We start from the raw sequence: 109,698 nt of genomic DNA on the forward strand, positions 1-109,698 counted from the left end.
TTAAGTGCAATTTCTCTGTGCATTTTACATTCGTAATCTCTGACGACTGAACCGTACGATAACGTTAATTATTATCAACAAGACTGTGCGATGCTAAACTTCCAGGGAATTCTAATCTCTGAAACAGACAGATTAATTTACCTGAACGCTGAGACGTCAACATAAAATCACATCGTCATTTTGCGTCAGGGTCATTGGGAGTCACATGTAACACGCATATACGCTATAAACTATCAACAAACATACTTCTCCATGTTACCAGCAGAGGCACATGAAAGCTCAGAGAGCTGAGTCACATTCTTATCTTATCGTGTTTTGTGTGTGGCCCCAGATATAGATATTCTAAAGAGTGTAATCGTTTATTTACACGTATTCCAAGGAACTGTGCATGAGATGCTATTGGACATCGGCCCGACGAGCTCTATAAAACAATTACAATGATTTCCTTAAAAATCTACTAATTACAAACGTTTTTGATTGGTCCATCTACTTAGCCTGTTATTCAGCGCTGATAAAAGTATCAGGTACCACGTGACAACGATGTGTGCGATCATCTGGCTCAGATGCGGTGTGGAAATAATTTACACCTGGAAATCACATTGAGAAACGGACTTTAAATTAAAATATATATTGCGAAGAGTAAAATGAGAGAGAGAGAAAACGTAAATTTAGACATATCTTACCTGCCCGCCCACTTTTCTATTATTTCATGCTCATCATTTCATGCTTCCCGAAGTGCCATATTCGACTTTTTCGCTGGCTGTTATTGACGTTTCAGACACTGCACGCCTTCACGCGCCATCCACTGTTACAGTGTAGAACGTAGCCTTCTCTTTACAAAACAACAACAACAACAATAACGTCATGACATGTTTGGATAATTATTTTACAATATTTAGGTCTGCTGTTTGTTAATGTGGCATAATAATTTAGGAATATAATAATAATAATAAATATAATAATAATAATAAAACTATTTTATTATTAGACTTGCCCTTATAAGGAAACATAGTTTCAAACTATGTTGGATGTATAATTGTCTGAGTAAATCTGTATTGTAGACATTGTATAAGGGTAATATATTGTTTATTATTTGATCATTGTTTAGTATATGTTATTTATTTATCATTGTTTTATATGCCTATTTGTATGTTCATTTATATGTTCATTTAGTCTCACATAGTACCATGCATTTTCCTCTGTTAAAATACTATAGTATCAGTGTAGTGTTTGTTGTGAGGGCTAATCATTTCTCATAGCAATATCTTTCTGTTTTCAAATTCAACAATACTAAAACTTGATCTAACATATGATGCAAATATCAGCTGTTGTGGCAGCCTCTGCTATAGTACAAGTTTCATCCCTATTATTGCATATAAGTGAATAAATGGTGCTTGAACCTTATCAGCATTCCCATTAAAGCCCATCATGACAACTTATGGAAACTGACAACCACAATCATGCTGTTCTCCAACGCTAAAGGGACATAGAGTGACACTGGAGAATGGCTCAGCCATGCCTGTTACAGCTTCAGCCCTTTAGTTTGATGCCTCACATGTGAAAGGCATGTTGAGACATGTTCACTGTCACTCAGCATGTGATTAGTCAGCAAAGCTAAAATTTATGATTTACAGTATTATCATATGTTTTGCATTTGGAAATTCTGGACATGCCGCATTGCAACAATGAATTTGTCACTCAATATATTTGTCTTGTTTTCCAGTACAAATGTCTAAATATTCTTAAATCAGGATGCATTACTTAAAACTTAGAAGCAAAATGACTCAAGATATAAAGTCTTGTCTGAACAAAAGTGAGTGTATACTTTAAATAAGAAAACATGTAAATGATGTAAGAAAAAAATAATTCAAAGTGATTAATTTAAAATAGTTTTGAGATATTTTTCTTGTTTTACGCATAAATGGTAACACTTTTAGGACAGGTTCCATTTGTTAACCATTAGTTAACACAAACTAACAATGAAAAATACATTTAAATTAATTATTAATCTTAATGTTAATTTCAACAGTTAATTCCAACATTTACTAAAACATTATTAAAATCAAAAGTTGTGTCTGTTAATATTATTTAACGGACCTGAGCTAACATGAACTAACAATGAACAGTTGTATTTTGTTAACTAACTTTTACAAAGATTAATAAATACTGTAACAAATGTATAGATTGCTAGTTAATGTTAGTTAATAAATTAAAGGGATAGTTCACCCAAAAATGAAAATTCTGTCATCAGTTACTCACCCTCAAATTGTTCCAAACCTGTATGAATTTCTTTCTTCTGCTGAACACAAAATAAGATAATTGAAGAATATGGGTAACTTCCATAGTATATAGAGTATATAAAAAAACACTATGGAAGTCAATGGGGCCCATCAACTTTTTGGTTACCCTCATTCTTCAAAATATCTTATTTTGTGTTCAGCAGACAAAAAAATCATACAGGTTTGGAACAATTTGAGGGTGAGTAAACGATGACAGAATTTTCATTTTTGGTTGAACTATCCCTTTAACCAATGTTAACTAATATGTCCTTATTGTAAAGACTTACCTCATAAAGATATTCGAATAAATATTTGAAATAGAAAACAAGACAAAAATATTTTTTGTAGAGTTTTACCACCAGAGGATGCCAGTGAGTTCTTTATTGTCCAAGGTAAATATCTTTAGCTTTATATTGTTCATACAGGTCCCCGCCGCCAGGGGGAGCACCAAGCGCTGTCATAGTTGTTTTATACCATTAAAGATAAACTAGCACTAGAGCCTAGCAACAAACTTTGTAATTATCCTTATTCAACAAACATTTCAAGTGCGTATTTTTTTTGGTCATATGAGTTATATTTCCCCTTAATATTTCTTTCTTTCTTTCTTTCTTTCTTTCTTTCTTTCTTTCTTTCTTTCTTTCTTTCTTTCTTTCTTTCTTTCTTTCTTTCTTTCTTTCTTTCTTTCTTTCTTTCTTTCTTTCTTTCTTTCTTTCTTCCCTATTCTGGTGGAAAATTAACACTGTGCCATTTTTTTCTTTTTACAGCGTCCTTAAAATATTCTTCTCATTTGCATGCTCTGATTTCTTGCAGAGCTCAGGCTTTGTTTTCGTGAGCTAACAGGACTATCCTTCGGGGCGGAGGACGACGCACTCGCGTGCGCGGAGGAACACAATATTACAGCCTTCTCCTGTAAGAGCTCTGTGTCATTGTAATGCAGCAAAGCAAGCTGAGATCACGGTCAACTTCTCCAAACGAACTGAAGAAGATAAACCTTAAACTCCCCTCACCTATAACGGATCTTGCTTTTAACGTATTTTCCTGCGTTTCTTAAAAGTGAAGCGCTGATGTTTTCCTCCATTGTCCCGCGAAATCGAAAGCAGGACTGAGGGGTGTACTGAAGAAATGGTGTACACAGCTATCATATGGATCTAAAGAAGAGCACAATATCGTTGAAGAAGAACGGCATTAAACGGAACAGTTATTTTGTGAACTGACCTGCTATTATTCAGGCGATACTGCTTGTCTAAAATGTAAAATCGATGTCGTAACACATCTAGATATTATTTAATGCGATTCTTCTGCTAAATTGTCAGTGTAAAAATCTGTTACATTGTAAATGCAAATCTCTGGCTGTCATTTTAGCCAGCTCGCAATGGGCAACTCAATGACCCACCGCGCCGTTATTGAGCTAAGGCACCATAAAAGGGAGAGGGGGTTTGCAACCCCTTTCTTTGCTTTTAAACTGAACTGACATCATGTAGCATGTATTTTGCTAAATGGCTTGTTAACTGTGTCAGAGAGTGACAGCGAAACATCCTGCGCATCTATTATGAAACTTCACATTTAGCTATTCCTTTGTTTTGATCCTTACTTAAGCCAGAAGTTGTTAGTCAACTCTCAGGTGTACTAAGTCGTCCTTCGCATTAATAATTTGGGGATCGTCCTTCGCATTAATAATTTGGGGATGACAGGATTCTTGAATAGACTGTCGTCTGGATTAACGAGAGTTTGAAGAACTTGACAACCTCTCCATCACAAGCTGTAGTGTATCACAGCAGGACACTTGCCAAAAAATGGAGACGGTGGGAGACTTTGAATACAGCAGAAAAGATCTCGTCGGACACGGAGCCTTTGCGGTCGTCTTCAAGGGAAGACATAAAAAGGTAAATAAGCGCTAAGCATCATTGGTCACTCGGACTGCAAATCTCGGCCATGCTTGTTGTTGTGCATCACATTTAAAGTGAGGTAGCCTATTTAAATGTCAAATTTGCCTGATAGAATACATGTTTTTTAATATAGACAAATATATATGCATTGTGCTTTTCACGTCTTGTGCGAGTCATAGCAATCCTTGCTTAGAAACCGTGGGATGTTTTTATGTAAGATGTGCTAGGTCACAATACTGCTGGAGTCATTCATTCATAAAACAGCCTCCGCGAATAAGCAGTCTCTGACGTCAAAACGACTGACCGGTCTACTTTGGGCGGAAAGAAGACAGTTATGATTTCTGCTTTATTTTATTTTTTTACATTGCCTAAATACAAATAACGCACTGACTGGTGTTATGAGAAAATGGCAAGCCGTTTTAACATTATTGCCTAAACCTAACTAGCCTATCTATTTTGTATGTAGTGTTTTTTAAATGACTAGTCCATTATCAACTAGCATCATTTTCATTTTAGTAGCTAGTCATTAGATTCTGTAACACTTTACAATGTCCTTGTTACATATGTTACATGTACTTACCATAGTAATAACAGTAAATTAGGCAAAATGACATGCAACTAACCCTCACCCAAACCCTGCCCCTATAGTAAGTAGCCTGTAAGCCTGCTGTTAATATTACTCAGTACTTAAATATATAATTACACTGTAACAATGACACCTTAAAATAAAGTGTAACCTTATATTCTGAAATAGTTATCTAAAATAAATTTTAATAGAAACAATTGGGATAGATAGCCTAGTGTTTTATAAATAGTTGTAGAGAAGCTGGAATGAATACTACTGTTGGGTTTTTGATTGGAGACTTTGATTTGAGATTTGAGACTTTATTAAGATCTCTCCTGAATCTCTAGTGGAGACACATGTGAGATTACTGGGCTATGTTCTCAGGTGAAACATCCAAGAAGCAGGCAACATCTCCAGTTTCTGTCCTTGCAATCTCATTGGTGTCTATAGGAGAAACAATTAAGATATATCCGGATATAAGGGAATATCTGTAAATGTTTTTAGCTGAGTTGATCATTATTTTTTATGTTATTATGATCAATAAGCGATATGATGATGGCAGTAATATACTTTTCCATCTTTTAGTTGCAATGTAACCAAAGTATCGATCGACAGATATTTTCGATGTATTGTGTGATGGACATCCAACGGATTATTGAAAAAGAAAATATGTAGAGTGGGGACTTGGTTCAATCCACCGGTTGTTGATTGGATGAAAGGCAAATCTGAATGCAAGCTTGCTGTTGACTGTAAGAAAAGAGCGGGGTTAAGGGGACTAAATGATTGGAGAAGTCTGGCATACATCACCAGAGAGTGTCTGTTGTTTGTTTCACTAGAAGATCTAGTTATGACATTTTGATTAAATACTTATTTAAAAAAAACGTTTTAACTGTAACATATGCATGGATGAATTTACAATCAATAGCATGCATTTAGAAAATAGATGAATTTCCATTTCCTGCCACTTCAAAAGCGTTTCAATCTCTCTACAATGTAGAATGAAAATCAGGAATCCAAACCTTAAATGTACAGTTGAAAAAATGGTTTTTAAAATCGATTTAAAATCGGTTTTGTTGAACCCTGGTATTATCAGATCGAATGCTGATATTGATTTATTGTGCATCATTATAAGAGCTATCTCTGTATGATTGTGTGTGTGGAAATGCTCAGTGTATGCACAGCATGTAGTACAACATCAGCTATATAATATAGCAGGAGTAATTCGGTATTTATGATCACCTGCCTCATCCCAAGCAGCTGACTCGATTCAACCAGTGAGACAGTTTTATTTTCATCCTACATCACACATGCTTATGATCACTGATTGATGTATTCTAGCTTGAAGATGATGTCAAAGATGCAGACTGACATAGACATAAATTAGCTGCATATATAGGACATTTCTGTAATTTTTTCATTAAAGCTTGAGCATTTAAGTCTCTTCATTCCTTTTAAATACTCATCTAGTAAATGGGGTCAATATAAAAGCCAACAGCGTTTTCCCGGGGATGCCTTTACCACGCTTGGCTGAGTCGGTTTTCAGTGAGGCCGGATGAACGCAACCGCTCTTGCGTGCTGCCAGCACTTTGCTATGGCACAGTGTGCCGAACATCTCTTATTAACCTACATTTACATGAAAAGCATCGTTCTATTCATGGATTTCCACTCTGCATTGGGGACACAGTTTCTTTAAGCTGGTGTGCGGCCCTATGGAGTCCCACCTTGCACAAGTGCCTCTCCCAAAGGCTAAAATCCCAATTATACTATCAGCTTTATCTGGTTCTAGGTCACAAGTTGAGAAATAGATGCAGCATGCTGAAAAGAATGGCCTTTTGAATCAAATGTTTGTGTCCTCAACAAAAATACTCCCACTTACAGGAATAAACAGTTAAACATTCAGAACTCTTAACACTCAAAAATTAAAGAGTAAATGTTTATATATATATATATATATATATATATATATAAAAGTTATAAATGTAATTTGGCACATGCATGTGACCCCTCTCCGCCATCCTATAATTGCTCTCTCTGTGTAATATTTGCAGAAGACTGATTGGGAGGTCGCAATCAAGAGTATTAACAAAAAGAATCTCTCCAAATCCCAGATTCTGCTTGGAAAAGAAATTAAAATTTTAAAGGTGAGTTTTTTTTGTGTGTGTGTGTGTGTGTGTGTGTGTGTGTGTGTGTGTTTTGAAAGAAATTAATACTTTAATTCAGCAAGGACACATTAAATTGATTAAAAGTGACAGTAAAGACATGAATGTTACAAAAGATTTATGTTTCAAGTAAATCCTGTTCATCTCGAATCCTGAAAAAAATGTATCACGGTTTACTTAAAAGTATTAAGCAGCACAGCTGTTTTCAACATTGATATTATAATTATTTCTAAAGGATTGTGTGACACTGAAGACTGAAGTAATGATGCTGAAAATTCAGCTTTGACATCACTACAATTTAAAATGTTAAAAATTAAAAACATTTTTTTTTAAATTGTAAACTGTATTTTTGTGTTTACTGTATTTTTAAGCAAATAAATGCAGCCTTGGTGAGCATAAGAGACTTATTTCAAAAACATTTAAAAAATCTTACCAAACTCAAAATTTTAATGCCAGTGTATATTATTTTGTGCAATTATTATTTTTGTATTATTTTAAATAATATAAAATGAATTGGTCTTATATTATTATATTTATTTATGTTTATTATTATACTGTGTTAATTATAGACGGTGTTTATTTTTTTGTTTATAGGAACTCCAGCATGAGAACATTGTGGCACTCTATGATGTCCAGGTAATGGCTTTTTACTCATTTATTACTATAATCTCTGAATGCTCTGTCCTCACTAACTCTGAGCAGATTTGCCTAGAGCTGTCAGTGCTCTACTATCCACTAAGAGCTGTGAGGGCCTACGGGACTGGCACAGTTCTTATATAACACCACCCTTCACATGACAAGTCACATGACCTATCCTAGACTAAGCCTCGCTGTACATTGCTTGAGACCTCTTTGAAAATATCCCACACATTATTCTCCAATCCTATAAAGTCATTAAAGAGGACGTTAATTGTAATTCTAATAGCTATTAATGCAAAAAATACATTGTGTGCACTGTGCAGCCCTTTATAAGTGTCTTACAGGGTACATTAGATAATAATGTCACTGGCCAGGAGGAAATAAGATTATTTCTCAGCATCCTTGGGGCTGAATACTGCATACTATAGTGAAAATGTCAGCCAGTTCTGTTAGCAAGCTAATTCATCCATCAATACCCCTGCCTTCCTCCTTTCTGCATCCCACCAGCAGTATCATATAGGGGGAGGGTTTGCCTTCTCTGGAATGGTGTAGGCTGTTTAAACACCATTTCATTGGTCCAAACCATCGGCTGACAGAGCAAGCACTGTTCTGAAAGCATGTTGATGTCTACGGCAGGATCAAAACTGCGAAAAGCTGTAGGTTTAATTAGGCTGTTATGACTCAGTCACCTACACACCTTTGACATGTAATGCTTCCCAGTATAGTGAGGTGAGTCGTTAAATATCCTGCACTTCCAACGCAGCATGCGTCTTCCTGTGCTTATATAACACTCCCACCCGACACACACCTGCAGTGCTGATGGGGGCCCTTAGACCCCTCATCCTTCAGTTAAGCATGCTTTTCTGAATCAGTTTTTGTGCTGAACGGTGCAACACTTTTGGTCTTCTTCAGGAAGACACTTGAGAAGAAGAGTGATTTTATGTGTAATCTATCTCTGCTCCAAGGGCAGAAGGTCTGAGAACACTACAAGCTGTTTACATTCATCTCACTGATCTCTTTAAGGCAGATCGTTCTTGAGGAGACACTGTTTATCTCCATCAAATTTTTTTTTTTTTTAGTTGGTGTGAGAAATTATAGCATTTTGTCTCGGTTGTGACAGTTAGCACCAAAATCTGTCCCGCTTGGCCCGAGGTGTGTTTTTCCTCACTGCGCTGAAATGGAGAAGTGGGTGTCAGCTGTGACGTACTGTAGCTGTTCATCAGCTGTTTCTGGAGACTTGCATGCTTAGTCGCTCATTCAGTCAGACGACCATAAATACATTTGTGCAACGCTGAGATCCCCTTCCTGCTAAACTCTTGTTTTCTCAATCACGAGGTCAGTCTGACGGAGGTAGAAGTTGATCTTATTCTATCCTGGAAGATTCAAGTCATCCCCCCTGCTCCCCCACTATAGTTAAGCCGGGTTTTTTTCTGCCAGGAAAAGACCCAGATATCTGAATCATGTTGAATACTCACATGGGCTTTTGCAGGTTGGACATTTGTATAGTAATTAGATTATAAATTAAATGCGTCCTAAACACTAATTGTATTGAGTAGGTCTCTAGCCTAAGGCTTAAGTCTGGCACCTTTTTAGTCAATGAATAAGAAAACAGAATCATTGTTCAGTTTATACCTTATGTTATCATAACTTTGTTGTATGATAGCTGCAATTATACTTTTCTAACTATACTAAAGTACTTCGTTCCCCAGTGGCATTCACACTTTTCTTTGTGATGGTCTTTTCTTTGTGATGGAATTCTTCTCGATTTCATGAACTCACTATCACGTTGCAGATCTGTCACTTTCACTAACTTATTGCACTGTAAACACAAAGCAAGTAGATACCTGCTTGACTGCTTCTCAAATGAAATAAATGGCCGTTTACCTCAGCAGGCACCATGAGCCGCACACTACAGAAGAACGTGACCTTTATCCACCACACTTCTCTTGATGGCAGCACAGAGCCCTGGGGAATACTAATGGCGTTCCCTTCCAAGCCCAATTACGCTACCTTGGACTGTTTACAATCCACTGTCATTAAAGATGTTAGGAGGATTGACTTTTTTGTACCCAGCCAGAGGTGTCTAGTTAAAGCATAGCAACAGGGAGCCTTTGCCCTTTCACATTTCAGCTGTGCTGTGAGAGGTGGCCCTCAGATCCCACTACGCCACACGAAGCATATGCAGCGCGGTAGCACTCCGCCCCAGACCTGCAGCTCTGATAACGATCTCATCCCACATGATGAAGAAGTGTGAATGCTTGTGGCTGCTTGTGATTAATGCCAACGTCAGTGCCAGTTCACACGTGCGTGCTTTCTTAGAACACATACACATAGAGATGTTAGAGCGTTATTTAGCTTTTTCTCAATGGGGATTTGTACAGATGGAGCTGAAGATATCGCCATAGCTTTTTAATTACAGGCTTGCAGTGAGAGCTGAGCAGCTCCAGTCAAATTTTATTCAGTGGTGTCCCTGCTCTGGCAGAGGGAGGCTGGAGACCTGCTGTAATAACAGGGTGGTGATTCTTTCTTCTGCCTGAATGAGTGTACTTGTGCTTTGCCTTTAAAGGGATAGATCACCCAAAACGCACCCTTGTTTAGAGCTGCACAATTAATCAAAACAAAAGTACAAAAGCAAAATAGCAATATGGCTTAGTGCGATTATGAAATCGCAAAGTCTACGATTGAATTCAATTAAAATATGCATGGAATTTTGCAGAGTAAAATATACCACAGTGTTCCTTTACACGCGAAGAGCTGATGATCCAGTGTCTCAGAGTGGCTCGGGTCACAGTAAATGGTGCTCCACAGTCCAGACAAAATCATCTCTGCAAACGCTATAAGTTTACCTCGCTTATAACGTACAGGTATTTTTGGGAATGCAACATGCGCCAAATCATCTTCCCAAACTTGTAATTAAAAGTGCTTATAAACAGGCATCAAAATAAAAGCTTTATGGTTTAATGTTAAAAAAAAGTATTTAAAACAGCCATAAATATTAGTATTGTAATTTTACATTATTATATATATTTTTCTTTAATGCTAATTTTTTTTATGAAATGTCACAATAGTAATATTTTCTTGATTGTAGGGCTGCACAATTTGTTTTGATTATATGTCAATATGACTGTATAATAATAATGATAAAACATCATTAATAATAATAACATCATTAATTAATTAATTATTATTTTATAGTTATAACGACGGTATATATAAAATATCAATTCTGACCAAATTGTGCAGCCCTACAAACCAGCACAGGAAACCTGGAGCTTTTTTTTTTTTTTTTACCAAAAAAAATGAAACCATTTTAAATTAATTGCAGTCCTGCCCTCATAAGGTTCCACACCTGTATGCCTTTATATTTTCTGTACAACACAAAAGAAGATTATTTTAAAATAAAAAGTGCAATGCAATGAAAGTCAATAGGGCTGTTTTGGACACCACTCACTTTTTTTGCATGGACAAAAATTTTGAAACATTCTTCAAACAATCCCTTGAATAAACAGAGAAGTGTTGTTCAAATGTGCAAAAAGCACGTACATTTTAAGGAAAGGGAAATATAAGGGCTGGAAGGATTCTAACTTGGAATCATGAAGTCGGAGGGAGGAGTGGGTGGGGTTTTGAGTCGGGGTGGGAGGAGCCAGGTTTGTATGCATGAGACAATCTATGTATCAAAACAGAACTTGAACTTCCTGTTAGAGAACAGCGTGTCCCAGTGGAGGACGGATTGACTTGTTGTCTTCAGTTTTCTGAGAAGGAGGGGAGGAATGAATTCAAATGAAGACTGTCAGCAATGAGTGGTGGGTGCAGGAAAAGAAAGACAGCATGGGAACACATGGAAACTGTTAACGTTTTCCTCGAGAGCTGCCTGCAGGAACTAATAAGTGTTCAGCTAATAAGTTGTGTTCACTATGGTGGATGATAACTCTTTGCCATTAAGCAATAAATCTATTCATTCACATTACAGTGTATAGTGTTCTCTAAATGCCCACCTTTAAGGTTTGTTTCTCATTTCTTACCACCAACCCACCAACATTTCACCAAGTGTAGGCTGCCTGTTTATTTACCAGCCCTTCGTGGGCTGTAGACACAAAAAAGAATGTTTATTTTTGTCTTAATCTCTTTCTCTATCTTACAACTGTGAAGGTTCATGGCCTTACCTCAGGCAAAATGATGTGCTGTTGTTCTTCTCTACCTGTTCTTGCTGATAACGATACTCAAGTGTGTCAATCAGAGCTCCAGGGACATTGCTTTAGAAACAATCTCATCTGAAAGGACAGTCTGTGTCTTTAGACTCACGACACCTTGAGTATACCTTACATCCCCAGAATGTTGTGTTCCCTTATCATGTAGATTACTAGAAACTGGTTGAGATCCTAAGAAGAACACATCAATCTCTCACAATTGGTTGCACATGTGGTGTTTCTCAAATATTCCTAGAATTTAAAGCGCTGCTTTGGCTGGATTTTGTAATCCAACACTTAGTTATGATGCAGTACTCTCACTGCCTGGCTGCCTTTTGACTTCATGTCGATGTTTTGAAGCTCATGTTAGCTCTGGAGATATGATCGGAATGCAGCCTAGCTCTAGCTTTGTTTTTTTGTCAATGGTGCTTTGTTGTAGGGTTGACCCGATACCAAAATTTTACAGTCAAAATTTGCCAACTCTTGATGTCTCCTGTTGCAGCGAAAACACAGAAATTAAAATTTTATTTTAGGTGAAAACTTGGAAATAAAATTTTGGTGATTAAATTGTGTAGTTGAACTTTTTATGCTGTCGTGTTCTCAGGTGATTAAACCAGTCATAGTAAAGTTCTTAGGCAATGAGCTGGCTCTCGATATTTCAGCCAAACAAATTTTACATATTTCGACTTGTGCATCCTTTTAGGTCAGAGTCAAGTTCATGCATGACATGTTTACCTGTTGTAGCTTATTCATGTTGTGTGCACGAATATTTTAGCTGAATATTCCGGATGCCAAAATTCCAATGCATTTCTAGTTTGTTGTTAACTCCAGTTTTTTTTAAATAATTGATATTGGCTGACTACCAACATGGTGCCTATATATCACATTGTTCTCCATTTCCATTTATAACCAGGCATGCTGCCCAGCTGCCAAATATGCTAACTTGCTCTAAACATGCAGTAACTAATGTTACTTTCCCACTGAATTTTGCTAAGTAGCAGCACATTGTTCTGAGGTACTGTACGTTTCAAAATGATGGCAGTTCAGGTATTCTAGCCGTTTGTCCATAGTCCAGTCTTTGGTAACTGACCTATTTTTATCCTTGTTCACATGACAAATATAAATGATATAACAACTATGCTTAAATCATGATGCATATTGTTAGGCAAATTTCCAAGTGGAATCTCATCTCCTGCCAAGAAGTAAGCAAAAAATTGGCAGAAGATCAGGGCGGGACTTGTGTATTTGGACATGTAGTTCTTGATCCAAAGCTGTTTGTTTTTCTTTTCCTGCCCCCACTTGGTCAACGGTTCCTCTTGTGCCTCTCATCAAATGGCCTGTGTGTTTGTTTGTGTGTGTGTGTGTGTGTGTGTGTGTGTGTGTATCATGCTCAGAGCCAGTTGGCTTCAGATGAACTCACAGATGGTCAAGTTCAAGAAATTACTGAAATGTGATGGTTAATGACGTCCTTGAGTTGATCGACCCCTCCACCCAGCCGGAGCTGTTTCATTTCCTCTCTCCCTCTTATCCCCCACCACAGCCAGCTCAAATCAGCCCTATATGCAATCAGACTGACAACCAGAGGTTGTGACCCTTGTAGCCCCTAGGCTGCATTGATCCCAGATCCCATCAACAGATCTACAGCAGAATTGGGGAGGTGGGCTTGTCTAGGATCAGATTACAGAGAAGGAAGTATCTTGTTTTCAGAATGCAAATCTTGTCGAGTCATGAGCCCATGAGCTGCTCATAAATTTTTATCAAGATTATGAAGACAAACACTTTTTTTCTTCACCATAACATGGACTAGGGATATTTCGAAATAAAACTTCTATACTATTTTGTCCAACTAAATTAAAAATGAAACACTAAAAACTAAAATCAATCAATTTAAATGCTACAAGCCAAGGGAATCAAAACAATATAATGTACAGTATTAAAATGGATTTTCATTTTGAGATTTACATTAAAGGGATAGTTCACTTTGAAATTAATTTTTGGTATGTTTTAGCTTACCTCAAGGGCATCCAAGATGTAGGTGTCTTTGTGTCCACAGTATTTTCAATTTTGATATTTTTAGGTCAAACCGTTCTTGTCTGTCGGTCATATAATGCAGGTCTATGGGGTCCACCTCAAAGATCATGCACAGAGAAGTCCAAATTAAACATGATTTAATGACTCGTAAATGTAAGTACACATTGATGGCCTAAGACACGAAACGAGCGGTTTGTGTGAGAAAACGAACAGTATTTATATCGTTTTTACCTCTTGTAAACACAGCCATTTCCAAGTGATCTGACGGTGCCGGCGGTTCTATGACTGACCGACAAGAACGGTTTGACCTAAAAATATCAAAATTGAAAATACTGTGGACACAAAGACACCTACATCTTGGATGCCCTTGAGGTAAGCTAAAACATATCAAAAATTAATTTCAAAGTGAACTATCCCTTTAAAGCTGCAGTCCTGCGTTTTTTCCCTCTTTGTCGCCATCTCTGTTCGAAATCTGCAATTGCAGTCATTCGCGGAATTATCAACTTTACGTGAGTTGTAGTTCAACACCCTCGAGTCCTTGACACGGCACAGCGTGGATGAAGACAATAGCTGTGTCCCAATGTGAAGGCTGCATCCTCCGAAGGCCGCATTTGAAGGCCAATTGGCCGCATTTGAAGGCCGATTGCGTCACAGCGGCGCGACGAAGGACGTACCAATTCAAAGGCTGCACCCTCCGAAGGTCGCATTTGAAGGCCGATTACGTCATCGCAGCGCGATGAAGGCTGTCCCAATTCAATTCTGCGTCCTCCGAAGGCCGTATTCGAAGGCCGGTTGCGTCATTGCGGCGCGACGAAGGGTTCCCTGATTCAAAAGCGACGCCAAATGCACCTTTCGTTTCCCCATGAAAGAGAGGATACATAAATGTATCCTAAGTGGCCTATCCTACCCCATAAGTCATTGCGCTGGTGACGACAGCATTTTTTTTTTTTTTTTAAAAGGGCAGCGGAGAGTTCGGTGGTGGACGGCAAATTAACATTTAGGCCTAAATGTAAAAATATTATGTTTTTATTTACTCAAATAGCTAGAGAAACCAGAGTTAAAAGCCACAAGTTTTTCTTTTTCTTATTCATCTTAACTCATTCGTCACCATTGCGTGGCTTCATTTTTCATGTGGAAACGCGAAAACGAAAAAATTTATTTCTGTATATTTCTTTATTATTCATCATTTTTTATTATTTTATGCTTTAAATGTGTAAATAAAATTCATGGCTCTGGACATTGTTTATTTTTGTAATGGTATCTGAGTGTTTGCAAGGTTGATAGGCTACATTTAAACTATATACTTTTGTGTAGTTTAATGTAAAAGTGCGTAGTGTTGCTGTCCTGTGAGGGAAAAAGTAGGCTACTTCACATTTGTACATGAATACTTAACGCAGTATGAAGTTCCTTACATTCCCCCACTGGTTATTTTGAAAATTAACTAAATGTAGGACTATTGTCACAAAATTAACAAATTGTTACTAATTTACATGTCCGGTCCCCTCAGTTTTCTGATTGCTTAAAAAAAAAAAAAAAGACTTTAGGAGGCAAAATATTTTTTTAGTGATTATGTGAATTACACTGCGCAAACCAAAGTAATAGGCTAGGCTCACCGGTTGAATTAGGGTCGGCTCTCAGTCTCCACAGTACATAAAATATTCATTTTATTTTATTTTATTTTTCGTGTTCGCATTTATGAGGAAAAAAAAACAATGTTACGGACGTGTTCTCCGTTACGGACATGACCGCTCTGAAAGCAGCAAAAGATGCTTTAAAACTGTCACAGAGACATCAAACAGAAAACACAAAACCTTTCTTTAACCTGAATTTCGTTTTGTATTAATTGTATCTTAATTTTAATCAATGTTTCATCAACCAATTGCCTGGATTTAATAAATAAGAAGTAAATATAGCAGACGATAGATAAAAAACGGAAGCGCCGGCGCGTGAACTGGAGCTCGTCTCATAAATTAACCAAAACTCAGCGTATAAGGTAGCCTACTTGCCTCACATGTCTACTTTTAAACAGAACAATTCAAAACGAAAGAAAACAGACTACAGACTGCTCTCTGCTTATGTAATCCTTATGAAATGTGCATTTCTCTCTGGCACGTTCACTACTGAAAATCGCGAGTCAGCATCGTCAACTTCATCTTAGCCGACAAAGAAAACACTTGTTTATTAATAAACAATTACAATATCTCCTTGCTATATTTTACATATTCATAATCATACTTTTGCCGGTTCTTTGTGACAGCTTTTAGGTGCTTTATTGGCAGCGCCACCCTTACATGTCGCCACCGCATCACCGCACCCACCAGAATAGACCTGTATATAAAATATATATATATTTTATAGCCTATATGTATATGTATATATATATATATATATATTAGGGCTGTCAAAATAACGCGTTAATTTCGATTAATTAATCTGAGAAGAAATAACGCGTTAAAAAAAAGAACGCAGATTAATCCATTCCGTTTTGACCTTTGCGGAGCCGTTCTAGCCGTAGCCACCATTCGTGTAAAAAGGAGGGAGACAATAACGCGCTGCTTGGATCATTGTTTGGAACATTTACTTATAACAAACGGAGTTCGTCAACTCTAAAGTACCACATCAATGCAAAGCATCCAGGAGTGTGTGCGTGAGTCGGTGAGTGTTTCTGAGAGAAAGCGCACTTGTGTGTGTGTGTGTGTTGTAACTTTTCACGCGCTCTCACGTCACACAACCATTTTCTCACGCACAGAAAAATCGCGCACCAAAGAGAGGACACGGAAACAGACACGACAGACGTTATTATGATATTTAAAAAATCTCAGCTCTCAGATTCTGTCAATTTTATTACGAAAATCAAACAATAAATACCGTTGACGCTTGTAAATGTGACATGACAGATCCCTATAGCGGCACGTGAACCGATCATCTCTAGCTAATAGTAAATAAACACGAATGAACAATGTTGAAAGATACAGTAGGGCAGCCTAAAACTTACCGAAATGTATATTCCTCGATCAATCAGTGTTTTTCAACCGCGAAAAGAGGTCAATAAAACAGCTGGAGAACAATTATGTCACATAACATTTAGCCTAAGTTACCTCAGGAAAGCCATTTCATGACCATATGATAGCACGTTATAGTTGGCTATAAAAAAAGAGCTATAGAGAGTGTTTTTCTAAATTTATGTAGCCTACTACTATATTACATATGTATTATATTTTTTACTTATATCAAAGTTGTTATTTGTAATAAACACGCATTATATTTAATTTGAGCTATTTTTAAACTTAAATACTACCAGCTGATATGGCTCTCTGTATTTTTACAGCATTGGGTGAGATTTTTTTTTTCTTGAGAAAAATGAATGCCTATCTTGTGTACCTAATATTTATCCAAATGAGTCAATATTGCATCAAATCACAAGAATTAAATTAAATTGAAATCGTGAAATTTGTGTCAAGCAATAATAATAAAAACGTAGCTTACCAGAAATTGTACCATGTAAACATTGTAAGATTGTGTATGCGATTAATTTAGATTAATTAATTACAGAGTATGTAATTAATTAGATTAAAAATTTTAATCGATTGACAGCCCTAATATATATATATATATATATATATATATATATATATATATATATATATATATATATATATATATAAAACATGTTGCCCCCTCATTTAAAGACGGGACCCCCCAAAAATAAAATTCTTGCTACGCCCCTGCTCACATGTCCTCCAGTAAAATATAAAACAAAAAAATGACGATAGCCAATTCTGGCTCCATAGCTGTTTACTCAATTTTATCAAATGAATGATCAGGATGGCAGCTGTACTCTCGCACTGTTGCTTGGCGCCTGGAGAGGTAATCGGGAACACCTGGTTGCGCCATTAGGAAATCCCACGAAGGCTACATGGTGCGTCCTTCGAAGGACGGATAGGCTGCATCCTTCGAAGTCCGCGGCCTTCGAAGGATGCAGCCTTCACATTGGGACACAGCTATTGTTTGAGGAGACTGTGAGGCTGTCAGTCACCGCGCCCGTGTGGATACTGGCATTCAGAATCACAGATTCTACTTTTTGGAAGTATGACCAACATAAGAATTTTCACTGGAAAATGTCATCTGAACTAGTAAGAAACATCCACTTTTGTTCTGGTTCTGACATTGCAGTAAATCGCGCTGATTAAATCTAACAATCGCTTATAAGTTATCATATCACGCAAAACCGTGCAAATTACACTTTGTTCTCAAATTGTTAATGTTAACAACATAAGCAAGCATTGCGTGACTACATTTAATGTCCTTCCGATATGTATCCTTGTTTTCGCATGGGCCTGTTGCAGTCTCTTCTTTCTGTAGTCACTCCGAAGTCCGAACGAAGTCTTTTGCGTTTTACAACGGGTGAATCTGTTGTCACTGGTGATCGTCGTTTGAACCTTTCTGGATCCGCCATCAAATTGAAAAGTTTAATTATATCAAGTGCTGTGAGAAAAGGCTATAAATCTCCACCTCCAACATCCTCACACGCAGTATACTAGCCCACTAGCCAAAACTCCTTTATGTGTACAGATGTGACGTAATGACGCAAAGACATGCTCAAATCTCCCGCGGAAATCCACCAGTACCACTGGAATTAAAAACATTATTACAAGCTTACCACTTTGAATCGAGCTAAGGCAAGCAGATAGTTTTGAACACTGGCTGGTTATGTATTTTCTCAAATATGTATTTTGGATCATTTTTAACCCCCAAAAAAAGCTACGGACTGCAGCTTTAATTACATTTAGCAGTATTATTAATGTCATGATCATGCCCTGTTTAGTTTTATTTTCTGTTATTGTTTTGCCTGAGTTTTAGTTCATTGTCTGTTACCATAGTTTCTAATTAGTCTTGCACCTGTTCCTTGTTCTGTTGATTGTATTATCTGTGTACTTAAGCCCTTAGTTTAGTGTTCATCATCATCACTGTGTAATATGTAGTTGCTTTGTTCATTCTTCGTGTTTATTGAAGTGACATTTAAATTATTGGTGTTATTTTTAATAGTGATGCACCAAAATTGATTTTTTACCAAATCACTGAAACCGAAAATAAAGTAAATGGAACAAAAACCAAAAATACAGTCTCAGTTATTAATATTCAGATAACTGATCTCATTATGCTATTCAGGGTGTTGTGTTTTCAGGAGATGAATTAAACCAGTTCTAGTAAAATCAGCCACCTCTCAATATTTCAGTCAAACAATTTATTTATTTATTTATTTTGACAAATTGCTACTCTTCATTTTTGATCATTGATGGAGCTTATCCATGTTGTGTGCATAAAATAGACATTGATGAAGTCAAAACACATCATTGGAGAAGCGCTGATTAAAAGTCACTGTTTTGGTCAATGATTTCAGTCCTTTAAAACTATTCTGGCCTGAAAAAAACGAAAATTCTTTTAGCCAAATATTTTCGGTTGCCGAAATTTTGGTGCATCACTAGGTATTAAGGAATAACTTTAAGTGTGTGTTACGTGATGGCAAGGGGAATCTTATTGTAAAAATAAGGGAAATTAGCACAAAAAAACATTCAGGATTCTTTTCTTTTTTTAAAGTCTAGTAGAGATTTTAAATATTTAGTCATCTTGAATAGGTGAGGTAATGAGATATAGTGAGGTGGAACGAGAGGTGATGTGGGCAGATGGGAGTGTTGGCCGCTATTACAAACTCTCCCCACACACACACTCTCCACAGGCAACCACTTATGAGCAGCACATAAAATGGCTGCACTTTCCTTGTTAATGGACCAGTCCATCACAACTGCATTAATGGAGTGCCAACATCAATTCACTGAAAAATACCAGGAATCATAAAACGTTCAGATCAGATTGTGGAGGAAGTTCTATAGATTGGTGGCTTGTCTTGATTGCTGTAACAGCCCGCTTCCTTGGGAAAAACCAAAGGGTCTTGTGCTTTTTATTTGGCCAGCATTCCGCATCTAATTCCTTCAGTATTGACACAGCAGCCCCTAATAGCTGTTAGGAGGCTAGTGTGTCTAATGGTTTCAGCACCAGGATGTTTGCATGCAGGATTTGAAACGTGAGTCGTCTTCACTTACGCACGTGCCTGTATTTCCACAACCACGTGGTTGCTGGAGGACATGGACATGTGTGCAAACAAATCAGTGTCGGTGATGGATGTTTGCTGTTGTGGGCTGTTTCTGAGTAAAATCTTGTTTTTCTTTCTTTCAGGAAACGCCAAGTTCTGTATTTCTAGTTATGGAGGTGAGTGTAAAGCATGTATTCTCCCCTCTATCTCTCCCTCTCTCTTGTTTCTGTCTTCCACATGCTCTTGTTTTAGTCATGAGGCCACAGCGTGCCTAATGTTGCATGGCTATTCTTTCTAGTATTGCCCAACACTGCAGTCTCTGAAGGAGAAACAAACACATCAAGAGGCCAAACTAAAAATATCTGTTCAGGGAAAGCTGGTCTCAAAAACAATTTAAAGAGCCTTAATATGAACTCTCTTTAGCGTGTATTAGTCCAACCCTTCTCATGAATGTACTGTATAGTAGCTTCTGATAATGCTTTCTGAGTATAATTTATTGGGACCTGTCTGTGTGACCTAAAAATGGGTTTGCAGATAGAGTTTGGCTCAAACTAGAGGTCTTCACAGGTTTTCTTCGATTAACCAAAACTAAAATCATTTTAAAAAAAATCTCTTTTTGATTAATTCTGTAAAATAAAAATTTTGAGCAAGCCAGAAGTAATATTTGTTTGTTTTTTTATTTAAAAAGCCTTCAATAAAGGTCCTAATGTTCAGTCAGAGTATTATAGATGTTAGTGTATGTCATGTTAACTGTAGTGTATTATCTCTGTACTCAACACCCAGTATGCTCAGGGCTATTTCTCTCATGCCATCAATGATGTGGAAATTTACTGGCCACCAATACATGCTGACAATCCCATAATGCTGCATCACTTCATCAGATTCATTGATGTGTGTGTCACTAAACCGGCCTTCCTCCTCCTGTAGCCCATGAAATATCCTGTCCTCGAGCCTCAACATAGTTTTTTATTGTTCAGTATTGGTTTCAAAGTTGAGTTTTATTTTCTCTGTTTGTTTCCTCTTCAAGTACTGCAATGGAGGAGACCTGGCAGACTATTTGCAAGGTAAGCAGATTGTGAGGTAAACACATCATTTGGTCAGGCTGCTCAAATAAAAAGAGCATTGTTTTTAAAGCACATTTTAGGGAAGTCCACCTATAAATGGGTTTCTAAAGTGTCTTTGCACATTAAACAAGGATGTATTTCTCTGCGAGCTAGAGTTGAAGTGTCTGTCTCCAGGGCTCAATCTCAAAGCACACTTGCCACTAACACTCTCAGAGAGTCACTGCAGCCTCCATTATCATATAAATTTACAGCTCTCAGAGGTTTGTCCACATACCCATTGTGAATAAACAGAAGTCTGTGTACTTCAGTTTGGTGTTTACGAGCAATCTTTGTTCTGTCAGAGGAATCTGATTGGTCTATAAACTAAGTTTTCACTGAGTGTGTGACGCAGAGGGCATAATAGAGATTACTCTGGTGCCATTTACTTTGTGTGACTGATGTTGGCTGGACTGTTACCTCTTGTTATGTTCAGGCAGATTGTTATCTTTGTGTAACCATGCTCTTGTCCTCTTACCCTTCTCCCTTGTTTAATTATGCAACCGTTTCTTAGTTATACAACCTCACAGCTATGCCAAATACTGTTTTGGGATCAGTACGAGGTTCATTGTGATCGTAATTGCTTTGTTTACAGAGCAGATTGAGTGAAGGGAATCCTCTTAACAGCTCAGTGGATTACACCAGTTTTGTTCTAACAGGGGACTTGGAGCGCCATCACTCCATGTAAAATCCCTGAGCAGCTTCTGATTTTAACATTCTCACCAATCAGGGGCCTAGAGAACATGACTCTGATGGTCTTGGATTAGCTCAGTGCAGTTTATATCCTTATTTAAAGGGATAGTTCATCCAAAATGAATTCTCACTTTATCACTCACCCTAAAAGTGCTCAACAACAATTAGGGTGGCCAGTGACAGAGAGTTGACGGTACTGTCACTTCTGGATGTCTTTTTTTTTTACTTTTTTTTTTTTTTTTATGCAAACTTAAACAAAAGTTTGAAATTTGAAAAATTTGAAATTCCGCTTGTCAACTTTTTAAACTTTTATCTATCAGTATGAATGGGTTGAATATGACAAACCAATCAGTAATGTTTTGACATCTATGCCATTTTCCAATTTATTGGAGTTTCTTGTGTAATTAATAGTTTTTAGCTATTATTGCAATTTTTTAACAAATTATACATTTAAATGAGAACTGTTGGCAGAGCAACTAATAATATGAATTACTGGCCCAGCCAGGTGTGATGAATAATCATGGAAATGAATAAAACCTTAAAAGGTCATGGACATTTCAATAGTCAATCTTCATTTTTCTAGTTATGCTCAGTTCTACAGTATTTGTTTTTATATAAAATACTCACAACATTTTGTCTGTTTTATTGCTTAAAACAGACATAATGGTCACATTATCGAAATTTAGTGGGCAAAAAACTTCCAGCCCCGGTTTCACAGACAGGGCTTAGATTAAGCCAGGATTAGGCTTTAGTTCAATTAGGGCATTTAAGTAGCTTTTATAAATGTACCTTAGAAAAAAACAAAAACATTACTGGTTTGCATCTTGAGACAAAACAATGGCACTGACATATTTTAAGATATGTTAGTGCAAGTTGATTTCAGTTAAAACAGCTCAAACATGCAGTTTAGTCTGGGACTAGGCTTAAGCCTTGTCTGTCAACCGGGGGTCATTGTCTATAGTCAATAGTCTAGCGATTAATGAAGCAAAGCTCACATGAAGTCACTTTCAAACCAAGCAGCTGTCTGTTGGTCAACACAGTGAATTTGCGACCCACTTTATCTCGATCCAAAATCTGCGTCTGGAATTTCACAATCTTGTGGACTCCTATTGAAATGACTTTTTTTGCTAAAAATTTGTCGAACAATGGTAAATGTGACCACACCTTAAAGATTTTGCTCTTCAAAACTAGTAAATCTGAGGTTTCTTGAAACATAAAGCCAATTTTCAATTTCAGCAAATGAAACATTGTATGATGTAAGCAGTTATATTAGCTGCAAGGCTGTCTGGTTAAATGAGGTTTTTATAGAATGTCTTAATGGATTTTATAGCCATGTTTCTCAGCGGTACAATGTCTTTGCTCTTCCAGCCAAGGGCACTCTGCGAGAGGACACACTGAGGGTCTTTCTACAGCAGATTGCGGCAGCTATGCGCATCCTCAACAGCAAGGGGATCATTCACAGAGACCTCAAGCCTCAGAACATCCTGCTGTCCTACACGGGACGCAAAAAGTCCAGCATCAGCGGCATACGCATCAAGATTGGTAACACTCTACATAACGATTTGTTGCTAATATTACTATATATACCTTATTATATCTACTGTATAATTCAAACGTCTGAGACCACATTACAAATCTGGTATCCAAAATTAAACTTAAACCTGGAAATAAATATCTCAAGACGTTTGTAGTCCACTGTGTATGCACCCAACAGTCTATATAATAGCATCATACTCTTTCTGCCCTCTGATCTCTCACACAGCCTGTTCTTTGTTTCCATTGTCTCAGTATGCGCAGAAGTTATAAGTCGTGACTTTCAGACAGCAGTATGTTGCTATTAATAACACCGGTGCTCTCTTTGTTTAACAGCTGACTTTGGTTTTGCAAGATATCTCCAGAGCAACATGATGGCGGCCACATTATGTGGATCCCCAATGTACATGGTCAGTAGACACATACTGAATTCTGTCTCACTGTCTCAGATTTGTGAAATACATCAGCGGTGTGAGACTTTGGCAGCATCATGTTCTCATAATTTGTAATCTATCACCTCTCTTCGCAGGCTCCAGAGGTGATCATGTCCCAGAACTATGATGCCAAAGCTGACCTGTGGAGCATTGGGACTGTCATTTACCAGTGCCTCGTGGGAAAGCCACCTTTTCAGGTGACGTTCATGTCAATGAAGCTAAACTGAGATAATATAGTAGCTAATTATCTGATTTCAAGACTTTGCTGTTTTTTGTTGTTGTTGTGATGATGTTTTAATGGTGTTTTATGTGTATATACTGTATGACCAGGCTAACAGTCCCCAGGACTTGAGGATGTTCTATGAGAAGAACAAGACTTTGGTGCCAAAGTAAGAGCATTGACTATTTTTGTTTTTTCTTTTGTTGTGTTTCATATGTGTCATAATGCTCAAGATTGTTGTTTTCCCCTAAAATATTAAGCAGCACAACTGTTTTAAAAATTGATAATAATGAGAATTTTTTCTTGAGCACCAAATCAGCATATTAAGCTGAGTTCACACTGCCAGCGACACGCAGCGACAAAGCGACATGATTTCAATGGAGAGCTGGCGATTTCCAGCGACATGAGGGAATGTAGGTTTGTCTAGCAATGCGACAAAGTTGAGATACAGTTAGGTCCAAATATATATATGGACCTAACTGTATTTTGAACCGTATGCAAATGAAGAGCAATTTTCAGGAGCGACAACCAGAAGGAGTGAAGTCAGGTGTGATTGAGGAAAAGATCCGTCACTAGATCCTGTAGTGGAGTGTTATGATGGAGGGAAAGTTATGTTAGTGGTCAGCAACTTTTCTATAATTTATTATATATCTCTGTGCTGACTCCAACGTAAACCCAGATAGACCGGCGCTTGCACTTTCACTGCAGATAAAAAGCCGAGATGGCAAAGATCACTCGCTGTTTCTTGTTCGTCTTTAGTATTAAGGAGTTTATGTATTGATACCATTTATATTTAGTCTTTTCCCTCCAAGAAAACAAATTCAGTGTCTACAGCATGGAACATCCATGTCATTCATAAACGTTACTAGGCAATCCGTAGTGGGAACGGCCACTAGTGACCCCACTTCCAGCCACTGACGACATGCAGCGACAAAGTCACTGGCAGTGTGAACACAGCTTTAGAATGATTTCTGAAGGATCATGTGACTTTGAATACTCAAATAATGGCTGCTGAAAATTCAGCTCTGCATCACAGGAATAAATTACATTTTGAAAGGTTTCAAAATAGAAAACGTTTATTTTAAATTATAATAATATTTCACAATATTACTGTTTTTACTGTTTTTTTTTTAATCAAATAAACGCAGCCTGGGTGAGAACAACAGACTTTTTTCAAAAACATAAAACAATATTACCGACCCTAAACTTGTGAAATGACAAAACTCTTCATTAACATATTCTTTACTCAAAATTTTCAAAATATATCATATAAATATACATATTCGAAATATATCAAAATATTCATTCACTGAAAAATGAAAACAGATTTTTGATTATATTTTATTATTCAGCCAATAATCTCGATATGGCCAATCATTAGGCCCTATTTACTGAATAACTAAAGCTTTCTGTTCACAGCATCCCGAGAGAGACGTCTCCTCCACTGGAAGGTCTGCTGCTGGGGCTGCTCCAGAGGAACCAGAAGGATCGTATGGATTTTGGTCAGTGTATTTCTGTTGTTTCAGTGCATTGTGGGAGGATTTCCACCTTGTTGTTCCCTTTCCTCATTCTCATATTTGTCTGTCTGCAGACACTTTCTTCAGTCATCCTTTCTTGGAACCGACAACAACTATTAAAAAATGTAAGTAAGAACATTTGATGTGCAAATTTAATGAATAAGGTGTGGCTGGACACTAAACCAGTTTTTTATTTATTTTACCCAGCATGCCCTGTGCCAGTGCCAACGTGCTCTGGCATGGTCTCAGACAGCACGTGTGGCAGCTCTCCGTCCTGTCGTTACGTGTCTCCTCCGGTAAGCACCTTACATACAGACATGAGCAGTTCCTAAACTAGGGTGTTGCATGAGATGATAGCAGCATTGAGAAGTTTAATAGCACTGACTCAGCTCAAGGTAATCCAGCGTTTACCTCCACCTTTGTTTTGCAGTCCCTGCCAGACATGCAGACTCTCCCCGAGGACGTGCTGTCCTCTCCACCTCTCGGCCCTCCCAACTACCTGCAGCTGTCCAAAGAGTCGGGCGGCAGCACCAGCAGCAAGAACTCCTCCTGTGACACGGACGACTTTGTGCTGGTGCCACATCTCTCCGGGGAGCAGTCCTGTGAGTCACATTACTTCACCGAACACGTCACACTGCAAAAATATTTAATAATCAGTACATTTGTCTCTTTTTTTCTGTTAAAAAAAATTGAAAACATCCTTAAAACAAGATCAATTTATTTGAGAAGCAAAAAGGTTTTTATCTAATTTTCAACTGTATTGACCATTAATGTGAGATAATATAATTAAAGATTTATTTTTCTTCTATAAGCAAAACAATATACTTTAAAACTGTTGTAAATGTAATTTGAATCCTAAATCTTGCTAAATTTGAGGTTTAAGGTAAAAACAAGAAAAACACTTATATTTGCTGAAAACAAGTATTAATATCTTAAAACAGTTTAGTAAAATATTAATATTTTAATATTAAGTACAATATTTTAATTATTAGTTTAGTATGTTTACATTTTTTTACCTGGAAAACTTTTCAGATAAACAATCTTGAAATAAGCCTTTTTTATATAAATCTTACAAAATATAAAAATATTGAATAAATGTTTTATATCAGAGAAATATCAGACATTTTTTAGATTTTCAAAAAACATAATTTAGTGTGATTTGTAAGCTGTTTTCCTCACAGGGACCAAAAAATGTCTGGATTTTGGAAATTGCCAGCTTCGCGGGGGCATTTTATCCCCATAAAAAGGTTATACCTGAACCACACACACACACACTAGATTTGAGTAGCTGCTGGAGCTGTTTTAGCGTATAGAGAGGCGTCTGCTGAGTCAGCGCTATGAAAGCCTTCCAGCGCTGATTACGCTCTCACAAGCTGTGATTTGCTGGTGTTTGTGAGACTGTGTGTATTTGTAGTTCTCATGACTTTCTTTCTCTTCTCCTTAGATGACCTTCCAATGGGGGCAGTGGGCCGCAGGCCGTCCAGTGAATTCCTTCTGTGTGGAGGGTGAGTGTGACGTCACTGATATGGTTCACTCACAATGCATTACAATGCTTTCAAACCTCAAACCTTCACACAAGCATGTTTTCTTCTTCAATTGTTAAACTAGGTTTAGTAGGCCAAAGATACACAGTTCACTGTCAAGTCCGAGATGCGGACAGCAATATTAACAATGGTTAAATCATCTTGATCCTTTTTGGCTGTTTCCATCATGGAAATATGGAGTTACGGATTAGCACACTGATCTGTTTGTTTCGTTGATGTCATTGGAGATATTTTTGGTGCCTTCTACTCCCAAACTATTTAATCGTGGAGGTGAAAGCCAGGGCGAGTTCACTGTTGTGTGACTTTGGGTGGTGTGTCTGTTGTTATTGCTGGAGGAAGCTGAGAGGTGAATCACATGGGTGGTGAATGAGTCCTGTGGGAACGAATGTGTGTGTGTTTGTGCTCCTGCCCTAAGAATAGACACCCTGCTGTCATTTCTTACCATCTGCATGTGATCTAAAACTGTTTCCACACCGTTTACTTGTAAACCGACCTCTAATTTTGTCCAGAGGTGCAGAAATAAACATCCATCGCATCGGCTGTTTTGTGACTAGACCCTTGTTATTGTGCAGTTATGCAGTGGATCTGACATTGACAGTTAAAACATTCATATGCTAATCATTTTTTGTCTGTTACTCATGTAGAACAGAAGCTGTCTTCTCCAAGTCACTTCCTTCTGCTATGTGGCTTTTCTGTTTCCTTCTCTTGTACAAGCGAAATATTAGAGATGCACCCAAATAAAAACCGATAGCCAATAAATGGCAAATATAAAAATTCATACTATTTTGTTTAAATAAATTAAAAATAAATTACTAAAAACTTAAACGCTACAACTGAATTTAGTCACAACGGCATTATAATGCACAGTATGTAAAATGTTTATTTTGAGATTTGCTAAAGATAAAAAGGTAAAACTTTACAATAAAGTCTCATTAGTTAACATTAGTTAATGCATTAACATGAACTAGCAATGAACAATACATTTTGTTACAGTATTCATTAATGTTTGTAAAAAATATACAGTCGTTCATTGTTTGTTCATGTTACTTCACAGTGCATATACTAATGTTAACAAATACAACTTTTGATTTTAATAATGTTAGTAAATGTTGAAATTAACATTAACAAAGATTAACAAATAGTGTAGATAGAAGTGCAGTTCATTCTTAGTTCATGTTAAGTAGTTAACTAATGAAAAACCTTATTGTAAAGTGTTACCGAAAAAAAATAACAATGTTATTTTTATAGATTATTTGTGCTTTTAAAGATTTAAGTGAGAAGTCTCTGCTGTATTTATTTGATCAAAAATACAGTAAAAACTTAAAATAAAATTTTAAATAACTGTTTTAATATATTTAAAATTTGTATTTATTCCTGTGATAGCAAATCTGGATTTTCAGCATCATTAGTCCATTCTTCAGTGTCACACAATCAATCTAATAGGCCGATTTACTATTATCAATGTTGAAAACAAAATACTGCTTAATATTGTTGTGGAAACAGCGATAGATTTTTTTTTTCAGGATTCTTTGATGAATAGAATTTTTTTTTTTATATTTATATTTATATATTTTTTTTAACATCATAAATGTCTTTACTGTCACTTTTGATCAATTTAAAAAGTAAAAAAAAAATTAACAGTAGTGTTATATAATATATACATAGATATATTATCGTATATAGCCTCATCATTGATGTCCTGTTTGGTTTGTTGTGCCATGCTGAAATGACTCTGGGTCAAACAATGAAACTCTCTTTGTGTGCAGTTGTTGTGCAGCCTGGTTAACCGCTCACGTGTAGCCCAAACTCCTCCCTCACTCAATACATAACCCAGGAGACTGGAGCTCAAACAGTAATGTGCAGCTTCCTTTCTCCCTTTTAGCTCCCCTTCCTTCTTATCAGACCTTTGCACGGTGCGCGCACTTGACCCAGTCATGACATCTGTGAAAAAACATTGTGTTCCTGATAAAATAAGAACGAGCTGTTTGTTTTCTTTGTCTGTGACTGATGAAGGGAGGTGGACCAAGCACGTGTCACTGCCTAAAAAGCACTGCCCACGACTCCTCCTTCCTCCTTACTGATTGGTCAGGGCTTTGTGTTTACACTGTAGCTCCACCCCATGTGGTTCGGCCATGCCCTCTGAGCAGAAACGGCTTTTGCTGAACTCATTTGACAAAGTTGGAAACGTCTCGCACTTTACATTTAGCGATCGCATGTTGAATGAGACTTTAATCTTGAGGATTTTGTCTAGGTTTTATGGCCTAAATGGGTTTGGAAAAGCATTCTGCCTGGATTGAAACCTTGTTTTCTGGGTTTCTCAGGCCACCGCAGCCATCCACAGGACAGACCCCAATGGTGTCACCACGAAGCGAGACCACGCCAATACCTGTGCCCACACAGGTACGAAACTACCAGCGGATCAAACAGAACCTCTCCAGCAGCCCAACCACAACACTCTATGGCTCTCCCAGGTAAGACATCCAACAACGGGAATGTTTAACTCTGCTACTTACTGTATGTGGGATATTCATGTGTTTATGATGCTATGGAAAGATTTCTTGTCACTCTCGAATTTGCATCTGTTTCCTAAACTTGCTCACTTGTATAACTGAGAATTTTCTAAGTGGTCTTTGAGAACAGATGGGTTTAGGGTCTTCAAGCAGGTGTTTAGTAGAGTCTGGAGATTTTGACTGTTGCTTGTCCCCTATTAGTCACGCCAGACCTCAGCAGCTGCTTAGACTACTTCACTCTGACCTGCCCTGCGTCTCAAAAAGTGATTAATCTCATCACAGCAGCCTTGCTGTCCTTGTGCCCAGGGCCAGGCTGGTTCACATTATACTACCCTGTTAGTCAGCTCGGCCGCGGTGATGGTGAAGTGGCCCCGGGCACCAATTCAGACCTGATCTTTGAGTCATAACTGTCTTCCAGGTGCCAGTGCACTGAACTATTTAACATTTCTGCTCTTACCCAGTTTTGACAGGAGTGATTTTTTTTTGTCACTAAGCTTATTTATGAATTGTTTAGGAAGGGAGGAATATTGAGTATCTCACTTTAAAGTTAAAGAAAATGCGAGGAACTCTTACCCTAACAACACTGATGACCGAGGACGTCCTGCAAATTGTGTTTCATATACAAGGGCCTAAAAAAGTCAAATGTATGAATTTCTTACCATTCAAATGTTCACATGATCCTCAAGAAAACATTCTAATATGCTGATTTGCTGCTCAAGAAACAGTTCTTAGTATCAACAATATTGTGGAACTTAGTATTTTTGTGGAAACCACGATTTTTTTTCAGGATCCTTTGATGAATTTAAAGTTCAAAGAGCAGCATGTACTTGAAATAGAAATCTTCTGTCTCTACTGTCACTTTTGATCAATTTAATGCAAGTTAATGTGATAAACTACAACTGTGTGATCTTGAGGAAAACTGACATCATATATCCAATAAAATCACATCGAGACCAGTTGGTTTAACATAATTGCATAATTGTTGGTTATGAAAAGTGTCATTTGTGCTAAGAAAAGGTTTCAGTGAAATACAATTGTACGGTTGTCGAATACTACTACAGTATGATGTTTTTGGCCACACTTTAGATTAGGATCCAATTCTCACTATTAACAAACTATTAACTACGACTTTTGCCTTAATAAACTCCTAATTACTGCTTATTTATAGTTAATTAGGTAGTTGTTAAGTTTAGGTATTGGGAAGGATTAAGGGATGTAGAATATGGTCAAGCAGAATAAGGCATAAATATGTGCTTTATAAGTACTAATAAACAGCCAATGTCCTAGTAATATGCATTATAATAAGCAACTAGTTAATAGCGAGAATTGGACCCTAAACTAAAGCCTTACCATGTTTTTTTATTTATTTCTACAGGTCAGGCACAGTGCGGCGCTCCAACACAAGCCCCATGGGCTTCCCTAAAATGGTGTCTGGGTCACCAAGCCCTGCAGATACGGTCCAAACTGTTGGGCGACGTCTCTCTACGGGCAGTTCCCGGCCCTACTCTCCCTCTCCACTGGGTAATAGTTGCCGCTGTCATTCCAGTTGAATGTTTACTAGGAAACTGTATTTTTAAAGTCTGACATGTCCTGACGTGCCCATTTGATGTGTGTCTGTCTTTTTCTGTGCAATTGTTCCCCAGTGGGCACTATTCCTGAGCAGCTTGGCCACTGCTGCTGCGGACACCCCCAGAGCCACGAGGCCCGCAGTCGCAGCTCCTCAGGCGGTGAGTTTATGTGTCAAAGATGGACACCAAAGAACTCACAGCACTGCTGTTTTCTTCTTCAAAGTGGCACCATTAACAGTCCCACAAGCAGTAGCCACAGTGGCTTTCTCCCGGTGGGTCACAGCATGTCTGTGTTATTCTAATCTCCATGGAGACAGCTGCTCGTTGTGACTGAGAACTCAACAAGCGATCAGGAACAATGCATGTTGTAGGAACAAACTGTGTGAGCTTTTGTGTGAGACCTCTTCAAACCTATAAACCTTCAAAACTGTGAACTCAATGATCGTCTCTAAACAGCAGACAAACTCACTGACCTTGTGTTATGCTTTCAGTTCACTGAAGTCTAATGGCGCACGTCTGAAATATATAAACTGCAGTGTCACCTAGTGGTTGAATCATGTAGCATCTGATTAGCCATAGCAGCAAAATGTTAAAATGAAAATTCACCCTGTCTATTTCAGAAATTAATGTTATAGGTCTCATTGTAAGCAAATGCACGTCGCATGTAGTTACTATAAAAATAACAGTAAATAATGCATAATCACATGCAACTAACCTAAATCAAACCCTAACCTTAAGTACATGTTGTTAATTAATATTACCCAGCACCTAAATGTGCAATTACAAATACCTTATACCTTAAAGAGAAACCTAAAAGCTGGACCTTCTGGTGAATGCAACAGACTTCTCTCTGGTGATCTTCTCCAATCATTTAGTCTGCTTAAACCCCGCCCCTTTCTCTAAAGGTTCATCTGCCTTCAATTTTGAGTGCAATGCCCACATCTCAAAATCGAATCAATAGCTGATGGAAATAACCCCGCCCTACATTTATTTCTTTTTCGATGGTCCGTTACACTTGTATGTATGTCACTGTGGAAGAAAAGATCTGTTGTTAATTTCATTCATTGCAACTTGAAATGATTTTTTTTTTAAACAAGGACACTTTTTATGTTTTAGGTTCCCCTGTGCCATCCTCTCTGTTACTGGGCACCCGTCTTCAGAGTGCGCCCACGCTGACTGACATCTACCAGAACAAGCAGAAGCTACACAAGCAGATGTCTGACCCAGTGCACCCCACTTCATCCGCCTACCCCACCAGCCACTCCCCTCAGCTCGGGCGTCCCGGCAACCTAGGCACCTCCCCAACCAAGCACCTTGGCTCCTCCCCTCGCACCTCTGACTGGCTAACAAAGTCGCCACTGCCCACCATCATCGGTTCGCCCACTAAGGTAAGCTGCAGGAGTTGTCTGGTAAGCGTCTTTCTGGTCTAGATCAAGAGCTTTTGACATTACTAATCTCATTTCTTCTCATTTAGGTGAGCGCTCCATTCAAAATCCCTAAAACTCAAGCCTCGTGCAACCTCCTGGCCCTGGCCTCGCAGCAGGGTATAGCCGACAGCCCCACCCCAATCAGGATGCTGATGGATGGGCGTGACCTCTGTGCACATCACTGCTCGGCGTATCCCAGCAGCCAACAGCCTGCTCCAGAGGCCAGCAAGACTTCCTTTGGCAGGTCGGCAAATGTTTTGATATATTTTACATAGTGCTGGGCCGTTATCGGCGTTAACGTGCTGCGTTAACGTGAGACTCTTATCGGGCGATAAAAAAAATATCGCCGTTAATCAAAGTTGGGTTGGGATCATAAATAGCTTTTTCGAATATCGTTATATTTTCGCGCAATTCTAATGTGTAGTATGACGCCGCGCCTACTGTCACAGGTCGCGCAGTAGGGTGTTTTCCTGTCAGGGACACAAGGTGTACTTTTACTTTGTTACGTTGGGCGACGTTCCTCTCGTTACTTTATTTTAATGCAATACGTTGTTAAATGAGTTTATTCCAAGCGCGCTGTGTCCTTTGTATGGGCATGAGCGATGCTCATTTACAAATGAATCACTCTTTTGAGTCGATTCTGTTCAAAGACTTCATCAAACAAGTTGTCAGATGATCTGTCTAAATCGGTTCGCGAATCAGTTGATCTGTTCAGTTCCTCGCGCACTGAATCGTCTGAAGCGCTATCAATTCACACTCGGAGTCGAAACAGGAAGATTTAAGAACATCAAGAGCGTTAGATGAAGTGGCCGATCTACAGTCTAGTCTAGTGAATGCAAATCTGCAAATGCATCATATTTTTGCCAGCGATGAAGATCTTTATTAGTTGAACATCTTCGTAAGCTGTCTGTGAATGAATGATTCCACAGGACGATACATTCGATTTCATTTCATTCAGGTAATAGGCTACATTGTGTGTTTTGCGCTTGTATTGCGCAGTGGCATAATCACACAAATAGTTTACATTGATTGAAACTAATTTGTTTAAAAATGAGGCTATTGCAGTAACAAGGCAGGTTCACATAAAATTCTTATGACATATGACGACATTATTTTTTGATCTAACGAGCATTGGCGATGCAAAAACGGACTGTCGTGCGTAGGCTATTGTTTTTTTTTCTTCTTCCAATTAGCCTACTATGTTAAAAAAAAGGACGAAAACATGTTACTTGTTCAATTAATAAACAGTTTGTTTGATGACAAATCGCTAAAGATGAAATTGGCCTCCCTTTCTGTCATTGCGTTTTTTGTTGTTGTTTTTTTTTTACGATATTCGACTTTTGCTCCTCGATTGTCGAATGGCATTTTTGGCAGAAATGCACATCCCTACGCGAGGCAAACTATTCTCAAAGACTTACTTTTAGTCATTATTTGGGTAGCACACATATTCTGAATGCCTTCGGGAGAATTCAAATGAGCCATTTTAATCTAGATTAATCTAGATTAATTTCAATATTAATCTAGATTAAAAAAAAAATCTATGCCCACCTCTAATTTTACAACATTTGATGCATAATGCATAATAATATGCATAATAATATACACTGCTGTTCAAAAGTTTGGGGTCAGTTAAATTAATATTAACCGCACAACGGTTTTCAACATTGATAAACGGAAAGTTTCTTGAGCTGCATATCAGCGTATTATAATGATTATGTGACACTGAAGACTGGAGTAATGATGCTGAAATGATTTGCCATCACAGAAATAAAATACATTTTTAAATATATTAACCCTTTAAGGTACTACTCAACCATTTGGTAGACCACACTTAAAGTCACTATATTTTATTGAAAAATGCATCAAGCTTAACTCAACCTGAATGAGCCATCTCTACCGTTTGGTGTAGTTGTGCAATGCTAAAAAAATCCACTAGATGGCACTGTGTCTGTGAGCAGCATGCCATTTCAGTGTTCCTTCAAACAGCACATGACACAGCGAAAATTTGCTCCTCCTTTGATGACGCACATCGGCGGGACTTTTAAAGGTAAGACTATTTGGTTGACATATTATCGTTTCAGAGGAGTTGTTAAACAGAATTATGTAACTTAATTAAAGAAAAATAAGTCTTATAAGGGTCAAATAATTTTTTTAAACATGCTCTACCAAACGGTTGAGTTGTCCTTTTAAGGTAGTAAAAATTAGCTAATAAAATTAGCTAATGTTGGTCAAATTAGCTATTTACAATGAACAAAAGGGTTAGTGTTGTTAAAATGATTAATTTTAATATTATTCAATTACATATTTGATAAAAAATATTTGATCAATATCATTTTTTCAGCATTTCTGTACTGTATTATGGTAAATATCAAGAATACATTTGAAGAATTAATACCAATTCTGGTGTTACTATTAATTTCATAATTTAAAATTGACTATGTTTGTGTATTACTATATGACTAGCATTGTAAGAGCCATCAATAGCAGCCATCAGATTTTTTTATTGGTCAAGAAAATGCACTTAATATGACTTGTTCTGAATGTTGTTCTTTTATTATAAACAGACGTCTCAACCGTTTGGTAGAGGATTGTATCTAAAATACTGTAAGGTCTAATTAAAATTTTTTTTTTGATTGTTGTTATTGTTATCATAATTGAATAAAAAATGCAAAGAAATAATTTTTCCTTTGCTTTTTTCATGGTGCGTACCTTAAAGGGTTAAAACAGAAAACAGTTATTTTAAATTTTTATATTTCACAATATTACAGTTTTTACTGTAGTTACTGTTTTAATCAAATAAATGCATAGTTGGTGAGAGGCTTCTCTCAAAAACATTGAAAAATTTACTGACCCTATATTTTAAACATCTGTGTATAAAAGTATTATGAATTATGAATTCATAAATGTAATATTTTGAGGTGTTGCACACAACATTTTCTAACTTGAACTGACCTTGCCTTGTCACAAAAATGATCTGATATTTTATTTTTTACTTTAGAAAATCTCCTTTCTTTGATATAATTTCCTGTTTTTGTTTTTCTGCATGTTGGTCACACCACATGACTTTGATTTTCTACTCTTTCATGACTACTGCTCATTTATTCTTTTTTTAAAGAAAAATACATAATAATAATTCTTTTCGTTTCAGGAATTTTAAATTTCATAACAGTACAATTGACATTTCATTTTTTTCATTATTATATATCAGGACACTGACATTTATGACTTTATGCCCCGCACAAGTATCATAAAACAAAAATGAAAAAACAATCAAAGAAGGAATGTATATTGGCGTCATTGTTTGCATTTTTTATGTATTTGTATAAATGAAAAGATTTGGACAAGAAATAAGTGTCATGTCATTGACTCCTGTATTATAAATTCCATATGCATATAAAATCAAGCTGAACTTGTTTGTTTCCTCAGGTCTGTAAGTGCTGGCAGACTGTCTGAGCAGCCGGTACGGATCACTTTGGGAGGACAGCCGTACAAGGGCAGCACAGACAGCCTGAACACAGAGAGGCCAATGGACACAGGTGGACCCCTTTTCTCATTTTGTTTTAGTTTCCAGTTTTTCATACCGATATTATTTCTGCTAAATGCAACCCCATTGACATCATTTGAGCTTCTCCTGAAAGCTTCTGGCTTGCATGAAGTGCTGTGATTGGCTGCCAGTGTTTGTATGTGTTAGTCTGTGAGTGACCCCTGTGTGTGCATCCCTTCCCAGCCCCGGCAGGGATTTGCGGTTTGGCACCGGGCGGGGCGAGTCCCCGCAACGTTGTGTTCACGGTGGGCTCGCCCCCAAACAGCAGCACCCCTCCCACCTGCAGCCATCTCGCCTCCCGCCCGCGCACCACCTCAGGTGAGGGGCTTCGCCTCGTAAACCCGCCCCATACACCACTGCTTCAGCTGCCACACTACATGTTTAATGGCACCGTTTTCAAAGATTAACCTAAAGCTAATTGATTCCTAACTCAAGTAGTCGCTAAGGCTGATTTCTGTGTCTATGTGTCCGCAGTAGGTTCCAACAGCTCTGCCGGCTCGCTGTGCTCCACCAGCGGTAAGGTCTACATGGGTTCTCCCCCAGGCATGACCATCGGCAGCTCGTCGCCAGGAGTGGACGCGGCTCCCAGCAGCCTGCGCTACGTCCCTTACGGCACCTCCCCGCCCAGCTTGGATGGATTCATCACCTTTGAAGCGCCAGAACTGCCGGAGGAGACGCTGATGGAGGTGAGAGAGCTAACATGTAGACTACAGCTTGCACCACTGATTTTACTTTCGTAAAATTACGTAATTTAGTCTGTGTTCATTTTAAGACATTGACTCACAATATGTCGTATAATATCAGCAGTCTCAGATGCACAGATATTAAAATACAGATAATCTAATAATTGTTTTCATGTAATGACCAATAACTGATAAATCTCATATATTAAAATTCCCAATACCTAAAATTCGCCCAAAAATGAAAATTCTCATGAATTACTCACTCTCATGTCAGAATTTCAAAACCTGCAAGACTTTTGTTCATCTTCACAACACAAATGATGATCTATCCTATCCCTCCATTGCGCAACTACCACTTTGACGCTTCAAGAAGTTCGTAAAGAGATCGTAAAACTAATCCATATGAATTGAGTGGTTTAAGCATGTTTGCTTGATGTGCAAGAACAGTGTTTCACAGCACGTTTGAGCTTCCTCAAGCAAGTACGGATGAGCTTCTGTTTATGTATTCTGATCAATGTTTATATGTGAATAAAAGACTAACTTAAAGCTGTTCATCATATAAAGCGATCGATTCTTTTCAGAAAATTTGGACTAGTTTTAAGATCTTTTTATGAACTTTTTGAAGCGTCAAAGTGGTAGTTGCGTAGCTGTCAATGGAGGGACAGAAATCGCTCATATTTCATTCAAATATCTTCATTTGTGTTGTGAAGATGAACAAAAGTCTGGAAAAAAAAGTTTGGAACGACATGAGGGTGAGTAATTGATGATGTTTTTGAAAAATTTGGGTGAACAGTGTTAACTAAATAATTAACTTTAAATAAGTGTTAGATGTGTAAGGGTAATCAAAATATTAAAATAAGGGAAATGAGAATGAACAATTATATATTAAATATTTGGCCAATACCAATAAAATAAATAAATAAAGTCCTGTGACTAGGTTACTCAGACCAGACACGTCACCTAGCAGTGTTGTTATTGATAACTAAAACTATTAAAACAAAGCTGAAATAAAATAAAATATAAATATTTCATGGAAAAATAAGTTTGCAATAAAATATGGTTTAAGTCCATGCGCTAAAATGCGCTAAAATCACAAAACTAAAACTGAAGTAAAAATAAAAGCTAAATAGAAATAAAACGCACTTTTTTTTAAATAAAAAAGGCACGTAGCAAAATTAATTATACTAAAAAAATGAATAATACTAAAATAGCACTGGTGATCTAGTTGCTCAATCCTGTATACTGGTCATATAGCTCAGGATTTCACTTAAAGCACATCAATTCATCTTGTTACACACAGAGAACAGTCTGTCCTGGATAAAGCTTTTCTTGGGAAACACTAACAGGTTTATGTGTGTGTTTGGCAGCGTGAGCACACAGACACCCTGATGCACCTGCGGATGATGCTGTCCTTTACGGATTGTGTGCTGGAGATCGCTTCTCTACGGGCCGGAGGACCTGACCTGGGTGCGTCCGCCGCCTCTCTCTATCCTCCTCAGGACAGCGTGGTGGTGGACCAGATCAGTCAGCTCAGTAAGGAGTGGGGGTAAGAACAGTGCGCTGAAACACCTTTAACAATGAGACTTCATGACGTACAGTATATAATGTTTTGATCATCATCTCACACAGGCAGGTGGAGCAGCTGGTGTTGTATATGAAAGCCGCACAGCTGCTGGCCTCCTCGCTGCACCTGGCCAAAGCTCAGATCAAGTCCGCCAAGCTCAATCCTTCCTCGGCCGTCAAACAAGGTGAGCTGATACATTTCATGACTCCGATGACAAAAACTGTGTATGTATACGTGAGGTTGAATTGTTACAGAGTCAACCACTTTCCCTTAGCCCTAAAATTATTATTAGGTCTAGTGCAGGGCTCTCATTATCAAGAAAAAATAATGGAAATTTGGGCCTGGTGGACTAATGCATTTTAAAACAATAGTAAATATGAATATAGTAAAAACTATGTAGTAAAATTTGGGATATTTAGTTAAAATGATTTTAATAAATGATTTAAAATAAGACAAAACTAAAATATAAATAAGCCAAAAACAATACCAATCAATATTTAACATCATATTTTTAGCAACTGTCATTTATGTCATTTAGGACCATGAAAGTCATGAAAACGAATCAAATCCTAAGTAGTCATGGGCATTTTTAACATTGATATAAAATGTTCTAGTTATATCAAGCTCTAGAATATTTTTGGGGGTATAAATTGCTATTTGTCAGTAAAAAAAGTAAAAGACGTAAATGAATGGGTGTGAAGGTGTAAACCCTAAAGAACATTGTTATTGAAACTTCTGGAGTTATGAAATGTACGTATGTATAAATTTTTTTTTTTTAACTATGTGAATATATTGTGACTGCTAGTTTCTGTAAATAAAGTTTGAAAATGAGCAGATTTGTTGTGACAGCAGAAGCACCAGAAATATCTTGGGGGACCTTCAAATGTTGTGAGTCAAAAAGGTGGAGAATCACTGATGTAACGAATAACGTAACTTCTCTCTGAACTTCAGTGGTCAAGAGTCTGAACGAGCGCTACAAGAGCTGCATTTCCCTGTGCCGCCGCCTCACGGACAAACTCAACCACTTCTTCTCTGACAAGCAGCGATTTGTGGACGAGATCAACAGCGTTACAGCTGAGAAGCTCATTTATAACCATGCTGTAGAGTTGGTGAGTGAGGATGGTCATGAAAGCCTTACTTTGAGCTTTGCTGCGTGATTTTATGAGTGGCTAACATTGGTGTCATGTTTGTGTGTGTGTTACAGGTGCAGTCGGCCGCACTAGACGAGATGTTTCAGCAGACAGAGGACATCGCATATCGCTACAACAAGGCATCCATGCTGCTGGAAGGCCTGTCCAAGATCCTCCAGGACCCAGCTGATGTAGAGAACGTCATCAAATGTGAGTGAATTTAAAAAACAGTTTTATTCCTCTGGTGCTGCTCACGTGTTTTTTTGTTGTTGTTTTTTCTTCAATGAAATAAACGTTCAATATTTTAGAATATTTTTATTTCATACTTTGTATTTTTAGGGGATTTCATGGTACTAAATTATATTTATTAAAGAAGACACTTGGCAGATTATTGATAAAGTGAATTGTTTTTAAAACGTGAAACTAAAATGAAGGTTTAGAAGTTTGTTTATTATTATGAAAAATGAATTTTTATTTTATTTTATATGGAATATATATTTTACAAAACATGTTTTACTCTGTGAGAAAATCAAAGCCATAAATCTAAACAAGTTGTGCTCCATATTTGAGCTTGATATCTCAAAAAATGAGCTTTCAGTAAGAGTTTGTGTGCAATACCAAATGTTTCCACTAGATGAAATTCGTCTCCTATTCATTTCCATTTTTTTTTGTTCACATAGCAAGTGCCAAAACCTTTACCAAGTTTCGTACCATTCCAATGAAGTAAAACAATTTTTTTTTTAAATACGTAAAATGTATCAGTCAAAATGAACGAACTGCACCAGAGGGTTAAAAAAAAATCTAATCAAATGATTTTGATGATGTCCATTTCAATATGATTGTTTTTTTTGCTGACGTGACCAATATAGTCCGATTCACTTTCAAATGACTCTTATGATCTGGTTCTCTTATGATTCTAGTTCAATGAATTGGTCAAAAAGACTTGAAATTAACTGTTGGAATTGAACAGCAATCTGACTGGTTGTTCAAATGACATTGAATAATAAAATATACACTTTAAGAACACAGTATTTGGTAATAAATGTTGTTTTATTGTTACACTATTATTTTTGTTTAGCATACAGTTTGCATCAAATATAGGCTGGTGGTTTTTCAAAAGTTCTGAAAGAATCGTTAATAGAATTGATAAGGAACAGGAACCCATTGTTGTTATTGTTAACTAAAACGGTTGTTAACTCAATATTAGATGAAAAATTAAACAAAATGTTACCTTGGCAGTTAGTCAAAGTACTAAAAGTACTAAAAGCTAAATGGATATATTCAACCAAAACTAATAAAATGACAAAAGCAAATAACAAAATATTTCAAATTTACACTAAAATTCAAATGCAAACTGATATTATAAAAAAAATATTAATATTAAACACACACACGGAGTCGTAATAGTAAATAAATAATACTAAAACAACACTGCTGGAATCATTTAGATCCAGAATTGTTAAAACATCTCGTTCATGTGTCTTTGTTTACTGCTTCTTACATCTTTTCTGTTTGTGTTTCCTTTGCACAGACAAGGCAAGTGTGGACCGGAGGATCTCAGCTTTGTGTTACTGCACCGTTACCCTGTACGAATAAAGACTTTCACTCCAGGGACCATCATCTTCTCAAACTACAAAGAAGACTAAACAAATCCCTTGTTTTTGTTTTGTAGCAGTCAAAGCACTTTCAGTTCCTTTTGATTCCTTTCAATCACAAGCAACAGACCAAGTATTACGTTTTTTTGCAGATGACATTTTGAGAAGGATGTTCACAAGTTCACTACCAAAGATGAAAACTAAACAGAGACTTTATAGTATGAAAAAAGACGTTCATCTTCTGTTTTTACGACATCATTTCTCTTTTTTACATAAACTGAAAGGATTTTGGACTGGGAATCTTTAAAGGCCCATCCATGAACGTCGATGCAAATCAGTTCTTTCTATTGTTTTTTACTGCACTCTATTGCTCTGATTATTTATTGGTTTTAGTGTTATTGATGATAGTGTTGAAAGACGACATGGGGCGGATGTGCAGCCCAGTGTTGGACTGTAATTACTGGTACCACACATACACAGTCAAGTGGTTGAACTTAAGAGGAATCTGTAGTATTTACAAAATCAGTTTTGAAGCAAATGCACTTTATTGAGGCAGATGTGGAAGACGCTTGTCCTCGAACATCTGGGAGAATGGAGATGACGATCCTTCCATCTGTCTCCGAGATCAGCGTGTGGCTCCAGGTCCTTCTCATTTCCATATCTATAATCCTCTGAAATCGAGTGTCTGGAAGGCCCGTGAGCATCAGGTCGGACATTGGCGTCTCATAACAGCCTCATGGTGAATCAGACATAATGGTCAAAATACTTGAGTCGTTACTTACCTTTTGATTCAGCCGTACTGAAACGTTTTTATGTTCATATTAATACTGTAGCTTTTTTTAACTGACGTGCGTGAGCTGTAAATACTTGTACATTCTACATGTGTGTTTTTATTTTGGAGTGAATGCGAGCGAGCACAGCTTGATTGAAGAAGGTAGATGCTGCCGTCGCCATCCCTGCCTCTCAAATGAAGAGCACAAGATTTCCTTGTTTTTAGGTTTTTTATTTTGTTGTAGGAGTAATAGGACAACTTCCACAGGTTCTTCGAGGCCTTGCGTAAGACTCGAGACCTCACTTTGCATGGCAGCTCTTGACTAACGCCCATGAATATCTTGTGTACGACAATACATTGACTGTGCGGGACGTGGATGTTGCAGGTAAATGGGAGAGAGTGCGGCCCACTGCCAGGCTCTGCTTTTCCCCATTCATCCACTGAGCTCAGGACAGTGTTTGTGTAACTGCTCTTCCCAGATGCAGTGGCCAGTTTCAGGATACTGAAGAACTGAGAGCATGACTTCGGGTAGTCTACTTTCCCTTGTACATGTTTTGAACATCTCGCTCCCTCTCTCCTGCACTCTGCCTGTGTTTTTATTTTCAATAACGGCCCCCTGTGAGCCTACAAAGCCTTTTACTGTACAGAAAGAGAAGGCTGATGTCCTTTCTGCCACTTTGTTATACAAAATCCATGCATATCTGTAGTTGTAGGACTTCCTTATCCAGGTGTGAGCAGAACTGTGTACAGATGATCCAATTAGAGAAGACTAGTACAGAGCACATGTACCTGTGGAACATTAGAATGTACTTGCCCTTCCATTTGCAACTTTCCCTTTCCGAATAAACCAGCCTATCACAGCCCAACACGACATGATCACGGGCGATGCAGCCTGAAGGTTCATAATCCCTTGACTTTCAGTGACAAAATGTTTTAATCAATGTGTGTTTTACCAAGGGCATCTATGTTGTCTGAAACTGTAGAAATACAGCTTTTATTAAACAGATCAATTGTATCCTGTTATCTGAGTCTCCGATTATGTGCTTTGAAATGTATTTTTAAAAGTGTTTGCTCATCTGCAAGACGTCTATAGGACGTTTCCTGTCAGATGTCAAATAGACGTTTAGAAGATTTCACTTTAACATGCATTCTAAATCATTACATCTTAAAGACATCTTCTAAACGTCTATTTGACATCTGACAGGAAACGTCCTATAGACGTCTTGCAGATGAGCAAACACTCTTAAAAATACGTCTTCCAGATGTAAATATAACATCAAATAGACTTGTGCTATCTGGGAAAGGAAATAATGAAAGTGCAGCACAGGTGACAGCAGTAGCAGAAACCAGACATGGTTTTACAGGGTGAAGAAGAGTGATGATTTATTTCCTACCTAAAGGCCCGTTCACAGCAAGGATGATAACTAAAAATATAATGATAATGATATCAGTTCTAAAAATCGTTCTCAATATTAAAGAATAGCGTTCACACCACAGCTTTAACAATAACAGCACAGAGAAACGATATTGTTGGAATCACTTTCAGAACAATTTTATGAAAATAAAATCGGTTTCAAAGTGGAAGTTTTAGGAAACTACCATCTCCGTGTAAACTACAAAAAAAGTGAATTTGTGAAATCGGTGACGTCATGCGAATTACGTGACAGTCTATTGGCGCATATTTTCTTTACAAAGTGACAATCTTTTTTACAACGTTGTTGTCCGTACATTTGCTTACACGTTGAGGTATCTACGTTCACACAATTTACAGTTATAAATCTGTTTGGAGTGCTGTTTTTTTAACCAAATTCTGACCCCATTCAGATGACCCCATTGCTAGTTGCCGGTCGGCAGGCGTCATCAATGCCTTGCAATAATACATTTTTGTCATTCAAATCAAATACACACGGACACTAAGGCAGTATGGGGAAACCCAGACTACACGGACACGATGTTTGCTGTGTTTTCCCCCACGCCAACTCCGCCCTCACCACGCCCCCAACTATGACTAGACCTGGCCAGAGCCGTTAACGGCTCTGGACCTGGACCATAGACTGTCTGGACCATAGACTGACCTGGCCAAAGACGGTCCGTCTTCTCCAAACTTACATTGGCGGTATTTCAAGAGGGCAGCCGCAGCCCTGTTTGGAGCATTGATAGTGTCTGTCAAGCGCTGTATATACGCCCCACGCTCTTTTGGCCAAAAGTTACTCGGTGTGCCTTTAGGTAGACCGACACACGAACAAACGTATGATTAGCAGCTAACGTTACACAAGATGAAGATTTGACATGGATCGGGTCGCCACATGAGGTGAGACGTGCAAAGATCACATGCTGATGTATTTTTTCTGTTGTTGGACATTTTTACTTTTAGAATAAATAAAGTTCAACTAGTTGCGTATACTGACTGCACAAGATACAAAAGTGCAGAAAATATTCTCCAGGTGTTAACATCTTTTTAGTTGCCAGTTTATATAGGGGACAGTAAAGGACGATGAAACAATGAAAAGCTCAATAATGAATTACAATGAGATTAGTTGATTTTCTGTGTTCAACCAGTGCTGGCACTCATTCGCTTTAAAATGTTAAGCAGCTCAGTGACCTGAGTATAGTCTTCTGGACATTCATTGTTCACAACATGGTACCTGTTGCCACACTTCCTCAAGATCTTCTGCAAATGTTCACCCTTCTTTTCAATGTGCTGTTCAATATTCTTTCCTCTTAACTCGTCTCCCCACGTAAAGAGCACCAGAGCGTGTGACCACACGGCGTCCCCGAGGACTCCCAGATATTTCTCTATCGCACGTCCGTCTCTCTTGCTGAAAGAGTCCACTGGGATAACGAGGAGAAATAACTGACATCCAGAAGGGGCCAACATCACACTGCGCAGGATCTCATGTTTCACCTGTTTGGCGTTAGCCAAACCGAAGAGACTCCAGCCTGGAGTGTCCACGACGACCAGCCTCACGCCGTCCACCCAGCCGTGTCTCCTCACACACCGAGTCGTCTTCTTCCCGTGCTCAAACTCACTGCGTCCGAGGATGAGGTCTCCCACTGAGCTCTTACCAGCATGCCTTCGACCCAGCAGCAAGAGTCCCAGCACAGAACCACACTCCGGACCGACTAACCAAGACATAGAGAAGTCAAATTAGAGGTAATGAATGTTCCCGATAAGCAGAACCGGTTAATGTTGTTGAAAGTTGAAAAAAATCTATCAGCTTTTCCTGAATCTTTACTATTGCCTGTTTCTGTCATAGGCTATACATTTTAACCACATACCTTGTCAAAAGTCATATGAAACACTGAGTACAAATCTGCTGTTCCCATATCACATGTGAAGTGTCCACTAACTTACCATATGCTGTCACATTGCTCACTGCCATTCTTCATTCCTCCACCCAATTGATCCGGTCTTTATGTTGCATACAGTATATCCGCTTAACTGTTTGCTTAAATAACTTCATTCCATTTAACACACAATGAGTTGTTTACAAAGTTTCAAAGTTCACTTCTCAGTTCTGTGGAAGTCATAGCGTGTGACTCACATTTGTCGACATGGGAGGGACAGTCAGGTCAGTTTAGTTAATAAAACAATATAGGATTCGAAAAGATATGTGGTAGCCTACTTTTACAGATAGAGTAAACATTGGTGTCCCATCACTTTTCTAAAGCAACAAATGAACAAATCCCAGGTTCTTTATTAGATAAGTCATATAAGGTTTTATTTCAAATGAACTTGTTAAATAGCTAATTTTTCCATTCTGAAAATAGCTCATTTTGGTTTGCACCACCTTAAAGGTCTTGACCTTCTTTACTCTATTTAACAATTACAACAGTGTCATAATTCTGACTTAATCTGTTCAAAATATTTTAAAAATTCCATTAATAAAAACTATAATTAGCTGCCTGTGTCCCATATTTTGTGTACAACTGTTACCGCATGATCTATTCACTTAAAAGTGGAACATTTCATAAAATTGACACTTTGAAAATGGTTACTTGGATTTTATAGCATGGGGGGAAGACAAGTAAAGTTATCATTCCATTTTTAGCAGTGTTGTTATTGTTAACTATAACTAAAATGACAAAAAATATTTTTTGTTAATTGAAATAAAGCTAAAATAAACTATCAATATTAAATGGAAAAAAATACTAAAAAAATGTAATAAAATAAAACTAAGAAATATAAACAACCAAAAACAAATAAAAATGACTAAAGCACAAAATTACTAAAAGCTATTTCAAAATGTTAATAAATAATATCCAACTATAAATATTATTAAAACAACAGTGGTTTTTAAATATATTAAAATGTTGACTATTTTTTTTTGCAACCATCCAAACAAATTATTGCAAGAAAAGAATCTTGATAATTATGTTTAACAGTAAATACAAACCAACATTTGCTCTCAAACTAGCTAACCCCTACTGAGAAACAGCATAATTTAGGATAAATTTGCAACATTTTAACTTGAAATTTGGAAGAAATGTTGTCAGTAGTTTATAGAATAAAACAAAAATGTTACTTAACACATACTACATATAAATTGTAAACCCAGAGAAACTGCTAATTTTCCAGACAGTCTCTTCTTGTTTTTCCAGAGCTGTAGCCTACTGTGTATATATATAAAATCCAAGATGTTAAACTTTATGTCCCAAATCTTGGTAACAGGGTTATAAAATGTCAAATAAAACAGTTCACATCATAATATTTAATAGAAAATCAACCCTTTTCATTCATAAGACAGCTTCTTGTCAAATGAACCGAAAGGCAAAGACAAAACAAACTCATGAGAGGATTGTAACAGTTCATTCTTCTAAAATTTATTCATACATATATATATGTATATTTATACTTTGACTGCCACAGTGTGACTCGTATCACATTATTTCCTGACCTGTAAGCATAAATAGATGCTGTTCTCTTACCTCTGTTAAATTAACTGACAACAGTAATGGGTCATTTTCAGCACCACTGTTTATAGTACATTCTCTATTTGCATCATTTATAAAAATATACAGATTTTCTTTTGCAAAACATTCTTTCCATGTTGTTCAAATGGCATGAGATCAAGGATCCATATACTGTCAGCATCATTTCTCCTCCCATCCTCATTTCCATTCACAGCATTTCAAAGATCAGTAGCAGCCACACTGAATAAAAGTCACGGCACACGCCGTTCTCTCACCACCACAGACTTTCGCAACAAACTCCCGTGACTCCTTCAGGAAGTTGAGAAGAAAGAGAGAGTGGAGGAGAGAACAAAGCATACACAGAAAAGATGATGGGTGGCGGTGAACGGAATAGGTGATGGAAAGAACCATATGTACTGTAACAGGCCTGAACAGCGCACTTCTGTAACTCCTCGGCAGCCCACTAGGGGGCGCCTCAATCCGGTTTATCTCCCAGGTTAACGGGGTGGACAAATACTTAAAAAAGCATGAAGAAAATTTCAACACAAATATCAAGTGAAAAAGTTTTTTGTATTGAGGCGTTCTTAATCAAGAGGAAGGCGCATTGGGATGAGAGTTTGGTTGCAGTGCATAGAGAGACGTCTGAGTCGGAGCCACTTGGGTTATTGCCTGATGACGAGCCGCCCTGACACTCGCACACAAACACACAGAGGCGTGAGGACCTCTTTAACACAATGGTGGAGTGTGAGAGGGCATTGTGTGCGCTTCTCCCGATGGCCAGCAGAAAGCGATGTTCATTCTGCATTATGGGCCAGAGGAAGCAGCATTTGTGTAGTGTCTTCAGCCCAAGGGGCTTCTCTGTCCACAGTCCGTCCTCAGAGTCCAGCTCGCTCGTAGAACAACACATAGGCGTCGCTACTGCGAACTTGGCTGGTTGACATTGGCGTGACTCTGGAAGAAGAAATTGACACTCTTATTTAGTTGACAATCAATTTTTTATTGAAGATCTGAGATTCAAAATCAAATATTTAACCATATATAACCTACTGTATCATATTTTGAAATGCACATTTCTAAGGCCTCTAAAGTATCGCATAATCTAAACATGTCCTTCAGGCTGTTACACGTGTCCTTTTTACTTTGAAATCTTCACTGATTTTTATTTTAGTAATATTTTAACACTTGCTGGACTGAAGAGACTTCGGTTTACTGGATAATCCAAACATCTTTTTTTTATCATGTTAAAATGTGAGTATCAAATATGATACCTCAGGCTTTTGAGGAGCGTTTATTTGTACATCTTGAAATCCTCATTCTATTCCATTGTTTTGCTTATTTTTGCTCGGTTTGGGCCTTTGAATAAAATGTTGGTCTTTTTTCCCCCTCTTTGAGTATGATGTCCTATATATTAGATTTAGATTATATTATTTTTTTATTATAAAGATTTTAGTAAATTATTATTTAATAATAATAATATAAGATAAATGAATACATAAATATATATATGTGTGTGTGTGTGTGTGTGTGTGACATTTTAAGCCATTTTAAAGACCTGTGGGAACCCTGTATTACCACCTTACATTTTAGAAATAAAATGGCCAATTATCAGCCAATTTTTCAGCCTGGTCAATATAATAGAAAGAAGACGTGCGTGTGAGATTCGTCACTTTTTAAGGAAGAGTGTGTGGGAGGGAGGTGAAGGAGGAGGATGGGATACAGGAAAATAATGGAAGCTAGAAGGTGGAATGGAACTCTGCTGACATGCTATAACCATGAGGATCATTTCTCTGAAAGCTAACGCGTGTTATGTACCTTTGGGAAATCTACCTGGTACTCTACAGTTATGCAACAGGATAAGAAAGAGCAGGAGGTGAAGGTAAAGAAAGTACCTGGAGTCGTTATATGTGTACCATTCCCCGTTTTCAGGATTGCAACAGTACGCTGTGTAGTGGCCTCCCATAGTCGTGCCTGAGTGATTGGACACTGCATACAAGTTATACACTGCACTACCTGGAACAGGAAGATGAATAGACCGTCAGGGTGGAATTAAATGCCAGATACAGTTTATTGTGAACCAAAATACCAATAATATCTAGAGAAATGTATAAATACTGCAGTAACTATAAACAAGCCAAAAATACACCGGGACTATGTCTATGCTTTACTACTTCCAGCTGCTCATTCAAAAAGACGAGGGCCGTAAAATATGCACTTTACAACCATATGCAACATATTACAATGTAAATACCATAAGGTAAACATTGTCAAAATTAATCAAAAGTAGATCAAATGAAATCGCTTGGCATATATGTGCGGTATTCATCGACTGCGAACTGCTCTGAAACCATGAGCCTGTAGAACATAAAACAACCTCACATTTGAAACTTTTCACATTTATTTAATGAAATGACTGTCTTTTGAAGTTAATAATCACATAAAGCCATATCGTGATTATTGCTTTTTCATCCCCAAATTTAAGAAAATAAAAAAAACTTGTAACAAATTATATTTAAAACATCTGTTATACCATTTAAGGTATTTAAGACTTTACATTTTATCTAACTGAATTTGAGACATTTTAAGACTTTTTAAAGACCCGTGGGAACCCTGTAAACCAATAATGGTTCTAAAAGTTACATATTGGCGCAATATATATATAAATGTTTATTTTATTTTTATTACTATTCATAATGTATAATTCATTATTTATTTAAAAGAAACGTACTAGAACCTTACTACTGCAACAGGATATATCACATTCTGGAACTGAAGAGGCAACAGATTTACAGATCTTTTCTTTTGTATTGTGACATGCATTCACGTAAAACGGATTATCAGAACAGATTGTTGATTGGATGGAGGTGGATCTGAATGTAGGAAAGGGCTGGGTTTAAGCGAACTTCAGCTGTATTCTGCATGCCAGGCCAGTAGTTGGCGATGTCACTTTCTAAAGAAAAACTACGTGCCTATAGACTGAACAAGTAATACGTCACAGTTTTCACAAATTCATCTTTTTGTAGTTTACAAGGAGACAGTAATGGTATCGGTTTCAAAACCTTGCACTTTGAAACACGTTTTCAAAAATTTGCATTTTCAGGCCCCAAAAACACTGTTGTCGTGTAAATGAACTGCACAAAAACACATAAAAAGTTTCCCGTTTTAGTTTAAAACAGTCTCTAAATGATGGCAGTTTTCCGGCATACATCATCAGAGAGTCAGTCACTTCACTGGAAGATCCAGTTATGGTATTTTAACTAACAAATGTCAAGATCCTTTTTTTTTTTTTTTGAAACATGTGCATAGATTAATTGTTCACAATATGATCTATAACATGCATTTAGAAAACAGATAGGGTGCATTTTCATTTCATGCCAAGTGCCGCAGCACATTCCCTCTAAGATTGAAGTGTCTTCACTCACTGCTTCTTTCAGAGGCGAACTCCCTGAGGTCCAGGTCTTTCATGGGGAAGTTGACAAAAGTAGACAGTTTGCTGGTTCTGATGCGGGCTTCTGAGAAGCGCTTCAGATCTGAACAAGTGAAGCGGTTAAGGAGAAGAGACTCGGCACACTGCTGATCTCAGAGAGACCTTTCACAGAACGCTTCAATCAGCACATTCCCTGAACACACACAGAGCGTCCCGATCTTATCTGTGCTTACTGTCAACAAACACACCGATGACATCCCAGTGACACCACATTAAGATCAGATTGCATTAGAAAAGGATACGAAGAACTAATATTTTAGGAAACTTCTGAACGGTAAATTTCTTTGTGCATCGTCTCCTGGCTTTGCACCTGTAACATGTCTGGATGAAAAGATAGAACAATTAGATGCTTCGGTATATATCTATTTCCACATTATTAAAATGATAGGAATGAACTAAATAAATTACCGGCTTCTCGTCCCCGTCCAGCACATCTTCTTTAGTAAAGAGCCTCATGCAGTCCATTAGGCTCACCTCTCCATAGCCCTTCTAGGCAGAGGAACTCCATTAACACCCACTCATTTCTCCAAGTTTTCAAAGTGTGCATTTTAAAGTCTGAATGTGCATGTACACTTCAATAAACTGACCTTGGAGATAGGCAAGGAAAGATCCCAGAAGGGATCGAACACAGTGGAACAATAGCCACATTCACTGCAGGTCAAAGAGCTCTTCAGCTGGCCTACGAACAAATCTGAGGACACAGAGACACGGCAGAATTGTGCTTAGTATTGGAGCACATAGATAACCCAAAGCTCTTTGATCTGTGCGTAGTGCAGTGTTGTTTTTGTTAACTAAAACTATATATATATATGTATATACACTATTATTTATATACTATTACAGTACATAATTAATACAGTGTACACTTACCTACAATTTTGCTGTCTTCTCTCTCTAAGTACTTAGCCCACATCTTTTTCCCTTTTTCCTCATCACTAAAGAAAAATAACAAGACATAAATTACAAAATTGTGATCACAACACAGTGTTCATTCAAGAACTACCCACACTCATACAGAGAGTACACTTACGACAAGTGATCAAAGTCTTCTATGTTTCCCCGCGGCCGGACCGTGACTCTGTTCACTTCATTGTGCAGGCCGTCTAGCAGGAAACGTAGAAACTCCTGAGCATCCTGTTGACTGGAAAGATTACATAAACATCTCAATACTTTACAAATCCACAGCCAGCTACTGATAAACATAAATAAACTGAACTACATGACATTGATAAGACATTACATTGTTACTGATAATCAGGCAAATATATTCGTGTTATGGACAAAAAACTGAAAAATATTCAATATAAAAATTCTATGCTATTTTGTAACAGAATAAATAACAGCGATACAGATAAATTAAATCGGCAGATAACTAATATAGTATTTATCGAAGTATTTTACATTTTCTATATAAAAAAAAATGAAATGTGAGTGGTGCTTGTCTGTGTAAAACCACCCTGTGCTTCCACTTTGAGCAGAAAAAGACGCATGTAAGATAAGACTTACTTGTAGCCTACAAATCTGGGGGCGAATCTCTGAATCTGTGTTTTGAATTCAGAGGGGCTGACGGCTTCACTGCTTGAAGAAGTCCACATTGTCTGGATCAGCTTGGCAAACTCTGTAGTCATGACAAAGAGAGGCTTTCAGTAAGGTTTGCGGTTTACAAGAAAAAAAGCATTGGCCGCTGTAAGACCGGCAGGAACCGCGTTGTGCCGGTGCGCACTCACCTTCCATGAGAGCTGTGTTTGTGCGGCTGTTGTTGTTGAGGTCTCGACGGTGGGAGTTGTGAAGACAATAGTCTCGCAGGCTTTGTGTGTTGCTAAGACACTGGAGGATGGAGTTCATAAAACACTAGCGAGGGAAAGAAAGAGACAAAGGAGGAAAAAAATATTTATATTAGGTTGATAATTGATTGAATGAATTACATGACATTGACATCTATATTTATTTTTAAAAGACCCCAAATTAAGCATTAAATAGACGTTAGGCATGATACAACTTTTTTTATGAAGTTAGTTTTTTGACAATTGACAATTCATTATATATTTAAATGCATAAAAATATTTACAAAAACCTACAAAAAAGACATACATGTTCACTAAGCAGAAATCAGAAAAAGCAAAAATAGCTACAAAACCAGTGACATAAGTCTAGAGTTTCATAGAAGCAGCAGACTTGACTGCAATGTGTAAGGGTTTATTTTTGGACTGTACACATACTGTTGCTTGGCAAAAGCAAGTTAAGAGAGTGCAAGAGCGAAGAGACATCATTAAAAATAATCTTGTCAAATGGAAATAGACAGAGGAATGTGAAAGCGATATGAAAACATTTCTGCTTCTTGCCACTTAGTTGTGTCAACCCGATTTCACAGTTTTTATCTATTTCTAGCATGTTTGATGTGTTTTATGCAGCCTATATATACTATATGACAAAAGATAAGTCTAAATGAGGACATGGGAAAACACTTACCGTATTTCCCAGATTACGAAGCCCCACCAGGCCCTGGGCACTCTTTGAGTTCTGAAAAACAGAGAGGAGACGGAACATTAGCACAGGTTAAAGGCTAGATGTCAGCAGTTACACATTTCAAGTAAGCTGTAAAATGCACTGAAACATTATTCTCTCTTAGGTGCAGTCAAAATAATAAAAAATTTCCAAAAAGTCTATTGTCTTTTGTCACTAGTGAAGTGATGCACTAAGCACCGCACATAAGTCACTTTCAAAAAAAAAATTTGGTCAACGTTGCGAATTCGCCTGACCAACTTAAATAATGCAAAACTATAAAATGACTGGATTTCGAGATTCTGCCAAGCAACGTTGAATATGTCTGCACCTTAAGTCAAGTTTCTCAATTGTTCCAGGAAGAAATGGGGATCCATGTTTCCATATAATCTGTGTTTTGGTAGAGGTGCTAGAGTTCTGAAGCAGACTAGCAAGTAATTTGACACTATGTTGTTTTCTGTCGTGCCAAAGCACGGGAGGGGAAACATGATCCGCCCTGTGCTGGAACTGTGACGAACTTACTCGGTGCTGGCCAGGATGTTCACACTGACCACATTTGTCCTGGCCACTGAGGGCACAGGAGTCAATATTTGGGGAACAAACAGTTAAATATCACACCAGTAATGTTTAACAAACTCATTAAATGGGTATTATCTAAATCCACGCTTCCATGGAAAATTCTTGTTGAACATATTTCACAGAAATAGGCTCACCAGCCCAGTTTGTCCTACTCTGCTGAGTAATATCAGCACTGCCAAAAATAGCATCCTTTCACATGGGTTGTCCGCTCATTGGCTGACTTGTCATCGTCACGGCAACACTCATCCCGGCAGCCATCTCTGATGGCCACGTCTTTTCACAGGAGTTTTACATGCACCATAAATCCACATGAAAAAATGGCCATCCAAATATCAACATTCAACCAGATACTATAATAAAACTGAGACGTCAAAATGAACGTCAAATGGGGAATACATGTCCTGTTGCATGTCAAGAGAACATTTGTACAAAATAGGTCTATTTTAGGTATTGTGATTCACTGTGAAGCAGACATCCTTTGCTGTGTTAAATGAGATGATGCTGCTGTTGTTGCCAAAGAGCTTGCGGTTGTTTCTTAATATAGTGAGTCATACTCATAAGTTTACAACACTTGGTCGCAGTGTGAAAAGTGCCTGAAAAACCCTGGAGGAACCTGTTAAAAGAACACCACCCCAAATGATATGAGAGTCAAGTCCCTATTGAAATTGTTCCAGCAAGGCAAAGCTGTAAACTTTGGTTAAGGAACTTCAATGCATTAGTTACACCGTTTTATTATTTCAACGTCTAATGAAGCATTAGAACATAATATAATTACTTGATATGGGTTTCTGACTTCTATGTTGTTGATACAGAGTGATTTTAGATGTCAAATCCTCCTCTATAACACTTTTTTTCTCTATTTCTCTTTTGGCCCGAGAATGTGGAAGTGGGTCACGGTGTTCTGTTCACCGTACTCCCCGTTAAAGAGGTGAGGGAAGACTAATCCTGCTTTTATAACAGCTCACTGTGAAAGGAAAATGTGGAGCAAAAGCCCAGATAAAACGTCCAGACTGACGGCCTTCAGTCTTCAGCATAGATTGACCCACATAAATATTAGTTGAAGTGCTCTGGTAGCTGGTTTAAAGATGAACCCGCCAGGTACTGTTTAAAGTTTATACTGTCTCTGTTTTATGTCAACTTTGTCTCCTGGCCTACACTCCCAGCCTAAGAATTCCACATATCTCCCAGCTGTGTGTTGGCTGAGGTTTTCCTTGAAACACTTTTTTCTATTAACTCCGACAAATGTTCAAAGACCTGAATTTCCTGAGCATATTCATGCTCCTTTGCCATAATTTGTTCACCACAGTAGAGGACAGAATCTGCACGACTTTAACAAGTGTGTGTAATATGAATGGGAGCACTGGGTTCTGTCCCATGTCCTGAGGCTGTGTCTAGGTGTTATACTGGTACAAAACACTCCTGTTATAAATAAGATAAAGACACCGCTGGTAGTCCATGTCCTTCACAATCACATAATGCATGTCACACTGCCAGGTCAAAAAGGGGTGACCAGGGAAAGTGACTCACAAAAGGTGCATGGAGAGAATCATGTGTACAATCATGTTTCTCATATCGTAATCATGCAGAAATCATGTTTGTTTTATTGTGCCTGTTTAATAAGGCTTTACAAATAGTCAGTCCAATCATTGCAGGTGTAGGAGGAAAAAAAAACATTCATTTAAAAGATGCTCTATTATTATGTAACTTTTAGGCACTAAATATATGGGTCCTTTAATATATAAGTGTCCTGATGAAAATTAAAGCGCATTCCGTGAGGCTAAAACTAATCACGTGGCAGATAATGGAGGCTCAGCGGCAAAGCCGGTACGCCAGGCCGGTACTGACCTCGGTGGCATGTGGGACTGAGAGCGCTGTCGGATGAAGGAGTGAGCTCTAATGGGATTTCTGATCATTACGTAACAATGAACGGCCATTCTGAACTGCCTCATGCGTCAAACTGTACATCAGATGCATGCAGGCTGCCGCTGATTTGCATTGTGCCATTGCTTCACTTCAAAGAAATACTGGTGTGCGCTTAGTTACACTCAGTAAGGCAAGCTAATTGAAACTTTAAAAAAAAAATGTATAGGATCAATAAGACTGATTTATCAATTTTCCAAGAAAGATTAATTTACCATTATATAAGCAGTGACCTGTCACAATACTGATCCCTTACAATGACTTAGAGCTTACTGATGGTGGTAAGTGCAATAGTAATAACATCACACCATGAACTACTTTTTAAGGCTTATTCAATGGGCCTCAATAAGCCCCATTCATGCTTTAACATTTATCCCTTGAAATTAACTAGCATCTTTTTTTATGTAACTAATGCATACTTTTATTGCTAGTAATCTGACGACTACTACTTTTTCACTAGTTAGACACCAGTACTTATTCCAGTAATGACTACCGGTAGTATGTTTCAATTAGTCCCTAAAATTTGTTCACTATATACAACTACTACCTGTGGTTCAGATATCAACAATTCACTTATGACTAATATGTTTTCAAATGGTCTATTTCCGTTTTACAAATACCAATTAAGTGGGTATGTTAGATACCTGTAACTAAAATAAGCACTAGTACCCAATGAATAGATACTAGTCAACATGGAATAGGTAGGTACGTTAACCAGTAACAACTGCAATGCATGCTAGTAAGAAAGTTAGAAAGTATTCAATGACAAAAATATGCTATTAGTTACCGGTAACAACATAATTGTTACTGGTATGTTATTAACAAGTAGTAGTGAAAATAATTAATAGGCCTAAAAATACATGCTAGTAGCACAAAAATACATACTAGTGAGTTTAAAGGAATAAATGTTCAAACTGCTTGCCGTAATACGCCTAAGAAGCGTGTATTCATACCTTGGCATGATTAATCAGAAGCCCAACGAATGTAGAGACCAGCATGGAGCCGGACATAGTAGAGTTTTTCCTCCGCATGTCCTGTTTTAGAAGTGGGAACGCAGTCGCGGGAGGCTCTTCTGGTACTGTAACTGTATATGAATGTCGCATCCTGGACATAATCAATAAAATCCTTCTGTGGTGTATAAACACCGATTTTAAGAAATCGCCACTATGGCCTTTCTAGCATCAAATATTCCAGTGTCCTTTTCCAAACAAGAACAAGTCCTTCAGGTAAGAAACTTGATCAGGAAACGACCTCTACAGCGGTGCGAGGCAGCAATGGGGACGAATAAAACGCATCGCGCTTTTCACAATATAAAAAAAATAGAGAAAGTTGTGCTCAAATGCAAAGACCAATTCCTTCATGTATCACAGTAGACGAGTTCGACTTAAAGTTGTCAGATTGCAGGCTGGAGCCAGCGCGCGGGTCCATCTCTTTTCACTAGTGCCAGTCCCGCCCACACGAGCTCAGCGCACGAGCTTGATGCGCGAATCCGACGTCACTGAGGGCAGCGGGTTAAACACGCCACACTTGACACTAGAGATTAGATTTACAATAATCATGTGTCCGTCAAATACGTATTACTCATTTTAAAAGGACCTCTTTCAAACAACCTTTCACAGCTCTAAAACGGAACACTCTAAATCGGTTTCAACATTCCTGTATTGCACCTCAGGCAGAGTGCGCAGTTTGGTGGTGGGGCTCTGAATTACCCCCTTTAAATTAAAGCTAACACGACTTCAAAAAATGTATATTCTTTTTACATATAAACATATACGTTTCATCAAGGTTTTCCATTTGTTTTTGTAACAAACATTAAAGTTAGTTACATTAAAGAATAGTTCACACAAAAATTAAAATTGTCATTTACTCACCCTCAAGTTGATCCAAACCTGTATGAATTTCTTTCTTCTGCTGAACAGAAAAGAAGATATTTTGATAAATATGGGTAACCAAACAGTTGATGGACCCCGTTGACTTATGTAGTATGGAATAAAAAAAACCAATGGGGCCCATCAACTGTCTGGTTACCAACATTCTTCAAAATATCTATATATCTACAAATATCTTCAAAATAATTCATACAGGTGGAACAACTTGAGGGTGAGTAAATGATGACAGAATTTTCATTTTTTGGGAGAACTATTCCTTTAATGTATGGCTCAGGCTGTCATTACTTTGTATAAGACGAACCTCCACATATTAGCCATTCACTATCACTTTAAACTATCATTTAACTTTACCAATAAGACATGCAAACTAAAAACAAATTGCTGTAAATAGCATACAATTTTATGCACAGCTACATGATAAGAGACGGGGGAAAAAAGACTGGTTATTTGCTACATTCTCAATCTGAGGACACATAATCAGATTTAAACCAGAACAACTACCAACAATGGCGAAAGCAACAAAAAGTGGGACAATATGTCTAATCTTTTGAGCTTGGCTCTTTGCTGAACTCAGCTCAGCAGTCGCCCTCACTAAAGTATTAAAGAGAAGCATTAAACTTTGCCTGTAGAAGTGGCAGAGAAATTGGAACAGGGCATGAAACACACTAAACCCCAAAAGAGAACACCAGACTGAGGCCATTATGCTCTTATGAGGTGGTCGGTCAAATGTCATCAGCTGCAGCCCAGTTCTAGATACGGCAAAAACACTTTAACTGCATGTAATGTAGCATGAAAGTTACCTAAATAAGAACAAGGTCACCTTTGAAGGCCACACTACATGCATCTCATAGTCCTTTTGGACAAACTCATGCAGTTGCATGTCACGAAGACACATACAATCTTACTTTGCGTGCTATGTTATTTAGTAAATCCATTTTTTATGACGCAAAAATGTATCTTTTATCTTTATCTGTTTTAATCATGCCATATTTCACCGAAGCGGATTTAATAGTAAAGAAACCCACAGAATGCTGAGCGTGTTAAATCTGTTTATATAGAAACAGGAAGTTAGGTGATTTGCTACTGAAGTGCCATTTCAGAGAGGGAGAAGGATCACTCTGTCCCTTCCAGTCTTATGACTAAGTGTATACACAACAAACAGCAAAGACAGCAACATTTCCTCGATACGCTACAGAACACCACAAGGGTGAAAAGGTAAAGGCAACCGGATGGATTAATGCATTTCTTGAAATGTGTAATTGGACACTTTGAATGAGTGCCAGATTTACATCTTGGCTTTCAGCCAAAATACTTGATGTGCATCAGGGCACCACTAAAGTTTAATTTAATACAAACTGCTGAAATGTGTGAAGACCCTTAAAAATAGCAGGTGACCCGTTATAAAACAGCAGCACAAATTTCGGATGCTCTCATGATAAAAGAGGACATGTGGTGATTAAAACTGAGTGAGTGAAATTCAACTCTGCAGTGAGTAAACCTCAAACCAGATGTGAAAAGTTTTCAGAACACAATACGCTTAAAAAATAGGTTACTTAATGTTGTGGATCAGCCTACATACTAACAGACCTGTTATATAAAACATCTTGGCACAATGAATACGTAGTAGAAAACGTGACAGGAATTGTTTACTCCTGGGTTTAAGAAGTAAAAAGTGTCTCTGTTTGTGAACAACTGGCATCATTAATAAAAACGCTGAATGAAAGGAGTCAGATTGTGGCGGGGAAAACTGTGTTAATGCTGGCCCAGCCATGCAAATACTCTCAGGAACACTAACCTACCATCGGCTGGGAGACCAGAAGAAGATAAGGTTAATGACACACGGAGACGGGGCCAATCGTAAACCCACTGCAGATTGTGTTCTTCCTGACACTGATTTGGTCAGTAAAAATACTTTGAATAAACCTGGATAAATACACCGATGATAAGTGTGCAATCCTGTATGCCTATCGTGTGTTCTTGAATTACTGTGGTGGTTACAAACATTAGTACTCAAGGCTGATACAATTACCTTCAGATGTCTGTGCCACTACATCGGATGTGTTACAATAATAATAAACCTAAATAAACAATACGTTAAAAAAATTGAATTACTGAATAAGAGTTTTGAATTTGAACTGAAGTAGCAAACAGGAACTAGGATTGAAATTAAAATTTTAATTTAAGTAGACAAAGCTGAAGCTCAAATTCATCTAACCACAATAAGTGTATTTTATTTTTATCAAGAAGGTTAAAAAAAAAAGTTTAAAAAGTCTAAAGGTGTTATGACCTTACAGACAGATAGATTTATGGACCAGGGTGGAGGTACAATTAATTTCTCAGCCAACTGTTAAAATGCAGTATTTTGCAAGATCTGCAAGAATAACACAGACCATAAAAGAAGACAGTTTACACCAATGCTCATTATAGCACCTCTTGTGGCAACACTGAGAATGCACCACTTTAAATCTAAAGCCTTTTCATCCTATATCCTACCATTCAAAAATAGCAGGGGTGGTAAAAGTACTCAAAAGTTATGCTCGAGTAAAAGTATATATACCTAAATAAAAAAATTACTCCAGTAAAAGTAGAAAATCCTCCATTCAAACATCACTTGAGTAAAAGTACAAAAGTATCCGATTTAAAACGTACTTAAGTACCGAAATTAAAAAGTAAATATTCAAATTAACTGTAAATATCAATAATTAAGCAGATCAATTGTTTTGGGAGTGATATGCAATGTTTTGTTTGAACAAATGATAAGATTAGATACTGCAATTAAGAATGTGTTAGCTAGTTTACAAGGCACGTTTCAATATGAAATCACTTCAATAGTAACATTAAAGCAACACTAAAGAACTTTTCCTCTGCGGTCGCCCTACAGGTTAGAAGCGGCATTGTCCGTTACCGCTGTCGTAAATAATTTAGCCTACCGCAGCCTACTGTCGCACGCATGCTCGCTGCTTATCCACTGTTTATCCAGCACCGGCTTTAGAGTGAATGATGTCCAATCAAAGAGTTTAGAAGTAAAAACTATTGAGTTTCGCCTCTTGGTACTTCTATACTCTTTGGTCCAATTGTAACGCTTGCCGTAAAGCAAGTCAGATTTGTAGTTTTCTTATGTCTCATTCGAACTACAGAAACGCGACCCGATCTGGCAAACTTATATAGTGTGGTTCTAGCAGATATAGGACCACAAAGCGAAGGCAGAAGTGCCTTTCAGCCTGTTACGACTTGATGAACCGCTCAAACGATTTTGGAAACATTATTTTAAGGTAAAAAATCTTCTTTAGTGTTGCTTTAACGTCAACTCACCTCAATATGTTTTCTCAGATTTGAGGGTGAAGTTTTGAATGCTGAAATTTAATTCACCCGTGGCAGGCAAAGACGACATTTCAGCCGATATTAATCTCCCTTGACTTCAGTGAATTCGAACATATCATTGATATATGGACATGAGTGATCCCTGTCGGAAATCTTGGGATCATTGCTGGCAGCGAGAGCTGCACCTTCACCGGTTTCTGCGGTCAATGGCGAACTGACTGCTATGTGAGCGTATGCTGGCAAAGAGCTTGCGCGTTCATTTTTTTCAAAAGAAAAACAAGTTTTTCATTGGTTTGGAAAGCCAGTGTAATAAATACTTGGAGCGGTCATGGGGAAATGTATCGGAGTAAAAAGTAAACTTTGTCTTTAAAATTGTAGTGGAGTAAAAGTGAAAGTAGATGAAAAAATAACACATACTCAAGTAAAGTACAGATCCCCGAAAAAAATACTTACTTCATTTTTAAGTATTTTTACTTCATTACTTACCACCACTGAAAAATAGCAAAAAACAAATATTTTCCTCCTTTACAACAGTAATAAATAATGGTCTGCTTGGTGATAGTCTGGCTGTCTTGAACACTTTAGGGAAGCACTGAAAGTATCATAGAGCATATCCTCCAATTCTTGCATTAGTCCACAATAGCCTGGAGTAACAAGGCATAAATGGCCAGGTATCTGAAGCATTAGTGCGGAAATTAAATCGAGTTGACAAAAGCATTCAGACTTGCACTTGTTGAGCTGATTAGTTTCTGAAACTCTCATGTGTAAACTAATGTAGTCTAGAGATTAATCATTTTAAAAAGTCAGATAGACATTACTGCTCAGCCCTGGACTCCCTAGTTGAGAAGTAGCTAAATGAATGACATAAACAGCAATTCATTTAAAAGAATAGCCACAGAGTGTATTCCAAAGCGCCTTATTAGCATGGCATAATGTAAGCAGACAACTCAATTCATCTTTAGAAGATCTATTAATCCAGCAGGGTTGAATAAATTCAGCAGCATAGGTTATGTTCAGAATAACATGCCCTGTAATGTTTAGAGAGTCAGACTGGTAACCCGAAGGTTGCAGGTTCGAGTCTCAATACCAGCAGGAAATGCCTCGGGTGTGTGTGAGTCCATGCTTTGCAGTGTGTGTGTTCACTACTCGCCACTCCTAATGTGTGTGCACTAATTTGGATAGGTTAAATGCAGAGGACAAATTCCAAGTAAGGGGTCCCATACTTGGCCTTCACATTCCCTCTCACTTTAACAATTTGGGCCAAATCACAGTAAACACACTAAACACTAGTAGTAAGTGTTTTATGGCAGTATGCTATTCCAAATATATGTAACAACATCAATAATTCTATCTGCAGCTTCCTAAGATGTTTTCACTTATATGACAAGAGACACTTGAAACACAGCTGAATGCTTCACATTCCTTAGTTTTGAAGCCTTTCAGCACAAACTCTCTGAGAGAAAGGGCTCTTGTGTTACACTAGACTTGAAAAACGCAAGCCTAACATTAGCATGTTATGGAAATGTATATATATAAAAAAACAAAACGTTTTGGCAAGAATTTTGCAACATGCTCTTACCTCTCTGACTGGTGACGTGGAGCGATAGCTGCGATAGCTGCTGCTCTTCAGGCCGCTGCTGCCAAGAGCATCCTGCGTGGAGCTCCGCGAGAGGCCATAGCTGGAGCGAGCGCTGCTGTAGGAGTCAGATGCGTCAGTGCCTCGGCTCCGGTAGGACTGCTTCAGGCCACTGCTGCTGGAGGTCTCGCTGAGGCTCAGAGCTGACAGATCGTGCGTCAAATCGCTCTGACTCACCGACTTCCTGCGACTGAGCGAGATGCTGGAGGACACGGGTGAGGTGGAGAGGTAGCTGGTGGAGGCCGGAGAGTAGCTGTAGCTGCTGTATCCTGAGCCCCCATTAAGGCCTGAGCCATAGCCCTTTGCCGGCGTGCGGCTCAGGCTCTCACTGCGCCGGCCGGCCAGCAAATCTGTGCGAGGGATAGGCCGACCCCGGTCCGGCTCGGACGATGAGCTGTAGTTGCGGGAGCGGCTGGCGCTTGAGCTCAGGTAGCTGGAGGAGTAGCCTGAGGAGGAGCTCTTGTAGGGCAGCTTGTCCCTCTCGTAGGAGCTCAGAGACGGGGTCAAGGAGGAGCCATATGAGCTGTAGTGATTGGTATAAGAAGAGCCGGCATAGCGCTTCGCCGTAGAGGAGACACGAGACATGCTGGGAGCTCAGCCGGAGGTGAAGCGATTTCAGGCCGCATGGAATCTGTGAACAAAAGGAGAAGTGGAATAAGAAAATGTGTGGCTTTTTCAGCAAAACTCTGGCCAATACAGATAAACCCATCATTATTTTCATGTTAAATTCAGCTTGAGTTAAAAAGTTCACCCTATCGATCTTCTAAATACATGATATCTTATTGTGAACGATTCATCCATGCATACGTTTCTACTTTTTTTTTTGACCCTGTAATATTTAATCAAAATGTCATAACTCGATCTTGTGGTGAAATGACAGACTTCTCTCTGGTGATGTATGCTGGACTTCTCCAAACATTTAGTTAGCCTAAACACTTTCCCTTTCATAAATCGACTGCAAGCTCACATTCAGATCTGCCTTCATCTAATAAACACGTAAATACACTAAAAGCTAAAATCAATTGTTTTGAATTTGGACATCACAACATTATAATATACTGTATGAAAAATAAGTATTCGTTTAGAGATTATATTAACAGTGTTATTAAATTATTAGTGTTATTAAAAACAGGGGAAATTATTAGCATGCACAATTTAAAATCCAATACCAGCCGATACGATAAATAAAAAAAAACCTCTATAATCGACCCAAAATGGCACAGATACTGTATATTGTGCATTCATATCTGCTATGTATAAATAAAAGTTATTTTTATGTGTATTCTATGTGAAAGTAAAAGAAGTTCATACACTTGTCGAAGTGGCACCATCTGACATCTACACTGACTGACGAGACATTAATCATTTGAGCGTATACAACAAGTTTCAAAATTCTTCAAAATCTCTTTGAACTCACTTTTAGTGGCAGTTTCATTACGTGTGTACTTCAGCCTTAGGAGAAGAGCGTCTCTCTTCAGTTTGGCAATTTTAGTCAAAAATGGTAGAATATAAACACGACCTGTTATGAATTTTGAATGACTATGTGTCATTCCCTGAGGTCTCTTGTGTTCTGTGCGCTTGATCCTGAAAACGTATTCGATGAATAGCAGCATGTGACTCTTGTCTAAACACAGCACACACTGCGAGGGGTACGTATTACACAACCTATGGGGCTTCGCTGCTAGCACAGGACCCTGAATGAAGCTGCGGAACAAAATGAGTGCCATTGTTTTCATAGAGGCCTGGTTTGGTGCTACAGCCCGAGTGGAGCACTGAAGACCCCGCTGTTTGAATGAAACGAGAGCTCCCAGAGCCAGGCCATGTGTGTTAAAGGGATAGTTCACCCAAAAATGAAAATTCTGTCATAATTTACTCACCCTCAAGTTGCTCCAAACCTGTATGAATTTCTTTCTTCTGAAGGGTAGAAAGTACAGTTAATGGGCTCCATTGACTCCCATAGTACTAAAGTACTATGGACGTTACAGACATTCTTCAAAATATATTATTTTGTGTTCAGCAGAAGAAAGAAATTCATACAGGCTTGGAACAACAATAGGGTGAGTAAATGATGACCGAATTTTCGTTCTTGGGTGAAATATCCCTTTAAGATGGCACAGTTTGTTCTTGTGGAGAGACGGGCTCTTGTTCACAAGGCAGTGCAGCGTCTGAATAAATAAAAGTATCTCGTGTTGTTGATCCGTGTTGGGTTCAGAGAGATGGCTCTTATTTCTTTAATCTGTCTCTCTGAGCACTCTCTCTCTCTCTCTTTCTCTGAGTACAGCGTTCACAGATGCATCAATAATTCAACACGTAGATCTGGGGTAGGCAGCACACTGGAAGCAGTCCAAAGCACATGGCATACCGACGCTAACATGCTTTTACCAGACGGGAACTTAAGACAGTTTTCCGCTGCTTTCACATTGTGTTCCCTTTCTTTGCCTACAATAACAATAGCCACAAGAACCCTACAAAATGAGGATATTCATATATTGAGGAACCTCCTTTATATTCAAACTGCTGTAATACCACAAAAAAATAGTCTAAAAAGAGATAGTAGAAGACCTTTAGTGTTGAGATCATTACAAAACAACAGAAAAAAGTTTAATCCATAGGCATCTTCTTCACAGGTTTCACGAAATAGAAAGTTCAAAATAACAGCATTTATTTGAAATAAAAACCAATTCTTCCTGAATATAAGTCTTTACTGCCACTTTTGACCAGTTTAATGCATCATTGCTAAATAAAAGTATTAATTTCTCAGAAAAAAATCTTACTGACAATATTTTGTCACTCAATAAATATAAATACGCTTCAGCTACTGTATTTAGCGAATTCATAGAAGCAGGCTCTGTTGCCTGTCATCAGAAATATTTGCAATGAGAAATGAATTACAAATAAAGAAACTGTCATAATAAAGAAATATTCTTAACAGAATTATACAATCTGTTTAGTAGAATACGTTTTTTTTTTTTTGTAGTATTACAATACTTACATTTCCCAGAGACCACTGGATCAGCATGAAGGAAGTCAAGTCCATTGTGAAATGGGGGTTTAGTCAGTGGTCAGTGTCTAAGCTGTGGGAGTGTCTCTGACTGGGAACATGTGACAGGTGGGGAATTTTCAGCCTGTGATGCCTGACAGACATCCACACTTGCATTCACGCTGATAGATGTGCTGTCATTACATGCACAACACCACTGCTCCTTAACATTCACATTAAACACGTCAGATTACCTACTTTTAGCTCTTCCACAATTGGAAAGCAATGAAAGCCAGTTTCTACCTCAGAGTAAAAAAATAAAAAGGTCATTGTGACTTTATTTCTATTAATTGTGACATAATATCATTCATACTTCAGTAATTTAGAAACTCGTGCAGGTGTTTTTGTTAGGAACATAAACAATATGATAAAGACTTGAGGCAAAGTCTTGGGTACAGCTATATTTACCCTGAAATGTGAGCAGATAAGAGCTCAGTGACCAAACTGACGCCTCAGCCCTCATCGCCCCAACCCACCCCCACCACTTGACCAAAACGCAATCTGGCAAGACTCGCCCCTCAACAATACTCAGTCTGCCAGACCAAACACAAAATCGACCTTTTATATCCGCAGCTATCAAACGTGTACAGGCCCAGCATGGGTTTTTAAAGCTTATCCATTCTGGAAAGATTAGACTACAAATTTAAACAAATCATTTTAGGTTTTTAAATCATTTACAGTAAACGTAGACAACCTGAATTAAGAATGTGGAACACAGATTTTGGAACAGACTGACATTAGGGCCACTGTCAATGAAAAGGAGATGATGAAATTGATGACATGGGGATTAACGCCTGTTTCAAAGGATGAGCCCAATAACTTGGATTGGATTAACACATCCTAAAAATCACCAGACAAACTGCAACCCTGAATGTTGTTTTTAAGTGCCACGGCTCTCTTTCGGTATCATGTGTGCAGAGTGCGCTCCACTAGCAGGTGGGTGTTAGGTTCAGGGGTACCTACTGTAAGTAGAGCCGTTCTCGGTTCTAGCGGACGGAAAAACAGAGGTGGCTGTTCATTATTCCATTATTCACTGCTCAAACCTAAAGAGACAAAAAATTTTATTATAATACAGAGAAGAGTTTAGAAATATTTGGCCAAGACAACATACTAATTAAACATATTAATGAAATAGCAGCACTAGACAAATATTAATGAAATAGGCCTATATAAAGCGTATTGGACACAAGAAATTTAAAATCTTTCCTAAGTAAATAAACCACTTATGAGAGCATCTTTTAAAACTAAGTTAACTAACATTCAGAATTTCCAGGCATCAGTTTAAAATGCCAGATTTCCATTACAATCCAGATTCTGGTTACGGCTAACAATAGAGAACATAATAAAATGATGACTTGAGAATGTCATGCGCTCTCCCCCGCAGACCTCATAGCATTGGATACCAGTCAAAACAGCTTAAAGTAAAAGAAAAGAGCAAGTATATTGGAGAAGAGGCTCACCGGCAGCATTTTCCATGGACAGTGTGTTGCTTTAAAGGCTGTAGCCCCAGAGTGAGAGGACCAGGGACGGATCGCATGAGTACAGTAATCCAGAATGCTAGAGATCATATTACTGAGCTGGTAAATATAGCGATTGCCTATGACCTCCGTGGGTCATTCAACACTCCTGCATTCCAATTTGTACTCAAAGGAATCACATTAAGACTTTTTATGGCCAAGACTGGTTTTACAATATTATTATAATAATTACATATAGTTAAAATGCATTTATATAAACATAATAAATTATTTCAAAGAATTATTTCATTAAAGATTTTTCACATTTTTATAATAAGTATATAATTAAATGGTTATATCCATATAAAAATAAGTAAACAACATTTTATATAAAATAGTTAAATTGTTTTGTTTCTTCATATATTTTAGTTTTATCTTGTATTTCTATAGTTATATTAAATTAAAAATGCTACATCTTTATCTTGATACTTAAATTAGATACAGCACTAAGAAACAGGTAGGCTAAAGTTACATCTTGAGTTTTTGATGTCTATGTCTTGTTTAACAGGGCTTAATAGGCTACCTCAGTAATAACACAAGTAAATGACATGACAAAGGTCAAGAAAAGCCAGTCAGGATAAATATGGGATGGGAGTGTAAGAGTTAAGTAATGATGGGAGAGTTTAATAGTTCAGTAATTATGGGAGATTGTAACCTTCAAAAGTAACCACCCACACCCATGACTTAATGTAACACTACTGAAACAAGCATACTTAGGTTTGATAGCTTATGTAACTCATCAATTATCATTCAGGCTACTAGTTAAGAAAAAAATACTGTTGAGATTGTGGTTTTGAACAAATCTAACATGGAGTTTAATGAGGGAGATCGGGAGTAATGAGCTGTAACACATCAGTTTAACCTCCGTATCTGGGTGAAAAATATTAAGGATTTATAATCTCATAATTGTGGTAAATGTCAGCATATTTAACTATCCCTTTTTGTTTAATCTTTGTTCAGTCCTATGTTTACAAAAAAACAACAAAAAAAAAACAGCAGGATTTTGAAGAAGTTAATTCACAGAAAAATATTAAAACGTTGGTGGTTTTTATACTACTCCTGGCTGTGTGGTAGGTAAGTTGTAACTAATTCTGATTAGGGGTGGGCGATATCTCGATATTTAAAATATATCGAGATATTTTTTAAACACGATATGGATTTTGACATATCGTATATATCGATATATTGTTTATATTTAATCCTGATTTCGCCACTTTGCTTGTTTGCCTTCTCTGTGCTGTGCTCGCCCCCGCCTCCTTGCTTTTGTTCCCCCTCACCTCGCGTGTTGTCTCATTCAACAATTGTCTCATCCGCAACCAGCCCGGAGGCTACAGAACTCCGAGTGTGTCTGCGCGCGAGCGACAGAGCACGAGAGAAACCGAGTGTGAGCATTAATTGCATTAGTAAACTGGTAGCCTACATACTACCAGAGATGGGGGACTCGAGTCACATGACTTGACTCGAGTCAGACTCGAGTCGCAAATTTAAGGACTTGAGACTTGCTTGACTAAATTAAGAAAATGACTCGACTTGACTTTGACTTGAGATCCAATGACTTGAGACTTGACTTGACTTGAACTGTATGACTCGAGAATGACTTGATATACATTTTTCATCGCAAATCATCGCAACATCCATTGATAAACAAAATGAAAGCAACGGAACCATTGACGTCAGTCATCAGATTCTGCGCGATTGCGTGACGCTGCACAAGCCCAGAAATAGCCTACATCGCGGTGAGCGCGCTAAATACAAAACATCTCCCTGCCAGCATCGTTTCTTTTTGGATATAAACACTAGAAAATGACCATATTCATGCAAGAAGATTTGTTGTACACATAATAACTGGCAAGGGATATCGGACGACCATCACAACCTCGAACAGTCGAACTTCATTCACCACGTCTAAAAGTAAGCTATGGCTTGTTTAACCTGTTTGTTATAGTTAATTTGACTATCTTTAAATCTAGAGAGAATAATATTGGTCAAAACAGCATGCCTTTATACACAATTATGTTTTCAAATGTAGCTTAATGTTGTCAATATTCAAATGATAATTAATGATGGTATATGTTTTGTATAACATTTGCCACATTTCTTTTTAAATCATGCTTTAAAGCCAAAAATGTTGTTCTTTCCAATGACGAAAAACAATATAGAAAACTGTTAGTTTTGTCGTTTATGTTTCTCTTAATGTTATCAGGGGGTTGGTGGCAAAAAATGCTAGCAGAATTAATATGCACCCAAAATTCAAAATGTGGTGGAAAAATGGCCCTAGTATGAGTTATTTTCATAATTATAACATATATAAAAAAAATATTTCCAGATTATTGGCGCGATTGCAAATGTGATGATTTTATAAAACAGTTCAGTAAACAAAGAGTGAATATTGTGATGTGACATTTTAGACATAATATTCCAAATATTTTCTGTTTTTGCTCTATTTCTCCAATGACAATAGTTCCAAACAAGCCACAGAAAGAGTTATGCGTATTTGTGATTCAGTGACCTAGTTGCTTAGTTCCAGAACGAATCTGTCATTTTGAACAAATCAGTTGACTGTTTCTATGACTCGTACATTAAGACGGTGATTTGGCGCCACCTATTGGCGGTTTTAACTTCATAATGCTAAATGCCAACGGCTGTTATATAACTTATATAAAGGGGATCCCAGTTTGAAGAATGCCATTTGGGGGCATAGGAACCATTATACTTGAATTGTGAATTGTTTAATACCTTTTAATGGTCTTCTGCAATGTTTAGGCATATTTATTTTCTCATGCTCTAATGTTGGCCTAATTTCAGTTACATTTACATTTTAGGCTATGTAGTTTGAAATTGTATTTATTTTTTATTTTTTAGATTTTTATTGTAGTAACCACTCAGCTGTATGTGGAAATGCATATTTAAAAAAAATATGTTGCAAATAAAGCCATAGTCCACAACTTATGTAGTTTTAACTTATTTTAATATATAAATTCAGTGAAATCATCAAACGTTTGTATGACTTGCCAGTGACTTGTGACCCAAGCTACGACTTGACTTGACTTGCTTGACATAAGGCAGTGACTTGACTTGACTTGCTTGCTTTTATAAAAAATTGACTTGGACTTGCTTGAGACTCGAAGATTAAGACTTGAGACTTGCTTGTGACTTGCACATGTGTGACTTACTCCCACCTCTGCATACTACAATATATAATTACTATATAAGAGGCATGGAAGTTCGATTAATGGACTCCAGTAATCAGAAGGCTACTACAAACGTCTTGTTTTAAACTATTGCAGGGCTCGAATTTCGGCGCGGGTATTGCGCATAATTCTAATCATTCCCGCAGGTCTCCCATTTATAATGCGGGAAATTCCCGCAATCGTAATCCACACAGATTATAAAATCAAATCATTCTTTTAACAACTATCTGCCAGACGCAATTTCACAAACAGTGAGTGTTCAGCGGTGCCGCTTCTTTCTCGTCTAATGTGTTGTGCAAGGCAAGCATCAAGAGCTGCGGCGATAAAACACACTCGCGTTTAGGAGTCGGGACATGATGGATATTCACTCGCACAATCGGGCCAGCAGTGCATCGTGACTGAAGTTTACCATTTGCACGTCTTTTTAAGTCTTACCAGTTTAAACATTCAAGCGATTTTAAACTAATCAGTGCTCGCGCGCTCTCTGAGAGATTAATATTTCTATGCGCACATTCATAGAAAATCCGCCTTAAGAACAGCTGGCCGGTAACAAAAGTTATTTTTCGCGGATTATATTGCTTTAACACGCAAAATTGTCAATTTCGTTCGTCGTGAGTATACTCTAAACATAGTCGGTTTTGTCTTTAATAAGCATAAAACGCATGCCAGTATAATGAACACAGGATCCGTGCACTACCTCTTAAAGTGACGGCAGACATATGTGTGTCATTCATTTTGTTGTCAATACAACAAAAGATAGCTTTAAGTTAAAGGAATCAGGATTAATAACCAATGTATTTAATTTATTCAGGACTAAAATACTACTCAGTGTTATTTTCCATTTGATTACTTTATTCAGTTTCTGTATATGAATCACGTGATTAATAATGATGACGAAATTCAGGCCCTGTGTTTAATTTTTCTCATTTGGTTACATTCTGTTATGGAAAATTAATTTTCTATTGATTGTAGGCCTATATTTTGAGTTGTATTCACATCCATTTTCCTGTAAAGATATCGAGATATATATCGAATATCGAGATATAGCAACATATATCGAGATATATTTTTTGCTCCATCGCCCAGCCCTAATTCTGATACTAATTTACACCGTTTATTAATAAGTTTTAGATGTATAAACAAATTCAATCAGGAATATCAAATAAACAAATAAAGGAAAATCAAGGTTTGAGGAAACACCGAGTTACAATAACAAAATGTTACACACAGTCTCTCGTACTAGAGCAGCGTGTCACGTGATTGAGTGCGCGCTGATGGCTGCAGTGTGCAACGTTACATCACGAAACTTCACCAAGTAACATACTGTACTCGATACGAAAGCATTACATGAGCACTTGGAATAAATGTCAAGTGTATATTTATATTTTCTTAAAAAGAAGAGAGAGAGAATGAACCCGACTGACATACACAATCCTTCATGTTTATGACATTTATCTAAGACACAAAAAAATACTTTGCATTCATATTATGAATACATTAAATCTGCGGGACTGGGTCTGGAGAAATAAAGACCGAACTCGCAATTTACCACTGCAGAACAGTGTAATTTCATTAATTTATACGCAACACAACTCGCCGGCCGAATTATGTAATTAGTGAAACGTCTGGAAGCTTCCGAATCGTGCGAGTAAATTAGTGGGGACGGCAAAGCAAGAATGTGCATTGCGAGCATTCATGCATTACTCACCGGAGTGAGCGAGACCATCCTCCTCTCCCCTACCCGCTCCTTCAAGGGAAAGCCCACAGTAAGTGAGCCCTCCACGCAAGCCACTTTGAACTCTTCCAACCGATACACGATAGTTCACTTATGCTCTTCAAGACAGTACAAATAATATCTGAGACATTTTAGTTGTTTCTGTTCTTGTAATATTACAAGCTCTTGACTTCTAGTCAAAAAACGGTCTCTCACTTTAACGGTGACGTCGGCTAGCTTTTCTTTCAGCTGATTGGTGAGTCCAGCTCTCGAACGTCAACTCAATGCCGCCGCCCACACAGTCACCATGGCGACGGGAATAAACACTTTTGAGATTAGTGGTGGTGGTAATAGTGCTTGGTCCAATTTAAATGTAGTTCAAACAAAAATGAAAATGTCATCATTTACTCACCCTCATGTTGTTCTAAACCTGCATTACTTTCTCTCCCGTAGAACACAAAAGGAGATGTTAGGAATGATACACAGAAAAGTGTTTAGTGTTATAGGCTTTTAGTATGAATATGTTAGCCTTTACTGTTAACTACATTTACATTTATTCATTTAGAAGACTTTATCTATAAGCTAGTGTGCTCTAAAACAATGACAAAATTCGCATTTAGAAGATATAAGCATTAAAAACGTAGTCTCTCACTTCCGGCAATATAAATCATTTTAATGACATCACTCTGCACTTCAGCTTCTCATCAGATTTTCTGTTCAATCAAATGCTCTCTAGAATCTGAAGCATCTCGCCCCCTACATTATAAATAGATGCTGAAGCTGCTGCTGAAATTGGTCATTTGTTTTCACGATCATTTACAATTTTCATGACACATAATGCACTTTATAGGGGACAGGGAACAATTCAGACAGTGTAAATATGCTTTCCATTGGGGCGAATAAAGTCTTTAAAGTTTCATGTTAGTATCACACGAATAATGCCTTATTCTACATGGCTATATTCTATACCCCCCAAATACTACCCAATACCTAAACTTAACAACTATTAATAAGCCGTAATTAGGGAGTTTATTGAGGCAAAAGTCACAGCTAATAGTTAATAGTGAAAATTAGACCCTAAACTAAAGTGTGACCCTAAAAACTATTAAACAATGCTTAAACATAATAGTAAACAATGCTTCTTGAAATAATGCTGAAATAATATAATAAAATAAATATTAGACAAAATTAATCTATTTAACAAAATTAAATAAGTTTAAATTGAAGTACTAAAAAAAATGTAAATAAAAAATTAAAGCTAAACAGAAATATTTATGATAACAATTAGAAAAGCCTATTACAAAATTACTCAAATTAAAATGACAACTGAAAATCTAATTCAAAATATTAAGAAATATTATAATATTACACAAAATAACACTGTAATGACCGCCAGTAAAAGTTTATTTTCCCTAATCCTTTAAGCCATTCAACTCTCAAACATACAGATACATTAGTGTGCACATATGTTGGTAAATCAATGGAATAAAACACTCACATCTGATACAGAATAATAATGCATTAATGGTGTGACTGTGTGCAACTCAACTCGAAGTATATAAGTCTTCATTACAATAACAGGCCTAATGCATCCATTAGATAAATGACTTGCTGGAATTCACATCCCTTTGACGCTTAACAGCCTTTTACGCACCCCTAACAAATTAACTTAAACAGAAGATTAAGAACTGCTAATGTACAACAGTTAATGCAAATTGAGAGAGACACATTTTTTAAACTACACTCAGCACAAAACACCCAAACAAAGAGAGGAAAATAAATGTAAAAAGTACAAATAGAAAAAGAATAGTGTACTGTCACAGATTGAAAAGTAAATGCTGTAAATTTCACTTGGTAAACATCGTCTTCAGTGGTAAATTTAACAATTTTCATCTTCACACTTCATACGCGTCAGTCACAGTTCAAGTGGCATTACCTTCATGGTAGTAAAACTGGAATATTAATAATGGATACATATAGAAAAATAACATAAAATAATTATGCAAAAGAGAAACACTAATATCAATAGCATGTCCTGTGTGGCCACAGAACATCAAATATTGATATTCTAAAAGGGAATTCTCTGGAGAAAGACAGTGCTTCATTCTGCTTTAATGTTTAATTAGGGGGCCACAGGTAAAGGCATTAAGAGTGTTAAAGGCATTGTAGAACCTTCATTTATATATATAATCTTCAACATCTTTCATCCCCCGATCAAACAATAACCCTTACTTCTACAACTATAAGGGATCTGATTTTAATATTATACGTTCCACTTCAGTATAAGTTATACACATATAAGTCTCTATTAAATCTCTGACTGACTCTTTTTGATTATAAAATGATAAAGATCACATCTTAATGACGAGTGTACGTAATATGTATGTCTAAAACCTGAAATGTTTAATGAGAAAAAGCCTTCAGCATTCTCAAACATCTTTTTATACACTTTTATATATCGGTACATAATAGAAAATGTAATCTACTACCTAACAATTGGCAATAAGTGTCAGTGTAACACAGGACACTGACAGTTACGCCGAAATGATCTCAGTGCTTTTCCATTCAGTCCATCCTTCGAGTCATGCTATCATGTTATATGTGAATTAAAATTGCAACAAACTACGTTTTATGCCAGTTTTAGTTGCTAAAGATGGGGGATTTTGTTGAATTAAGTTTGACAAGCAAATAAATTGGTCCATGCACCGATTTGATCAAAGTACCAGGTATAAATAAATAATTTGCTGGTTTCATACTGTATCTCAGAATACTACTTTCGGCATCGGAAACAGTCTTGCTTTGCACATTTCAACACACATTTTAGTCAAGCTGCAGTATAATTAAAGGAATAGATCACAAAGAAATGAAAATTCTGTCATCATTTACACTCCATCATGTCGTCCCAAACCTGTATGACTTTCTTTCTTGTGCAGGAACACAAAAGGAGATACTTTGAAGAATGTTGGTAACCAAACAGTTTTGATTTACCATTGACTTCTCAAAATATTTTCTTTTATGTTCCGCAGAAGAAAGAAAGTCATACAGGTTTGAAACGTCATTAGTAAATGTTTAAAGAAGTTTCATTTTTGAGGGAACTATGCCTTTAATTTAACACAGGAGCCCAAATTCCTGGTTATTTTATACTGGCCGGATACAGTCTTAAACCATGATTGGTTTACTACTGATTTGTTCGGTCTTTAATAAATAACACCAATCAGTCAAATCACAATAAATACAGCACATAATAATACTGTTAACAATCTTTGGTGGACTGTGTTGACTTTCTGTCACTTTACAGATCTATTTATTCTGAAAATAAAGTCAAAATCAACACACTCCATAATATGGACATTAGTGAAATAAGAACAAGCACTTTTCCCAGCGTATGCTTTGTCTTGGAGGTACAAATTTAAGCGCCCACTTCCAAACCAACCGAGAAAGTACTAATAGAGATTAGACATATCAAAAAGGAACAAAATAAATACCACAATTAAATTGTACAGGCATGCGGCTTCGCAATTCTCTTCTTAAATCAATCAGATTGTAAAAAGGCTCAAATGAACTGAATATATAAAAATATTTGTGAATAAGATGTTTCGCAAATATTTCCTAATGTGAATCAAGCATTGCCCATATACAGCATATAAGGCCTGAGAGTCTTTTGCGTGTAATTACTGGATGACACAGCATACGACACACATCAGCACGCAATGGTTATTCATGATCAACAGTGCAGTGCTACGTCTTCTTTCAGCTATGGGTGATTGTCTTAAGATCTGTAAAAAGCACATCCTGGGCTGCCAGAGCCCTTAGCCGTGCTTTATTTAAAAATAAACGGGCCTTTGAAAATACAGGGGTGCTCGTGAAGGCTAAAGACAAAAACGCAACCTTTAATAACAGCAACAAAGCCAGAGGTGCACACCAGTCAGGGTGTTTCTAATGACCGCGTAGTGACATGACACATGAAGTGCCGCTTGAGTACAACTGAAGCCCCAGCCAGTCCTAGGAGTTTTCCCCTAAAAGACAGTCCCAATCACTCTGTGGAGCTTAGATAGCGCTAGTTCAAAGCAGATTTGGTTATTTAAATATAGCATTCCGTGATCTTGGTGAAAGACTTATTTTTTTTTGGGAACTACCAGGATCTCATCCCCGTCTTGAATGCTGTAGGAGTGCAAGGCCAGTGCGCTGTACTTCAACTCATCGGGGCCGAAGGCAGTGCCCTTGTCGATGTAGTAAAGGCGCATTTTGCTGGTGGGGAGCTGCACCACAGTCTTCAGCTGCTTCTTCAGCTCTGCGACAGTCTGGTCCAAACGGATGCTCACCTGCTCCACTTTGTCTTCATAGCGCACCTCCACCTTGGCGTGGCAACGCGGTCGCAGGTCGATCTCAGCCAGAGGAGCCAGTTTCCCATATTTGGTCACCAAACAGTGATATCTTCAAAACAAAATGCAAATATATAATCTGTATTCAGCTTTCCACTACATGGTCAAGCCAAAATAATACCCATTTCAGTTTTTATTTGAGTGTAATTATATCTGAAAATAAAGAGCAGTCAAATAAAATACCTCTATTGTTAATTTTAACCTCTAATATTATAGTAATGTACCAAATGAGAGGGTTCCCTGTATAGTTTGCAGCATTTTTATCCTTAAGAAAATCAACCTATCGGTATCAGCTGAGAAATTTAGTATCGGTGCATATTCTCCTACCCACAACCCTAAACCTTGCACTTACCCTACCCTACCCTAATTAAAATGTACTGTAGAGTTTCATAATTAAAATAATTTAAAAACTGAGGAAAAACAAACTAATTACAAATCAATGTAGTACGATCTGTATGCCTTATCACTAGGTGGCAATAGTGAATCTTAAAAAAAGCAAGGAAAGTGAAGTAGAAGATCGGTACTGACATCAGCGATTAGAGGGAGGTGCTAATTGGCTGTTTTTATTGTAGGGGGCATAACTTGTAGTTGGGGGCGTAATATGTTGGTTTGTAGTACTGTTGGATGCAGTCGGACACACTTGCAATGGTTTGTTTCGGCATTTGTGACTGAGCTGTGACGTTATACACGATGACAGTGAGACACCAATGACTTGTGACACGAGCAGTGGACCAATCACTCCCGGACCCTCCCCTCTCACACACATAGGCCTACACTGGTGGACTTTTCAACATGAAATAAAAACAAAAACGAATTTGCAGGTCATACACACATGACTAGTTGGAAGAAAAAAAATGCTTGCACCTTATAAAAAAAAAAAAAGCCCTGATATTAGAATGATGGATGATGCTGAAGACTGGAGTAATGGCTGCTGAAAATTTTGCTTTGCCATCACAAATGCATTTTTGATCAAATAAATGCAGCCTTGGTGAACATAAGAGACTTCTTTCAAAAACATGCAGAAAATCATACTAACCTTAAACTTTTGATCAGAAGTGTACATTAAGATACTTTTAAAAATGAGGGGAAAAGAAACCTAATCGACTAAGGTTAGTGGATGACTAGTCAGCCATCCTGACCCATCCATACTATACACACTCATTTCATGTCTAAAATTTACCTGTGAGGGAGCTCCTCCTCTGAATAATCCAAGTGATAACGGATGAAGAATCTCTCAGCGTCCTCTCTCTCGCCATCCGTAACAACACTCCCATTCAGGTTGGTCACTGACGGCAGCCTGCGGGTGAGTGCAATTAGATCATCTCATCAACATTTCTAATGCATAACTATCAGTTTCTAATGAAGCTAAAGAGATCGTTCACCCAAAAATGGCAATTCTGTAATTATTTACTGTATCTTCATGACGTTCAAGACCTGTATGAACTTCTTTCTTCTGTGGAACATAATAGAAAATATTTTGGGTAATATCTCTGTTTTTTTTTTTATGTCAATACAATGGAAGTCATTTACGTCAATACAATGGAAGTCAATTGTCATTGAACTGTTTGGTTACCAACATTCTTCAAAATATCTTTTATTTTGTGTTTTCAACAGAAGAAACTAAGTCATACAGGTTTGGAACGTGGAATGACACGAGGGTAAATAAATGGCAGAATTAAAATTTTTGGGCGAACTTACCCTGTTATACACACTGGACTTACTGGGCTATCATTAGACTGCGACGCTCCATGCTCGTGTAAGCCTGAAGTAGAGGAATGCCTTGCAACCTCACCTCCTCCAGTTTGGGCAGAAAGTTTAGCTTCTCAATGTCCTCCCATTGCTTAAGTCCTGACTCACACAAAATTATAAGAAAAACTAGTTTTCATGGAGTATGTAATTACACTGTAATAAAACAGTAATAATGCTAAATTAAGCAATTACACACATGGTATGATCATTTAGACCCTTCCAGTACATGTTAAGACATTTTTCAACACTGTCACTATCAAAATGATACCTGAGTTGTGCAGATTGATGCTTCGTAGGTTAGGGAAGAGCCGCTGAAGGATTTCTCTCGAGTCATGAATGGAGCTCAAGTTGTTGTTGGCCATGACCAAAGTGTCCAGTGCAGGGAACATGGAGCCAAATTTTCGTACTTCATTCCACTCATGGAGGTTGTTGTCTGTGATATGGAGCAGACGCAGTGTGGGGCAGGGCATGGCAGCCGGTGTCACAGTGGTGTACTCATTAAGGCACAGGAACAGCTCCTCAAGCCTGGACAAAACCAATCGATATTGATGGAGAGCTCTCATACCAGAGATACCTTCATTAAATATCATGGATCAGATGATATTTGGGATAAGCAGTCTTTTTCCCTAAATGTTCAATGAAGACATTTCATTAGGTCAGGTGTGAAACATATGAAACAAAGAACTGGGAAAATGGACCATGGCCATGATCTTTAAAGGGATCATATGATGCTTTTTAATGTTTTCCATTATCTTTAGTGTGTAATATATCTGTTTGTGCATGTATATGATCTGCAAAGTTACAAAGCGATTTATTCTAACAGAGAACCCTGATCCAGACCTGCCTAAAACACCTCGATCCAGATATTACTTCCTCAAACGTCCACGTCACAAAGTAAAATATTAGCATAATGCCAGGCAAAGGCATGAGCAAAGAAAGAAGGCGAGGTTTCAATGAATTGAAGTGTTGTTGGCATATTTGGATGAGAAAGCAAAACCGCTTTTGCTTTCTGAGGTTAATCAGAGGTTAGACTTATTTGTTCCAGAGCAGTACAACCCAAAAGTTTGCTTGTGCATTGCGCATCTTACAGAGGACAGCTTCCTGAACCTATGAAAGTACAACGCAGGCTATAAACAAAGACTACTTACCACTGAGAACCTGCTCAAGTCGTGCTTGCAAAGTTGGTTCCGATCGATCAACTTGATCATCCGCATTTTCAGAACCTGACTCGGGCTCGAACTGATACGGTAAAACCGACGACATTATTATTAACTGTGTTCACAAATGCTTTAGAAGTCTTGGAATCTGAAGCTTGCAATTATGGTAAGGGGTGTTTACACGCTTGAGGTGTGGCCAATCACAACGCACTGGTCAGCTGGCCAATCAAAGTACTCTGAGCTTTACGGAAGGAGGTGCTTTGTAGAAATCAGGACATTTGAGTCAGACTGGGAAAAGAGGAGCTGCAATAATATACAGTATGGGAAAAATATATATTTTAACATTAACGCATATTAACCTATTCTAGTATACCCAATAATCAAAATATGCAATTCTGTTCACAGGACTGAATGTATACAGCCATTAAAATACTATTTATGTAAAAAAATATTTAAAATGAAGACCATAATGTCTCAAAAATCTCAAACTAGCAAGAGCAATCAATACTATACACCAGGGTTCCTCAAATCCGGTCCTAGAGGGCCACTGCCCTGCAGAGTTTAGTTCCAACCCTAATCAAACCCATCTTCAGAGTTACTAGCAGATAGGTGAGTTTGATCAGGGTATGAAATAAACTCTGCAGGACAGTGGCCCTTCCAGGGCTGGAATTGAGGAACCCTGCAATACACCAAGTACACCTTCACTATCTGTTATAAAGGATGCCAGTCTATTTTCTTTTCAATAATGCAGAAACATTAGGAGTTCAAAGTGACTCACTCAGGCATTTCTCGTGTGAAAGTGTGCACCGTGTCCCAGGACACTTGGGTATTGTTAAGAACGAAGCGGCGGATGCCAGAAAAGGCCTTAGCGCAGCCTGGATCTAAGACTGCATCATTTAGCTGATTAGAGCTGAGGTTCAAAAACGCCAGGTTCGGGATGTTAGAAACAATCTTGCTGATCTGGAACAAATTAAAGGGTTAAAACAAGAGTTAAAATCATTTAACCATTCTCATGTCATTTTTAGACCTGTTATGCTATGGCTTTTTATTCAGTGGACACAAAAGTTAAAATATTGAAAGAATCGAAATTCAGTTGCTATACAATGGTAGTTAAAAACTATATACACTACACTTCAAATGTTTGGGGTCAGTAAGAATTTTTTTTTTTTTTAAAGAAAGCAAGGATGCCTTAAATTGGTCAAAAGTGACAGTAAAGACATTTAAAATGTTACACAAAATTTATATTCAAATACTGTTGTAATACTATTCCATAATATTACTTTTAAACTGTTTTAACTGTAATTTTGATCAAATAAATTAATTAAAGAATCCTGATTTTTCTTTAGCACAATTTCCACAAAGATATTATGCAGCAAAAACGTGCATTCAAATAATTTAATACACAGCTAGCCGTGGATTATCCCACTTATACCATGGTCATTTGCCAGCATTGACAACTTAAAGCTGTTATTGATGTTTGCAGTGCAATATTTGACCGGAAGGGTAAAGATGGCGGTTATTTTCACCAGCTATGACTCGTTAGATCTAGCATTCTGCCTGCTTTGAATCAGTACTGTATAAGATTACATTTCAATGAATGAAGTATAGCATTTGTTTGAATTCATTATCTATATAGAGAGAGAGATGAGAGATGCGTGTGTCAATTACCTGTGTCTGTTCAGCGTCTCTCTTTTAACAACGAATCTGAGAGTTTCATTACTTCAAAACCAGCGATGTTATATTGTGCTCCTAACCTGTGCTTCAATGAAATCAGCGCAGTTATAGAACGGTGATTAAATGGACTTGGAACTACCTGTGCATTAATGGTTTTATTGCACACCTTCCAACCAAACAGAATCGAGTATTCAGACAGACCATGGTATACAGAACAATGTGAGGGTGAGTAAATGATGAATGTTCATTGTTGGGTGAACTATCCCTTTAAATCTTTTTAAAAAAAATTGGCCATTTGAATATGTATTATTATAAAATAAGGAAAAAATGAGATCCCCAGATGAACTGACTTCCTCACCTCACACCAGTCTTGGAGCTTGTTGTGGGACAGATCAAGTTCCACAACATGAGCACAGAAGGCAGCGATCTCTCCCTCCTCTCCTGCATGACTGATTCCACTGCCATTCAAAACCAGAACACTGGGCAGGTTCAGACGGTCTGAAGGCAGATTGACCACACAATTAATGAACAATGAAACACAGCAACAGGATACAGCTGTCAAAGTAAACACTAAAATCACCAAGGAAGGAACCTTACATAACTTGTTTTTAATTAACCCAAGCCTCACCTTTCATAGGTGATCCCTGTGGTCCAGATGGCACAACCACGACTCCCAGGCCTGGACCCCGACGGCAAGGAAAGTTCTCCGGGCTGTACTTCTCACTGATCGCCTGCATAAAGGTGCGGCCTTCCATCTCAGAAGCTTCCATTGCACTGTCCCACGCCACACACCTTATGCAGGTGTGGATACACAATTATCAAAATGTTTTATCTAAAGATAAAGTGTGTATTGTTTTGCCAATTCTAAATAGTTCCTAGTTCAATGTGCAGAGATAGGCAATCCATTTGTAGGTTGATTTCCTAAAACAGTGCTTTCAAAATGGTGACTGGGGAGTCCTACATTTCAACTTCTATCTCAAACAATGGCGTGAGTTTTAGGTGGGACTACCCGTTTGTTCAAATGAGCCTGAACTAGCCTTGCATTGCAATGAAATGGTCAAATTATCTGATATTTGAAGAGACTAATAGACCTTGCCATAAAGCCTTGAGAATTTATAGGGGCCCTCTATTTGACATTATTTCCCGGTTTGATTTTTGTTATTGCATGTTTGTTGAACCACATGACTTCCATTTGGCAGATAAAAGTTTTTCAAATATTAGACGGATAGTTTACCCCAAAATAAATTCTGTCATCACTCACCCTCAAATTGTTTCAAACCTGTATGAATTAAGTCATCTTCATTTATATAGCGCTTTTAAAAATTAAAGCAGTTTTGTCAATATATAACGTATAGCAGCAATATATATATATAAATAAATCTGCCAAATCAAAGTCATATGGTGCAACTAATGCAAATTAGTTAAATTTTTTTATTTATATATTTTATATAGCTGTAATTGTTTTTTATTTCAGATTTAGTCATTTTAGAGCTTATTTATTTCAGTTAGTTGAACATTTCTCATTTTTAAGTTTAAGTAAAATATCTAATATCTTTTTTTTATTTTCTTATTACAATTTTAGTTTCAGATAAAAAATATAAAACACATTCATCACAGAAGCTCATCACATTGCATGTATGAATTGCATTTAATGTTCCATTTATGAAAAATTCATAAATAGGACAATAATGGGTGTTATGCCTTGACCCATGTGCCAGACAATCTCAAGCGGTTCAGTTAAACATATAGTCAGAAACTGTAGTCCTCTGGGTTAAAAATTCCATTTTTAAACAGAGCTGGCCTAGATTTAACCATCTGCTGGCTAAATAAATCATGTTCTTTGCTGACATGAAACCAGCAGCTTTACTGAGCACAGCAATACTGGCTTATAGCCTTATACCATAAAATATGTTAACCCACTGATAACTAAACATGTCTGGTGAATATGTTTTTCCTAAATTAACCAGTATAAATATGAGCAGCCTGATTTTGAAGAGCTCACCTGCTATGCGATTTATCCTCACAGGTTCACAGTCCACAGTTACACCAGTGCTATAAAATAATCTTTACTTTTACTACAAAAAGTTATTTATCCATTGAGTGTCAAGGTTCAGTGGATAAACGTGGCTGCACACCAGCAGAGAGACTGCTCAGCGTCCTCCACACTTTTCAGAGATAACAGCACTCTGTAGAAAGAAGACACCAGGTCAGCAAGAAGGACAGACAACTGATTCACCTTCAGTTGTAAGTACACTAATCTGACTCAGCCAGATTCTGTTTAAGTCAACACACTCAATATGCATCTGAAAAACCTTACAATAGTTACATCTCAGAGCAGGTTTACAGACTCTTACGGAAAATACATGACAAAGAGACCAAAACCATGTAAGCATTCTTCAGACAGCTGTGCATATGATGCTAAAAGAACAATAGCTGACTTGTGAAACAAGTTGCCAAGACGTCTGAGTGTCAAATTACAAGAACAAGAGCTGTTTTTTTTTTTACATGGGACTTAGGCCTAAACTCCTATTTTACAGCATGTTGCACACATAAAACTGTTGAAAAACACCTATAATGTCCAAATGATATCAAGTATGGATAGTTATAGAGCAGAAGTTCTAAAAAATATGGCTGAAATTAAAGAATAAAATCGATGATAAAATGACATTTTATGAATTACATGATTATTAGATATGTATTCAATTATTTAGGCATCTGCAATAAATTATTTATGACTCTGCCTTAATTTTAATATACGGTATACATGGGAAATATCACTGTACGATGCAATTTTTGCCTTACAAAATTAACATTTTATATACATGAAAACAAAACATTCTAGTTTACGTTTTGTGTTTGCACAAATTGGTCTACGATTTCAGTAAGGCTCTTTGTGTTATTGACAATCAGTATTTTATTTATTTATTTATACATATATACAAATTTTATTTATGTGGTTTTGGACAGTGTTGGGTAGATTGAAGGGAATATAGCCTATGATATTCACTTCAATCTACCCAACACTGCCCAAAACCACATAAATAAAATTTGTATATATATGTATATATAAATAAATGAAATACTAATTGTCAAAACCACATAAATTATCCTGTATTCCTACATTTTCAAACACGGGACCATTTACAACCCATCACATGACAATAACGCAATGGCAAAGTTATAACCTCCTGGGACCCAAGAATAGACTTTTGTCCACTGTAGTGGACATTATATTTTAGTGAATTTCTCTGACATCATACATGTCACATGACACAACCTGGGTGTCCTGTAAAGAGCACATTCAGGACTTTTCAGAGATACCAAATGTTTGGAGGTTTCACCATGAAAACAACTTCTCCTTGGTCTTTAAAAATGTCTGACATTAATTTAGTGATCAAATGTAGCATTCTTATGGAAATATGATAATATAGTGTAATTATAATATAAATTGGACTACTTTTCAAATTGTATTTCATAAAACAACATCTCAGGAAAATGTTAAGGGGTTTAAAAAAAAAAACCTTTCTGTTACAGAACAGGGCATTGATTTCAAACGTGTCCACTGTAGAGGACATCAGGACTAAAATCATGTTTATATCATGAAATAAATTATACATCAATATTCCTATGAAATGTTAGATATTATTATTAAAATGTTGCCAATTATTACTCCAATTATTACCCTTTATTCTTTCATTAAATGTTGCTCCCAGAACACATTAATGTGCAAATTAGATACAGTGTATAGATACATTGCATTGAATGGGAATATTAACTTATGGCCATTTTACCCACATATTGCAAAAAGTAAAATGGTGTATCAATTCATTCCATTATTTCTTTCATAACATAGTTGAGAATAATCTTTATACAAATTTTGGTTGAAAAAATCCTGAAACCCCAAAATGTATTGGTGATTGAAAAAAAAAATCCCATTGTTTTTGCCTATACATATAATTTCATGTCATTTTATTTTTTAAACAACTTAGTCCTGGCGTCCACTACAGAGGACATAGCATAACGTATGAATAAAATATTATTTTATATATATGTTTTTTTACCATTTGTTTATTGTGCTCTAAACAGTGTGATGACATGGAAAAAAACTAAATTCAAAAAACCTTTTTTTTTCTGGGTCTCAGGAGGATAAAGGTGAGTCACCTTCATCTGAGATTTTATAAGAGCAAAGGTAATTTATAATTGATAATTATCAAAGATGAATCTAACTAGAGCTTTTGCTTGAGAATACCTAACGTTATATCAAAGCTGGTAGCCCCACTCGCCAAAACTAACGGTACACCACTAACGGTAAATGTTAAATGACTCGAAATGAGAATGTAAGTCAAGTCAAGAGGTAAGTCAACACCAGTAAATTACCATACTTCTGCTTATCTGTAGCTAGCTTGAACCGAAAACATCCCTCCATCATCACAAAGTGTCTTACATTGAATGAGCTGCACCTCGAAGAGATTTGGGAAAAGACGCTGTAATTCACACCGACTCTTAGTTCATCCACGTCATTTCACTTGAAATCCCGCACTTTGATCGCCAGGCTGTTACAAGTCGCTCTTGTTATTGTTGATAAATCTGTCACGCTGACCCTATTGTCACGGAAGTGGCGTCACTACAGCTGTGTGCTCGTGATGGGACCGTTCAGTTGTGTACGAATACTTGAGCGCCCTCTCTGGCGGAGTGGAGAACAGCGTACAATATTTACCGCAATTTACATTATTTAATTTGTACATTTATAGATTGAGTAGTTTACATGTGTTATTTTATAATATGTAGAAAACGGTAAATTAATGATGAAAATAAGATGATAAGAAAAGGTGACTCATGAATCATGGGGTGTTGAGAGTCCGCTTATGGCATGGCACCCAGACAGTCTAAACAGAAGCATCTTTGATAATAACAGAAGTGGCATTTCAGACTGATCAATGCTTCCACCTAGCGGTTTTAAAACTTCTCACAGGGGTTGGATCCATGCATTTCATGGCAACTTTAAGGAAACCGGTTGCATTATTGTTAACTACTACAAATATTGTTCAGTAATAAAGCTGAAATAAAATGAAATATAAAAAGCAGATGAAAAACGTTTTAACTTAATTTAGAAATGTTGTCCTGGCAATTAACTGAAAAAATGTAAGCACACATTTTTTAAAATAACAAAAATGAATAAATCATTTAAAATGATTAAAAACAAAACTGAACATAAAACTAAAAGCAAATAAAAAATATTAAGAAATACTATTATAGTATAAATATCACTGATATGGATTTATCTCAAAACTAAAGTTTACTTCACTCCAGCATGACTTTATTACTAGCATTACTATATATGAGGTCATGCACATGAAGATATTAAATAATACAAGGACAAGAACGTTGTATTACAAAAGACATCGGATGGGCACATGACACTTTTACTTTAATTTTCACAATGATTATTTTATTTGCTCTTTTCATAAAGTAATAAAGAATAGATATAGAGTAAGCAAAGCAATTATATTTAGAAGAAAGATAGTGTTATTGCATGTTAACAACTAACATGATAAAGCAAAAATGATAAAGCCTATACGAACAAAAGCTTAGCCTACCTACATCTCATTATGTCTTCATGTGCTTTTAATGATAAAACACCAAGTGTGCAAGTAAAGCACAAGCCCTGAAAAGTGAAGCCAAAATGTCTCGAGACGTCATAGTCGTTCGTAATGACAGAATTTTCTTGTGTATTGTATTGATAGTAACTTCTTTTGTATCTTCATGCAGGAGCTGAGGGCCACTTACACGGTTGCCCTGGTGCTGTGGTAGTGGGGTCTCTCGTTCACCTGAGAGAGATGTTATTCACCGTGTGGTGGGGTGTGAGTATTGTTGAAGATTTTATTATTTAGAAAATAAGTAATTTAGCTATACATTAGGACACTATTAGTTCCTCTGTGTGAGTGTGGGTGCATCCTTGGGTTTGACATTTGGAAGCCTGAAAGGCCGAATGCTGATACAGCAGAGAGAGCTACTTCAGTATGTCACATGGTACAAGACCTTCACCCAAAACTATCTATAAGTGTATGACCATCTTTGGAAAAGGATGTATTTATATAACTCTGAACCCAAAAACACTCGGGAGCGCTAGAAGGCCGAAGGGCCAGAGCGTTAGAGCGCCGTTCTATGGAACGGAACGGCATTCGAAAATAAAGTCTAATTATTTCTGGCATCAAAGATCTCTGCTAAGTTATTTACAGAACAATTGAAACCACTTCAGTATTGAGTGTTGTTGTTTTTTTAGGCCACTTTCAGCAGGGGTGCCCAAGGTATAGTAGATGTCATGCAGCCCTGCATGGTTGTGTATTAGTTTCTTTTTGACCTGGTTTTGAATTCTTGTTTCTCCCTTCTCCCTCTTCTTTTTTTTTTTTTTTGTGATCTACTGCTGGTATACATATTTCAATCCATTAATTATCTTGTTTCTTTTATTAATTTCCTTGTATATGATATATTCTGAACTAAGTGTTGAGTTCAATGTTCTATCGAGGGATGGGTATTTTATTGGAGTTTTTCTGAAGTTTTTAGTGAATTAATAATAGTGTTCTTTTTATGGGGAATCCACGTCTCTGACCATTTCTTTGTTGATAACGAACCTGTGTGCTTTGAGTGAGTTCCTGGGGTGTAAATCCCTAGGTGGCGTGGTCGACTCAAAAAAATTATATTCTTTTAAATTATTCCTTTAGATTAAATTGACTCTTTCTTGCCGGCAACCGTTTGGTCACATGTTATTGTGAGTTCTTCTGGTTTTTAAGAATAATAGTCTGTCTTTGAGTACCTGGCTGTGATGGGATGAGTGAAGTTTCTGACCTCTCAATGACTAGGTAAGGTGACTTGTTATTGATATCTGTTCATATTTTGGTTGTTTGCTGTTCAGTTAAAAATGAAGGACAAAGTAAATATTCTACAGCACGAGGACCTACAATGGACCTAAATTGCCCTCTTGTCTTACAGTGTGTGTGAAGACAAGATAAAGGCGAGTTAAGATAAAAACAAATTCACAATATATCATTATAAAATTATATCTTGTCTGATTCTGAAATGTTGCCATAGCATGTAGCTAAGTACTACACATTCAACAATTCAACTAGCTCACTATAACTTGTTTTCATCACTTTTATTAATCATATCTATTGTGAATTGAATAGTCAGATTCTCGAGAGATGTGTCGAAAAACTGATTTTTGGGGGGTTGTTCTAATTTGGGATGAAATTGGAAATAATTTTGCACAGGATAAATAATTAACATTGTAATATTAAACATTAGAATGTTCAAATATCTTTATCCTAGTTGAACTATGAGGTGATGAACTTCAGCAGCTTCATTCACAGGGAAAGGAGTACTCAGCCTCTGACTGATCACCTGAAGGAAAAGAAAGATGTTCACATTCATACAACAATTAAAACCTGTAAATCTGAATAAACAATGTGCATTACATGATCAAAACATTCAACACTGGCATATTAAATCTTACTTGTTTGGTAGTAATCGTACACTTTGACCACAGCTGGCTTGAGATTCTTCACTGGAAGAATCTGTTTTATTTGTATCTGGTAACTCACTGGAAAATGTTGTGGAATCTGCAGGAAGAAACAAACACATCAGGCATGGACATTACGGATAAAAGGTTTATGAATCGACCTAATGATTTAAAATAATATGAATGTTGCTGTTTTCTCACCTCCTCCAAATACACAATGACATGATCATCTTTAGAATCAACCCGTTCCACAAGTGGTAAATATCTTCCAAGCTGTGGGGGAAAAGTGCTGGTTAATTTCTTAATAGTGAACTCTAGAAACTTTACACATTCTGTGATGAATCACTCAAACACACCATTGATGTATCAGCTGTGAATCCAGATAAGAGTTTAATATCCACAATGACCATGTTAGTCCTTTCCTGTAGACCATCGTATCTGGAAAAGAGCAAATTAAAAGGTTTGGTTCTTAAATGCCTCATATCAACTTACAAATAAGCGAGAACAAAAGCCAGTATAATTAACAAGACTCGTGCAGTTTTCATCACTCTTAATGTGTCAGTAATAAAAAAAATGTTTTCTAGTTTCTCAAGTTAGTGTTGCAGTTTTAAATACTGAGATATGCCATTTCAATTTATATTGCCTTTTTTAATGATATTCAGTAAAGATTTATTTGTTTTGACTTGAACTGAATAGAGATTTTCTTACTTGACAGTGAAATTCAAAATGAAATTTTGTCCCAATGTTTTGCAATCTCCCTCAATCTTAGCGTCAATGCTCAATGTTTTAGCTTCAGTAGGAGTGGGAATGTTGTAGAACTGAGCCATCTGAGAGAGTCAACACAAACATATTCATAATTCATCTCACAGCAGAATAACCACAATGCCAAGAGAGAAAGGGAGTGTGAGTAAATGAAGCTGAACGCACTACAGACCTGCACAGACACACAGGTTGAGCCCTTCACTTCAATGCTGTATTTGGCTGGAACGGTCTGCAGCTGCTTCTCCTGGTACAGTAACTTGTTGTCCTGATTGACATCAAAGTGGTGAGTGTCTCCTGCTGACTGTACAGTCACTGTGCTGGAGCCGGCAGAGCTGAACACTTTGGTAGCGTACAAAGACAGAGCCTGAAGAGCCACCACTGTGTCCTGGGAAATAAATGTGTTCAGTAATGTCACTTTTACTCATTCACACCGGTAATAATGTGTTTGATTGGAGTAGTTTGAGTAACCTGTGTGGAGGAGAATCCTCCATAGGCATTCTGCTGCTTCACAAGCCAACTGACAATCCTGTTAGCATAGCCCAGATCAGCTGTAGTGACTGAATCTGCAGAGAGAACAGCTAGCAGCACATATGAGCTGATCTCCACTGCCAGAGAATCAGAGTCATCAGCAGATGCAGACTGAGACCAGTGGAGAAGAGACCCTTGAGGACAAAAGACACACGCCTAACTCAATGAGCATGATAAAAAACAAAAATAGGACAGCCATAATAGACAACAGAAAGTCATCAGAAACAAACCACTTACCGTCTGAAATAGCAACATCCTCCAGTTTCTTGAAAAGCTGCTGTCGAGTGTCCGTGTCTTTAGCCAGACTGAAAGTGTAGGCGAGCAGAGCAGTGGTGTAAATGTTTTTGACATCCTCTATGACGGACCTCAAGCATGACAAACCTTTACTGACGACAGGATCCTGTGACAAAAACAGAGAAACCGACACTGTGAGTGTCATTTTTCTATGAGTTTATACTGTGTTTCCTGAAGATGAACTTACTGTGACTGGAGTTTCCAGTTCAAGCAATGATGCAGTAATGTAGGCAGTCATGGTCACATTATCATTCACTCCACCCTGGAATATATGAGAAATGAAGGATAAATAAAGCAACACACTACTAAAGGAAAGTTCATCTATTCTAGAAAAACTTGCTTTATATATGCATTTGGCAGACGCTTTTAGGTATTTAAATATCCTAATTTAACTAAGGCCGAATCCTGGCATAATCTAAACCGTGTCTGTGAAACCAGGCCTAAATGTTTTTTTTTTTTTTAAAGCTTAAACATTTACAGGTCTAAGATTCCAGGTTTTCTATATAGTTACTAGACCATTTCTAGGTGGCTGCTAGGGTGTTCTAGATAGGAAGAGAGATAGAGAGATATAGATAGACAGAAGTTGACAGACCTTCATTCTGTTGTTGAACAAGCTTCCCTGTTGGATAAAACAGCCGTCTGAATCCCGTCTACTTATTAACCAATTCTTTGCACCCTGAATAATTTCTGGATCAATAAATATGTATTTCTGTGCTCTGCCAAAAGACCTCAAGACAAAGGCAGTCAACCTGGTGGTGTGGAAGATAATAAAAAAATTAAAAAAAATGTCATCAGGTGTTTTAATGAATTCACCATCATAAATCTCAAAACAAATAATTTGAACTGAGACACATTCTTAAATGTGTTTTTTTGTACTATTCTCTTGGGTTTATTATTGTAGATTATCTTGATATTATTTCTGTTTAACAAAAGTAATAGTGAAAATATATTTACCATGTATTTCCATCACCATAACCAAATGTGCTGTAAGATCCATCCAAATGCTTGTAGTTCATTTGTCTCTGGTATCCTGTTTGGTGTAATAATGGTTAACACTTCAACAGTTTGTTTGGGTTGACTCAATGTGTCTGATTATTCAACTTTACTGAATGAAATTCAGTTGTGTTAAAAAATGTATAATTTGCTATCAAACAATCTCAGTATTTCCTTGACATGATTTATGTCTCTCACCGCTCTTCAGGAAGCCTGTGGCTCTCTCTCGGATGGCTGAGGTGAGCTGCTCTGTGTTCTCCAGATACTGCAGAATGTAAATATTGGGAGAAAGAACAGCCATGTTTTGCTCTCCACAGCCGTACGGCATCCGTAATAATCCGTGAAGATTCCTCAGTGCACGACCCAATATATCTCCTATAAACCATACACAAATGAAACTACATTTTATTAATCCAAACCCAATCTCCTCATTTCTGCTTGTATTTGTAAATTTTACCAATGACTGAAACAGAGGATCTGGCTGATCCCTCTATCACATCTTTAGGGAGAGTCAGAGCCACTTCCTCTGAGAGACTGTCACCTACAAACCAGACAGACAGAAACACATATCAGTGATCAGCAGAGTAACACTATGGTTTAATATTAAATAACATAAAAAAATCTATACATTTTAAATCTATATAAAATAAATTCTGTGGACAAACCCTTTGGACACAATAACCAGCTTTGAGTCTCTGTCTTTTCAGTTCCTTCCGCCTGCAGCATAAAACAATCACATCAACACATCATACTGGCATAAGCATTATGATAAAGGGTAAATGATATCTAAGAGAAATTTGACGTGCGCTGACCTGTACAAGCAGACTTCGTGTGACCGTGTCAATGCGTCCTCTCTCTGGGACGCTCACAATCTCATTGTCACACACAGTCTGGGACGCCTCTGCCTCTGCACTGACAGTAATATTCAAGACTCCTACAACACAAGACATGTACGTGAAGATACAACAGACACAAACACTGAGAAACAATGATTCAGACTGGAAAACTCACCAAGAACCGAAGGAGTGAGGGTCCATTTAAAGGTTTTTCTCCCATTAGCACATAGACAGGATGAATACTGATCATCAGAGGAGGCTTTGAGAGTGTAGTCTGAGGACGGAGCTGGAGTCACTTTAACCTGTCAATCAACCACACATGATTAGTGGCATATTTGATATGATTTGATTAGACTGAGTCTGAAATCTCACCATGATGCACTTGGACAGATAGTTAAAGACAGTGGCCTTCAGCTCAAAGATCTCCCCACGGATGATGGAGTAAGGCAGAGAGAGCTCCAGGAAGAAGGGCTGGAAAACTGTCAGCTGAGCAGGAGGAGCGAGACCCAGACCTTCAGAGGACAGACAGAAGACCTCCGTCTCCCAAGAGGTGATGGTGTCAGGAACCGTGACAGGAACCTGAGCTGATCCAGAGTCCCTGCGGAGGAATTACAACAATAGGCATATTTGATTCTTACTCTGCCACTTTTCCTGTATTAAATAAAAACATTCAGTACACAGATGATAAAATAACTGGATTCAGAATCTGCAAAGCAAGCAAGGTATTTTGTGTCCTGTGGGTGTGAGGGGAGATGATGTTTTAAAGAGGAGTAATAAGATAAGATAAATATGATGTTTTGATGTGATGCATGTTAAATACTGATTACACTTTACATACCCCACTTCAGCAAGTTCCCAGATCCACGTTTCTGGAAAGAAGGTCCGAATCGTCACTGCTGGAGAATTTCTGTCAAAACCAGCACCCAGTAATGAACTCATCAGCATTGGAACATGATCCATCACTGGAAAAAAAGTGATATTTTGTAGTTAAGTGGTATGTGAAAAGCACGTCAAAATAAGTCTATATGCAGTCAGAAGTGAAAAGCAAATTAAGGGCAGATCATCAATTTCATTTATTATATTGTTGTAAAAAAATATATGTTTATTTATTTTTTATTGTTAGTATTTTAGAGCTACCAAAGGTTTTATTTTATTGCATTTTTTTTTTTTTTTTACAAAAGTTATATAGTTAAGTTTTAAAGTGGAGTTTGTTACCAATAATAACACTGATTCAAAGTTAACTAATAACCCCAGGAAAAAAACTCATTTTTTGTACAGTACTACATTTACATCACTATAATTGTTGAATTGTAATTTGTATGAATTGTACAAGTTTCACAATTTCTCAAATTAAAGATTTTATTTTTTGAAATATATTTCATAACAAGCACCTACATATTAAAACATAACAGCTTTGATTGTAATAACAGTACATGTACCTGTATAATAGTTTCGGTGATACATCAAGCCTCTGTATGACAGACACTGAGGAACTTGCACAACCAAATTTGTTGCCATCTTCAATCCCACTCTCTGTCAAATGATAATGATGAACCACAATAAAAGTCATGAAAATACAAATAACTTTTTATTGTCAGTATAATCAAGAAGGCTTTTTATGGATTTACTTATGCATGTGCAGTAAATACTCTCCTAATCATTATCTAGAGCACTGCCACACATATAATCCACCTGTTACCTTTAAGGATTCATAGGCGTTGTCTGTCGCCACAGCTCGACGGGGTCTCACATGCAGACACCCCCGCTCATCTTCAACAGAATAAGGATAATCTGACCCCGACTGCACTGGCAGCAAGTTGAAGACCTGTGACAGGACCACGTTCACACACTATCAGTATGATTTCTAAATAATTTATGTATTTTCAACAAAACTTTAATTACATTTTGGTGAAAAAGAATGAAGATTAATGTTAAATCTCCTGAGATAGGGATGTCAGCTTAAACAGATGAATCAATGCAGTAATATCTAATGTCTGTTATCACTAGTTCCCTTTCAAAAGTTACTATCAATGCTGCAGTGCTTTTGGGAATACACTGTGTGACCAGCTGCGAAATATGTGTGTATACACGCCTATGAAATTGTCCTTGAACTTGGCAGACTCTGACGGTGGCGTCATTGGAATGCATTCTCATCAGAGGCTATAAATAAATGTGAAACAGGTGCGTATTCAGGTTTCTTTGTCTTCGAGACCATACTGTGTTTCTCTGTGTGCTTCACCTCTCTGTCTGTCACTCTTGTTAGGAGTTAGTTTTCAACTGGCAGTGTGCAGAAATTTTCTCTGTGTGTGAAGCGAAAGAAAATAAAACAGAAATTGAGTCAAAGCAAAGCAGACAGTGGGTGTCTCCGTGCTCATGGCCCTTGCCTGAATGAACAACACACCTCAGTACTGTTTAGTCTGTTTTGGAAAAGAGGATGCTGCCAGTGCGTTGGAACAAGGCTAGTGAAAGCATTGCGAAAGGTTTTAGGTTAAGCTGCTGCGTGCTCACCTTGGGGCGCCCCCTTGCAGCAAGTACGTATGCTGGTCCTCCTTGCAAACATTCATTAGATTCTATAGTTTGGATGATCATGTGGCTCCAGGCTCACAGTCCTGGAGTCAACATCCCAAGCTCATGTCTGAGGCCTCTTTTGTGCTTGTGAGCACACACACACACTACACAACAGTGAGGGGTCCAGACACCTCCAGTGTGGCGACGTTGGTATTCTCGTTCCAATAAACACTGAAAAGCAGTGCAGGATTGAGAGTAGCTTTTGAAAGGGAACGTCTCACGTTACTTTGACTGTAACTCTATTCCATGAAAAAGCGGGAACGAAATGCTGCACTTCTTTGCCGCACTGAGGATGTGTCAGGTTGTCTCTTCAGACAAAGAAACCTTAGCACCGGTTTCACATTTATTTATAGCCTATGACAAGAGCGCATTCCATTGACATCACTGTCAGAGGCTGCCAAATTCTAGGCCAATTTCGTTGTTTAAACACATATTTTGCAGCTGGTCACACACAAAGCATATTCCCAAAAGCGCTGAAAAGCAGCGCTGCATCTCATTCCCGCTTTTCAGGGAACAGCACACGCGATGATTCACACTGCAGATTCCCCACTATGAAGACGCAGTTAATCAATACTGAATCTTAAAGCATCTACACCTTGTCAGCATCCAGACGTTTTCCTGACTTCAGGATCAGGACGCTCTGATCTACAGCACTGAGGCCACACAGTGAACCAGGCTGAGCTGAGAGCTGGAGAGTGTTTTTCTCACCAGGAAGCGCTTTAGCAGGAGAAAACTGCAGAGACACCTGTGACATACAGTGAATAGGATTTATTTTATAATTTAGTCAGAAATAGAGTTTAAAGAGGGTCATTTCTAAAGCTACAATACATACCTTGTTTTTGAAACACTTTTCAATGTTGAAATCTTTGCTACTAGCAACAACATTTTCACTGGGCAGAACACAGTATGCCAGAATCTGCAGTACAGGAGCCAGATCTGAACCAACAGACAATTTGAACGACATTGTGCCTCTTGCTCCATTAGAAGACTTCACTTCAACCTTCTCATATCCATGATGAACGATCACTCCTCTGGACAAGACCTGAAACAGACAGATGACACTCTAATAACAAACTGACTAGTGCAGCCAAATAATACTGTTAAATAAAAACATATCTGTAATAATATAAATACTGCACGTTCTCACCATATAGACAATGTCCGCTTTGAAGTCTTCAACAGTCTCTCCAATAAAATAATACTTGATGGTGGCTGTAAACTCAGAGTCACACTTTAATGGTTGCTCAGAATTCTCTATAATCAATTCACTTAGTGTTGGGGTGTATGGAGTGGCAGGCTGGAAGAGCTGGACTGTTTTTTCTTCAGTAGAGAAGTAAGGCTTGTTGTGGCCATAATAACGGCCCTCTTGAGAGACACTTGCCTGGATAACAAAGAATCAGAAATAACTCATGCAATTGAACTCTTCAGGGAACACAAAACTAAGTGAACACAAACACCCTTACGATCAGATTAATATCACTTTTAGAATGACTGGATGTATTAAAAGAGAAGCTGGCCAGTCCATCACTGTCTGTAGTGAGATTTAGGAGCAGTTTTGGGGACCAGATGTTACCCTCCATAAGATAAACCTCTTTGTTTTGAATTGGTGCGCCTTTGTAATTTGAGAGTTTGATCTGTTGAAAATAAGATTTAGAAGGAATAAATTAATGAATAATTCTGTACATATCAATGGTGTTAAACTGAGACAAACTGATTTTAGACTTACTTTTCCTTCTATAACTGATCCATGTTCATATGTTTTGGGCAGCTCAGTAAATGTGGCTTTACCAATTTCATAAGTGAGAGTTACAGATTCAGATTTTGTCATGGTGATCTCTGTAAACAGTAAAAACACCAAAAAGAAATATTCTTTAAAATAAAATTAAAGTAAAACATAAAAAATGAGAAATTCAAGAAATGTAGGTAACGGGATCTGACCAAATCCAGCAGCTCACCTGTTCCTTCTTCTGTAACCATTGCCTCAACACGAAGAGAATTCTCCAGCCTATCCTTTAGTGTGGCGTTCAGAAAAACCGATGTATCTAAGGTATGGATGGCACAGCCTGTCTTTTTTATCTAATTATAAGGAATGAACGCAAACATAGCATGTTGACTGTAGAGTGTTTTAATTTGATAAATGGAGGAAAGTAAAGATGCAATTACTTGTACTGTGTTTCAACTCACATACCTCCACGGTTTCCTCTAAACACACTGGATTGGTGTGATGGGTCTGGTAGGACAAATTATTACGGCAGACTTTCACCCATGATTTACCAGGTACAGGCTGTCCATAAGTGTATCTGCGAAAAAGGTACAAGCAACTGATCTATAACCCAGGGTTGAGTTCAGCAACTAATACAGTCATGTGAAAAAGTACACCCTTTTGAATTCTATTGTTTTATGTATCAGGACATAATACAAAAACAAATCTGGTCCTCAACAGGTCTTAAAATTATGTAGATACAACCTCAGATGAACAACAGCACATGACATATTACACTGTGTCATGGTTTATTAAAACAAAAGCATAAGAATTAAGAGGGAAAGTAGCAATCAGGAGCTGCTAATCAAATGACTTTGATTAACTGATCATCAGCAAGCATGACCAACTCTATAAAAGCAGACGTTTTTGCAGTTTGCCGGTCTGGAGCATTCAGGTGTGTTTTAACGCAATGCCAAGGAGGAAAGACATCAGCAATGATCAAAGTGGCTCTCAACAAGGGGAGTGGGGCACAAATTGTTTTTAAAAAAACACACACACACAAAGACAGGGCATCACGTGGGTACTCTGTGTATTTGATTTATTTTCAAGTAGAATGTACATAAATAAAAAAATAAAAAACACTGGCTCTCCAGAAGTCGGGTTTTACATCGCCTCTACAAATTTCATTCAGAAGTGAAGACGTTTCTTGTTGACGTGAAGTCCGACCTTGCGCAGCACCTAGCTGACCTCCGGTGGTTAGCGCAGTTGTCATACCTTAAGTTGTAGACATTTTCGACAGGCTGAATTTGTTAAACCGATAGATGGAAGGGAGAGATGCCAACACCTTCTATCTTGCAGACAAAGCTCTTGCTCTCTGCCTTCGTTTTGGTCGAGTGTGATGACTGAATATCCTCAGTTTAATTACTTCCATTTACCTTAACTTGTCTGTGCGAGGAAGGGTTTTCAAAATTGACTGCCTTGAAAACCAAGTACCGAAATTGGCTCCAGGTGGAGGATGACATAAGGCTTGCGCTGTCCAACATGGAATTGTACTTCTTTGTACTCCATGAGAAATCCTCTTCTCTCCAAAAAAAAAAAAAAAAAAAAAAGGTTTGCAAAATTGCATCTGAGCAAACCACAAGAGTTCTGGAACAATGTCGTTTGGACAGACAAGACGTTTGGCTAAAACAAAACACAGCATATCAGCACAAACACCTCATACCAACGGTCAAACACTGGTGGAGGGGTGATGATTTGGGGTCATTTTGCAGCCACAAGACCTGGGCGCCTTTCAGTCTTTGAGTCGACCATGAACTCCTCTGTATACCAAAGTATTCTAGAGTCAAATGTGAGGCCATCTGTCCAACAGCTAAAGCTTGCCTGAAACTGGGTCATGCAACAGGACAATGATCCCAAGCACACCAGCAAATCTACAACAGAATGGCTGAAAAAGTGGCCCAGTCAAAGTCCAGACCTCAACCCGATTGAAATGCTGTGGGTGGACCTTAAGAGAGCGATGCATAAACAGATGCCAACTCAATGAACTGAAGCAACTTTGTAAAGAACAGAAGGCCAAAATTGTTCATCTGAGGTTGAGGTTTTAAGACCTGCTAAAGACCACGCATTTTTATTATGTTCCGATATGTAAAACCATAGAATTAAAAAGGGTGTACTTTCTTTTTCACATGACTGCATATTAGGATGGGGATTACAGTAAGTAACTGACACCAAAGTAAAAAAAAAAAAAAATACAATTAACAATTAAATGAAAGTAACTTAATTGTGCCACGAATGGAAGAACAAACTGCTCGCTTAATGCAGGAAATATAATTAACCACTTACTTTCCGCAAACCTCAATTATCAGTTCCTCTTCTTCAACACTCACTTCATTTGGGCTTTTTACAGAAACTTTAAACTTAGGCAAAACTAGAATTTAGAAGGCAGAAATTATAGTTATTAGTCGTCAAATTAGATATTAATAGACAAACATATTACTGAAACTCTTCTCATGCAACATTGCAAATCATTTGTTTTTATGACTTACCATATTGTTTCACCTCAAAATCATATGAGATCATCCTGTCACCAATAAAAGCCTTCAGTTTGTACATGCCTTGACGGGCCTCTGGGTTTAATTCATAAGAGCGCTGCAAAATCCACCTTGTTGAAGAAACATTTGTCCATTGACCAATACGGTTACCTTGACTGTCCTGTTTAATACCAGAGACAGTGCAGATATTTAGTTACAGTCAGCTACACATATCCTGACTTTCAACGAAGAAATGTATAATTAGTCTACTGAAAGTACAATAATTGCAAATATAACCGAATTTCTACAGTTAAGATTGACTGCATATTAGGAGGTTTTGTGTTCTTACCTCAAGAACCACTGTACTATACTGTAAAAGAGCAAATAGCAAATAAAGAACAAAAATGTTTTTATTTATTAAACATGTATTTAATAAATGCAAGAGAAAACGAGGGCGATAAAGATTTAAGAAAAACACATCAGACCTGCTGATCAAGGGGTGCAAAGTTTGTATCCATGGTAACAACTCTGAAGTTCACTGTAAAATAGAAATTAGTGTTAAAAAAGCCTGATTTTTGACGTCTTCAGCTCTTATGTAAGGGACAACGCTTAGTCAGTATTTCACTCCTGTAAATAACTAGACCTTGTGTTAACGTAACCGTATTAAGGATGACAACTGTATTCTGCTGATGTGTGAACATGTCTTTTGAGCCAAATTAAACTGTGTCAGTAGCTTGTTTTGACTGTCATTTTACAAGAATTTCTGACCAGTTTGCAGCAGCTGACCAGTTAGAATCAAGTAGGCTTATACCAGACAGCTATTATCACATGTAAAGATCTATAGCAGGAGTGTCAAACTCCTGGAGGGCCACACAGAGTTAGTCCCAACCCTGCTTCAACACACAGACCTGTAGATTTCAGATAAACCTGAAGGACTTTATTAGCTGGATACCTGATACTGACATTTAATTAAGGTTAACGCTAAACTCTGCAGTGGCTCTCCAAGAACACCCCTGATCTACAGTATCTCTAGATTTCATATAAAATAAAGTCATAGACACTGATATAAAGTGATTTACGTTATCAGTTATTTGTAATTACAGTATTTAGATATATGTTTGAATCTGAGGGGATTGTTCGAACACACTAGATGACCATTCTTGTGTTTCCAAAGCTGTTAGATTTCAAAGCTACGGATCCTTATCTTCTTTCCTTATGCTCCTCTTTTATGTTTTCAAGTTTGTAAATTCATTGAACGGTTTACTTCTTTTATCATCTTCTGGTTTGTGCAACATTTGTCATTTTTGACCGATGGTGCTACATCAGCTCATTGCATGATCATAGCAAGCTTTACTTAATGTATATTATGTATTTTACAGTGACATCAGCATTATTTACTGTGGTTTAGCCTTTGAGACATTCAAAGCTCACCTGTCTGTCCTGGAATATAGATAGGTTTATCAGTCTGGATAAAGGTCAGAGGATAGTAAGGCTTGAACATGACTTTTCTCTCTTCAGTCATCTTGAAAGTTTTTCCCAGTAGTTCGACCTTCATTTTCTGCACTGATTCTGCTTCGACCAGAGGAGCCTGATGAGAAATAATATACTGTATTTACAACCTGCCATCACAAAAACTAGATGCGTTATGGTGAAATAAATTTGATAATAATCATAATGTGTATGTTTTGATGGCAGACCTTGAAGTTAAAGCAGCGGTGAAACTCTTCCTCAGCTTTCTCCTGCAGCAGTAAAGTGCTCTGGTTACCATGAACCAGATGAATGTTCATGACAAGGCTTTCATTGGGCTTGAGAAGACTTGCACACAGTTTGGCCTCAGATCCAGAAGCGATCACTGCAGGAAACGTCACCATGAAAGACCTGTCCAGAGAAAATGATCATACAATATTGCCTGAGTGGCTAGATACAATAAGAACCATAACAAATTAAACTGGGAGTGAAAATCAATAAAGTTAATTTGCTATTGATCAATTATATGAGAAGTGAGAATACAAGGGCAAACTGTATAATTAAGTCTAATGACTTAATTCTTTAACGAAAGAACACTGTTGCTCTTAAAAATACACTGTAATTATGTAATGTTATACATGCCTTAAGTTGTCTTTTAAACAGCAAACTTCTACTGAGCAACACAGATCCGTTAAATCAATACAGGAGAAATAATCAAGACTTATCTTACACATTAACTAATGGTATAATAATTTATCACACTTAGAAAGCAAAACACAGTCTTCCTCAGCAGAAATTGTTAAAAACTTACGGCCCGGATGTTTGTCCATTGACACAGTTCAGGAGGAAAGAGAGCAGAAGGAGCCCTTTCCAACAGCAGCTGATATTCAGAGTCATGATGACGAGCGATCAGCAGGTCATGAGATGAACTGGACCGTCTCTTTTAAAGGGACTCTAGCTAAAGGAGGTCCTTCAAAACATCTGTATTGATCATCTGATTAATGATTCAACCATGTAGGCAATGCAGTTCAACAAACCTGTGATTTGCAATTTGTTGGTTTGTCAAAAAATTCATTTGTAATGAGTGTCATAAATGATAAAAAAAGCAGTTCAAGACATGCTTTTGCTTTACTCCTTCACAGATCATAATAAACATTAAATTCATTATGAATGTTCCTGACTGCATAATTCAGGGTTGAACAACTTAAAGGTTGCATGTTGGAATATCCAAGCATGTAAATCTAAATAGTCTTTTTTTCTTTGAAAGTCAAAAGAGAATTCTTGCATGTTATATAAAAGAACTGAACTTTCATAGTCATAACATCAACTGAAATCAACTGAGAACTTTAAAGTACATAGCATAAGTGTACATGTGATCTGAAAACAAACTCCTACTCTTTTCCTCATCTACAGATAAATGCAGAGCTACTGACCTTTAACTCCACGTAGACAAACAGTGGGGCAAGACAACTGATCCAGTGCACATACATGCACCCACCCACTCAAACTGAGAGGGAGAGATACTGTAAGCTGGTGTTTGCATTTGTAAATTCTCTGCCTTCACAATACGACTAAACATGGTTACTGAAAGTCACCTATGATACGTTTTGAAGAGAGAATCCAAATACACACGGCAACAAATGACAGACACTCCAAACCTGGAAACTGGCAAATAGTTATGGCAATTTCAAAACACCGCTTCATGAAGCTTCGAAGCCTTTACAAATCGTTTGTTCCGAATCAATGGTTCGGACTCGGAGCGTGTATCAAAGTTATCAAACTGCCAGAGTCACGTGATTTCATAACCGTTTCGAACAAATAGAGGTCTCTGCAGACGGTAATAGGAGTTACCAGATCAGGGGGCGAGGCCATGAACAGAGGGGCGTTTTCAACCGCGTTACATGATTTGCCCACGTCACAGTGTGGGTAGGTCTTAGGGCCTTTACATAGTCAACGCGAGCAACGCGAGCAAGCAACGCGAGCGACGCGAGCTACGCGCTCCTTTTCATAGTACACAAGCGTCACCGGCGATGCGTGAAATGCAATACACCGATCGCGCAGCAGGGGGTAGTAGAGTCTAGAGTCGGGTCACGTAATATTCAGATCAAAATGGCAACTGAAGAGGAGTGCATATTGCTGATTTTACATCGGCGGCAACAAAGGATGTATACGAACAAGCTCGCATAACTTTTCCTCTTCGCCCGCCATTGTATTCAAATCTTCTTCTTCTGTAAACATAATAATATACCTTTTTATGTACATTACTTGCAATGTCGCCCCCACCGACAACGCGTAGTATTGCGTGCATCGGCGCGTCGCGTATCAAAAACTAGGATGACACATTTGGCTACGCATCGACGCATAATGGCGGCCGAAGCGTAGCGATGTGTAGCCTTGCGCACGCGTATGCGTACCGATGCGTTGACTATGTAAGGGCCCTTAGCAGAGCCGTTGAAAAACAGAGTTGCGACACTCCCATAGACCGCCATAGGAACTTTGGAATGCGGAAGTAACGCGTGTCGTGGAGCAGCCAATAGTTCCAAACACTGATAGTTCCAGCATTGAGCCCCATTCATTTTCAGTGTTTCCGAGGTACGCTCGCGGGTAAGTTAATGAAATTACTGTATTTTTTTTTTACTTTTACTCACATTAGCCGACCTCTCGTGAATCTAGTCAGTAGTTATATTTTATGTAGCCAGTTTTAGTTAATGTTTATTGGAAGATAATAGGTTAATTGGAGCTATAGCTTACGTGACCAACACTTCACTAACGTTAGCTAACTTACCGTAACCTGATGTCAGTTGGGCTACAAGTTTATAATCAGTCAGAAATGTGTCAATTCAACAGGTCATAGTTAAAGGTGATGTTGCACTACATTGTATTCAGAGGGGTTTCTTATTTTTTCAATTGTTATTAACATCTTGATATAAAGTAAATAAGTACAACAGCACCCCCACAAACTATGACCTCAATAGTTTTTTTTTACACTGAATATACACCTCTATGACAGCATAAAAAATACTGAACATTATAGAAACGTAAAAACAGAATGTATGACTGAGCTTTGTATATATGGTATCATCATGCAATTTAAAAAAAACTATTTTCCCTTATTGCATAATTTGTTGGATGAGCAAAATAATCATCCAGCTTCTTCCATAATGTTATTGTGTAAGAATAAAAATTTGAATAACAATAGTGGTTTGTATATGGATATAGATATATATTTTGTTATATTACAAATGCTGTACTGGAGTACATAGCCAAAATAACATAAGTTTAGGAAACATAAGTTTGCAATGTGTATTTAATCCGTCCTTCAATCTATTAACCTTAATACCGTTTCCTCTTTCTTGACTTAAACTTAGCAGCTTCTGCCTTTCATTGATATTCACTTGATGTGCATGTTTATGTGAATGTTTTTAACATATCATAAGGATGTTGGTTATTATGACCATAGAAGCACAAGAAAGATATATACAGTACATACTGTAAATGTATTATACCTTATGGGATCAGTCCCCCTTCACTCAAATTAAACACACACAAATGTATTCAATACAAAGGGCTTTATTGGCATGAAAGTTTCAAGAACAATGTTTTTCCAAAGCATCAAAATAAAATTTGTCTATATACAGTAATATGAACATTAACACAACATTAATACAACTGGGTGAGGAACAGCCAAACTTGACTAACAAGGTTGCATAAGACCCTTAACTGTCAAAAGTCATACACCATGGCAAGATTGAGCACAACAAGACACAAGGCAGACAGGGGTTTCCAGATGTGCTGTCCAAGCTCTTTTGAAGAACCACAAAGAAACTGGCAACGTTGAGGACCGTAAAGAAAGAAACTTGCTGCAGCAGATGAAAGACACATTATGCAAAAATTATGTATCATCCCTTGCATTCGGAAGATGTCCAGTAGTGCCATCAGAATGTAATGTACTGTCCAGTAGTGCCATGTGTGATTTATTAAATGGGTTAGGGTTATGTGTATATATATGCATATGTCAAAATGTGTGTTTGTGTAATATACATTGTGGTGGCAATTTTAATGATATTCATTGATCTTTAGTTAAATATAGATGATTCAAAGAATGTCACATGTGTGTCTCTCACTTGTAGTGAGAGAGGATTCTGTTTATGTACCTGGGGAGGCAGAAGAGGGAGACACTCCAGAGAACAGACGAACAAGGACCTCTGACCTAGATGTCAGAAGGCCGCTTAGTGGGCCAACTAGTGACGTCTATGGAAAACTACTGGGAGGAAGGCTCTGGGGGGAAGAAGGCCTTGAAACTAAGATAAAAGCTAGTTCAGTCTGTCTGGGGGTGTGTCACTCTTCTGCACAGGGTAACAACTGTGTATTAGACTGCTCCTATTCTTGCAAGAATAAATACTTCTATTTTAATAATTTGACTCTGAGTGTCTCTTACGCAGTGATGTTTGTTTGAGATGAAAGTTTTCCACAACAGTTTTGGTGTCAGAAGTGGGATTCCTTGGACGTGCCTCCTGGACCTGAGATCGGACGGTGTTTGGCCACCTGGACTAAGTAAGTTCCAGCTCTACCTCGTAAACTTGAGAGAGAGGGGCCGACCGATATCAGGGCCGGGAGAATCGACCACTGGAATCTAAAGAACCCGCAGGTGGCAACAGAAGCATCTCTGGTAAGAGACAGTTCAATTTATTTTCTTTTGGGTAAGTTAATTAAATTCAGTTTAATTGGGGAGAAGAGTGAAATTGAACCATATTGGCTGAAGGCTGTTTCTGTGATACGTAATCTGAGATTAATTGAGATCTATATAGATCAAGAAATTTCAAACAGATACGAGGGAAAATGATCTGAGATTAATTGAGGTCTGTAACTGTTACGGTTGGTGTAGGCAGAGGAAGACGAGGAGAACAGGATTTCCAAAGACAGACACTTTTACTAATAAATCAAAACAACAAACAGATACTGGCAGGCAGAAGGGCAAAGTATACACACTGGTAACATAGACAATAACCGACCAGGAGTGAGGGAGAACACTGGGTTTACATACACAGAGAACAGATTGGGGAACAAGGCACAGCTGGGGCAAATTAACTAGACACAGGTGAAGGAACTGAACAGAAACGAGGAGCGGGAAAACTGGAACACAGGACTAAACCAAATACACAATGAACGGGGGGAAACTCAGGACACACATGTAACATAACGCCCCCTCCAAAAAGGCGCGTCCTCGCGCCGTATAACTTCAATAGGGGTGGGGGGGCGGGCGCCCTGGAGGCTGACGAGGGCGTGGCCTACCCTGAGCAGGAAGCCTCCAGGGCGGAGCAGGCTGGTCAGGGGGCCATGGCGGAGTAGGAGACCACCCCTCGGGCGGTCCTGGCGGAGCAAGCTGGTCAGGGGGCCATGGCGGAGACGCCCCTTCAGGTGGCCAGGGTGGAGACGCCTCTTCCGGTGGCCAGGGCGGAGCAAGCTGGTCAGGGGGCCATGGCGGAGACGCACCATCAGGTGGCCTATATTCCCCCCCCAAAATTTTCTTGGGGAGAGTGCCAGGCTCAGGGACGTGCATCAGGTCAGGCTTGGGAGGGCTGGATGGGACCCGTAGAGAAGGCTCTGTAGGGCTGGCTTGAAGCTCAGACTCTGGCGTGCAGGGAAGCTCTGGCTCGGCAGGCGTGCAGGGAAGCTCTGGCTCGGCAGGCGTGCAGGGAAGCTCTGGCTCGGCAGGCGTGCAGGGAAGCTCTGGCTCGGCAGGCGTGCAGGGAAGCTCAGGATCGGCAGGCGTGCGGGGAAGCTCTGGCTCGGCAGGCGTGCGGGGAAGCTCTGGCTCGGCAGGCGTGCGGGGAAGCTCTGGCTCGGCAGGCGTGCGGGGAAGCTCTGGCTCGGCAGGCGTGCGGGGAAGCTCTGGCTCGGCAGGCGTGCGGGGAAGCTCTGGCTCGGCAGACGTGCGGGGAAGCTCTTGCTCGGCAGGCGTGCGGGGAAGCTCTGGCTCGGCAGGCGTGCGGGGAAGCTCTAGGCTGGGTTCATGGGCTGTAGTTGATGTGTGTGCTGCCCACACACACAAAACAGCCACGGACACCACAATGAGCGCTGTGTCTTCCAGAGCAGACTCAAGTGCAGCATGAATGGGCTCCGGCGCAGGATCAGCGGGCTCCGGCGCAGGATCAGCGGGCTCTGGCTCGGATTGGCTGGACAGAACCAGCGGTGCAGGCTTGGCTGGGCTGGACGGAACCAGCGGCGAATAGGGCTTGGTGCTGGACGGAACTAGCAGCGAAGAGGGCTTGGTGCTGGACAGAACCAGCGGTGAAGAGGGCTTGGTGCTGGACAGAACCAGCGGTGAAGAGGGCCTGGTGCTGGATGGAACCAGCGGCGAAGAGGGCTTGGTGCTGGACGGAACCAGCGGCGAAGAGGGCTTGGTGCTGGACGGAACCAGCGGTGAAGAGGGCCTGGTGCTGGACGGAACCAGCGGTGAAGAGGGCTTGGTGCTGGACGGAACCAGCGGTGAAGAGGGCTTGGTGCTGGACGGAACCAGCGGTGTAGAGGGCCTGGTGCTGGATGGAACCAGCGGCGAAGGCTTGGCTGAACTGGACACCACCAACCCAGGATCGAAGAGAGGCCAGAGTGGAGAGTTGTGTCGGGACTCCTCTCGACCACCGCCTCCACTGCGGCCTCCACGGGTCCCACGGAACACAGCTTGGCGGGTTCCCACAAAGGCCTGCTTCCAGCTCTCCATCTTCCCTCTTTTCTTTACTTTTTGGTCGGTTATTCTGTTACGGTTGGTGTAGGCAGAGGAAGACGAGGAGAACAGGATTTCCAAAGACAGACACTTTTACTAATAAATCAAAACAACAAACAGATACTGGCAGGCAGAAGGGCAAAGTATACACACTGGTAACATAGACAATAACTGACCAGGAGTGAGGGAGAACACTGGGTTTACATACACAGAGAACAGATTGGGGAACAAGGCACAGCTGGGGCAAATTAACTAGACACAGGTGAAGGAACTCAACAGAAACGAGGAGCGGGAAAACTGGAACACAGGACTAAACCAAATACACAATGAACGGGGGGAAACTCAGGACACACATGTAACAGTAACAGAACAAGAAATTTCAAGCAGATAAATAATCTGGGATTAAGTGAGAACTGTAACAGATCAAGAGATTTCAAACAGATAGGTACCCTGAAAATTAGTTGTTCCACGACGGAGCAAATTGTTTTTAGGTACTAAGGCTAATTAGGGGGAACCAGAATTTTTTGGTAAACCATAATTAGGAGGGCACTAATAATGCAACCCGACCGATTTGGGTTAAAAGAAAAGAGTCGGATTTGTTAGGGACGCCTAACAGATTAAAGAAAACGCGCGTTGAAGAGAAATCCACAGGGAACAGAAAACAGCCAGTATGGGAAAATCTCAGAGTAAGCATGCCAAATTTGATACACCGGTTTTCTGTAGAACTAGGAAAGTATGGGGGGAAATGTATGTTTTAGATATTGAAAAAACTGAGAAAATACCATGATTTCCCCAGGGAGGAAACACTGAGCACAAATAGACTAAGAGTGTGCGAGAATCAGTGGAACAGGGCAGCGGGACAAAAGGTTGTTGTGGCTGCGTTCAACATGTGTGTAAAAAATGTGAACAGATAATGGATTGTAAATGGATGCATGACATTAGATGTCTATAGAACTTAAATTTATATGACAAGGATTGAAGTAGCAAGAAGCAATAAGGCTGTCTGTGTGAAATAGAGGGAACTGTAAGTGAGACTTGGTGGAAGAGGGAAGTGAAAAAAAAAAAAAAAAAGGTTGGTGTGTGAGATATGTGTGTGTGGGGATTGTTCAAACAATCATGTACTGGTTAGATAATGAAGGAACTGGCATGTTTGAGAAAAGAAAGGAGAGGATAATGAAGGAACTGGCATGTAGAGAAAAGAAAGGATAAATATAGTAGAAAACTATATGTGATGAAAATAGACATGGTCTGATAGAATTTATGGAAGTCAAATGTAAAATGTTTAAATGATATGAAAAGTTTTAGAATAAAATAAGGCATTGTATGATTGACAGGGATTAACATGATATGAAGAATGTTTTAAGCAGAATGGGGAAACAATTCTAGATTTTGATAAAATAATGATTGAAATGATGATATATCTGCCTTATTTTATTAATGTTAAGAAAATAAGGGTATTGAAGCAAGTAGCTATAATGGTTGTCTGTGTAATTTACGGACTGAGTAATATAATCTGTTTTGGAGAAACAGTAGAGATAAGACTGAGATAAAATAATGATAATATTAAGTTGAATCTGCAGACTAACCATGTGATGGAAGGAAAAAGGCTTCAAACCAGTTGTAATGAAAATGATGATGTACAAATTGTTACACTTTATGAAGAGTAACGGAACAGTCCGGGGAAATAAATAAATAAATAAATAAATAAATAAATAGTGAGACAGAAGAGAGCAAATGCTGTAAACAGCTCTGCTCTGAAGATCTCACTTTGAAGAGATTTGCAGATGATGTTTTGTAAAAGATAAGCTGGGATAACAGCAACAGTGCTTGCTTATTCGCCCGGTTTCCGGATGTTAGACATGTACTTGTAATTAGTGTTGTTGATGATAATACCAAATTAGTAAGGTAAAGACAGAAAACAAATTAGAATATTTTGAGCATTTTCTGTGCTGCTCATGAAATTATGTTCTGCCAATAGCTGGGTTTCAGTCACGTGATTATGATGACGCGCGAAATTCAGATGGAGGGCAGGGAGTGAAGAGCGCAATGGACGAGATGGAGGAAAGTCCGTACTGTACTACTTTACACGCTATTACAAGAGAAAGAAATAAACAAAAAATCAAACATATGTTGGACGTGATCCTTACGTTATGAAGAGGAGCGATTTTTCAACTGAATTTAAAGATTTTCCTGCTATCGAGGCGGTAGATATCAGCAACTACCTCGTCTTACAGACATACTTTGACTTTACAAAGTTCGGAAACGTTACACAAACATAGCCACTTAAGTTGCATTAACTCACCTTTGACGAAGTGATCACTGCACACACGGGTATTTTCCCATTCGGCTCCTCCCGACCGCAGACGTAGGTTTGCAAGCCGTTTTTCCGGAGTTTTTCGGTCAATTTCTTGCATTTTCCCCCCTTATGAACAACAACTTTTGGTACACGATAAAAACTCATCGTGGTTTGATCGATTTAAGAAACCATAAACGACGCAAAACATAGGCATTTTGAGTTTGTTATAGTGCTTTCTAAATCCAGCAAATCACTTCCTGCCCTCCATTTGCATTTCGCGCCATGGCAACGCAGTGGCGTGACGTCATATGAAAACAAGCTATAATAATGATGAAGAGTATGATTTGGCCATTGTGATTGAATCCGCCATTGGTGGATGGTCAAAGGAATACAGAGAACTGCTTATCAGTGGGTCTGTTTACATTCCTGAATGGGACACACACTGCTTCAAGGGTGTGCAGTTAAGTTGAAGCCCTTTGGAAGCTCACAGTGATCAAACTGCAAGGTGTCTGATGCTGTAGTTGAGGCTAACACACGAACCAACCAGATGACAGAGATTGTCTTGACTGTGGTCAGTAGGACCATTTAACACGTGACACATTTCTGATAATAATGTAGGGTTGAAAATAGATCAGTGTTTAAATGACGACAGTGACAATTTTTGGTCTGAGAAATAAGAGATAAAAAACAAGGTCAAAAGATTGAAGTCTTAAAGTGAATCCTTTTGTGACTCCAACAAATGTGAGTTGCAAAATATGTAAAGGTAATATAGAGAGACAGATCTCAAAGATGATTTATAATAACTGCAAAAGATGCAGAGTAGCCTTGTCAAAGTTAGTGTGAATCCTGATTGGAGACTGATAAACTCCTAGAAGAGAAAACTTTGAAGTCAGAGATTAAGCTATGGTAATTGAGATTGAGAAATGTGAAATGTTATTGAGAACTAGAATAATTACCATTATGTAAGAACAAATAAGCAGAAGCAGTAGGCTACTGAATTAACAGTTGCTAAATGTAAAATGTGTTGAAAGGCATCTGATTAAACAAACAGCTTGAAAAGTTGACCATGAAAGAACTAGAAGCTGATGTTTTGCTTTCAAAAGATAAGTTTGTTATGGGCTGTAATGAAACAGTTCGCTTA

General features: G+C 38.0%; 5 protein-coding genes across 11 annotated transcripts; 1 reads left to right on the forward strand and 4 right to left on the reverse strand.

Moving 5' to 3' along the window:
• The first annotated feature begins 3,942 nt into the window (after nt 1–3,942).
• On the forward strand, nt 3,943–42,694 carry ulk2 (unc-51 like autophagy activating kinase 2). Of its 3 annotated transcripts, none has more exons than XM_056263290.1 (27): nt 3,943–4,162; nt 6,779–6,871; nt 7,484–7,525; nt 19,981–20,013; nt 20,865–20,901; nt 22,999–23,172; nt 23,500–23,573; nt 23,693–23,794; nt 23,928–23,986; nt 25,237–25,319; nt 25,409–25,459; nt 25,542–25,630; nt 25,765–25,936; nt 26,779–26,839; nt 29,200–29,349; nt 30,764–30,909; nt 31,032–31,115; nt 32,073–32,344; nt 32,431–32,627; nt 35,810–35,919; nt 36,111–36,245; nt 36,402–36,613; nt 37,978–38,156; nt 38,240–38,358; nt 39,126–39,283; nt 39,379–39,514; nt 40,836–42,694. In XM_056263290.1, exons 1-27 carry the CDS (start codon nt 4,073–4,075, stop codon nt 40,898–40,900), a joined length of 3,123 nt encoding a protein of 1,040 aa, XP_056119265.1. In that variant the 5' UTR covers nt 3,943–4,072; the 3' UTR covers nt 40,901–42,694. The 3 variants fall into 3 exon arrangements, with proteins under 3 accessions (XP_056119265.1, XP_056119266.1, XP_056119267.1); XM_056263291.1 differs by having other exon boundaries at nt 36,405–36,613; XM_056263292.1 differs by lacking the exon at nt 36,111–36,245.
• Nucleotides 42,695–44,198: 1,504 nt separating this feature from the next.
• On the reverse strand, nt 44,199–45,266 carry LOC130096696 (GTPase IMAP family member 7). Its single transcript, XM_056263318.1, has 2 exons — nt 45,027–45,266; nt 44,199–44,794 (listed from the first exon to the last, which is right to left on the reverse strand). The coding sequence occupies exons 1-2, from the start codon at nt 45,052–45,054 to the stop codon at nt 44,223–44,225; spliced, it is 600 nt and encodes a 199-aa protein (XP_056119293.1). The 5' UTR covers nt 45,055–45,266; the 3' UTR covers nt 44,199–44,222.
• Nucleotides 45,267–46,468: 1,202 nt separating this feature from the next.
• usp2a (ubiquitin specific peptidase 2a) lies at nt 46,469–71,593 on the reverse strand. 5 transcript variants are annotated; one of them, XM_056263296.1, is made up of 14 exons: nt 71,373–71,593; nt 65,920–65,999; nt 61,860–62,547; nt 52,539–52,589; nt 51,797–51,920; nt 51,576–51,687; nt 51,100–51,210; nt 50,940–51,004; nt 50,657–50,760; nt 50,478–50,558; nt 50,312–50,390; nt 50,005–50,112; nt 48,475–48,595; nt 46,469–47,536 (listed from the first exon to the last, which is right to left on the reverse strand). In XM_056263296.1, exons 3-14 carry the CDS (start codon nt 62,499–62,501, stop codon nt 47,461–47,463), a joined length of 1,674 nt encoding a protein of 557 aa, XP_056119271.1. In that variant the 5' UTR covers nt 62,502–62,547; nt 65,920–65,999; nt 71,373–71,593; the 3' UTR covers nt 46,469–47,460. The 5 variants fall into 5 exon arrangements, with proteins under 5 accessions (XP_056119271.1, XP_056119272.1, XP_056119270.1 ...); XM_056263297.1 differs by lacking the exon at nt 71,373–71,593 and adding an exon at nt 66,417–66,521 and having other exon boundaries at nt 50,478–50,555; XM_056263295.1 differs by lacking the exon at nt 71,373–71,593 and adding an exon at nt 66,417–66,521.
• A 1,171-nt stretch (nt 71,594–72,764) lies between these two features.
• tbcela (tubulin folding cofactor E-like a) lies at nt 72,765–81,173 on the reverse strand. The gene is made up of 7 exons (XM_056263305.1): nt 80,969–81,173; nt 80,699–80,838; nt 79,445–79,626; nt 77,778–78,034; nt 77,482–77,608; nt 76,941–77,057; nt 72,765–75,812 (listed from the first exon to the last, which is right to left on the reverse strand). Exons 1-7 carry the CDS (start codon nt 81,108–81,110, stop codon nt 75,494–75,496), a joined length of 1,284 nt encoding a protein of 427 aa, XP_056119280.1. The 5' UTR covers nt 81,111–81,173; the 3' UTR covers nt 72,765–75,493.
• Nucleotides 81,174–87,673: 6,500 nt separating this feature from the next.
• Nucleotides 87,674–100,442, reverse strand: LOC130096704 (alpha-2-macroglobulin-like). The gene is made up of 34 exons (XM_056263327.1): nt 100,349–100,442; nt 99,768–99,948; nt 99,502–99,658; nt 98,556–98,608; nt 98,420–98,440; nt 98,086–98,251; nt 97,883–97,967; nt 96,026–96,137; nt 95,793–95,913; nt 95,564–95,673; nt 95,301–95,471; nt 94,985–95,218; nt 94,670–94,879; nt 94,433–94,582; nt 92,969–93,094; nt 92,709–92,802; nt 92,108–92,231; nt 91,642–91,867; nt 91,445–91,571; nt 91,246–91,367; nt 91,099–91,150; nt 90,891–90,974; nt 90,632–90,808; nt 90,395–90,470; nt 90,033–90,189; nt 89,628–89,702; nt 89,384–89,546; nt 89,087–89,280; nt 88,791–89,003; nt 88,565–88,683; nt 88,213–88,294; nt 88,058–88,129; nt 87,851–87,956; nt 87,674–87,738 (listed from the first exon to the last, which is right to left on the reverse strand). Exons 1-34 carry the CDS (start codon nt 100,432–100,434, stop codon nt 87,698–87,700), a joined length of 4,287 nt encoding a protein of 1,428 aa, XP_056119302.1. The 5' UTR covers nt 100,435–100,442; the 3' UTR covers nt 87,674–87,697.
• Between the last annotated feature and the right edge of the window lie 9,256 nt (nt 100,443–109,698).

The sequence above is a fragment of the Rhinichthys klamathensis genome, unplaced genomic scaffold (genome assembly GCF_029890125.1).
Source record: "Rhinichthys klamathensis goyatoka isolate OS25496 unplaced genomic scaffold, OSU_Roscu_1.1 h1tg000206l_1, whole genome shotgun sequence".
Lineage (NCBI taxonomy): Eukaryota > Metazoa > Chordata > Actinopteri > Cypriniformes > Leuciscidae > Rhinichthys > Rhinichthys klamathensis.

Coding starts and splice junctions, on each gene's coding strand:
- ulk2 (XM_056263290.1), top strand. CDS start 4,073: ATGGAGACGGTGGGAGACTTTGAATACAGCAGAAAAGATCTCGTCGGA. Junction 32,345..32,430: donor TCATCGGTTCGCCCACTAAG/GTAAGCTGCAGG, acceptor CTTCTCATTTAG/GTGAGCGCTCCATTCAAAAT. Junction 36,246..36,401: donor CCGCCCGCGCACCACCTCAG/GTGAGGGGCTTC, acceptor ATGTGTCCGCAG/TAGGTTCCAACAGCTCTGCC.
- LOC130096696 (XM_056263318.1), bottom strand. CDS start 45,054: ATGGCAGTGAGCAATGTGACAGCATATG. Junction 44,795..45,026: donor GAGCAATGTGACAGCATATG/GTAAGTTAGTGG, acceptor TGTCTTGGTTAG/TCGGTCCGGAGTGTGGTTCT.
- usp2a (XM_056263296.1), bottom strand. CDS start 62,501: ATGTCTCGTGTCTCCTCTACGGCGAAGCGCTATGCCGGCTCTTCTTAT. Junction 50,559..50,656: donor TTTCCTTGCCTATCTCCAAG/GTCAGTTTATTG, acceptor TCCTCTGCCTAG/AAGGGCTATGGAGAGGTGAG. Junction 47,537..48,474: donor TACACATATAACGACTCCAG/GTACTTTCTTTA, acceptor TTCTTCTTCCAG/AGTCACGCCAATGTCAACCA.
- tbcela (XM_056263305.1), bottom strand. CDS start 81,110: ATGGAAGCTTCTGAGATGGAAGGCCGCACCTTTATGCAGGCGATCAGT. Junction 79,627..80,698: donor AGCTCCAAGACTGGTGTGAG/GTGAGGAAGTCA, acceptor AATTTGTTCCAG/ATCAGCAAGATTGTTTCTAA. Junction 77,609..77,777: donor CATCAATCTGCACAACTCAG/GTATCATTTTGA, acceptor TGTGTGAGTCAG/GACTTAAGCAATGGGAGGAC.
- LOC130096704 (XM_056263327.1), bottom strand. CDS start 100,434: ATGACTCTGAATATCAGCTGCTGTTGGAAAGGGCTCCTTCTGCTCTCT. Junction 99,949..100,348: donor AATGGACAAACATCCGGGCC/GTAAGTTTTTAA, acceptor TTCTCTGGACAG/GTCTTTCATGGTGACGTTTC. Junction 88,130..88,212: donor TCACAGCTGATACATCAATG/GTGTGTTTGAGT, acceptor TTTCCCCCACAG/CTTGGAAGATATTTACCACT.